Source organism: Solanum lycopersicum, chromosome 11, assembly GCF_036512215.1.
Source record: "Solanum lycopersicum chromosome 11, SLM_r2.1".
Taxonomy (NCBI): Eukaryota; Viridiplantae; Streptophyta; class Magnoliopsida; order Solanales; family Solanaceae; genus Solanum; species Solanum lycopersicum.
In genome coordinates, this window is record NC_090810.1 from 56,751,358 (window position 1) to 56,857,064 (window position 105,707).

At 31.1% G+C, this 105,707-nt stretch overlaps 8 protein-coding genes, 2 non-coding genes and 2 pseudogenes across 12 annotated transcripts; 7 read left to right on the forward strand and 5 right to left on the reverse strand.

The window, feature by feature from the left end:
- Positions 1–2,133: 2,133 nt before the first annotated feature.
- On the forward strand, positions 2,134–5,912 carry LOC101249788 (chaperonin-like RbcX protein 2, chloroplastic). Its single transcript, XM_004250893.5, has 5 exons — positions 2,134–2,834; positions 4,489–4,580; positions 5,228–5,285; positions 5,458–5,523; positions 5,624–5,912. The coding sequence occupies exons 1-5, from the start codon at positions 2,529–2,531 to the stop codon at positions 5,741–5,743; spliced, it is 642 nt and encodes a 213-aa protein (XP_004250941.1). The 5' UTR covers positions 2,134–2,528; the 3' UTR covers positions 5,744–5,912.
- A 7,120-nt stretch (positions 5,913–13,032) lies between these two features.
- On the reverse strand, positions 13,033–27,239 carry LOC101250078 (uncharacterized). Its single transcript, XM_004250894.5, has 9 exons — positions 26,733–27,239; positions 20,561–21,277; positions 16,425–16,520; positions 16,258–16,341; positions 15,032–15,266; positions 14,784–14,944; positions 13,658–13,936; positions 13,379–13,574; positions 13,033–13,270 (listed from the first exon to the last, which is right to left on the reverse strand). The coding sequence occupies exons 1-8, from the start codon at positions 27,126–27,128 to the stop codon at positions 13,518–13,520; spliced, it is 2,025 nt and encodes a 674-aa protein (XP_004250942.2). The 5' UTR covers positions 27,129–27,239; the 3' UTR covers positions 13,033–13,270; positions 13,379–13,517.
- A 1,056-nt stretch (positions 27,240–28,295) lies between these two features.
- LOC543715 (TK1-like deoxyribonucleoside kinase) lies at positions 28,296–31,263 on the reverse strand. The gene is made up of 4 exons (NM_001247784.1): positions 31,103–31,263; positions 30,403–30,547; positions 29,397–29,518; positions 28,296–28,572 (listed from the first exon to the last, which is right to left on the reverse strand). Exons 1-4 carry the CDS (start codon positions 31,261–31,263, stop codon positions 28,296–28,298), a joined length of 705 nt encoding a protein of 234 aa, NP_001234713.1.
- A 14,295-nt stretch (positions 31,264–45,558) lies between these two features.
- Positions 45,559–47,509, forward strand: CYP94A25 (cytochrome P450 94A25). Its single transcript, XM_004250895.5, has one exon. It carries the CDS (start codon positions 45,726–45,728, stop codon positions 47,298–47,300), a length of 1,575 nt encoding a protein of 524 aa, XP_004250943.1. The 5' UTR covers positions 45,559–45,725; the 3' UTR covers positions 47,301–47,509.
- A 4,247-nt stretch (positions 47,510–51,756) lies between these two features.
- LOC101262283 (putative disease resistance RPP13-like protein 1) lies at positions 51,757–56,081 on the forward strand. The gene is made up of 2 exons (XM_069291773.1): positions 51,757–51,916; positions 52,205–56,081. Exon 2 carries the CDS (start codon positions 52,214–52,216, stop codon positions 52,853–52,855), a length of 642 nt encoding a protein of 213 aa, XP_069147874.1. The 5' UTR covers positions 51,757–51,916; positions 52,205–52,213; the 3' UTR covers positions 52,856–56,081.
- On the forward strand, positions 54,212–56,081 carry LOC138337092 (putative disease resistance protein At3g14460; annotated as a pseudogene).
- Positions 56,082–56,362: 281 nt separating this feature from the next.
- LOC101250658 (protein DETOXIFICATION 42) lies at positions 56,363–61,438 on the reverse strand. 3 transcript variants are annotated; one of them, XM_004250896.5, is made up of 14 exons: positions 61,299–61,438; positions 60,889–61,003; positions 59,995–60,116; positions 59,601–59,840; positions 59,306–59,487; positions 59,068–59,203; positions 58,880–58,976; positions 58,682–58,782; positions 58,174–58,337; positions 57,567–57,638; positions 57,362–57,478; positions 57,168–57,263; positions 56,860–56,981; positions 56,363–56,643 (listed from the first exon to the last, which is right to left on the reverse strand). In XM_004250896.5, exons 2-14 carry the CDS (start codon positions 60,933–60,935, stop codon positions 56,601–56,603), a joined length of 1,539 nt encoding a protein of 512 aa, XP_004250944.2. In that variant the 5' UTR covers positions 60,936–61,003; positions 61,299–61,438; the 3' UTR covers positions 56,363–56,600. The 3 variants fall into 3 exon arrangements, with proteins under 3 accessions (XP_004250944.2, XP_010313276.2, XP_010313275.2); XM_010314974.4 differs by having other exon boundaries at positions 60,889–60,979; positions 61,299–61,413; XM_010314973.4 differs by lacking the exon at positions 61,299–61,438 and adding an exon at positions 61,199–61,277.
- Positions 61,439–64,139: 2,701 nt separating this feature from the next.
- On the reverse strand, positions 64,140–69,940 carry LOC101250955 (dicarboxylate transporter 1, chloroplastic). Its single transcript, XM_004250897.5, has 3 exons — positions 66,895–69,940; positions 65,398–65,619; positions 64,140–64,830 (listed from the first exon to the last, which is right to left on the reverse strand). Exons 1-3 carry the CDS (start codon positions 68,203–68,205, stop codon positions 64,468–64,470), a joined length of 1,896 nt encoding a protein of 631 aa, XP_004250945.2. The 5' UTR covers positions 68,206–69,940; the 3' UTR covers positions 64,140–64,467.
- A 2,565-nt stretch (positions 69,941–72,505) lies between these two features.
- TRNAS-GCU (transfer RNA serine (anticodon GCU)) lies at positions 72,506–72,587 on the forward strand. Its single transcript has one exon. It is a non-coding gene; the product is annotated as a tRNA-Ser (tRNA).
- Positions 72,588–73,956: 1,369 nt separating this feature from the next.
- Positions 73,957–74,038, forward strand: TRNAS-GCU (transfer RNA serine (anticodon GCU)). Its single transcript has one exon. It is a non-coding gene; the product is annotated as a tRNA-Ser (tRNA).
- An 8,307-nt stretch (positions 74,039–82,345) lies between these two features.
- Positions 82,346–85,934, reverse strand: LOC101262590 (transcription factor MYB46). The gene is made up of 2 exons (XM_004251318.4): positions 85,496–85,934; positions 82,346–83,499 (listed from the first exon to the last, which is right to left on the reverse strand). Exons 1-2 carry the CDS (start codon positions 85,810–85,812, stop codon positions 82,755–82,757), a joined length of 1,062 nt encoding a protein of 353 aa, XP_004251366.1. The 5' UTR covers positions 85,813–85,934; the 3' UTR covers positions 82,346–82,754.
- A 14,517-nt stretch (positions 85,935–100,451) lies between these two features.
- LOC101262890 (beta-amyrin 28-monooxygenase-like) lies at positions 100,452–102,565 on the forward strand (annotated as a pseudogene).
- Positions 102,566–105,707: the final 3,142 nt, after the last annotated feature.

A 105,707-nucleotide genomic window follows, 5' to 3' on the forward strand; every position in this document is an offset into this window, starting at 1 on the left:
TGGATTGATATAATTGAGTTAAATATTTAAGTTCAATAAATATGGATTTAATTAAAGTCTAAATTAATTGATTTGGGCTATATTGGATGAACCCAATTTGTTAAACCCAATCTCATCTCATTCTAGAGCCCATCTTGGCGCCACGTGTGCAGATGATGTGGCATGCCAAGTCAAATAAGAAAACCAATAGAATCATGACATGTGTCAAAGATGACAAGCCCGCTCCATAAAGCCCAAATGCCATGTCACTTTAATCTGATTGGCTGAATGGAATCCTATTCTAATCGCAACTCCTCTATTCTAAAACTATAAATAGGGGTCCTCATAATTCAGAAAAGAGACAGAAAATTCTAAACAAGAAGCTAGAGAAACTCTGGTACAAACGCCGTTTAATTCTCTACAAAGCTACAAGTTTAAGAATTCAAGCATTCAAGTCAAGAACGATCAAGATCAAGACCACCGAATTCAAGAACAAGCTCGAAGCCCTTGAGTTCAAATAAAAGTCAAGATCAAGATAAAGTTGAAGTTCAAGTTCATCATAGATTCAAGAACAAGCTTTAAAGCCCTTGAATTTATATTTGAAAAGGCGAATTCAGAGGAATTATAGAGATTGTAACACTCGCATTTGAAATAATAAAATTGATTGTTGCTACAATTTTCCGTTCTTAATTATTGTTTTCTCAACGCGAATTTTATTTTCTACAGTGAGTTCTAATTCTAATTGTTCATCCTTGAGTCGATAGCTCAAAATATGAGAATTCATTGACGACACTTGTAAAAAAGTAATATATTTTTTATTGATATCAGTGATAATATTGAAGATTTATGTGTGGCATCCGGAACTTCAAAATTTTGGATCATTTTACTTATGAATAGAAATTTGAAGCTAAGTTTGTGGAAATGTTTAGCAAAAGTATTAAAGTAAAATTTGATAGTGGGTTGTGGGAAGATTTTGATGGTGGAGAAGTGAATTTGATAATAACGATTACATTAATGGTGGTGTTTTAATGGTGTGTTTGATGGTGTATAGAGAAGAAGAAGCAATCGGGAGATAGAAATTTTATATTTTGGAAATTTAACAAATTATTGATGTGGCAGTGACATGATGATGACATGGCCCGAGTGTGAAACACTCTCTCATCATGCGATTGGTTATATGTGTGTTAGGGTTAAAATAAATTCACTTTTTAATAATTCAGGTGTATGATACGTCTCCAGAATATTTTTAGCATTTAACTACTTCTCTGTGAGTTGAGGAAAATTTATGCATTTTCTCTATTTACAATAATATTGTAGTTATTATGTATTTTTGTACTCATTAATTCTATCATTTTAGAATATCCCGTAAAAAAATATCATCGATCTCTTATTCCATTAATTAAAGTTGTAAGGATGAATGTTTAGGCCTAATTCAACTTCAAAAGTTAACTCGTAAGTGAAGAATTGTCCAAATCTATATAATGAGACTACATTCACATCTCTTCCCAATGTGAAAATTTTATCTCATACATAGCTAATTGATGATAAAAATACTAAGTTTGCTTATCTACAATTTGTTCATAGCTATAATTCTAATTGCTATGTCAATTTTTATTTGTATATCTCACTGTAATTTAATAATTTATGCAATTTAAGCTTTTAAAAGAGATTATATATATGAATACAAATTTACTTTAAAAATTTGTATACGAATCCCTATATACAAATACAAACCTTTAGAGATTTGTATATGAGCCCAAAATTTGCTAAACGCATATGAAACCCCCAAAATTAGAGATTCGTATATGAGACTCGAAATATACAAATACAAAAGAAATATATTTAGCTATTTAATCTCAATCTTAATTGCAAGTCATAATTATTTTATTAGTTACGCCAACTTGAAACACTATACTATGAAAGTCCAACATTAGTAAATAAAGAATTGAGATAAACTTGACTCAAATATTAAGTAAAGATAGATGTTAGACCTAACTCAAGCTAGCTCGTAAATTTTTTTTTACTTAAGTTCATATAAAAAGATCAAATTTACGATCATTTCTCAATGTGGAAATTCTTAAAAAAAGTTTGATTTCTACTTTTCCCACGAGTAACATGTATTTTAAAAGATACAAAAAAAAAAAAAAAAAAAACATAACCAAATTGAACACGTTGGTTTACCAACGGCCTAGTGGTTGGAACCAAACCGTCCAGGTGTGTGTAGGAAATCAAGAAAGCTACAGATACCTTTTCTTTGAATCTCTTCATCTTTAGTGTTGAAAAACCTTATGTGGTTGGAACATTTTCCACCTCAAAAATATCCCAATTCTTGATAAACGTTTTCAAGAATTGTTTTTTTTCCACTTTTTTCTTACCTTCTATTACTTTGCCCCTCATAAAAATACCCAACTTGTTGAAATTTCAACTATAAGGGGCAATTTACTTGTCAATCTTCAGTTTTCTTGGACACCCATTTCAGTTTTCCTCTTGTTTTCATTTGGGTATTTCTTGAATTTTTTTGTTCTAAATCTTGGTTGTTGTGGGGGAAAATGGTGGGGGCTTTCTCTGTTGTGGGTTCACCTATGGTGGATTCCCATTCTAGCCCTTGTTTGTGTTTGGATGCTCTGCCTACTTGTAATTTGGGTATTGGGGATTCACTTGTTAGGAAGCAGAAGCAATTGCCAAGATTGGGAACAATGGAATTGAGTACTTCTTTTGTAGATTTGAGGTTTTCAGCAAAATGTGTTAAGGGTAATTACAAGAATTTGAAGAAACAGACAAAGGGTAGGAAGAACCTTAGGATTGTTAATGATTTAGGTGGACAGTATGAAGAAAGTTTTAGTGACATTAAAACAGTAAGCAAGCTCCAACATTTTTTACTCATTTTTTTTAGATTGAGGCTTTGTTGTTTAGCACATTTTGTTTACATTCTTGTGATTTGTTGCATGTATGATTGGTCACGAATTGTTGTTAGTATGACTTCACTTTTTATATGCGTTACTTGAGCTTAGGGTCTATCGGAAACAACCTCTCTACCTTGTGAAGGGGGTGAGACTGCATATACACCATCCTCCGCAAACACCATTAATGGGATTACACCATGTGCGTTGTTGTTGTGAATGTCATTGATTGTTCGCTAATTGTTGAGAACCTACTGCAATTTATGTTGAGACATAATATAGTTAAGTAACTAAACATGTGCTTTCTCTAACAGCTTAAGTAGATAAGATAGTCCGACAATTCAACAATTAAGCTTGGTAGAGTATTCAAACAGAAGTTATATGTGTTTCCCCTCTCTCCTCAAGGCTACATATTGCGTTTACCTATGTTGGTCGGACTCTCTGAAAATGTCAACACGTGTATAGGACTCTTCAAAAGTAGTTGATTTTTGGAGAGTCCGAGCAACATAGGTCTTTACACCACCCTCTTGGTGAAACAAACACCAAATAGATGTTGGGACTACACATGGGTTGTACTTGTAGCTAGGAAATTTAGAAGCTTAATACTACCATTATTGGTTTCAAGACGGGAAAGGAGCAGTATAGTGGTGAGAAAATTATCATTTACTTCCTTTAGGTGGAGTATTTGTAATGAACTTGTTGCTTAATATAGTCCCAATGGGAGGGAGTAATATATAGTTCCTCTCCTTCCAACTTTTCAAGGGCTAAAAAAGCTAGGTGGAAGAATATCAAAACAATACAGTTTTACTTGTGCTCCTCTACTACATTCTTTCTTGAAAGGGAAAAAAGCAATGTAGCATTCAGAAAGGAGGGCAGATGTTTATTGGCTATCTGAATTCCTTGCTTGTGAGATTTCAAGTCTGTTTTTAGTGGTGAATATAAACTGTCTGACTTATTTGTTGTGCTATCAATATTTTCATTGTATCAATGATCTAGATCAAATGTTACCATAACACATTATGTCATTATGGTAGTATTTCCCTGCACTTCCAGACGCGGATGCAGCATTTTGACAATTGTTTCATCTGATAGAGAAGGTGGCACTCCCATGTCATGATAAACTCTGTTGACACCTTTCCTCTATAATGGCATGCTACACATGCATCAACCTTGTGAGGACAAAACCCCAACTTGTTTATTCGTTTTAGACATGCCATTGTTAGCTTAAGAGCTATTTCTTTCTGAATTTCTTGCTATTTGAATTCCTCGCTCTAGAGCAATTAGTGCATCGGGATAGGTCATGATGAAAACAACTTTGGTGATTATGCTAGTAGCTACCTTTATAGTGTTGCCATCTTTGAAAACATGAAATGTGAAGGACATTCAATCTGCTCGAATAGTAGCCTTCACTCGTCTATCATTCATTATAGCACTCCAATGGTTGTTCACTTTTTTAAAAGATATATTCATTCAACTACCAAAAATTTTGTTGCATTTCAAGTATTCTCTGGCATAAGGAACTTGAAATATACCTTCCAAGTTCCAATTTATTTCTACTCTCATACTTTGTTGCTTAACAATATCTGAAACATTTGCATTTTTTCTGCAGCAAATTCTCAACTACTTCACATATAAAGCAGTGAGGACTGTTCTGAACCAGCTTAATGAAATGAACCCTCCACAATATCATTGGTTCAATGAGTATGTATACTTCTCTTTCAATTTCTTTTTTAATCTTTTCTGGATAAGAGTGTGTCTTATGGTTTATCGTGACATTATTTGATTGACTTTAGATAAATGTTATCAACAAAAAGCGCAAAAAGGTTCTAAGGTATGCTAGGGCTTTAAGCAACTTAATTGAAAAAAAGGCGCAAAGGGAGAAAAAATATGTTGATATAAATGTTAAGTCCAAGACTAATAATTATAAGCATAATTGACAAATATATGAACAAAGATATTGAAAAAAAGATTACGATAAAGTGAAATATCAATTGTTTAGTGTCACAGCTTCAGAAGAGGCTCATTGGCAAGGTGAAGTATGTTTTAGAACCCTGATGATATCACTAAAGCACACATTAAGCGAGACGAAATGCTCAACACGTTTCGAGCCTCACTTCAGGGCTTAAGCGCGTTTTAAGCACGCCTTTGACAACACTGTTTTAGATTATCAGGCTGACACTAGTGCTGGTTCTCATATTATCAAACATGAATGCCCAAATCTAGAGTTATATCCCTTAGTGTTGATATTGTACAGCTAAACCGCTAAAGAAAGCAGTAGTTGCTGCAAGTACTGATGTCACTCGTTTGAGCTTGCTCACTTTGTTTACTGACTATCTATTATTCAACAGTTATGTTACAGCAAATAAGCCTAGCGATGGAAAGCGTTTCATTCGTAACCTTGCAAAGGTAAGCCTTATATAAAACCTTGACCGCCATTTATGTATATAACGAGTCATAATTTAATGCAATCTCAGACATTGCATCTTTGGATGGACCATCTCCGAGCTCTGCAATAAGCAATTGGACAATGAGAAGGGGGGAAAAAATTGTTGACACATTTTTACCATATTCTTGACAGGAGAAGCAAGAACTCGCTGAAAAGGTGATGGCAACACGGCTCAGTCTGTATGCGAAATGGATAAAAGTAAGAACCGATATGCTCTCTTTTTGCTTCAAAATGTTGTGAAAGTATATAGTCATGTTGCATGTGGAACAGTTGATCTTATTTCGATTTTTGTCACTAGAAATGTGATCACGAAGAGATATACAACCGAATATCTGATCAAAATGTGGAAGTGATGCGTGAGCGACTCATGGAGACTGTTATTTGGCCATCGGATGACACGAACACTGGGATGAAATAACTTCATAGGCCATTGCATGTTGTTGATTTCACTTCACTTATCTCTTTCAGATTCTGTTTCTATTAGCTTTTCCACTGAATATTTCCAGTAAAAGTTGATGTTGTATTCTTCTCAGATCATTGGGGGTTCTTGAACTTAAATTGTATATAAAAAGAGACTTTGTATATCATATTCAGTATATTATTTTAGAGTTAGTTGACATTTTATAGGAAAAATTCATTGCTGCAAAAACATTTAGGTATAATTGAGTTTATGGTGTTGCATCTAGAGTTGCTATTTTCCTTAGCAATATTTATATAGATTGTTGATTATAAATAGGAGAAACTAAGCAAATATTTTATAAAAGCAAAATAATAACAAACATACGTTTCCGTTTTGTTGTGTACTTTTTGGAAATAAAATTTGGGTTCGAGGATAATTAAGTCATTTTAAGTTTACTATGGCTGCTCAAATTAGGTCCATCAGGATATTATTGTCATTACCATGAATAAAAGTAGTAAAATTTTATGAATTCCATGGAATAATTACATTCTTACCCTTACTATTTTTCAATATACAGAAATTCCCTAAAAATGTTGTCATTCAGATATATCACATTCTTTTGGATACATCACAGTTGATACATTATACAACTAGTTTGTTGATATTAAAAAGAAAATTAAGTATAAAATTAAATGTGAGTTCCCCAAATCATGCAAATCAAATTGATGTCAATCTCTCCAAATAATAGCTTCTAACAATTTAAATTTTAAATTTTCTTCTCTCAAATCTCTCCTAAATCGTAACATATTAAAAAAATTCGACAATTTTATATAGTTATGTATAATATACCCTCCCCTCCCCTCCCCCCCCCCCAAAAAAAAATAAAAAAATAAAATAAAATATGAGTATGATATACACTAATTTATTTATAAAACAATGTTGCATATACTTAACAATATGTGATACATCAGGACATTTGATACATAATTAATACATAACAAAGTTATGTGTCATATACATAACTATGAATATAATACAAATTGATTTTGTATAAAATATTAGTGTTTATGTATCAACATATTATAATGTAACGAATTTTGTAATAGTTGTGTATCCAATACATGACTATGAACATTGTACATGCTAATATGTATTTAAATAAGTTAAGGTTATATATCAATACTAATATTTGAAAACGATATATTGTACATGATAAAATTGTAATATATCATAAAGGTAAAACAAACGAATTATATATTAATATAAGAATCAAAATAACTAGATACATTTAAAGATCTGGTGAATACAACGAAAAAAGTCAATCATTTAATCGGCTATAAGCAAGAAAAAAAATGATGAAGAAATCCTTCCACACTTTCTCCTTTGCTTTGTATCGATCAACTCTTGTATTTTTTTTTTCACTTTCAACAAAGGTGTTACCCATGAACCTCGACCCAAAGCCATGAGCTGAGCCACTAACAACTCCTGATAAAATTGTAATGTATCATTATGTTGAAACGACTGCATTATATATTAATTTAAGAAACAAAGACAACTAGATACATTAAAAAATTGAACCAATATCTATCAGAAAAAGATGAACAACAAAAGAATCGAAAAGAAAAGGTCAACAATCTAATTCGCTAAAAGCAAAAAAAAAAAAGAAAAGATGAAGAAATCCTTTACACTTTCTCTTTTGCTCTGTTACAACTTTCGTAGTTTTTTTAACACTTTTGACAATAACGTCACCCATGGATCTTGACCTAAAGCCCTTATCGGAGCCACTATAAACTCGCCCCCCCCCCCCCCCCCCCCTCCTTTTTTTTTTCTTTTTTGGAAATATTTTTTTTTCACAATCTATTTTGAAGTTGAAAATACATTCTTGTTCGACTAAATTTATAGATGCATGAAAAAGATGAAGAACTATCTCTTCAATAACTTGCAATTGATAATTGGTGATATCATGAAATGATTTTAGACATGAAAAAAAGGGGAAAAAACCTCATAGTAATGTATCCGAAAAAGTGATAGAAATCATAGAAAAGGGGAGTTTCTTTTTTTTTTTTAAATGATAAAGAAATAATTGAAAATAGGGTTAAAAAATATATAATTAGGTAATTTTTCGTGAAAATTTGGAATTAGTTTTGACAATATATGGATCCCACCTTTTTCCTTCACTTTCAAGCGTTTTCTCTCAAAAAAAGATTTTAGTTTTAGTAAAAAATGTTTTATGGTAAAATTTATATTTTCCATCACTTTTAACATTGTACTTCTTTACATATTTTAAAAATAATTTTAATCCATTTTATTTCTTTAACAATTTTATAAATTCTTTTTATTTCATTTCACTTCTTTAACAATATTTTCAATTCTTTTATTTCATTTTACTTGATTCCTATGATAAAAATAGATGTCTCATTTTATCGGTTTAGTTTAATATATCAAGAAAAGTTATTTTTTTTTCTTTTTATTATTTTTAAAATTTAAAGTAACTATGTTAAATATTTTTCTTTTTCAAATTTAGAGTTCTTATTAATATATTATTCAATTAGGATTCTTATGAGAAGATGGTAAAGTTAAAAATCTTATAAAAAAGATGGACTACAAAGGTACCACTACAAAGATGGTAAACTGATTGTCTAACTCTTTAAAATTCTTTTTACTTTTTAGACTGTTGCTTATTGTCTGGATATATTAAACTATATTAAAGTAACTATGTAAAATATTTTTCTTTTTAAAATTAAAATTAGAGTAACTATGTAAAATATTTTTCTTTTTTTGAAACTGTAGGGTTTATAATGGCTAATGACAGGAATTTGTTAGACCTTAATGTAAAATTGAATAATGTTATCCTCCTCAAAAATAGAGTTATTTGCACACATATATTCATTGTTTAATTGTATGCTAAGGTCTAACAAATTCTTATCCTTTGTTAATTTTATCAAAAAATCACCTTTAGGTGCAATATAACTTGTTCCTGACTTAGTAATCCCAAATTCCATTATTATATCTACTAATTTTGAGATAGACAAACGATTAAAATCAATGTTAAATGAGTACATATATGAGGGTTCATATTCCACTCACCAACAACGAGTCCGGAGCCTAAAGGGTGAAAAATTGTAACAAAAGTTTTAAAATGGTATATGAAATTTCTTTTTAATCAAAACCGAAAAATCGCTCACGAAGTAGCGATTTTGTTTGCCGAAAAAAGCGATATCGCTGTTATAGCAGCGATTTGTTAAATTTAATTTTTTTAATTAAGTTTAATTTTTTTATTATTATTTTTTGCTTTTTTAAAAAAAAATTAGATCAAATTTTTTTAATCAAAAGTTGCCGAGGCAGAGATTTTAATCAAAAATTTTTTTAGCGATTTTAGTTTTAATAAATAAATTGAATTAAAAATCGCTGTCTTGAATAATTTTTTTTTTTGATTTGAACTTTTTTTTAAAAAAAAAAAAGAAGCCAAAAATAATTTAAAACTTAAATCGCTGCCTCAGCAACGACATATGAAAAAAAATTATTTTGAAAATTGCTCATTTGGGAGCGATTTTATTTTAAAAATTTTTTATTTTGAAAATCGCTCCTTTGGGAGCGAATTTGTTTATTTTTTTTTGTTTAAAAAAATCAAATTTTATAAATCACTACTATAGCAGCGATTTTGCTTTTTCCGGCGGACAAAATTGCTACTTCGTGAGCGATTTTACCGTTTTGATTAAAAAAAATTTCATATACCGTTTAAAATTTTTATCATTATTTTTCACCCTTCAGACTCCGGCCAATTTTCAATTGAAAGTTGAAGTAGTGTAGTAGTCACTATAACTATTTAAAAAGGGGAAAATGGTCAAATATGCCCCTAAACTATTCAAAAAGGTCTAGATATACCATCTGTTTAAAGTTTGGTTCACTGATGCCCTCGCCATCCAACTTTTGGTCCAAATATGCCCTTATGGACGTTAGTTGTAATGTTGGACATATCCAACTCATTTTTCATTTCTTTAAATATCACATGGAATTGCCATGTCATTTTAGTCTTACCACATAACATTTATATGAAAATGAAAGGATATTCGGACTCATAAACACCTAATCCGTAAATCAACCCTCTTTTAAATAAATTATCCGTCCAATTTTCAACAATTTTATTTAATTTTTATTTTTTCAATAAATTACGAAAATGAGTAATTGATTAATTAAAAAAATAGGAAAATATGAAAAAAAAAAAGTATAAATTAATGCCAAAAATTCATAATAGTAACCTTAAATTCAATTTAGACACTTTTTTAATTTTTTTTATTTTTTCCGATAAATCCCAAAAAGAGTAACTGATTAATAAAAAGTATGAAAAATATAAAATTAACGCCAAAAATTAAAAAATAAATACCGTAACCTTAAATTCAACAATTTCAACATTTTTTTAATTTTTAATTTTTTTGACAAATCCCAAAAATGAGTTTATTAACAAAAAATATGGAAAAAAAATTACACAAAAAATTCAGAAATAAAAAATAGGAAAATATGAAAAAAAATATAAAATAAAAAAAATGTTGAAATTATTGAATTTAAGTTTACTATGTTTATTTGTGAATTTTGACGTATATTTTTTATTTTGTTTTCATATTTTTCCCTTTTTATTACAAAATTACTATTTTCGGGATTTGGCGAAAAATTAAAAAAAATTAAAAAAATTGTAGATTGAAATGTTACTATATTTATTTGTGAACTTTTAGCTTTAATTTATATTTTTTCCATACTTTTCATAATTTTTATTAATTAATTACTCATTTTCGAGATTTATCGGAAAATAAAAATTTTAAAAAAATTGAAATGTTAAATTTAAGGTTACTATATTTATTTGTGAATTTTTGACGTTAATTTTATATTTTTTTTCATATTTTTCTATTTTTATTAATCAATTACTCATTTTTGAAATTTACCGCAATAATAAAAATTAAACAAAATTGTTAAAAATGGGTCGGATAGTAAGTTTAAAAGGAGCTGATTTATGGGTCGTATTAGGTCTTTATGAGTCCGAATATCTTTCCATTTTCATATAAATGTTATGTGGTAAGGTTTAAATGACATGGCAAATCCATGTGGCATTTAAAGAAATGTAAAATGAATTGGATATGTCCAACATGATAACTAACGCCCATAAGGGCATATTTGAACCAAAAATTGGAAGGCGAGGGTATGAGTGAACCAAACTTTAAACGGATGGTATATCTAAACCTTTTCAAATAGTGTAGGGGCATATTCAACCCTTTTCCCTTTAAAAAGTTGAGACAATAAGGAAAAGTTTTAAAAAGTAAAGAAATTGGCAATTTTTATCAGTTAAAGAGTAAGACAATTAGACAACTAGAATCAAGATTTAGTAACTAGTTTAATCAGTTTAAGACTAATGTAAGATAGTTGGTGATTCTTTTTTAGTTCATCTTTTGTTAAGAATCCTAACTAATCATATAACTAGATAATATTTTAATAAGAATCCTAGCTTGATCATTTTTTACTAATAAGAATCCCAATTGAAAAGTATTTTATAATCATCATTATAATAAGAAAAGAATTCTAATTAGATAATATTTTAATAAGAACTCTAACTTGATCATCTGTATATAAGAAACAAAATACCATCTTTTTTGTATGGCTTCACTAACAAAACTCTTTGATTTTCATGAGAATGAAATGGTTATGTTGTGAGATCGGAGAGAAACTTTTGTGTGGAAAAGACGCTTAGGTGTGAACTTTAGTCCCATTTTTTAAATATATATAGATCTATGTGGGGGGGGGGGGGGTGGAGGTGGGGGGGGGGTGGAGGTGGGGTGGGGGGTGGGTGGGTGGGTGGGTAGGTGGGTCGGTGGGGATTAAACCCTCCTTGATGTACGGGGTGGAGTATTGATCAGTCAAGAATATATGTACAGAAGATACATATTGTAGAGATGCAGATGCTAAGATAAATGTGTAGAGCAATAAAATTGATAATGAGGTTATCCGAAAGAAGGTGGAAGTAACTACAAGATGAAGGAAGCGAGATGGTTTAGGCATGAGAGGCTAGCTGTAGACGGCACACAAAAGGATATAGGCTAGCTGAAATACTTGAGAGAGGTGATTAGAGAAAACACGACATAACTTCATATTAAAAAACATAACTCTAGATAGGAAATAGTGGAGTGTGCATATTAGGGTAGAGGGGAAGTGGTCATAGTACTAGTAGTTCGTATCCTTTATTGTGTTTTTTTGATGCACTATTTTGATGTTTTTTAATATTCCTTTCTTGTAGACTTTGCACTGATTTTCTTATTAATAGCAATATCTTCTTCTCCCTCTACTTAAGTTTGATATACTTAAACCAAGAGTCTTCCAAAAATAATGTCTCCATCTCCACAAGATAGTGAAAAAATCTACGTACACTACACTATCCTTAAATTCCACTTAGATTTAACTAAATATATTGTTGTGGTATGTCTCTGTATGCTACATCAACAGAAAACCCCACAAGTACATGCAAGAATAACATGCTTTTTGTGTACTATAAGCTCAATTAGCCAAAGTAAATAAACGTTTTTAAAGTTGTCAATAAACACAAACGGAACCAATGTTCTCTTCTCTCGAAGAAAGAAATGGAGATGAAGGAAAATAATATCAATGGAAGTTCTTTCCATCAAAACATTATTCCCAAGCATGATTTTGCTTAGCATATATTAACACAATAAAACAACGGTTATCTTCCTTCAGCTTTATTATCGGATTGACTTCTTGTATGATCATCATAGTACTTGGAACAAAACCCATTATTTGGATAACTTCAAAAAAATAGTTCCATCTATCACATTAGTTGAATCCATTCACGATAGGTTTAACATAAACAAAAAAAATTAGTACTGGTATTGAGCATTTACGCGAAGAAAAAGACAACCCAGTAACAGACATGGACAAGTTTTTGAAGCAGCAAAAGATTGAAAGGACATTACCTGCTATCTTATCCTTTTAACACCACTTCTTTTTCCGCAGTCGTTCTTCAACAATAAACAAAATTCTTACCTTCCAAGCCATCAAGAGTAGATTCAAGAATTTGTGTTACAATGGCTTTTTCAGCAGTCCACATCAACTAGTCACTATCACTTCACACTAATCTTTCGCGGAATATGAAATACCTCAGGGCTAAAATGCCACTGCATCAAGTTTCTAAATCAGCCATCGTCTTCAGTACCACACACATATTTGGCCTTTAACTTGTGTTGATGACAAGTCAAAGACTATATATTCTCAAACATTCTGTAACCCCCTCAAGATAAAGAGAGACAAAGGATGATAATGCCTTCTCATTAATTATCCTTGCTAACACCCCCCAATAGGGGGGGAATACAGAATAACAGGTGCAACAATCACAGATAATAATATATTTATAACTAGGACAAAAAATATACAAAATTGCGGCTGGGGTACAGAATGATGCAGTTGAATATGACCGGCTAGGCCACACAAGCATAAACCAAGCAAAGCAAAAGCCTTGAATTTGAAAAATGCTGGAAGTAAAGCTTAAACCTGCAAGAAGAAGTGGGGTCGATGCATAAGCAAAACTTGAATTTGAAAATTTTGGTCACTTATTGCCCATCTACGACTTGAGAAATCATAAATTGAGTCATCATAGACCTTGATGAGTGCATAACATGTTCTCCTTGGTCCCAAAGATTGCAGACATGGCATTATATAAAACATGGTGATGTCCACAAGCAACATTCTGCACCAGAATCTCTCACCAACCACTGAATTAAGGATAAAAATATAAGAGTCATGTAGAACCATCACCAGAAGTAACTGATTGCCCCAGAACCGTCCTCGCTCTAAGCTGCACAAAGGGATTGAACAAAGTTTAAATTGACAGGCAAAGAAATAATCTGAACAAAATTTAATCCAAATAATTGCATTGACCTTTACATCAAGGCAAGGATCATTGACCATATTTTTCAACAGAGAAACTATGCCAGCATTCCGTAATTTCATCACTCGGCCAAATGCACCAGAACTGCTTGGAAAAGTAAGATTTACTAGAGCCCAAACTGCTGCTGTACGTAACCGGCTATCATCACTATGTAAAAACTTGGACATAATTGATTCACATTCATTAGCTAACGGTGGAAAGAGCTCTTGCATAACCGCTTCCTTGTGCACCTCATTTCCAGATGCAACATTGTTGAAGACGTACATACCCTAGAGAGAGATTTTCAAAACCCATATTACTTGGACATTATTCTCGAAGTATCAATATGCAATTTGTTGGTAGAAAAAAGTAGAAATGGAGCTTCTCGAATAAGAAAACTAGCAATGTAACCTGCTGAATGCAATAAAACATTTATTGCTTGAAATGTCTAATCATCTTCTTTCAAGAAGAAAGTACGTCGGTGACTACTTTCCACATTATCCCTTCTCTAGATGTATCTTATACATCACGGAGATTCAACCATAGAGGAATTTTGTCAGCAAATAATGGCAGAGATTATAAAATAGAAGCAAGAGATACATGCCAAGGTGCATGAAAGCCAAATCAACGTTAATCTATAACTTAATGCAATTATTGCTAATTTCAAAGTTAGGTCAACCTCAACCATGATTTACAAAATTTCTCCAACACACACATCTGCACTTGAACAACTGATTTTTAGCAGCACGACTATATTTGAATGGTCCCCATATATGATACATGCACATAAGCATAATTTTTGCTCACCCCAAATAAAAATCAGCACGTAGTTTTTAACCACCTAAAAGATATAACCTCCACCACTACTGATACTATATTAATTTTATACTATACAAGGAGCAGACACTTTTGCCCGTACCAGTCACTACTAGATGCACAATTAATATCTGCCTCACAAAGTATTACCATATTAATCAAATCCTTTACAGTTCATCATCAGCTTAAACAATCATGAAAATCCGGCAGAATGACCAGACGAATCTCAGAAGTTGATTAGGACCTGTTGTACTTCTAATCGTTAAGAATTCATTTTAGCACTGAGACATCCACAATTTACAAATGAACAATAGTCTTTACCTGAATAAGGACTTCAGCTTTTGAAGCACTTTGCAATTGCTGTCCAACAGCATGCAGCAGAAGAGCGTCCTCAGCAAAGACATGCTGGATAGAATCTAGAGGCCCATCAACCAGATTACAAACCAAAGCTAAAGCTTGCTCTTGAACACAAGCCTCAGGATCTGCAGCACAAAAGTGTTAAACCTCAAAAGGACACATCTCTGTATAACCATTACATTCCAGGCAACATATAATATCAAAAAAATTACCACAAATCAGGCTTCTTAAGGTCAACTGTGTGAGTTCTGATAGAATTTCCTCTTTACACTTGTCACTCACAAGGAATGTTAGATTCCTTAAAGCACACACAGCTTTTACCCTAATAGTTGCATCCATTGACTTCGAAAGCTGAACAAGCTGCTTCAAACCTCCACATTTCATAAACATGGTCTTATGTGCCAAGAAATCAACCACTATGTTGCTGATGGCATCAAGGGCAGAAACCTGGTAATAGAGGATTAAGGAACAAATTATGAATCCTCCATAACTCAACCTAAGAAAATTAGGACCACAAACGCAACAGATATTTTCAAGTCATGAGATACAGTATCTACTTGAACCAGTTGAAACAACAAGAATGAAAAAGGTGCATGTATGTAACATCTTATTATAATCTCAGTTAACATTCCTTTCATAGATTCTCTAAAGCATACATGATTACAATTGACAACTCTAAAGAAAGTTTTAATGGGCACACTTCAGCTTAGCCAATGCCAAAGTTGCAACTTAATTACTTCAAAACACTGCTATATGTGTTATTGTGCCTGAGAGAATATCCTGAACTAATTCTGAGTTGCCTATCTTGCTCACAAGTAGCATCCCTATGTTAACTGGATTAAAAAAGAGGAGGCAAAACTGTTTTGCCCCTTATTCCAACACTGCAAGCAAAGGTCAGAGGGTGGAGTGTCAATGTTCTAATACTACAAAACACACACACACACTTCTGTCCCCAATTAGCTGGTCCAAAACTATATAAACTTTTTATATCCATTCCGCTCCAGTTGGGTAGTTTCATTCCAATACTCTGGACAAATCAGGGGTTCTCTAAAACTATATATTCCCTAAATCTCACACTTAACCCCATAATGATATACAAATCTCTAATCAAACTAAAAAGAACTCTTAGAGAACACAAGACTCAACTACCAAACCTTATCCCCACTAATTTGTATGACCTATTAGTCACTAAAATCAACAGTTAAGAATCATTAGTATTGCTGTCAAAAGATCAGGATCTCCTAAGCTTCATTTTACCAACACCCAGCACAGCCTAACATACAAGTTCAAACCACTCGACACAACTTCTATGAGGATAATGCTCAACAACATATAGGGCATGAAAGCCATCAGTCTAGCATCAGCTATGGTGCCAAAGTTGCAAATACAGGTTCCTAGAAGAGCACTAGCAAAAAACAAAAAAACAAAAAAAAATTACCTGGACAAAGGTCAAATCATCAAATAAAAGCTGAACCAAGGGAACAACAAAACTCTCGTTCATAAATAGACCTGCACTAAGATTCTGTGAAGTAGTTTGTCAGCCAAAATCATTGCACGAATAGCCAATATTAAGAATTAACTGAGGCTATTATGAACATTACAAACCTTCACTGAGCGAGAAACGTTTTTCAAACAAACACATGCTGCAGCACGCACTTCACCACTATCCTGACTTAGGGCATCAGTTACAAACTTCATAGCCTGCGTACAGAAGATGTAAATATAAAAGTATTGGTGCATGACCTCCACAACATTAAAAGCTTCACAAACAGAAAGGCCTTCATAGTTAATACTCATCTATGACACAATTCTAGAACGACATACTTCAATTTAACACAACTAAGCAAAGTATCAAATACTTTCCAAGTGTTCTGCTTTTAAAAGAACTACAAGGTTATCCAAAATGTGTGTCTGCTACTCATTCTTATAATAAAAAAAACAAAATATCTAGTAACCCTCAACTGAATTCGTTTGGACACACGATCCTGTGCATGTGCCATCTGCAGCAGCACAGTCTAGTTCTCCACCATGCATGGATTTTAGCGAATTCCTGTCCAATACTTGATGACGAAGATATGCTTTGGCTTGATGTGAAGTCACTGAGGCAAGTGTAGTTGATAAGGACTTGTATGATTTGTGCGATAATCTAAGCTCAAATAAAAGGACTGGTAGATATTTTTTTTTTTGATAAGGTAAAGATTTATTGACTAAAGTACCAAGAAGGTACCAAAACCAAAAGTTACAAAAGACTGCTGGGAATATCCATACAGTCAGTTACAACATTTCCCTAGCAGCTCCAAGAACTCTATATATTGATTTATATTATCAAGGAAACTACTTTTACACCGCCAAAACAAATTATGTAATAAAAGGACTGGCAGATAAAGAAGATAAAATGGGGAAAACTATGAAGATAATAATAAGAGGTTGATTGATATGATTTTATCGATCTTGAAGAGGACGAGGATTTATTGGAGACTTTCTTGGAGAAAATTTGGAACAGATAAATTGCTATGGAGCCATCAGTCGGATGGTCAATTCTCTGTGAATAGACTATATAGAAGGGACCTAGCCACAACTGCAGGGAAAAATCAGAGCCACGGAGTGCTATCTGAAAAGTGTAGCCCCTACTAAGGTGAAGTTCTTCACTTTGTTGGTAAACAGGAGAGCTTGTCTGACACATGATGCCACTTCAAAAGAGGGGAAGAAATATTGCATCAAGATGTTATGTTTGCAAAGAAGCTCTAGAAACTAACACATCTTTTCCTCCACTGCAAAGTAACAAGACAAGCATGGGCTCTCTTTACCAATTTAGCTAGCCTCAATTAGATTATGCCAGAACATACCACAGACCTTAAGTTGTTGGGCCAGAAGAGGAGGTAGCAAGAGCCTGTATAGGGTGATGTGGAGAACAGTACCAGCTTGTATCTGGTGGCTCATATGGGAGGAGAGATATCAGAGAAATTTTTAAGGGAAAGAATGCACTATAGTGAAGATTAAGTGGAAAGTTATTACCACTTAGGTTTTGGTGTAAAGAAATGAATATAGAAGAAATTCAACTAGTGGATTTTTTTTTTGAGACGGTAACAATTTGTATTTCTATTTACAAAAAATCAAAACCTTCCACAACCTGTTACAGATTCCTAATTACAAATTAAAGAGAGTATATAAGATCTTCAATCCTATGACAACATTACAGGGATCCTAAGACATTCACAACTGATTCTAGATCTTCCATATACTCCTGTTTACACCAAAAATGAAACAACACAAAACAGTTCATCTTCATCTTCTAGATAGTGTTGCTCTTGTTCTGAAGAATCTAAGGTTCCTATCTTTCCATGTTGACCACCAAATACAGGCTAGAATGATTTTCCATCTCTCCCTATGTCCAGAGATGTTGGCATAACTACTCCAGATCTTCAGGGTTTGAGTTAACTCTCTCATTGGCATCACCCAATTCAGTCCTTTTGTATTGATGAAGAGGTCCCAAAGCAGGTTGGTGATCCTACAGTGAAGAAACAGGTGAGTCACGTTCAAGACTCTACCCCACATAGAAAACATAATAGGGCTCAATTGGATACACCTTCATGAGATAATTTTTTTTTGATAACCGAGAAATCTGTGACCCTCTCTTTGGACTAATCACAGCCTTCTAAACTCGGTGGAGAATGGAACCGCCCCTCTACCATTATCCACTTAAATATCAGGCTTTGCTTTGCATAGTGTGGGGCTTGAACCTGCGATCTAAGCCACAAATGCTCCACCTTTTGCCACTTGAGCTAGGCCTTGGGGGCACCCCTTCATGAGATTTTCCTGAGTCAAAACAGCTTGTTTAGCAAGTAGCCAAGTTAACACACTCTATAGGGAATTTTGGTTTTCCGGATCAGTTTCTAGGGCAACCCATTAATCTGGTTATTGAAAGGGTTGAAGATCTTGTAAGCCCCCTTGACATTGAATCTTCCTTACTTGTGATCTTGCCATTCCAAACCATCTTGGACAGTATTTCCTCCTCTGGATTGTTCCAGAGTTCTCTGTCTCTGGATTTCTCAATCATTAAAAGGTCTTCTCAAGCTCAGATTTCATCCTTGGTTTGACCAAACCTCTGCCACAGTAGCCCTCTGTTGTTGATTGAGGATAAATACATCAGGGTAAAATGTTTTTGAAGGACCTCATTCCGGCAAACTATCATCCCAAAATGAGATGTTCATACCATTTCCAATTTTGATTCTGCAATTCCATCTAAGTTTTGACCAGAGATTCCTTATGGATCTCCGAAGGCTGGTTCCATAAGTTTTGGTCACCATGTTAGTTGACCAGTGATCTTCCATTTCATATTTTGCCTGAATCACCTCCTTCCACAAAGCTTGTTCGTTGGAGGCTAGCCTTCAAAGCCATTTCATTAGTAGACATTGATACTGAGTCTTCAAGTTTCTCACCCCTACAGCTTGTTTATTCCCAACTAGTGGATTTCATAGGAGCTCTGTAAGTATTCCGGTTTCATTTTTTTTTTATGTCATCAATACTTTTGGAGGTGGCCAGCATTAACCTTTAATGCCCCGGAATACAAAGCTACCAGATTAAAAAAAAAAAAAAGAGGAAGAGGATTGCATTCCTATTTTGTTTGTTGTTATATGACTTGAGTTTGAGCAGTGTCATTAAAATCCTTTGGAAGCCACTAATAGAAGGGTTATCGCTTCTAAGTGAAACCATGTGTTATAGAGAAGTTTGTGCTTCAAACAATGCTACACGAAGTGCTTCCAACGAGAATAAGTCGTTTTTTTCTAAAAATCTCAACTTCGGAGAGTTATTTTCATATCGGCGTTATTGTATATAGGATGGCAAAATTAGATATTCACACTGCAACTAAACTTTTTTTGTATTAAATTTGTAGGCATTTGATGCTTCATAACTGTGCTCTATTTGCTTCAAGCCCAATAACCTTATCACTTCTTTGCGTTGTTCACTATTAAAAACATTGGTTTAGTGCATTTATTCCCTTTTGACCTCCTTTTACTACAAAAATACATTACTGACCTTTGTTTGTCATGACTCTATCCTTAGATCATGTTTACTCAACTTGTAAGTCAAGAAAGTGGTTATTTAATGGTACAAATATTTTTAGATAAGGGTAACTGAATAATCTTTAATGGCATGAACACTTATTTTGTGTGTTGATTCGTTAGTTATTTGTTAGAATATGTGCTTCACTTTGATGACGCGTACAGTTGCTACTTTGTGCTTTTTGCATCTCAAAACACTTGTTCATTGTCCTCCCTTGTATCAAATCTGGGATCATCATTTTTCTATCCCCCACTTCAAATCAAGTTCAATGATCCGAAAGGAGCAGAAACAGCCAGGAACCAACTAATATTTGATACAATTGCAGTTCTAAGTAAAACAAAGATAAATGTAAGTCATGCGCTTGCTTTTATGAGAGGTAGAATTAACTATTCGTTACAGCTGAACCTAACACCATTAGCACTCAAAGCTTTGATTAGTTTGGTACTTTAAGAACTGTAATTGTTAATCTAAGCAGATCCTAAGAAATTCTAGTTTGAATGGAGTTCGGATGCAGCTCAGCGGATTAACCTCCATTACTTTCTTTATCTGTGAAGTTGGAAACCAGGCAAACAAGGTCCAAGTGCAGATACCTGAATTAAATTGTTTGCTTGCAGCCTTACAGCCACACAATGACAATATAACACAACAAAGTGTTTACACAAGGTAAAGCAACTGACCTCTAATGACAAAAGCCGATCCCTGCAGCGTTCCAGTCTTGAACACATGTTAGCCAATGCAATAAGTATTCCCTCCAAACGTCTCGACAATAATGGGCCTTTCCGCAGGTGGTTGACAAGTTTATCGATAACATTTGCCTCGAATGCTAATACTTGCAGATCCTCCTTTTCTGCAATTAAACTAGACAAGGCAAAAGGAGCTTCGTCTCCAACTTGATCATCATCAAGAAGCTCAAGTAGAATTAGTATCAATTTTGTTTTGATTCGTAAATCTTGAAGGCAAGAAGGAGCAGAGTTCCTTATGACAATCAAGCATATGCAAACAAGCAATCTTGTCCGGGCATTTTTATCCTTGGTCAATTCAGTAACAGTACCCAATGCTCCTCCATTTTCAGGTTCGATGAACTTTGATATGACTTCAGGATTTCCCTTTAGGATAGTGGCTAGAGACTCCAAACTAGCATCTTTTTGAGTTAAAGACCCTCCAAGCATACAAGTGAGCTTTTTAATAATTCCAGCATCACTTAATGCCTTCTGCTCCATATTTGTCCAGCAAGAATGTGTAATGATACTTGCACCAAGTCCAGTCACATTCTCATTTTCACTATTCAGTAACGACTGGATAAATTCCATATTGTTCCCCTGAAGAAAATCATACCTTGGGGCTAACTTCGATTGATAAATGAACTTAAGGGATCGAGCAGCTGCTCCGACTACCTGGCATTAGATCAAGTTAAATAATCAGAGATGATAAAAATTATGAGATATACTCCTAAACAGTGATTTTGGGACATATCAGTCAAAAGGTTCGGCCTCGTGATCATCTGAAAGAGCAGTAAAACACCTAGTTGATCTGCTCTCCCCAAAATTACTTTTAACTTATTGCAAACTGATTTCCTACATACAACAATAACATACCCGTTGAAATCTCACTAAGTGGGGTCTGGGGAGAATAGAGTGTACGCAAACCTTACCACTACCTCATGGAGGTAGAGAGGCTGATCCGAAAGACCTTTGCTCATGTGCATCAAACCCAAGTAAGAAGAATATAACAATGAAGACATAGCAGTAGTAAGAAAAGCATGGCAAAGTCAACAAGAAAGAAACAATAACAGCAGCAAAATAGTGTGTTAACTTGAAACACAAATAAAAACATATGACAAGAACTACAATGGTACGACTAGTACTACGACAAGCACTAACAAGCATAAACCTTCGCAAAGCAAGACAACACTTTATCCCTACTGGCATTCTACTCTAACATACGACCTCCAACCCTTCCTATCTAGAGTCATGTCCTAGGTAATATGAAGATGCCCCATGTAATGTTTAATCATCTCTCTCAAATATTTTTTCGACCTACCTCCACCCTTCTGTGTACCCACTACAAACAGCCTCTCGCACCTCTTACTGAGGTATCAGCGCGCTTCCTAAAAATAATATTTTGTTCCAATTCTTTTTGATTGGGTAAGCTATCAAATTCTTAACTTGTTCAGTCATAAATTTTCAGTTCAGCTCCTAAAAATAATAAGGAAATCTATTTCACTTGTCAAAGACATTTGTCTTAAGGAACAAAATTACCCAGTTATGATATTTGAACGTCAGAGACAACAAATACTTCAACTTCTACAAGCAGTTGAGTTCCTTGAGGAATTTTATCAACTGCCTTGATGGTCTCACTCTCCCATTTTTTCACCCACTAACTCCTTTTTTTTTACCTTGCTTTGCTTGAAAATAAATTGGAAGAAATGTTTCCAGATAGAAATGTTACCAATTTTCTGATGAAGCAAAGTCCTTCAATTCCAAAATGATTAATTCAAAAATTATTCAAAAGACGTACAAGGACATCATTTATATCATAAATTGAGTACATTACAAGAGTCTAACTAACTAGCCACCTTGTCTACGTACGGACAGCAATTCCATTTCATATTGGCTCTGAGTCTATGTTTATAAATATCATACTAGCATTACTAAAAGGAAGAAAAAATAAGGAAATTCTAAAAATTTCTGATTCTCTAGGACTCTGGTGCAGTGTGTGAATGTGGGAGACTTGTTTACAAAATAATGTGGTTTCAGCATTGGATCTTCACACTGATCTCATTCTCAAACATACTCGGGAAATCCTTTCCAAGTCTTCTCCAGGAAGATTGAATCGACAAGAATGGGTGGAACATTTTTCACGCCCGGCTCAACAAATTTGGATAAAAGAAAAAGAAAGGTCAAACAAATTTTCTTTTCCTTGTTTCTGGCAACAACAAAAAGAAAAACAAAAGGAAACACTTCTCTTCCGTCTATTTTCCTTTCCTTCCCATGTTAATTTACAAGCATAGAATAAATAACAGCCTATGGAACAGGCATAAAAGTTTGACACTAGAACAGTTTTTTTCTAAAATGATCAGGTATTAGAACAAATAAACATAAAAATCTATAAAGTAAATGAGGGGACAAGAAACTTAAACATATTTGGAAGGTACTAAAAGGAAGTTTAGAAACAGCAAGTCAATCAAAATCCAATTAATGGTGAAATACATAACCATTTTTCTGATTGGCAGAAAATTAATATAAACTTGTGACTGAGACAGAGATTGCATTCAGAAATAACAATCCAAAATATCATCGCAAGTTCACAACAACTGAGTAAATCCAAGTTCAAACAAGGCTGAATACATAGGCAGACCCCCTTAACTTGTCAAGATTTTTCATTTAGACACCTCAACAGCGGCTTTGAGGCTATGACCTATTGAACACTTGATCTATGCATTTACTGTGCCAATTAGACAGACACATATCATTCAATCTTCAGCAAAGTTTAAATCTGTATAGTTGACACGCAAGTTAAGTGGCAATACACATGCAAAGAAACGTGTCAATAAAAAATAAAGGAAAAGAGACCCCAAGTGTGTGGTTTAGTGGTAGCCTAGTGGTAATGGTTGAGAACCATAAGATCTCATGTTCAATTCCATGTGGAGACAAAAAACACTACGTGATTGTCCTAGCCTTGGTGCACCGAGTTACCTGGTACTTGTTGCTAGTGGGAGTGGCAGAGATCCCGTGGAACTAGTAGTTTGGTCAGACACCACGGTCATTAAAAAAATTAAAAAAGACAAATAGATAAAAGAAAAGAGGGGGTACACATTTTTCCTTCTTCTTCCTTGTTTTTTTTCTTCTTTTTCTTCTTCAACGACACTGTTTATTGTTATTCCCACAATCTCTCTCTTTGCTGACAAGCGTTAAAATAAAGAATCGATGTTGAATCTGGTTTACTCACCATAAATTTTCTGGCAACAAAATCTTTTCCAGCAACTCAACTCTGATTTAGGACTCTTCTTCTAATTCAGTTCTTCTCTCTGGCACTGCTCTAGTCACTGAACTTTTAGAAGTCGTGATCTCTCTAATGTAAGACATGAACTAGACACTATTCCACAGATATGCCATATAACCAGGGGCAACTCAATAAGATTAGGGGCCTAAAGCCAAACTTCATGGAGGCGCCCTGATATTTTATTTATTTATTTACATTCTCTTTTAAAAAATAATTGTCACATTTATTTTAGAGATGCAACAATTCAAATTATCACACTTCACACTTCTTTTAGATTTTCGGGAATATGCTACATTTTTCACACTTCTTTTAGATTTTCTCCTTAAATGTAATTATCATCTAACTCAACTATATTAGTGAATTATTCATTTGAAGAACATCCCCTATATTGTTTTATTAAAGATTTATTATTTATTAAAAATCTATCAAGTGCCCTTTTTGGGATATATTTAATTCTTCAAATTTTCGTTCCTTTTTGTAAGATTGAAATCATATTTTTTAGTTGACATTTAAATTACCCTTCGGGTGGCCCAGTGGTTTGGACTTGGAACTTCCATGTTGGAGGTCTCAAGTTCGAAACCTCTTGTTAACGAAAGCAAGGGGCTCGTCGCATTGGGCTTGCCTAGTACAAATTACCTCTTCTATGTAGTTTGCTAGCTATTGCATAGGAGCAGGAGTTTTACCCTATGCGCACCCAAAGTATAGAGGCTGCGGGTTTTCCATGTCATAAAAAAAAAAGAAAGTTGACATACTTAAATTGGATAAATTACAATAACTAAAACAAAAATATGTATACTTATGAACTAAGAATATCACAAATAAATTTTTTTCAAGAAAAACTATAAAATAAAGTTAAACTAACAAAACCTGGCTCTAGAATTTGATAAATTGTCATAAAGATATTAAAATAGTGTAGAAGACAAAAAAAAAGATATTAAAATAGTGTAGCATTCTTTCAGCATAATGGTTGTTGCACTTCTTGAAAATATGAAGACACCAAAAAACAATTTTGCTCTTTTGTAACTTGTAAGAAACATCCACTCAATAAGTTTTGCAGGAGAAATCTCAATATTATACTCTTTCCGTTTCAAAAACAATGACCTCTTTTCTTTTTTCCTTTTTAGTATGTTTCAAAAAGAATGACATCTTCCTTTTTTTGATAACAACTTTCCACGTGACATGTTTAAGGCCACTAGATTAAAGGGCAATTTTGTACATTTGACATAACGTTAATTTAGTACCACATGATCAAAATTCTTCTTTATTTTCTTAAACTCCATGCCAAGTCAAGCTAGACCGTTCTTTGTGAAACGGAGGAGTAATAAAATAGAGAACAAGATGATAAATATATGGTAAATAATCAAATTATTAGTAAATAAATAAGGAAGTACAATCTCCTTTCCCCACGTAAGGAAATAATTCCCAAAATTTATTTCATTCCCTTAAGGAAGTGGAAATAACCATTTGAATAATTACTTCTTACTCGCTTTGTTTTAAAGAAATTTAGAAGTACATCATATTTTATTTTTAAAATATATGGATAAATACTCTTCTTTTTAAAAGGGCTCCCCAAAATATGGGCCCCAAGCGATTGTTGTAGTGGCCTAGGGGTTAACACGGCCTGCATTTAACACAACTATGATCAATGTTCCAGGATAAAGGGTCAAAATATCATTAAATTTCATAACTTTTACCTTTTCTGGGAAAAAAATCTATCTTGGACCCTAACCAAGCTTAGCACCCAACTTTTTGTCTTTTAAAACGGAAAAGGTTTTATAGTTTCAAAATGGGAATCAGATTTGGGTTGCCATTTTTTCCTAGAGGTTATTTACCAACAACAATGGTGTTTGAATCTGAAGATGAAGAAGGAATGGTTTGTCCAGACAGTAAGTTTGTTTTTGGCGAGAGATACTAATAGACTAGGAAGAGGGAAGGGTAGTGGGAGGAGGAGGTGGATGGTGGTTAAAAATAGCGGAGATAGGTGCAAGAAAGAGTGGGGATGAAGGAGAAATTTGAAAGAAACAATAAAAAGGAAAGTCAAATGGAATTAGCCATTCTCAATGCTTAACCGCACTAAGGGTGGTAAGTATACACACTTCATCAGCACATCATATCTAATTTACACAGATTGACTTAAATTCAGCTGTTCAATTGTACAAGGCAAAGTATAAGTGCCTAAATAAAAAACTCAGACAAATTTGAGGGGCCGCACATGTATTCAGCAAATAAACTTAGGTTTGTACCAACACCTTTCGGGGACTAAAGGGAGCCCAAGATCATCAAAATAAGACATAAGTCTTTTACTAGGGAGTCTTAGTAGCTCAATCTGAGCTTTCCCCTTGTTAGTGAGGTTTCGATTCCCCACCAAAAACTATGTTACTTTGAGCCATTAATTTCACCCAACCGGTATTTTTCTTGTTTTAATGATTTAGCAAGTTGAAAAATGGATGAAATAAACAAACCAGAAACAAAGATTGTTACACAGTACTTCTTGCCTTCCAATTTGTAAATTTGGATGTAATGTTTTTCCGTATAAAACTAACCTTTACACTACTTCAGTGTTTTTTCTTCCACCATCACGTCTAACACAATATATAAGTTAATCAAGTAACATGAAACTTCTTGCCCACTATAATTTGCTTTAAATTATCAGTAAACACCAAAAAACACAAACTCTCAAAAATTGAAATTAGGATTTAACCTGTACACTAAAAACAAGTTTTTTAACCTATTCTGAGTACAGAGATAGCAGACAAACAGAAGATATTAAGCAATTATAAATTTTTAATTAATTTAGACATTCTTTATAATGGAGCCAAAACAGAAGATCTCAAAATTTGAAATTACCTTATCATTAGGATAAGAAATAAGGCGAAGAAGAAGAGGAAATGCACCGGCATCAAGGACGGCTTTAACACCATCATCAAAGCCACAAGCAAAGCTACCAATAGCAGCAGCGGATTGAATAATTAGCGAATCGTTGAGTTCCACGTCATTACCAGAACAAACAGCAGCAGAAGCGGCCGCGGTGGCGGAGGAGGAAGAGAGTATTGAGGTAACAGACGGAACGGCGCCGAGTTTGAGGAAACAAAGTTTTTTCGTACGGTTACCGATGATCTGATTCTTAAGGTCACGGAGAGCTTTGAGTTTTGCTTCGGTGGAGGAAGAGCTCAACCGTCCGATCAGATCCTCACGACGGCTGTGAGTCGGAGGGGGCGGCGCCGATGATGCTGAGGCCGGCATGGTTGAGGGCTAATTTGGAATTTCATATGCAGATGCGACCAACCGATTGTCCAAAAGAGACACAAAAATGAGGAATGGAAAAGAGAAATAAGAGTTTTTTTTTCTTAATTTTTTTTTTAATTATTTTTATAACAAATAAATACACATAGTACAATAAAATAAAATATTTATCAAAGTGGAAGAACCAATTATCCTTTTTGATTAATATTTTAAATCTTAACCATTCATTGTTCCAATGCTTGTTCATCAAATTAATCGTAATAGTAGACCATTGTCATTTGTGAATTATTAGGTATGAAAAAAAATATAAAACATAAACATGATCATTAATTTAGTGTCAACTGATAATTATGATATTTAATTTTAGATGTACACATATAAATACTTATTTTACTTGTATAAAATTGAAGAAATTGACACATTCGTCCTACATGACGATTTGTGTCATATGTCATGTAGGACATGTTTGTCTACTTATTCAATTTTATACAATTTTAAATATTTACTTGTACATACTCAAAGTTGAAAAATATAATTATCCGTTGAAGTCAAATCAAAGGATCATACATTTGAAATATCACATTTGTTATGTTTAATATCCATTTAAAACTTATTTGTTTGTACTTGAGGTAATTCTAATGTTCAAATCTTATAAAATCTCTAAATGAATTTGGATTGCTGAAACGTATGATTTGAGTATGGTTGGATTAACTTTTGCCTTAATTTTGTTACTTTTAACTTTAGAATAAGTGCTTATTAGTATTTTTATCTTTTTACCTAACACTATAAAATTACTTTTAAAAGCGTTTAAAATAAGTCAATTCAAACAAACTCTAAGTGTTAAGGTTGTCAAATTCTATGGGCTCTCTCATTTATGTTGTTTCATTTAACATACTTTTGTCTTGCCTATTGTTCTTTTAGTATATGTGTTCTCACTTTTTTCAATTACAAGAGAACTCTTCAATAGCAATTGTTTTTCTGATTGAATCTCAAATGCTAATGACAACAATAATTAGTAGTATGTTTTAATCCTAAACAAATTTGAATCGACTAGGATGACAGGTTATATGTATATATATCATATTTCAGCAAAACAGTTCATTTACTTACTTACATACTTAGGTAATTAAGATACATGATAATATAAAATAGTGGAACACAAGTGTATTATGGATCAACTAGTGGTGATTCTAAGATAAGTTCATTTGACACTTTATGAGATTCAAGAACCATTTTTGCAGATTCATTGACAGATTGTCCATTAACATAGTGCTGACGACAAACAGGCATGTAAATATCAGCACCTCCTATAAGCTCAGTCTCTGTCTCATTAGTCTTTCTGAAGGTGAAAAATGCCCTTCTGTTACACAACTCACATCTAGCAGTCAACTTGGTCACAGTATCAGCAAGTGGAATTATGTCAAGCACTGAACCAAAACTCTTCCTGCAACCAACCAAGCACCAGATACCATGTAAGAGCACTGCTATCGGGTTTGAACTAAAACTATTGGGTGAGTGCGGAACCTATTTAAGCCAAAAAGAGATCAAATTGACACAAATGAGTCGCATTTTTAGATGTAACTAAAATAGGCTTTGTGTAGTTTCTTTTTCTGTACCCAATAACTCTTTCATAATCTAACTATAAGGTGAAAGTTTTCCTATACCCCAACAATTGTTATATTTATGTTGTTGAATGAATGTATCTTTAGCTAACTATAGCTACTTTGTGTTATGAGGTTTTCTTGAACTGTTCTTAAAGGTGTTAGACTTGATTGTACAGTTGTTATACGACTTATTGCTAGATTATGAAAGAGTTATTGGGATACACATAGTATAATAATGGTAAATAAATAAAAAGTAAGAAGAAAACATTTAGCATATACAAATGCAAAAGGAAATTTGAGGAAGAAAGTGAAAAGTAGTTGGTAAGTAAATCTTTTTTCATAAAAGGATAAGAAAAACTTCCACTTTACAGAATTGACAAGAAAAAGTTGTCTTGTATTAAAATTTAGATATAACGGATTTAATAACTAATTGAATTTTTTGATAAAATATGGGGGGGAAACTACACTAAGCATATTTTGATTATATCCTAAAATGTGGCTTACTTGTGAATTTTATCTCTTTATAGCTCAAATAGGTTCCAAATCCCATTTTTAAGCTGATAAAGGAGCAGTAGGATCTGAAAACTGAGTTCAGAGATCCAAATGGAATAGCAATGGCCAATGGAGTATGCGATGAAGATTCAGAAATAGTTTTCAGGAGTACCTCAAGTAATCACCATCTAGGCCTGCAACAACTATAATTTTCCCATCAAAATCAGCAGCATTGCAGCAGAACTCATAAAGGTCCCCAAAGAACTGAGCTTCATCGATGCCAATCACATCCACCTATCAAGAAATGGAGTTACTAGGATAAGAAGCTAACTAAAGTTAAGGTGAATTGCGTGATTCATTTTACCTACTAAGTTCTTTTCTGACTACTGCTCTGTCTTTAGTTTGACCCTCAATTGTGTTTCAAGTTTCCCTTATACCTTGTCTACTCATCATATTCTATGTTTGCAGCATCTGGCCCTCGTTTCTGCCTTCTATACAATTCACATATATCCCATATTTGCAGTATAAAGAACATTGACTTTAATAGCAACAGTATCTAGTATTCATTCTTCATACTGTGCAAGATGATACTTTCCAAAACACCCCTCAAATTCTCATGGTTTGGACAGGAAAGATACCGTCTTGATACTACAGCTGTTTTTGGCATCATGTACTTTAATTTTAAAAATCTTGCACAGTTGCACTCATAAGAAGATTTCAATAAGCACATCCAAGTCTTAATCTAGAAGTTAACTAGGTGCAAGTGAAGAGACACAAGATATCTTCTGATTCCCATCAAAATATGAAGTTGGTGTTCATTTCTACTGTTAATACTACCCAACAATGTGTGGTAAAGGTTGCTCATTTTCACCAATTAGTGGCATAAATATCAGTACAATACTAGGAATATCACATCACCCAATCATCAATCATCCAAGTTCAACACTGTAGTACTCAAAAGTTCTGAACTGTACAAAGATCCTTGCTTTTAGGCTATATTGCTTGGACTCTCCAAAAATGATATTACACCTATGTCAACTCCTTCAAAAACGCATTACTTTTGAAGAATCCGACACACACCCATCAGCAATCTAAAAGTTCTCAACAATAGATACAAAGTCTTAACAAGTCAAACATAAGAGTTTGTTGAGTTGTGAAGTAATAAACAAGATTTGTACCTTTTCATATGCATCTTTTCCAAATCTCTGCTTGAAAGATGAAAGATCCGGCAATGACCAACATGGAAATCTTGTCCCATCATGTGTCACCACTGCATCTACAGCATATCTTGCATCTTTACTTGACTTAATCAGTACCACATTTCTGCTTACACAATTAAAAACCCAAACTTACAGATTAGAAGGAACAATTCACCACAAAAAATTCTAATAACAAAACCAACACTAGATATTGATCATTTACAAAATCTTAATAGCTCAATTGATTGACTATCGATATTTTCATCTTACTAGTGTGAGTTCGATTCTCCACCTTGTAATACCTCGGCCCATTTCCCCTTCCCCTAACCCATTTTTTTTTTAAATATTGATCAACCTCAAATCCATTAAACCCCAGATTACTTCTCAGTCATATAGCAAAGAATCTTGTCTCAAAAGTCCAATCTGTAATATAAACTCAACCAATTCATATTTTTTTCAGTTTCTTTTCTGCTTAATTCACCATAAACGGAACTGCACACATACATATTTTCATGTACCATACACAGAGATTAAAAAAAAAAAAATCACAACTTTCAATATTTTTCAACCTAATTTTGAAATTTCTAAATCTTTATCACCGGTTCAAGCCAAATAAACTTCAATCAACGAAAAAAAACCACACAAAACAATTCAACAAGAACAATACTAGTAGTAATACCTCCCATCGTTGGATTCCAAATTGACCCGGCGAAGAAGAGCAGTGGTTTTTCCAGCAAACATAGGACCAACAATTACATGTATTTCACCCACCGGACAAAAACTGTTCTTCGATCCATTTCTCAGGTCAACTGGGTTTCTAGCAGATGATGAAAAAGCCATTTGTAGAAAGGGAAAAAAATGGATAGTGGAAAAGGACTATGAATTGACGTAAAGATTTGAAAATATGGATGAGATTATATAGGAATATAATATAAGCTATCAAAGTTTTAAAAATTTGAGTTTTTTTGAATTTTGGGAGGGAAATGAAAATGATGAAATCTTGGAGGGAAAACCATTGAGAAGCTTGTTTGAGAAGATAAAAGAAGTGGAGGAATTTATTTGAAAAATACAGAAAAGTCATACTTTATTAAATGCACACCTATAGAAATTAGAAATGATTTGGGGCCGTTTGAATGGATTTAATAAAAATAGTTTTAAAAAAATATATTTGAAAGTGTTAAAACTTATTTTTAAAATAAGTAGTTATTTTAAAAAATGAGTGTTTGATTTATTTCCTTTCCTAATCTCTAATTCACATAACTGTATAAATTTGAGATGGGCATCATTATCCCACTTAGCATTAGTTTGTGTTTCACACATGGTGTAATTGACCTGAAGATGAAATTGATAAGAAAATTTAAAATAACTACTTCCCATAATTTTATATGACTGAAAAATAGGCTTAAGTCATCTGTAGCCCTTAAAGTTATCCGCATAATTCATTTAGACACCTCAACTAGAGCTAGTATCTATTGAACACTTAAATATGCAAAATGTGTATCTATTAAGCACAAAATAGTGATGTAGCAAATAATGTGTACTTCACTTTCCATGGGCGCGTAAAGATGCTCAAATAACATTTTTCATTTTATTTTTTTGGAAAGTACTTTTTTTTTACATCATTGACTTGACATTTTAATTAATAAAGAAACCAAAAACAATCACCTAACAATAAAATAAAAAGATGTCGTCTTCGTAGGAACAGTCCCAACGATTTCCATCCACCATGGTTACCTCTCATGCCACTAACTTTCTCTCACCCTCTCCAACTATTCTTCCATTTTTCTTTTTTTTTTTACAAGTTTTAAATATTTTAACTTGAACTCTATTTATTTTGATGAAAGAAACGGAATCAATTTTTTTGAAAAAAGTTTATTATTGTTTCTTGTAACTGTGATAAATATTTGTCAATAGAAAAAAGATGAAGGCATTATGTAGGAGGAGTTGTCGAAGTTGATAAAACGGAATGAAACAATGAGATGATATTCTATTAGCGTGTTAACGCCGGCAGAATGGGGTAACGAAGAAGACGAGAGGGTGGGGGTGGGGGAGTTAATTAGAAGAGTTAATTTTATATTCATAAAATTATTTTTGGATTTTTAAAAAGAACTTTTAAAAAAATTGAATTTGACCGCCACGTGTCGTTGTTTCATTGGTATATTTGTTATATATTTGTGTTTGTACTTCACGCATTTTTGTTTTTCTGGTGATAGACATTTTGTGTCTAATTGATATAATTTTTTTAAGGTTAAAGTGTTCAATGGGTACTAGCCCCAGTTAAGGTGTCTAAATGAATTATGCGAACAACTTTAAGGGGCTACAGATGACTTAAGCCCTGAAAAATATATAGTACACACAATCAACATATATATGTATACATATTTCCAACACAAAAAAAATGGATAGCAAAACCTGCATGAGTTCTGTACAAACATGCATTTATGATCCTACACAAGTTCTATATTAACAAATGTACAAACATGCATTTATGGTTTCCAAGAATAGGAGGAAAATGCAAATCCAAATGTGGCCAAGATAATATATTGAAGCATGAGTTTATTATACTACTCTCAAGCAATGCCTTGTTATTATACAACTCTCAATTCGAATTTCAGTTTTGTTTCCATAAAACTAGCTTATGTGGTAGATAAGGAATACAATATCATCTTCCCTATGGGTTGTGAACTAAAATCTACTCATTAGTATAACATTAAACTAGATTTACTGCATTTTCCTTTCTCAAGCTAATAACTTAAGAAAAAAAAGCATTCAAACTTATGGTTTTAGCTAACAATCAGTTAAAAATCAATTAAACAGGAAAAAAATACATGATAACAAAAACACAAAACAGAATATCTCAGAAATAAATCAGTTACGAAATAGAAAATATCTCAGAAATCGTATGTATGACAAACCACACACCAAAAATGAGTAAATGAAACAAATCAAAAAAATATTATCGGCATAGATCGAGAATTTTTTCAGCTGATTTTGATTTTTCAACATATTATCGGCATCAATCGAGAGAAAAGGAAGAAAGCTAATAAAAAAATAATCAAAAAAACTTACTTCAAGGTTTATCTTCACTTCAAATTGGAAGAACAAGAAGAAGTTCAGCAGCTATGCCAAACGTGAAAAGGGAAAAGTGGAAGAAAGAGATGTTAGGGTTATGTGGGTAATTTGGAGATTGTATAAAAATATTAAGGGCAAAAAGGTAAAAATATGGTCAACTTAAAACAGATTATAAGCTAAAAAAAAACACTCCTATCCCAGCTTTTAACTTTTGGCTTAAAATAAGTTTTTTTTTAACTTAAAATAAGTTATTTTGAGTATTGCCAAACAACTAAATAAGTCAAAAACCAACTTTTAAGTGAGTTTGACCAACTTTTAAGTTGAGCCTAACAGACTCTTGATCATCTTTTTTTTTTTCAAATATGAACTTTTTGAAACTATTTACTTTTAATGTCATATATCACAAAAACATTACTCTATTTAATTTATATGACTTATTTTCTTTTTATTCAATTTCAAAGAATGACAAATTTGTATATTTAGTAAAAAATTAATTTTGAATCATATTTATATGATACTGAAATGGGTCAAAAATACCCTTGAACTATCTGAAATAGTTCATATTTATCTTTAAATTATATTTCGACTCAAAACTATTCTTTCCGTCAAATTTTTAGGTCAAAAGTGTCCTTCTTATTAAAGGAAGTCGTTAAATGTCATGTGGACAGTGGATACATCCTTCTTCGACTAAATTTATAAATAAAAAGCCTAAAAAAAATAAATAATTGATATATGATGAAGTAAAAAGAAAAAAATAAACGTAAAAATTCTACCTATTTAATAACTTACAATCGATAAAGTGAGAGAAATTTAACTTATATACTTTTATATGCATGCAAATTATAAATTATATTTGAGGAAAATCATCAAATTACTCTCAAATCTCAACTACGGATCTCCCAAGTCCCAACACATAAACACGATTGTGTTTTACATAAACTTCACTTCATAAAATATATATATAAAAAAAAAAAAAGGACCTAGTTAACATATATATAATCAACTACCGCCTATGGCCGAATAGATAAGAGAAAAGATTTGAAATTCAGAGTGATGAGAATAATTTATGATACCATGAAATGATTTTAGGTAAAAAATAAAAAATAAAAAAATTGGGATGATAGTTTACAGTGCTGTATCCAAAAAAGTGAGAAAAATTGTGGGGATTTTTTTTTTTTTTGTATATCATTTATATGGTGGGGAATAATAGAAAATAGGGTAAAAAGAACGTGTAGTTAGGTAATTTTTCCTTTAAGATTTTTTTTTCAAGTTTAAGAGGGCTTTAAAATATTACTCCCTCCAGTTCACAAAGAATAACTTGATTTGACTTGACACGGAGTTTAAGAATAAAAAGAAGACTTTAGAATCTTGTGGTATTAAATTAAAGTTAGGTTAAATACACAAAAATGTCATTTGATATTGTGCCCTTAAACATGCCACGTGGAAAGTTGTTAAAAAAAATCGCTCTTTTTGAAAAAGACTAAAAAGAAAAGGAGTTCGTTATTTTTGAAACGGAGGGAGTAACTCTGTTACTTTTTCGACAAAATACTCCTATAGCCCTACTTAAAAACTATATTTATCCCGATAAAAAAAAGGTTAAATTATGTGAAATCAAGATTAACTCGATCATAAGGTCACTAAAGCAATGTTTGAGGCCCCACTTTTTTTTGAAAGATATACTATATAATTGCAAGAATCTCATCTATTTAAATTTATATTTATATTTATCTATATGTCTATCTATATAACTTTAAAAGCAATAACTCCTAACTTGACTGTTAAATTACTATAATATCCCTAACTTGGGTTGTGACTTTTTCGATGAGTTGTGACTTTTTTCAAAGGATTGTGATTTTTCGATGAGTTGTGACTTTTCTAAAAAGTTGTGACTTTTTAAATAAGCTGTGACTTTTTCAAAGAGTTGTGACTTCTTGAACAGGTCATGACTTTTCAAATAAGACACATAAAACACTTGTTCAAACTATCATTTGTTAACTATAAATAAAGGAGTTTGTTCTCATTTTTCAACCACAATTTTTTAAAATCTGTTTTTCAACCACAATTTTTTTAATCTTTTACTCTTCTTCTCGCATTTTAAAATAATCTGTGTAATTTATTGTCGTTGAGCGAGTTAAAAATTTAATAAAATATGAGATATTGCTATTTTATTGAAATTTTTATATTCTAAGAGATTATATTCTTTAACCTCGAGTATTTGAGGATAATAATTATGATGTGTAACGACTTGTTAGTCGTTTTGAGCAGTAGAGTTTATTTCTTGTAATAATTGTCTGGGTCGACGGATCCCACGACGAACCGTCATGGGCACGACGGACCGTCGAGGGTGTCTCGTTCCAAAACACTTAGAATTCTGAAAAATTGGGTACTGAGAACAACTCTCTGAACTTCGCGACGACATGGCAGGACGGACCGTCGTGGGCACGACGGACCGTCACAGGCCCTTTAGTGAAATTCAGTCTCTGAACTCTGTGACAACTCAGCAAGACGGACCGTCGCAGGCACGACGACCCGTCACAGACTGCGTAACCCTGACTGGGTCAGATTTCTGTTAAAAGTTTTTAAGGGACGTTTTGGACTATTCCTGCTTATAATTATAAAGTTAGGGGTTTAATGTTAATAATTCAATTATTTGGGGATTAAAGGAGACAACCTTGGATTAATTAGTGGGTTACTTTTACCATCTTTTATACTTAATTATATGGTAATTAGGGTAAAAGAAAAAGAGTTTGAATAAGGAAAAATCAGAAAAAGAGAAAGAGAGGGAGAACGATCGAGAGAAGAGAGAAACGAAGAAGAAAGCAAAGGTTTTGGGGGATAGCTTGCTTGATCACGAATTCTTCGGTGGAGGTAGGTTATGGTTTATGCTATTTTATAGTAAACTCTTAATAGCGAATGATATGTATTGGGTAGTATTGTAAAGTCTTCTATATGCTTAATTGTGTGCTTGCATGATGTGATTATATAGGATTGTGATAAAATAAGCATGATGAGGCTGTTGAATCTTAAATCTTAAAACCTCTTTGTTAATGATGATGCCTTGGTATAAAAGAAGGCTTGATGAACTAAAAGAATGAGGTTAGTGGATCGGGTGTCACGTTCCGACACCAGGATAGTAATAGTGGATCGGGTGTCACGTTCCGACACCAGGATAGTATTAATGGATCGGGTGTCACGTTTCGACACCAGAATAGTAATAGTGGATCGGGTGTCACGTTCCGGCACCAGGATAGTATTAATGGATCGGGTGTCACGTTCCGGCACCAGGATAGTATTAATGGATCGGGTGTCACGTTCCGGCACCAGGATAGTATTAATGGATCGGGTGTCACGTTCCGGCACCAGGATAGTATTAATGATCGGGTGTCACGTTCCGACACCACGATAGTATGAGGAGGATCGGAGTGTCACGTTCCGACACCAGGATAGTAAAGAGAATGAATCTTGAATTATGTTAATATACTCAAATTAATGAACCTATTTCCCAAATGAGTATGGTATGGAGACTTGAGTCCTCATGGGTGTACTTGGCGTTATTATCAATGATTTTTGTACTGTTTGCTGCTACCTGTTGAGTATTGTAGTTGATTTTATGATATTATTTGATATATATTATTTTCTATTTTGAGTTGGCCGGTGATATCTACTCAGTACTCGTCGTGTTTTATACTGACCCCTACTTGTATGTTTTCTCTTTGTTATTTGTGGAGTGCAGCAAACGTACCGTCGTCTTCAACTCAACCGCAACTCTAGCCAGTCTTCATCACGTCAGATTTCAGGATGAGTTATTGTTTCTAGCTTGGACTGGATCTTCTTCTTCACGTCTTGATGCCTTGAAGTTCTGGCATGGACTAGCTGTTTAGTTATTTTAGCTTCTTAGATACTCTTAGATTTAGTAAGTTGAGGATAGATATTCTTGTGGTGATGACTTCCAGATTTTGGAGATAATGATAAGTTTTGAGTTTTAGAAGTTATTTATTGGTTGTATTATTGAGTTTTAAGTCTTCCGCATTTTATTCTGCTTATTATGTTTGAAAACGTTGGGGTTAGATTGATTGGTTTGCTCACATAGGAGGGTAAGTGCGGGTGCCACTCGCGGCTCGTTTTGGGTCGTGACATGATGATATAATAATTGTTGGTTATTAATGATGTCCATGAAACTTTATACAAGTTCAAAGTCAAAATTGTATGACACACTCGACAAAGGTGTAACATGGTACTCGTCCGGCCAAAAGTGCCACAAGAAAATGCATATTATATAAGATATATTAATGGAGTATGAAAATACATCTTGAAGTTATTGCTCGACAACAATGTGCTCATGTTATACTTTTCGAAGCATGCCAAAATTTACTAGACTTAAATGTCCAACAGTAAATTGAAAAAACTTTGGGCAAAAATATGTTTTATGTATTTATATAATCTTACTTTATAGTTCAACAAATATGTTATGTATTTCCATGAAAGCATTCACAGAGTTTATCAGGTTTTATTAATCCTGTAAGACACCCGCGAAAGGATCCTAATTAATTGAAATCTATAAATAGTGGCTTGACAGTTTTAGCCAAGGGCATTTGGTTCTTTTTCTACTATTTTATTTTGATACTAAGTCGTTTGGGCCTATTGTGAAGACTCTGTTTGGTAGGAATGTGAGCCGATGTATAACTAATTCATGGATTAGTTAATACATCCTACATGGTATTATGTGATGTATTACTAATACCTTCCATTTGGATGTATTAGCTCTAATACCATGGGACTATTCTAGGTAAAGACAAAAATACCCCTCAAATTCTTTTAATATTTTATTTATTTTTTTGATTTTATATTTTATATTTTATATTTATACTAATAAAATTATTTAAATAAATTAGCTTACAAATTTTATTATTTAGATATAATTTTTTGTTTCTAAAATATGAATTACTTAATCTATTTATTATTAATATAAAATATTATAATCCGACTAATATATTAATGTTGATGTATGAATTTAAGAACAATTTATTAGTAAAATGTTGTCTCTTAATGAAAGTTCATTAAACATTACACAAGTAGTCTAAAACAAGAGTGTGTGTGTATATATATATACACACACGTCTCGAGTATAAAAATAGTTTAATTTATTTTTCTATATTTATTTTATATTTTTATTTTATTTTATGATAAAGAGTTTTTTAAAATTTATTGATACAAAATAAACTTCAATAAATTTTCTCTATAATCATTATAGTTGTGTGACCTTTTGAGTTATTAACTCTAATTTATTAAGATGACAATTATTTACTCTCAAATAATTTAAGTGATAAAATAGTGAACATGACAATAAAAATTTTATTCTCCTAACTAGTTAAAAATGTTATAAAAAAATATATTCTCCGTGAATTATCTACTTTGACTCAATTACATGAAATACAAAATCTCATAATAACTCTAGGATATAATTGGAAAGTTTTTTTAAAAAAACTTTTAAACCACACACAAAATTAGATAAGAAACAATGAATCAAACACTTGATAAAAATAATCTCTGCATTACTAATCCCTGTATTATTCATTTTTTTTTACCAAACGACCCCTAAGAGATTTCTAATCACTCTAACTTCCCAATTCCTTTTCATTCACTCAAATCAAAGTTTCTTCTTTTCTAAGTTTCTCTGCGAAGGCAAGATCAAGGACTGTAAAAGCTCTGAGTCTCCTCTACCAATTTTATCTCTCAAGGTACGTAAGAACTTCATTAATGGGTTTTTCTCCACCCATTGAGTCTCAATGGAATCTCAATTTCATTTTTATGATTCTACCAAAATTTTAAGCTTTCACGATTTTCATATGGGGGTTTATTCTAATTTGTTTCAACTTTATGAAACTTATTTGTAGTCTAGTATTATTCCTTTATTTCAATTTGTTTATCTTATTATTTTTAGTTCAGTTTAAAATAATTTTTTGATAATTTTTTAATCTCAACTTTTCAAGTGGCGTGTTTAAAAGCACAAGATTAAAAGATATTCAGATACATAAGATCATAATGTTAACGTTTTGTTTACTTTCATAAATCTTGTGTCAAGTTCAAATTAAACAAACAAATTAAAATAGAGAGAATAATCCCAGTTCCAATTTTCATTAATGTTTCCTATTATAGAATGTCTTAAAATATTAATCTATCATTTCATCAATAATTTTGTAAATTGTACTACTTTCAAAAAAAGAATTCCATTTATAACTTTTATAAATAAATGAGATATAAATTCATTTCATTAATAATTTGTAAATGGTACAACTTTCAATATTTTTATTCCATTGAACTTATAAAATTCTAATTTTATGTCACCATTAAAAAATGGACGTAATGGTATTTGTCTATTCTCATCAAAACAAATCAGACTTTAATCCAAAAAAATAAAAGAAATGCGGAAAGATAAAGCAAGAACAAGACAAAGACGATTTTTTTTTATTCTACAACAATCTCAAAAAATGGTTATCACGTCTACAAGCCACTAATACATAAAGTGTGGAATAAAAATACGTACAAGTTTCAATATCTTTATTTTCCAAATGTAGCAGAGCATAATGAAAAGGGAAAAGAGGGTTTGCCAGGAACAAGTACCAAACAACACGATACTCAACAATCAACCTAATAAACAAAGCAACCTAGCTAGAAATTGAATACTCCATTTTTACCTGTCGAACCTCCTCAAACTACGACATGCATAGAAGTCAGTTCAATCTAACAGTTCTAACACAACTTACAAGACTGACAATAACAGTTTAACAGTCATAATTCAATAACCAACATGTATCCAAGTATGCCAAACTCAAATAACAATTATACCAATCACAAGTAACAAGTAAATCGATCACAAGTAACATGTAGATCAATCACAAGTAACACGTAAGTTATGATTAGATTATCATATGAAATAAGGATTATGGTTCATGTATGTAGATATGAAGGCATGGTAAGATTGACTTTAATTTACTTATGTCAAGGCATGAATTATGATTATGCATGTGAATTATTACACATATGAGATTCCACGTGTACATTGCACAAGTAAGCTTGTGAAAGAGTTGTGAGGATGGTTTACCTATGATATGAACTAAATGGGTTATGACTAAGATGTAATGAATGAAAGAGTTCTTATGTGAGCATTAATGAAGTATATAACAACATCTTATTCATGCTCTTTGAAAAATGGGTCATTCAATTTAAAATCTAATTTCAAAATGAGATTTGAATTCAAAAATCTTTACTTGAAAATATTATATATCCAAGACATCTGAAATTCATTTGGGAAAATCATTTCAAAAAAGGACCAAAAATCAGTTCACAAACAACATTTTAGTTTGAAATTCAAATTTTTGAAAAATCTTATCATTTGCCCCACAAGTTCTAATATAACTTCATAAATAATCAAAGTGAAATAAAGATTTAGATTGCCTCCAAGGATTTTGCCAAGCTCAAAAAAAGGTTAATGGGGTCAAACACCAAAATTTTCAAGCATAAATCCTTCTCTGATGTCGCTTAAGCGGCCATATCGCTAAAGCGAGCCTCTGCTTACGCGAACCACTCGAGATAACAACATTTGTTTTAGCAATCTAACTCTTTGCTTAAGCGGAAAGGTTCATCGCATCAGTGGAGGTCACAAAACTCAGGCAACATAAAATTCACCCAACTTTCAAGTTATTGAAAGGACCGTCGGGATTCGTTCAAAACCCCATATACACAAATCATAAATTCAAATTGAGTATACTTGACGTTTCGGACTCGATGGAACCGTCTAAATACAAATCTGAGGTCTCATTGGTCTGATATCCATGAAAGTCACAAGAAACTAAAAAAACGCTTAAAAGGTCAAAACAAGTTTAAGACCTCTGGAAAATTCAACCAAAACCTCACCTAGGCCTAGAATCATCCCCCAAAATCCAACATAACTCTTAAAATTATAATTTGAGCACTTGAACCCCGAATGTTGACCAAAGTCATTCCAAAGGCTAAAATCTCACAGATTTTCAACTTAGGACCTCAAATCTTCAAAAAGACTGTGAATTTGAAGTCGACAACTCTCATAGACCACTTTCCGCATTTCGAAATTGATGGAATCGATAAAATTTCATTCCGACACTAAAAACTCCAAAAGACTTTGAATTTGAAGTCGACAACTCTCATATGTCACTTTCAAAGTCAAATTACAAAATTCACAACTTTTTACTCAAAGTTCAAAATTTAACTTTCACAACTCAATCAGAAATAGCTCGGGATCAATATCGAGAGAGACAAAATGAAAAAATTTATGAAAATCACCAAAAATGATCAACCAAATCATTACACTTCATATCAAATATACATTTCATTTCAAATAATTTTTACATCGTAGAACTTTCAAGAATTTTATTCCATTTAACTTTTAAAGTTTCTATTTTATTTATATCTAATATACATGTATTCATGAACAATTTGTAAATTGTACAAGATTCAAGAACTTTATTCCATTTAACTTTTGAAATTTTAACTTCATATCAAATAGGGATAAGCACAAGTACCCCTCAACCTATGCCCGAAATTTTAGAGTTACACCTATACTATATAAATGTCCTACTACCCTCTGAACTTATTTTATTAATAATTTTCTACCCATTTTTGGCCTAGGTGGCACTATCTTGTGGGTCCAACGCTGGTTGACTTTTTTTTAAGTTAGTGCCACGTAGGTCGAAAAGGGGTAGAAAATTACATAAAAATAAGTTAAGGGGGTAATAGGATCTTAATATAGTATGCATAAATTGAGGGAGTACTTATACATTTTTCCTATCAAATATATTATTATTCGTTATTATTAAATTAAAAATCAAATAACACGTTGAACTTCACATCAAATTTAATTAAATATCTCATCATCATATATAAAAATCATCTAACAAACAAAGTTGGGAACGAAATTATCTTTGTCCACACTTATACACTCTTCACATGGTGTTAATCATATAATGGTCCATACTTGAATATATAGATCATTTTTACTACTCTCTCCGTCAAGTTTCTACTCGTTAAGTATTGATTTTTAGTACACCTTTTAATGAATAACAAATAAAATAATAGTTTTACGCATCGTATAGTGAATATAATAAATTTATCGAAAAAGAGTAAACTAAAAAAAATACTATTAAACTATGTTAAATTAAACAAAATGCCCCAATTGATTATTTGACCTAAAAGCATTCTTTTGGTTCAAAAATATCTCTGTTGTTAATATTTTGATTAAAAAATGTCCTATGGTATATTTAATCCAAAAGTATTTATAGGATTATTTTTGGATCGAAATATTGTTGATAAGAATATTTTGAAACGAAACTATTAATAAAGGATATTTTTATTCATTTTGACATAATTTAAAGACATTTTAACCCTTTTTTTCATAAAGTTAATGTAATGAAAAATGATTATATTTAATAATAAAAGTAAATTGAGAATGAAAAATATGTTCATCTAAGAAATACTTATCAATTTACCATAGCAAACTTAAATTAATTAATTTTTTAATTATTATTCTTAAAAGATTATTAACTTTTTTCTAAATAAACTATATTAATTACACCGGAAAGAGTTAAAAATAAATTGCTAAAAAATATCTTTAGTTTGTACAAAATCTTTTTTAAAACGTGTAAAACCTAATATGAGACAAACATATTATATACAAACACGTTATGGATAATAATATTGTCAAAATACGGCAACATATTGATATTGACAACTTGCTAACTTGTGGTCTCAAAAACATTACACACTAGGAAAAACGTGAGCAATTAAGCGTTGTCGACATATTTTTAACTAAAAATCTCGATATAAATTCAATCAAATTTATTAATTTTTATAAAAATAATGGAAAAATGTACAAGTACCCCCTCTATGTCCAAAATTTCAGAGACACACTTATATTATACTAAGGTTCTATTACCCCTGAACTTATTATATAAGTAATTTTCAACCCTTTTCGGCCTACGTAGCACTATCTTGAAAAAAAAGTCAACCAGCATTGGGCCCACAAGATAATGCTACGTAGGCCGAAAAGAGGTAGAAAATTATTAATAAAATAAGTTCATTGGGATAATAGGACCTTAGTACAGTATAAATGTGTCTTTGAGATTTCAGGCATAGGTTGAAGGAATACTTTTGCATTATCCCAAAAATAATATATATAGTAAAAGTTTTATTAAAGACATCTAATTATTGAATTTAAAATTTAATTATTAATATTTGAAACAATTATCTCAAATATTTAAAATTTATAAAATTAAAATATCGACTGCAACATATATTCTAGTCTTATCAACATAAAGTTAGCGGAGATTCAAGAATGTATATCCGCTAAAGCAAAATGCAAAATGCAAAATGCTATTCTTATCCTAAAGTTATATGTATAGGATCTTCAATTTTTTCTTTAAAATAAAGTATATATTTATAAAAAAAATATTTTTTTTAAGAAACTATAAAATAAAAAGTCATCATTAAAGTAAAATTCATTTGGCTTTTAAAACTTGAATGGTATTGCTTAAAATGCAACATAATAAATAATATTTTTTCTATCTCAATTTACGTGATATCTTTCGAATTTCAAGATTTAAAAAAGTATAACTTATATCATAAATTTTTTTATATATCTTTTGAATATTTTGAAGTATTAGTTATTGTGACTTATAGTACTTTTTACGTAGTTTATAAATATATAAATTTCATTTTCTTAAAAAATTAAAGATCAAATGAGCACATTTTCGATTAAACTTGAATTTTTTTATTCTCAAAAAATAAAATAAAATTCAATGATGACACTTTGCACATTATTTATCGATACTCCTTCAATTTTTTTAATTTATTTTTGGTTTAAGAGAACAAAAAGAAATTGCCGATATAGAGAGCTGACTCAACAAGATTAGGCCTAAAACGAAACCTTAAACAGGGGCCTTAATATTTTTTTTTAATTCTTTATTTTAAATAAATAAATAATCATGTATATATTTATTTAAAATTTATTTTTTTTAACACTTTTAGACATGAAGTAATTAATTATTGTTTTCAAATGGATTTGTTTTAATAATTCCTTTTCAATTACTCGCTTCGTCTGAAATTGTTTGTCATGTTGCGCTTATCGAAAGTCAATTTGATTAATTTTTGAAAGCAAATTAGATCACATTAATTCGATATTTTAAACAAAAAAATTAGATATTCTAAAACTATATGAAAAGAACTATAAGTTACAATTTTTTGCATATTAATATGATGAAAAAATACATCTTAAATGTTAGTCAAAATTTTTATAGTTTGACTATAAAAATAGAAATTATGACAAATAATACCGGACGGAAGGAGTAATAATATAGCTAATGCATTCAATCTCACATTGTTGATCTTAGATAAAATTTTACCAATTTTAGTTTCGAAAAAAGATTTTCGGCCGAGGCAATAGTTATGAAAATTGTCAACATTATTCTATAAGCAATATATGCATTAGTTAAAAAATCAAGTGTTTTTATTTAATTTAGTATCATTTCTCTTAATAATAACTAAAAACGAGAATATATATACTTACTTGCTAAAAACATCACAATAACAAAAGTTCAAGAAAATCATAAAATAAAGTTAGAATAATAAAATTTGGCTAAACAAATTTGATAAGTTGAAATAGTGTTGTGTTCCTTCAATAAAATGATTCTTTGTAACAACAATAATTATTTTCTTTTTAAGGAGAGAGTTCAATATTTAGAATAAAAAAAATTAGTATAAGGTAAATAATAATATAAATAAGGAAACACAATTTTCACTTTAGGAAATTATTTTCAAAATATGTTTCATTCCCTCAGAAAAGTGGGGAAAACTAATGGTTAATTTGTTTTTTTTAATCGTTCTTATATATTTTTAAAAATTTAAAATACATATACTTTTAAGTAATAGGCATAACTAATTTTTAAAAATTGAGAGTGCTCAAAAATATGGGGCCCAAGCGATGACTTTAGTGACCTAGTGATTAAGACGGCCTGCTGACATACTCATATTTTTTTTTTTTTTTAAAGACATAGTCGTATGAAATGACATTAATACTAACATACGTATGGAACAAAAACTCTACAATGGTCGTACATACACAACACTCAACATATTATATAACATAGACACTTCTCAAGCTTGTTTTCATCAACCAAAAAAAGAAAGAAGAAGAGGAAAAGATGGTGTTCAACTTTGATCTTTCAATTAATATATTCTCACATCTTTATTTTTTCTTCCTTCCCTTAGTAATAATCTTGTTGTTTTTCATCATTAATATTTCAAAAACCATTTTAACCAATGTTTTCATATATCCCAAGTCTACCAAAATCCCAAGATCCTATCCAATTATTGGCTCTTATTTCTCAATCAAATCCAATATAAATCGTCGAATTCAATGGACATCTGAAATTGTTTTAAGTATACTACCATCTCTTACTTTTACACTTTATCGACCACTAGGCCATCGTCATATATTCACAGCCAACCCCTCTAATGTTGAACACATTCTCAAAACATGCTTTCATAATTATCAAAAAGGGTGTCTTGGTAAAGAAACTTTAAAGGATCTTTTAGGCAATGGTATATTTAATGCTGATGGTGAGATTTGGAAGTATCAAAGGAAACTAGCTAGTCATGAATTCAACTCCAAATCTTTACGTAAATTCGTTGAGAATGTTGTAGATTTTGAACTGTCTGATCGTCTCATCCCTATTCTGACTATGTCCGCGTCTCAAAAAAGTGTTGTTGACTTTCAAGATTTGCTTCAAAGGTTCACTTTTGACAACATTTGCATGGTTGCTTATGGGTACGATCCAGCCTATTTGTTACCATCCTTTCCTGAGGCAAAATTTGCAAATGCTTTTGAAGAAGTTGTTCGTATTAGTAGTGATAGATTCAATTCCCTTGCCCCATTTATATGGAAGCTCAAACGGATTCTTAACGTTGGATCTGAGAAGAAATTGAGGGTTTGTTCAACACAAATTCGCGATATGGCTAAGGAAATGATTAAGCAAAAGAAGGAAAGGTCAGGTTATGATAAGAGGTCTAGTGACGATCTTCTCTCAAGATTCTTAATAAGTTCTAACGAACAACAAAACATGCATGATGATGAGTTCATTATAGATATTGTCATTAGTTTTATCTTGGCTGGAAGGGACACAACTTCTGCTGCACTAACATGGTTTATTTGGTTGATTTCGAAGAATCCAAAAGTGGAAAAAGAAATCTTGGAGGAAATAGCTAAGACAACAACGTCTTTAAACTATGATGAAGTGAAAGACATGTCATACACTCATGCATCATTATGCGAAAGCATGAGACTTTACCCTCCGGTCCCAGTTGATACTAAAGAAGTCATGCAAGATGATTTATTGCCTGATGGGACATTTGCAAAGAAAGGAACGCGAATAAGCTATCATCCATATGCAATGGGGAGGGTGGAGCACATATGGGGGAAGGACTGGCAGACTTTTAGGCCAGAAAGATGGTTGGAAAGGGATGTCAAGACGGGGAATTGGAAGTTTGTTCCTAAGGATCCATTTGTGTATCCAGTGTTTCAAGCTGGACCTAGGGTTTGTTTAGGGAAGGACATGGCGTTCTTGCAAATGAAGAAGGTGGTGGCAGGAGTTTTACCACGATTTAGGTTTGTTCCGGTGGTGGATAAAGGCGAGGAGCCGGTATTGATAGCTTACCTTACTATTAAGGTGAAAGGGGGTCTCATGGTGAGGATCGAGGAAAGGACAAGATCGTCCTAAGGTAAGAAAAAAAAGGATATATGTGCATGTGCATCGCGCACATGCACATGTATGTATAAGAGAAAAGAAAAAGAAAAGAACAAAATATGTTTGGTCTACGTCCAATTAGAATAGCCATTGTGCAATAAATGTTGTAGAAGGGTTTGAAAAGGAGTTATGCTAAAAATGATCTATATATATGTGTGTGAGATAGTTCTTTTCCTTTTTCATTTGTCAAGTCTTTTTCATAATTGTACAATCTTATCAATGTTTATTATTGTGATGGTAAAATAATAAATTAAAAAAAATGTTCTAGTAAAGTTGTTTATATCACTAGTTGTTTCATTCTTTTTGCTACTTGAAATATACATTGTTTTCTTGAGATTTTTGTCAAAGACTAGGTAGGTGGTTTGGAGTATTAAAATTTTCTTTTTTAATAAAAAGACTCTTTTAGTAAAGTTCAAATGAAAATTTTAAAATTAATTGTTTAATTATAGTTATTTAAGTAACAAGTAATTTTAAAATAATAATGATTGTTAATGGGTCAACTCTATTATTTATTTAAGGAGAAGTTGCCTAATTACACAAATATTCCTATCATGTTTATCACGGAAAAGTATAAAAAATATCCTTAAACTATTAGAAATAGCTTAAATATACATTTGAAGTATATTTCGGCTCAAATATATCCTTATCGTCAAACTATAGGGTCACAAATATCCTTTTCATTAACAAAATTGGTTAAATGCCACTTAGATGCCATGTGCATGTCACATGACATTCCACATAAGTCAATAGAGTTCCACTCATGTCACGTAAACTAATAAACTTACCCCTAATTTTCTCCATTTCCATAGAATTTTAGAAACGATTTCAGTGAAGAACATAGAACCCTTTTTCCTCATTTCTCCATTTCCTTAGAACTATTTCACAAAATACATAAGTTCTAAGGGAAAGGGGTTCTATGTTCTTCAGTGAAATCATTTCTAAATTCTAAGGGAAATAGAGAAAACTGGGGGAAATTAGGGATAAGTTTATTTTCTACGTGGCATGAGTGGAACTCTATTGGCTTATGTGGCATGCCATGTGGTATCCACATGAATCTAAGTGGCGTCTAACAGATCTTGTTAATGAGAAGGGTATTTTTTACCCTATAGTTTGAGGGGAAGTGTATATTTGAGTCGAAATATAGTTCAAGGATATATTTAAGCCATTTCGAATAGTTCAAAGTTATTTTTGACCCTTTCCCGTATTTATTAATTCTCTATAAATTGAAATAATAAGAGTACATTTTATCTCACCATTTAATAATTTCATACCAGATTTCAAAACACATTCATGTGAATTCCACTAAATACGCACTATGTACACATGTTTAATGTGATTCACATGTATTTGGAATGCCAGATACATGAGTAACATATGAGAGTGGTGAGCGAGACGGAAGAAAAGGAGACAATCAATATCTATCTATGTATCACATTCATTTAGATACAATATATTTAGAATAAATTACACCTAAATTTAAAATTTCGATAATTTACCTTTTATTTAATATTCTTTATATGCCACTTTGTGTCATGTGTTTGAAATAAAATAGTGGGTGTTACACTTTAGGAATAGGGTAATTCCATGTTGATGTTTAATTGTTTTATAAATGTCCACCCATGCTAAGTCAACTGGTGGAACCATTTTATCTTTATTGCTATAGGATCTTCCAAAATAAATTTTATTTTAGAGTAATTAACGTAATTAATATTTTTGAATAATCTAAGTAATTAATTAACTATATATACATATATTTAGAAGCACATTAGCAATTAAAATACATTTTTGGAATTTAATATTTGTTGAAATTTAGTGTTACGAGGAAAGCGACCATTGACCATGGATGTTGCAGCCTTAACTAAAGTGTTGTCGTTGGGATATTAAATTTTGTAAATATAATTTGTATTAAACTATTTTTTATAAAAAATATAATTAAGATATTTATTTAATTATTTTATTAGATTTATATCGAAATACTGTTTTGCCGATACTATTCGTGGATTGACGAAGCAAAGAAAATTTGAATTTAGAATGAGATATGAAATTTAATTGAAATAATTATCTTATTGTTTTTTTAAAAAAATAGTGTAAAAACAAAAATTGTATTTCCACAAAATTAAATAAAATAATTAAATTTAGTGTAATATTATTTAAAAAAAGTTTAAAACAAAAATTATATTTCAACAAAATTAATTGAAAAAATTATTTAAATTAGTTAGGTGACTTTTTAAATGAAATTAGTATAATTACCAGGGTTGTAAATTACCAGCTTATAAATTAGACAATCTAGTTATTACAATGCCCTATTTATTTGTTATAGTGTAATTATAAGTGTAAAGTTTGATTGCACGTGTGTAATTATAAAGTTTAGTTGGATTTTAAAAATAAAAATTAATCATGTAAAATTAAAATTTATATTAGGCAAATGAGAGCCTTTATAAATGAATTAAATTTTAAGATATATATATTGCCTTTTAAAAATATACTAGTTAATAAACCTATGTTCTTAACTAATAGGGATAATGCACAAGTAGCCCCTCAACCTATGCTCGAAATTCCAGAGACACACTTATGCTATACTAAGGTCCTATTACCCTCTAAACTTATTTTATAAGTAATTTTCTACCCCTTTTTAGCCTACGTGGCACTAGTTTGAAAAAAAAAGTCAACCATCGTTGGGCCCACAAGATAGTGCAACGTAGGTCGAAAAGGGGTAAAAAATTATTAATAAAATAAGTTCAGGGGGTAATAGGACTTTAGTATAGTATAAATGTGTCTCTGAGATTTCGGGCATAGGCTGAGGGGGTACTTGGGCATTATCCCTAACTAATATTATAAAAGTTAATTCATTTGTTTTTCAATATATTTTAATCAAATAATCATAAAAAGAAAAAAATCAAAAGTTCAAAATTTCTATGAACATCATGAAATGCATGTTTGACCCAAAAAACTAATACTATATAAATATAATGTATAAAATTCTAAAAACATTTGATAAAAAGATAATCTATCAAATCTAAACAAAAAAATAGCTTACAATGTAAAATGTTGAGTCAATATAACCTTATGATTATACTTCTGTAGTCAAACAGTACACTTGTAATTACACTGTGACAAAAACAAGTTAGCGTAATTACTAGGCTGATACTTAATACCCTTGTAATACATCAATATCAATTATCCGGTTGCTTTCAAACAGACCCCTAATGAATTCTACTTTAATTTAAAATTAAAAGACTAACACGACTATACCAATGAAAGAATAAAATTAAAAATAGATAGTATGAAAAATGTATCGAATAATGAAATAAAAGTTGAGAAGGAAAAGGAAATGAAATATAAACAACAATTTATTTTTTCTATAAAACAATAGAATAATAATAAAATTAAATTGATAAACATAAAATTAAAACGAAAAAATGAAATAAAAATAAAAGGAAGAAATAAAAAAATAATCAGATTGTAATTACATCATCTAATTATTAAGATTTTATAGTATCTTATGAATTGAAAAGTGTAATTAGTTTGCCAATCACACTGAATTATCTACTGACCAAATAATTATCTTTACAAATCAAATATGTATATGTTGTTATTATATTTAGTTACACCAAATCAAATTAAGTGCAAATGTGATTCCAAACTAAAATTTAATCAAAATACAATTTAATTATCAAAAATACTTTTAAAATAAATTCATCCAAAAATTACTTTTTAAATTAACATTTTTAGCAATGTCAAACAAGTTCTAAGGGTATGTTTGGTATGAAAAAAATATTTTTCGAAAATGTTTTTCAATTTTTTCATATTTAGTTGCGTCAAATGTTTTGGAAATGTATACAAATTCAACTCATTTTCCTCAAATTTAAGGAAAATGAATTCCATTCGGAACTAAGGAACCATTTTTCAAAACTCTCTTTCAATCTCCCTCCTAAACGCCCCTACCCCTAAAGGAATTTAAGTTTATTTTTTGAAATTTTTTTTTCCTCATAACATCGCCCCCACCCCCACCCACTCCCATCCCCTAAAAAATAATTTAAATTTATTTTTTGAAAATATTTTCAATTTTAAAAATTTTATTTTTTTCACCCCTACTCTCGACCCACTCAGCCCACCCCACTCCCTACCAGCCCACTCTCCCCCACAAAAAAAATTAATTTTATTTTTAAAAATATTTTCAACTTCAAAATTTCAGTTTTTCACCCCCTCCCCTCTCCCCACCCCATCATGAAAAATATTTTAAGTTTGTCTTTTTTTAAAAAAATAAAATAGTAAAATATTTTTTTACTAAATATTTTCTATTCACCAACTAAACAGAGAAAATAAATCAAATATTTACTTATTTTCTACGAAAATATTTTCTAGGAAAACATTCGGAACAGATAACATTTTCCCTTTGTACCAAACACACCGTAAGTGATTAAAATTTCCGAATTTGACCTCGATGACAATTGACCTGGCAACTTCCATTATATCTACATGAGCTGAAGCTCGTAAACTTCAAGAAAACCTAATTTTTTCTTGAAGCTTTGAGTATTCTTACATATGTGCAGCGTCGCCGGGAAGGAAGAGCGCCGGAGTTCTATTAGGTCAGCTCATTTTTTTTAACTTTAATGTCTTTTCCTTACTGGTTGTAGTTAAGAGATTAGGTGGTTGTTGGTTGGTGAGAATTGAATTTGTTTAATTACTTTTGCTCACAACTGCTGTAGTCCTTAGAGCATATGGTTGCAGATTATGAGATCTGAAAAAAAAAAGAGCTTATCCTTTTATTTTGGATGAATCCATTGACACACATCTAAAATTGACGTATTTTTTAAACAATTGATTTAGGGTTTTACTTTACCATTTATCTTGTTAAAAGAATCATTTTTGTGCAGATCTGATAAATGGATATTGGCTTAGCAGTTAGTAGTGCATTTCTCTCTTCAGCTTTGAATGTTCTCTTTGATGGGCTTACTCCTCAAGGTGATCTGCTCAAGGTGTTTCAGAAGCATACGAATGATGTTCGTCTCTTAAAGAAGCTGAGAATGACTTTGCTTGGTCTTCAAACTGTGTTAAGTGATGCAGAGAGTAAGCAAGCATCAAATCAATTTGTGAGCCAGTGGCTTAATGAGCTTCGAGATACTGTGGACTCTGCTGAAAATTTGATGGAACAAGTCAATTATGAGGTTTTGAGACTTAAGGTGGAAGGTCAGCAGCAAGTAAGTGACCTCAACCTGTGCTTGAGTGATGATTTCTTTCTTAACATAAAGGAGAAGTTGGAACACACTATTGATAAATTGAAGGATTTGCAAGAGCAAATTGGTCTACTTGGCTTAAAGGAACATTTTGGTTCGACTAAACGAGAAACTAGAACACCTTCAACTTCTTTGGTTGATGATTCTGCTATCTTTGGTAGGCACAGAGAAACAGAGGTTTTGATTGACCGTTTATTGTATGAAGATGCAAATGGAAAACATTTGACTGTAGTTCCTATTTTTGGTATGGGGGGTGTAGGTAAGACAACACTTGCTAAAGGTTTCGTTTGAAAGCTTGGTTTTGTGTTTCCAAGGCATATGATGCTTTTGGAATAACGAAAGGGTTACTTCAAGAAATTGACTCATTTGACTTATATATCTTAAAAAGCTATAGGTCAATTGAAAGAAAGCCCGAAGGGAAGAAGTTTCTTGTTGCCCTGGATGATGTGTGGAATGATAACTATAATGAGTGGGATGACTTGAGAAATCTTTCTGTACAAGGAGATATAGGAAGTAAGATCATTGTAACTACACGTAAGGAGAATGTTGCCTCGATGATGGTAGCAGAGCAATAAACGTGGGAACTCTGTTCAGTAAAGTTTCTTGGAATTTACTCAAACGACATTCACTAAAAAATAGGGATCCTCAGGAACGTCCAAAGTTTGAAGAGGTTGGAAGAAAAATTGCAGAAAAGTGCAAAGGGTTGCCTTTAGCTCTAAAGACACTTGCTGGTATTTTACGCTGCAAATCAGAGGTGGAGGAGTGGAGAGACATTTTATGTAGGAAAATATGGGACCAGCCAAGTTGTTTGAATGGTATAATACCAATGTTGATGTTGAGCTACGATGATCTTCCTCCAGATTTGAAGTGATGTTTTGCTTATTGTGCAATATATCCAAAAGATTATCTATTTTGCAAAGACCAAGTTATATACTTGTGGATTGCTAATGGTCTTGTACAGCAGTTTCATTCAGGTACTTTCTTGAGTTGAGATCAAGATCATTGTTCGAAAGGGTCCTATAGTCTGAGTGGAAATCGGAGGGATTCTTAATGCATGACCTAGTCAATGATTTGGCCCGAATTGCATCTTCAAAACTTTGTATCATGTTGGAAGAGAACAAAGGATCTCATATGTTGAAACAAAGTCGGCACATGTCCTATTCCATGGGAGAAGGTGGTGACTGTGAACAGTTGAAACCCCTCTACAAATTGCAGCAGTTGAGGACATTGCTTCTAATCGATACTGATTACTCACCTCCACTAACCAAGAGGGTGTTCCATAACATATTGCCTAGACTAACATCCTTAAGGGCATTATTGTTGTCAAATAATTGGATTGTGGAGTTGCCGGATGTGTTGTTTATCAAATTAAAGCTTCTCAGATTTTTGGACCTTTCCAGGGTGCTGATTGAATAGTTACCTTGGAGACACTTCTCCTGTCACATTGTAGTAATCTTAAGGAGTTACCACTGCAGATGGAAAAGCTAATTAACTTACGCCATCTTGACGTAAGCAACACTTTTAGCTTGAAGATGCTGCTACATCTAAGCACGTTGAAACGCCTCCAAGTGCTAGTGGGAGCTAAGCTTCTTCTAGGTGGTCATGGTGGATTGAGAATGGAAGATTTGGGTGAACTGCATAACTTGTATGGATCTCTATCACTACTAGAGTTGCTAAATGTGGTTGATAGAAGGGAGCTGTAAAGGCAAACTTTTGGGAGAAGTTATCATTGGAGTGGAGTGGGAGTACTGCCTGCAATTCACAAACTGAAAGAGACATACTTGATGAGCTATGTCCACACAAATATAAAAGAACTCCAAATCACTGGATATAGAGGGACAGAATTTCCAAATTGGCCAGCTAGTCTTTCGTTTCTTGAGCTGGTGAAATTGTCTATAGATTCCTTGCCAGCACTAGGACAACTCCCTTCTTTGAAATTCCTTTTCATTAGAAGGATGCATCGAATAGCAGAGGTTACGGAAGAATTCTATGGAAGTTTATCATCTGAAAAACATTTTAACTCTCTTGAGAAGCTTGAATTTGAAGATATGCCAGAGTGGAAGCAGTGCACGTACTAGGAATTGGCGAGTTCCCTATACTTGAGAAGCTTTCAATTGAAAACTGTCCGAAGTTGATAGGGAAGTTGCCTGAGCATTTTAAGATGTCCTGAACTCAATTTGGAGACACCTCTTTTTAAGGGAATGAAGCAGCTTGTTGATTTATCTATTGTTGGTTGTAACTCTCTTACCTCCTTACCGTTTAGCATACTGCCGAGTAGCTTGAAGACAATAACCATATCTCGTTGCTAGAAATTGAAATTGGATCTACCAGTCGGTGAGATGAGTTATTCTAACATGTTTCTTGAGAAAATGGCACTGCATGAATGTGTTTCTATTGATGATATATCACCTGAGTTGGTCCCAAGAGCATGCAAATTGAATACATATAGTTGCCATAACTTAACTAGCTTTTCGATTCTTACTGTGACTGAGAAGCTCTTCATTTTTAGATGTCACAACCTTTCGGTTGCATGTGGGGGCAGCCAGATGACGTATCTGGGTATCGTCTACTGTGTGAAGCTGAAGTGTTTGCCAGAACATATGCAGGATCTCCTTCCATCTCTTAACGAACTTGAACTCTTGGATTGTCCAGAAATAGAGTCCTCTCCTGAAGGAGAAATGCCTTTCAGTTTACAACAACTTCGAATTGGGAATTGCAAGAAACTGGTAAACAGCCGAAAAGAGTGGAGTTTACATAGACTCCCTGTCTCAGAAAGTTAGTGATTGAACATGATGGCAGTGACGAAGAGATCGAAGATTGGGAGTTGCCTTGCTCTATTAAAGTACTTGAGGTATCCAATTTGAAAACATTAAGCACTCAACTTCTCCTAAAGATCTAAGTATTGGTAATTTACCTCAAATTCAGTCAATGCTGGAAGATGGGCTTCCCTCCTCTCTTTCTCACCTCACTTCACTTCAAAGACTAGGCATCTTCTCCTGCCATCAACTCCAGTCTCTTTCCTTGCCCTCCTCCCTCTTCGAGCTGAACATCGAGGATTGTCCTAATCTCCAATCACTCTCCGAATCAGCACTGCTTTCCTCCCTCTATGAGCTGACCATCACGCGTTGTGCTAATCTCCAATCCCTTCCAGCAAAAGTGATGCCCTCTTCCCTCTCTAAATTACATATTTCCTACTGTCCATTCCTCAAACCACTCCTAGAATTTGACAAGGGGGAATACTGGCCAGAAATCGCTCATATCTCCAGCATACTGATCGATGAGGAATACCTTTAAAGATTAAAACGAGTGGTGCTCTCACATTTGTGGATTGAATGGACAGTTGCTTGAATGTGGTCTGACCGCAAAGTGTTAAGTGCATAAAAACAGTTTCGCAGTTTTGTTATCACTTACTGTAGACGTTATGTTTATGCTTTGAACTGTTTATACATAGTTATCAGAAAGATGTATCTCTTCGACCGTAAGATAATCTGTTAAACAAGAAAAGAGTTTATTGTCACTGCTCTTTCTTCATTATTGTCATCATTATTTTTTACTCTTGCTCTTCTTTCAAACCTGTTTACAAGTTAGAAAACAACCTTGCTGCCGCCTCAACCTACCCTCCTCGTACCCCATTGTAGGACTATACTGGATATGTTGTTGTTGTGGTTAGTAGTAGTAAATTGTATTGTTACTACTTAGAATTGGCAGCAGAACAAAGAAAGAGCCATCTCGTATTGATTCTTCTAGTTTTAGCTGATGCATATGAGCTATTCAAAATATGATGCTGTCTTACTATACTTTGTTGCAATACAGTGTGTATATACACTATTTAAGATATGTACACATATATGCTGCATACATTTTTTCCATAACAAAAGTATAAGTAAAGTTATATATATTTCTTATTTTTATTTGCCATCACTGCAAGACACTAAACTATGATTTAATGGTGCTACTTTTTAGACGCTAAAACAAGTAAAAATAGTTTTATACTATATGAGTATCCACGTATTATAATATTCTAACAGAGACTAATCTAGCTCTTGAGAAACTTCCATGGCCCTGTTCTAGTTCCTATCCTGCAAATGGACATGGTGAAACAGATTAGGTTATGCTTTGAACAAATTAGATTTGGAGCTATGTTGCTCAAACTCTGCTATAATGTCGAGAGGTACATGTCGGATCTTCCAAAACTAGTGCCATTTCGAAGGATCTGACACGTGTGTAGCAACAATTTTGGAGAGTCTGAACAACATAGATTCGGAGTGCATTAGAAATTGATCATATACATATACCTCCAGAAGCCTGCTAAAGCTCTGAGACTCATATAGATGGTTAGAGCCACCCAAATTCCGACGAATTTATAACTTGATGAAAGAATGAATAAGAACAGAATGCTGAATAAAGCCACTGTTACCTGTACATAAAATGCATTCTCGGAATTTAATATTTGTTGAAATTTACGGTTTTGAGGGGAGGGGAGGGAGGGTGTTTTGAGGAATTTGCTGGCTTTAGTGTTTTGAGGAGATGGCGAAAAAGACAAATATGTTTGACTTGTGTTGTCGATAGACAAATAAAGAAAAGGAATGCCAAGTGAGCTTACCATTGAGTAGGCAGAATATGCAAAGTCAGAAGCACCAAAGTTTACGCCATCAAAGACGAAGGCCAGGGCATTGATAGGTTGTGTTGCCGCGACAAACTGTAATGGGAAGACACTGTGAGTTCCAAAATCCATTACTTTACATCGAAAAGTTCTCTAAGGTGTATTGACAGAGCATATGAGGATATGGTGGATACCGGCATGCCAATGCCAATCAGGTGGATGACGTTGACGTCTTCTGTAAATAATCTAGCTCCAAAATGTAAACCAACTCCAAGGATAACTGCTAACACCAATCCTAGAACTAATCCCAGCTGCAAAATTTTCAAGAATTGGAGGTCAAAAATAGTTCATCATTAAGGATACGCGAACCTCTACTAATAGAACAACCTAATTACGTACCTGCAACACTCTTGATGCTGTAGCAGTAGCCCTATTGTAGTCGTTTTGAGCAAATGCACTTGCTAATATGGCCTGATAGAGAAAAGAAAGGTCAAAGTTCTGAATTTCGTTTACAATTTAATAGTTTTGATGCTTTTGCTGGTTAGATTTAGGACAAGATGGTTATAGTTCATGTAAAAAGGGAATAGTTGATAGTTGGAGTGTGAAACTCGCGATATGGAAACATCTTCCGGTGTACTCATGGTGACTCGTGATAGGTTAATTTGAGAGGGATAATGGTTGGTACATTTTTGGGATAGATTGTCTTTGACTTTAGTTCTTAAATCACTTGAAATAGATTTGATTAAATATTAGATACTAGATAGGCAGGGTAGTGACCGGTGACATAAGATCCTTCCCTACTTGTCTAACTCGATCCAGATAGCAGTAATCACTCAGAATAACTGTACTTAGAACACATGTAGGTCTGGATCGTAAGATAAGCAAGGTCAGTCTAAGCGAAAAGAAACCCTTGGTCGGACAGTAGACAGACAGGCAAGAACAACAAGACTTAGTACAGTTGAAAGAACTTGTGATTTAGCAAAATGACAGGAAGATCATATATCACCTGACCTGCAACAGCCAAACCATCAGCCAGAAGAGATACAGTCAACCAAACCTGCAAGCAGACCTGAAATGCAGCCATTTCTGTGGGTCCTAACCTTGCAGCTAATGATGCAGCTAACGTTACACAGAACGTCACTGCTATGACCCTCATTAACAATAGAAATCCTGACATTCGGGGGGAAAAAGAGAACGAAAAGAAAAGGAGACAACAGTTAATGAACCAATTCCACCTTATACTTGGAACATTAGAAACTTTCTTAAGCCTAACATAAGCATTTCTTAAGCCTTGTTATACCAAATTTATACGTTTAAAGAGTTGGTTTCTGAGATGGTCATTCAGCTAATAGTTATTATCTTATTATCTCAGAAAGTCACTTTATTTATTGAAAGAAAATGAGAATCAAGAAGAAGAGTGACTTACTGAGAGAAATAACTATTAGTTGAATGACCATCTAAGAACTCGATCCTACGTTTGAAGTAAAGATTAACAACGTTGGAGAAAACCTCACCATTTGTGAGAAACCGAGAAAATTGCATATACTTTAGACTAGGAGGTAAGAGATCAACTTTTTCCATCAATCTCCAAAAAAGTATTGCTGAAATTAGGTACCTGCACTACCAAGTCATATAAGAATCTACGTCAATGATATATTGGAAAACTATTCTCTCACAAGTTTTGTTTTTCTGGAGACATGATAGAGACTCACTGTGAAATTACATGAGCAATTGCAGCACCTCTGACACCCATATGGAACGCAAAAATGAATATGGGGTCCAAAATTATGTTTGTCAAGTCTCCAGCCACTGGCGAGATCAAAGTACGAAAAGGAAAGAAAGAAGTTAGATTTTTCTTAACTGAATTTGAACTTCATCTGTCAATTTCTTAGTAGCTCACCAGTTGCAAAGAGTGGAGTTTTCGTATCTTTAAATCCTCGAAAAACTCCTTGCATGGCTAATGAGAGAAGAACTGCTGGTGCACCGAGTGACCTCAATTTTAGGTACTCTTGAGCTGGTTTTAGCATTGGTGATCCCTGTAGTATGAGAGGACTCAACGAAGGCAGATGGATTCAACCGGTCAACTAAATGAGTTGAAATTCATGTCTTTTGCTACTTTATTAAGAACTTTTACTTACATGTTTGACTCCCATGAAGCTTAATATAGGCTTTGCTCCGGAAATTAGAAAGGCAGCTTGGATGAAGCCAAGGATGGCACCGATGATCAATGCAGACGATGCAGATGGAATGTGCCTCTTTTCGGGCTTTGGCTTCACAACTTCAAAGGATGTAGCTGTCGTTTCGGACTTGTACACACTCCCTGCAGAATCATTTGATATAACGGGAGACAATACCAGTACGACAAAGCGGAAGGAACTTAGATTAAATCTTCTCCATATAATTGTGTGACAAAAACATAGATTTCAAACATACTGTTTTGAGGTATTAACTCTTTGTTTTCACTGTTAGATTGCGACTCTGTATCCAATCCTTCAACATCTTGTGATTGTATGTCCTGGATTTCGTTGTCTCGTGGCATGGAACTTACTTTTGTGATGGTATCCTCCTCAGCAACAAAAGAGGTAGTGACACTGACAAGCGGAAATATTGCAATCCTCGATGCTTGGTTGAAAACAGCAATCGAAATTCCCACAGCAGCAAGCTCAACAGGACCTATAATCAAACAAATTTTGATGGTTTTAACTTACAAAATCTGTTTCTGTAAAGTAGTACTCCCTCCTTTCAACTCCGTGCCAAGACAAAATCAGATAAACAAACTGAAACTGAGGAAGTAATTATAACTATCTACCGAACATCTAATGGTTACCTATTTGGCCAATGAATGCTGTATCAACCAGAGATGCAATAGGATCTGCTGTTAAAGCTAGTGCAGCAGGGAGCGCGATTCTTGCAATCTCGCGGCCTAACTCATCCAGTTTAAATACTGATCTGCTCATGACATACACAACTAATTATATTACTAGTAACATGTTAAAAATCTCAACATTTCAAAAAACATCACAAGATTCTTAAAATAACTATCAGATCACCTAAAAGATAACTATTGATAACCAACTAATCATTCTTAAAACCTAAAGTTAGTACAGAGGAAACTACTTATAAGGTGTTGGATACTCTTAATGGTGTAAGTAACGATCCGGGGTTGGGCAAAGTGGATTCAGGTGAGGATGACGTCAAGTCATCATGCTCCTCATGCCCTGGGCGACACACGTATAACAATGTCCAGGAAAAAGGGTCGAGATCCTGCGAGGGTGAGCTAACCCCAAAAACCCGTCCTCAGTTCGGAATCGCTAGTAACCGCCGGTCAAATCACATAGCTCAATGATAATAACATGTTTAAAAAAGGCTAATAGTTACGCCCTCCGTCTCATTTCATATGGCATTTTTTGCATTTCGAGATTCAAACAAGTTTATCTTTGACAATAAGTTTTTCATAGATCCTTTTAACATTTTGAATTATCAATTATTGTGACTTATAGTACTTTTTACATAGTTTACAAATATATAAATTTCATTTTAAAAAATTTGAAGATTCCATACGCAAATGTCCGATCAAAATTAAACTGTTTAACTCTCGAAAAACAAAAAGTGTCACATGAAATGGAACTCAAAAAATAAAAAGTGTCACATGAAATGGGACGGAGAAAGTACATCTTTTACAAAATATGATCATAAATATGAAAAAGGAAAAGAGAAATACCTTGCTTCCCTAAAGAAAATGCAGAATGGAACTTCCTTCTCTGCCATACTAAATTGCTAATTCACCAAGAAAATTGTTTCCACTCCCCTCACTGAAACTATCAAATTCTCAATATCTAACACATAACAGTGGCAGAAACAAAATTTTCATTACGTAGCTCAAAATACGAAGAAGTAAATACATAAACAAGCCATATCAACATAAAAGATCAAAAATCATTTTAATCTTATATATACAACGTAATTTTTCATCGAAACCTCTGCTAATGCAAAGCAAGATTAAAGAAAGATAGAACGAAGTCACAACTTACTTCCAACAAAGTTGAATTTGAAATCAACAAGTTAAAAGACTAAAGAAAGAAAGAAATTAATTTCAAGAATTAAAAGATTATAATGATTGTATAAACTTACCAAACTTATAAGAATTTTATGAGAAGAGAAATAATTGTTGTTAGCTTTCATAGTCCACTAAAAAAGTACCTCTCTATTGATGGACCTAAATTATAGATACAAATAAGATGAATAAGAATTTTCTTTGCTGCAAAACTTCCTCTGCTTTTTTACCTTTTTTTTTTTTTTTTGTATGTACGTAATTTAAATCAGGATAGATTATCTTCGTCACACTTTTTAAAATGTGATTTTTTTTGAATTATTTATATCATATATTTAGAAGTACAAATTAAAAAGTATTTTATTATGATTAGTAAAACATAAAAATTATAAATTTATATTTGTTTTTCTTAAACGCTGTGTCAAATTTGAGAGAAGTTTCTCAAATTTTTGGAAGACCATAGTCATGAAGTTTGATTGGACACGTGTATTTTTCTTGGAAATCCTAGTTGGTCACTTTCTTTGAATAATTGGCATGTTATTTTTTAAAAAATAAATTTTATGTGTTACTGTTGATTAATAAAAAAATAAAGTAAAATGTGTAATTTAAAATAAAATTTAGATATTTATGGAACGTTTGATTATTTTTAATAAAATTAAAAGGTAAATCTAAAAATAAGTGTTTCTAATTATAAAAAATATACTATTTATTTAGAATAAATTTAAAAAAAAAGGAAAAAAGTTTTTTAGGACGAAGAAAATATTATTTTTATTAGATTTTTTTGCAAAATGCAATCATTCGTTACTATATTTTGAAATATGAATACACAATAGCTCACGTCCGATTTCTATTTTTAGAGGATGAAATCAAAGACTTTTTATATATATATTTTTAACGATATTTGTTGTATATAAACTAAAATATTTATAGTACTTTTAGAATAATTGAAAAAACATATATAACTCACTTTTATAGCTTTGTTAGTTAAGCAAGATCTTTAAATTATAGGCAAAAGGGGTAACAAGCATTTCTTTTTTAGATTTAAAATAAAACAATCAAATAACCTTTTTTAAGGAATATGCAGAAATCGTAGGAATAGTATGAAAAGACAAGCATTTTTAGAATTAAAAATAAAGGAATCAAATTATTTTTTTTAAAGGAATATGCAGAAATCTTAAAAGAATGATTAAAAATAGTACGAAAAACAAACATGGGAGAGATAAATAATTTTTTTTTTGCTTAAATTAGGTGAACAATGAGAGTGTAGTGCACCTACATGTGTGTTTCCCTTGGAAATTCATGTTCAATTTTTTTAGGGTATGAATAAGGTTTGTCACATAATTTTCCGATTTAAGTGTGAATGAGAAATGAAAAGATTCTCGGGTTATGAAAAAAAGTTATTGAATATAAAATAAAAGTATTCTGATTCAATCTTAAAGAGTTAGGAAAGATAATATATTTTTTTGCGGTCTTATTTTAAATAAATGTAACGATCTGCTATATATATACTCTTAATTACATTAACGAGTGTCACGTTTGCCTTTTTTTCTATTGATTATAAATAAAGCTGAGCTTTAAATCTTGAAGAAAAATAAAAATGAGTCATCATTTTTCAAGTTAGAATCGAATAAGTCAATCTTCTAAGATAAAAATATCCTCAATGGAAAGAATATTAATGCAACAAAGACGAAGACAACAACAATTTGGAGTACTGATGCTTGGGAGCTAGTAGTCTGTCAATAAAACAAAAATAATTTTTAACAACATTAAATATTGATATTAATAAAGAGTGATAAAGTCTTTACCGGCATTAGTTAAGTGTCATTAGAACCTATATCACTAAAGGCTTTAGTGACATATACAAAGAGTATCAATTGCAGCTAGGAACACATATTTAGCGGCAATTAAAAATTAATTACCACTAATAATCATTTTTGATACACTAATATGTATACGAATTTAATCAAATTTAGCAGATTTTGTTTAATATATATATATATATATAAAATTGAGAACCAATAAAATTGAAATGATAGTTTCATATCTGCTGATGCTTCACGCACTAAAACAAGATTCTATTTTGATAAGGTAAATTGATATATAATTTAAGCCTTTTTGCTTCATAATTGAACAATTATTGATTTGGTTCTGATGCTCCATGCACTAAAGGAATGAATCAATATACTGATTACAAAGTTTATTCGAAAATAATATATTTCTTTTTTTATCATCGTGAACAAATAAAAGTGAATAAAAACGAATTATCAATTAAATATTTGTAAAGATTATATAAAGAGATGAGATGTTATAGATATAGGGACTTGATTATAAATACGAATTATTAAATATTATTATAAATAATTTTTCAATTTATTTGAAGTTGAGTTTGGTTATAGTTTTAGCAAATAATATTTGATTGTTCTAAAATAATTTTTTCTATTCAAAATTGGTTATTATACTAAATTGAAAAAGAATAATAAAGTGAAAGAACAGAACTTTAGGTATTTTCAAATTTTAAATCTTTAAATTAAGGATTATTGTCAAATAAAATAAAAAATAAAAAATAATTCCAATTTTCTTTTTAAAAAAAAAACGTTTTCATGATCAAACTAGTGTTAAGTCTCCAAATTTGGTGTATAGTTAACAATACGTTTATATTAGATGTTTTATATATTCAATTTCTTAAATCTGTTAATAGTCTATTTTAAAACTACAATATGAGTGATGCTATGCCTTCGCTTTTAATAGAAGAGAGATAATGATATTTTTTATGAGTTTTTTAACCTAAACGATAAGTGATTGAATATTTTACTTCAACTATTAGTAACTATTTGTCAAACACGTCTCATCTAGTATATATATATATATAATATATATTTATTGTTGATGAATAAAGAAGGGAAACTATATAGTAGTTCCAATTCAAATCACCAACAAAGTTGTAATATGTAACCAAAGAATTGAAGTGAGATAATCACTCAGCTCTTACAATTTGAAGTTTCAATGTCAAAATTTTCAGAAAAAAAAAAAAACAAAAACCTTGAACTTCAGCTACAAATGGACCTAATTTTACACACTACCAATCTTTGAACTACACAAGTCTCCACCAAAAAAATTACCAAAACTTATTTCAAGATAAAAGAATAGTGAAATCTTATATCAACGTCAACGTCAAGATCATCGGAGGAGAGCTCGTAGCAGGTATCGTTAACTACTGTAAATCGGATGCTGTCATCTTAACCAGCAACTCTACCATAAGCCAATGGCCTTCCACCAGATCCCTCCAACGCCAAGCCAGATAAGAAGGTTGACGACAGAACATACAAACCCATATCCCCACCATTTCGCGAGGGGGACATAGTTTGCTCCGTAGAATACAGGGGCTGATCCAATTCCGTAGTGTGTAATGCCACCCATAAGGTTCGAGAGGAATGAGAGCACCAACGCTCCCAAGTATGGTGGAGTACCTAGTGCACTAGCAACGGATAAGAATGCTGTGAACATGGCTCCGATATGAGCAGCTCCACTTGCAAAGAAATAGTGGGAGTAGAAGTATAGAAGTACAAGAATTCCGAAAGATAATTGCCATGAAAGACCTAATCCACCAACAACCTGCAAAATACAGCGAGGAAATCAAGAACGAGCAATAAATTAATGGAGCAACAACTCCCATAAATTTTATCACATATGTCTGATGGTGGTACATATTGTTAATCGTAATCATCAAGTAGATAAGAATGAATCAGAAGACTAGTTATGACACGAATCATCCTTTACGAGCATTATAAATAAGCATCAGAACATGATAATTTAGTCGTTTATGTAAACAATTCCAAATACAATACTCTGTCATCTTAACTACTGTAAATGATGCTTATAAGGTTTCAATAGATATCGTTGAGAAGTTCCTATTGATAATGTTCAGCATTTTGGTCTTCGATTCACACCTTCAAAGACATACCTAAGTAATAACTTGCAGGCATCTAGGCTCAAAATCTTATATTCCATTCTAGACTTGCAAATGACCTAAGAAAGGATCAGTACGCGCAGGAAGCAGTTTGATATCCATAAGTGTCAACTTCCTTTCAAGCACAAATTAACTGAATGCTATTCAGGTATAAACTGTAACAATAAAGCAAAGCAAATATCATCCAGCGAAAATAAGAAATGAAAACGAACCTTGACAACGGTCTCACTAAACCAAGAGATGAGACCATATTTGTTCAGATAACCAGCCATTGCAATCAGTGCAGCAAACCAAGTAAGGGTGTCCCAAGCAACAGCCTCACCCAAGCATTCCTTCCATGTGACTACCCCAGTCACAAGGAGTACAGATAGTCCAAGAATCGCTGCAGTAACAGCATCAACCTTTAATGCACCGCCAAAAACCCAAAGTCCAACCTGTAAGAAAGCATTCAGAGTGAAACATCAATAGATGGTATCATATAAATTCAAGCTACATTTAATATGCTCCAACAAAATACCAGGCTAGAGTTCGAGCTATCTTATTTGCAATATAAATTATGTCTAGACAAGTTAGCAACCACCTCTTAACTTTTAGTTTCTGAGTCTTATGTGCCTCATTATTTGAAGCACCTTTTTACCTCACTTCAAAATAGACTTCGACAAAAAAGGAAAAAAAGAGCAATAGTGATAATAATACAAGTGAAAGTCTATGAGGGCTGAGAGTACCCAGAGTTTAACCTCCAGGTTTGAAGGAAGCCTGTGATTATCTCTCAAACAATCATGAGATGTACTTGAGAATTTAGAAAAACAGAACAGTTAAAGATAAAAGAACTCATATAAAAAGAACAGTATGGAAGTTTCACCAGATATTAGGCAAATAAGTTGCATCTGCTTAATATGATGAATGAACAAATAAGTACAGTATGAAAGGTATTGCCAGTTGTTAGTCAAATGAATGTCTCAACTAAATATGATCAAAACTAATTGAGAGATTGTTTTCTAAGCTGGAAGAGATGCTACTGGAAAGTCACGAGGAGGTTGAGGAAGAAAATGCAAATATATATTGATCACTCAAAACTTGGTGGTACATCATTCTGTATCTCTCTGTTTATAAGTCTGTGATGAATGAACTGACATCTAGTGAACAAGAGAGAAGTCGTTGGCCATCAACAATTTCAGAAAGGGACAAACAAATAATGCAGCATCCAGAAAGGGACAAGCTAATAATTCATATTGACAAGGCCAGCTTTGATGCAGCTTCACTGGCTCTAGACTACATTTGCGCGTCTTCACAAAGTATAATAGGATCATTAGCTAGTCCAACAGATAAACAACACTATAATTAAGAAAGGTAAACTTATACTCATTAACAAACTCACTCTATAGACCTGTACACGTCTGCATCATAGCAATAATCATCTTCTACCAAGCATTAATATGTACTAATCCGATATATCTAAAATCTTAATTCACATCCTAATCTTATGCTGTCTACATCGTGTGACCCTTCCCCGTCCCCCCGTACTGTGCATGAATGCAGGATGCTTTGTGCAACGAGCTGCCCTTTTAACATCCTAATCTTATCTACTTATGGATGTTCCTTAGTTCAGAGATTTTTAAAAATATACATGAATAAATATATTTCTACTATCAATCAACAAGTTTAAGCAAATGTGAGAAGCAAGTAAAATTAATCATTTTTTTTCGTACCGTAAGAAGCAGAGTTACAGCCATAATAATCTCATTCTTAGACATTGGCCCCATCTTTTCCAACCTCTCCTTGGCCAACCTAGGAGCATCAGGACTACTCTTCACTGTAGGTGGATAAATGATGTACAACAACAATGGAACCACAATCAAAGACACCAAACCAGGAACTATAGCTGCCTTAGCCCAATCCATCCACCCAATTGTCTGATTAATAGTACTTAGAGTCAAATTTGCACTCAAAGGATTAGCAGCCATAGCTGTCAAGAACATAGAGGATGAAATAACAGATGTCTGAAAACAAGTAAGCATCAACCAAGATCCCAACTTATGTTCAGTTCCATCACCTGCATTACTTCCACAAGCCACACAAAGTGACTTAACTAATGGCAGAAAGATCCCACCAGCCCTTGCAGACACAGAAGGAATAGCAGGAGCCAAAAGAGCTTCACTGAAAACCAAACTATAACCCAACCCCAATGAAGAACTACCAAACAATTTCACAAACTGATAAGCAATCCTATTCCCTAATCCAGTTTTGATAAACCCTCTTGCAAAGAAAAAAGCAAGAGCAATTAACCATGGAATAGGATCACCAAAAGCTGAAAATGCAGCAGCAAAAGTAAGAGTTTTAGTCAACACACAAGCACCAAGACCCATAAGAGCTACAGCACCAAGAGGTAAAGGTTGAGTAATAATCCCAACAATTGTAGCTAGAAAGATAGCCAATAACTGCCATGCATTTTTTGTAACACCAGCAGGTGCAGGGATAAACCAGAGAATAACCCCTGTTGCTATTGAAGCAATCAAAGGCTTCATTGCTGCACCTTGCCATGGAGGCTGCTGCTGTGGAACTATTGCAGGGGAAGAAGAAGCTGAAGCTGAAGCTGAAGCCTTTACAATAACCCTTCTTGATTTCTCAAGATTCAATCTTTTCCCTCCAAGATTCAAGCTTTTTCCAAGATTTGTGGATTTTAGTGATGTTTGAGTGAAATGAAGAGATTGGGTGATGGAAATACGTGGTTTTTGAGATGGGGTTGGCCGGAGACGAAGGTTGACGGCTGAGGTTAAGGCCAAAGACGCCATCTTTTTGATCTGTGAACACACACAGAGAGAAGAGGAGCAAATCTGACAGAAATAAGGGAGTTGAAGTAAATCTGTGTGGTGAATCTCAACCGTTGAATATAGAAATTGGATGGCTACGATGGGTTTTTTGAATATACGGTAAAAGACAGGGCCAGCTTGATCTGGTCTCTTGTGTCGCATAGTGAACTCCGTCTCTGCTTCTTTGCATACTCCGTCACTGTTCTTCATGCTAAGATACGCTCAGCTAACGTGCACGTCTCCACGTGGCTACATATGAACGGCCAATCGCTGTAAGGATGGATCTACGTGGCATGTTTTCATTTGATGGAAAGGTAAAGTCAAAGTTATCCGCATAATTCATTTAAATATCCCAATTAAAATTTGTACTTATTGAACATTTACGCCAATTAAAATTAATATCTATTTGACTTTTCTTTTTATAATCGATCAAAAATATGAAATGTGTGTGTACTACACTCGTTGTAACATGCCAAATTAATGTTATTCATAGCCTTAAAGCTATCCGTATAATTCATTTAAACATCTCAACTAATGTTTGTACTTATTAAACATTGATGCCCCTTAAAATTGATATTTTAATACACTTATAAATTATAATACAATGTTACAATTTCATAATATATTTCAAAAACAATTACAATTCAAATACATTGCATATATTATTTACTTTTAATACATATTACAGATTTATCACAATATTACTATAAATGACATTAACAAAAAATATCGCTAAAATCAGTAATTACTTTTTAAAATATATTAATTTATGTAATTTTTTCATAAAATAATGACACGTGGCATTAAATTCCATATTTTTAAAAATCTCTATTTAAATAAAACAAACATAATTTTATGAATATAAAAACTTGTATTTGTTTTTATTTTTTTTACTTAACCCCCGGCCCCTTCGAGACCCATTTCCTCTTTCTTTCTCCTTCATTCAATTTTATTGTTGATGGTTTCTGTGTAAAGAAGCAATTTGGATTCTCTATTGAATAGTTCAAGTGCTAGTGAAATAATGAAAGTTAGAAATTAGTTAACTAAAGATGTAAGATGGAAATAACTAAACTATTTAGAAATAAATAAAGAGTACTCAATATCTTAATCGGGTTCGAGTTTCTTTAAATATGAAATCGTCAACATTGAAAATATTTAAGCTTTAATTTCGGGACTTCTAATTCGGATTTCAAAATGGAGGAGGATTATAAAGAAGAAGAAAAAATGTTTAAATCAATAAGTCAAACAAATTTTAAAAAGAAAAGGAAAGGAAATGTTTAAATTTACCTATCTTATTTAATAATTATATACTTACATGTTTTTCCAAATTATTTTTATCTTTTAAGTCAGAAATTTATCGAAAACAATCTATGTACCTTACATCTTAGAAAAAAAGGTAAAGCCTACATATATTTTACACTTCTCTATCCATTACTATCATTATTATTAATTTAGGGGTCATTTCGTTACTAATTAGAGTTATGCAGGTATTAATTATGCATCGTTAAGTTATGTAGGTATTAGTTATGCAGAATTTGGTTATGCAGGGTTTAGTTATGTTGAGTTTAATTATGCGGGTATTAGCTATGCGGATATTAGTTATGTAGGTATTATTTTATTAAGTTTAGATTATAATGCATGAATTATCAAACTATTGAATATTAAACTTGTTGTAAGTTATTAATATATATTATTTACCAAATAATAATGCATGCTAATAAAATGTGAAATATATTGAATAATATATAATGATAATATTTGATTAGCATATGTACCGTGAAAAAATAAACAAATCAAATTTTTAACATTAAAAAAATATTTATATTTGCATAAATAAATAAAAATGATAAGTATATAAAAAGAAATGAAAATAGCATATATGATAGAAAAACGGTAAAGTTTCCAATTAAAAAAATTAAAAGAAATGAAAATGACCTAATATAAAAAAAAACAATATAATGGTCAATTAAAAAAAAATTATAGAGTATATCTGTAATTTATCATTTTAATATATGTATAACTAATACCCACATAACTTACTGCACCTTCTACCCTGCATAACTTTATACATAGATTCCCTCATAAGTTATGTTGATATTAATTATATAGAACTACAAAAAATGCAACCAAACATCGTATAAATTAATACATAAATAATTTTTATACAACATTTAAATTCTTGCCAACTAAATATAGTATAAATTATGTTAACTTTTATATCTAACACAAAATTTCTATCAAAAATAACAAAAATAATATATTTTTAATATATATATAAAGTGTTTCTTATACAATAACCAAACGGCTCCGTATGATTCATAAAACCTCAAAGCATATTGACTAATGTACACATCAACTTAGAACTATTCAATAGTAAAAATTAATAAATATATATTGAGAACCACATAAATGGGAAGTGATGGGCATGTTGGGAAAAAGACAAAATGGAAAAGGAATGTGAGGTTGTGAGTGAATGAATCAAAAGAAGAAAGAAAGTGTCTCTTTTTCTGATCCAAAGGTCAGACAATTTATTGAGCCAAATTCACCTGAGCCTCACAATCTTTTGTAAGTTATATCCTTATTCACTAGTGGTCTAGGATTATTGACTTCCATATTATTATCGAAAGTTTCAATTTATATGACATTCTTTTTTTATAACTATAAAGACATTTTATATTTATCGTCTTTACTATTTATGAAAGATACTTTCCCCCTTTTGAGTTCTCGAGTAAAAGGGTCCAAGCCATAGGAAAATATCCAGTTTCTCTCGCAACATATCTAGTTTATTCTGAAGCAGCATTCTCGAAGTAGCATTCCCATAAGTAGAGGATGAAACCCTGCTTGTTCTTTTATATAGCTATAGAGGCTTCTTGTATTTATTATCTTTGCTATTTATGATTTTCTTTCAAAAAAATTATTGCATTGTGTGACATTTTTGTATAGCGATAGAGATTTTTTATGTTTATTATCTTTGTTATTTACGCTATGTTTGAATCATTGTTATCCATTGTATTGTATCGTTACTATACCTACAATGTTTGTTTTGATTGTTACTTAAAGTGTATTGTATTGTGTTATTAAATTTCGTTGTTCTATAACAATGGAAACCCTTATTTTATGGAACAACCAATTTGGTGTGTTTCCATTGTTACTTAATTTTTTTTTCCAATTATATATTTACATAATATTTGAAAATGCTATTTTATCTTTTACCTTAATTATTTAAACCTAGTCAAACCTTCTACACTAGAATAATTAAGAATATTTAAGTAAATTTATAAATTACAATACAGTACGATACAATCAAACCAAACAATTAGAATGTTACTAAACAACAACAAACAATACAATTTAGCCAAACATTGTATCTACCATACAATACAGTACAATACATTATGAAACAATTGGTTACAATGATCCAAACAAAGTGTTATGAATTTTTTTTCAAAAAGTACTATCAAACGTAACAGAAACTCAAAAAAGAAATGGAGCGAGAATCTATTTAATATAATGTACTTTTCTATAAATAAAAATTATGATGGAGTGTAAATATATTCATTCTTCCTTAACCATAACCATAGATTAAGCAAAAATGTTGTTCAATAGAGGGAATAACATTTTTTAAAAATGAAGTAACATAATCAAATTGTTGTTGTATTGTTGAATATAATGGGCTGGATCAGTTGTGGGCTGAGATTTGATGAAAAGAATTGGGCCTGATGGATTAGTCTTTGGTGAGAAAGGCCCAAAACAAAGGTCTTAAGGATGAGGTAGCAAGTGACTAATATTGCAATTGCACAAGAATAGTCAAATAAGTTTCAATTATAGCCTCTTGGGATTAAGAAAATAGCCAATTTGAATTTAATTAACAAAATTGGCTAAAACTTATATAAAAATGGATTAATATAATTAACTTACGAGCTTCTTAATAACTAATCCAAGTATAGAATAATAATTCAAAAATATAAACCGTTGAATAATTAAATTTATAGTTAATTAAAACGAATTTTTTTTGAGACAATTGTCAAATATTTATAAAATATACTAAACCATATATAAAATTATATAAAAATATATTCATCATTAAAAAAAATTCCAAAAGTGACAAAATTACATAAAAATATTAAGATTTTTATAAAAACTAACTTTTTAAAAATTGTTTGAAATTGAAGAAACTCGATGATTAATTTCTACTGTGGATGGTGAAAATTAGGTTTCAACAATCATGCACTGGAGGGCTCATTCGGAAGTGACACTCTCAACATAATTTTCTCCATACCCAGGATTCAAACCCGAAATCTCATATTAAGGGCAAAACACTCCCACCACTGTATCACAATCCATGTTTATGCACAATATATATTTTACTACAAAGGAAACGTATACAATAGTTGATATGCTTGTGTGTAATCCAAAAATATGATGATTTGTCTATTATAATAGCATGGATGAATAAATTGTCAACATTATAATTCAGTTTATAATGTTAATTGTGAAAAGTTTGCACAGCGTCGCTTTGGCCGAGTGGTTAAGGCGCTTGCCTGCTAAGTAAGTGGGGTTTCCCCGCGTGAGTTCGAATCTCACAGGCGACGTTGCATATGTTTTTGTCGATACTGTTATCGACAATTTTTTACACCTATTTACTCGGCATTTGTACTTCTTTAACTTTATAGCTATCATTATCAACCTTTTGCGTTGTGGTTCTTTAGCTTCATCTCTATCATCGTCAGGCTTTTACACCTGTTTACTCGACATATGTAGTTTTTCTCTTCACATATTTGAGCCATCGGCATTTGTACTTCTTTAACTTTATACCTATCATTATCAACCTTTTGCGTTGTGGTTCTTTAACTTCATCTCTATCATCGTCAGGCTTTTACACATGTTTACTCGACATATGTAGTTTTTCTTTTCACATATTTGAACCATCTTATTCACTTTCCGTATCTAGGTCACTCCAATCTTTGCACATGTTTATTGGGTATTTATGCTTTTCTTCTTCACATGTCTGAAACATCTTAGCGTCATTTCTCCTATCTTGTCCATCACTGAGATCACCTAATTTTGCTTCGTATATTTTAGTTTTTAATCTTGTCACTACCTGAGCATTATCATTTTTTTTTGTAATTTTCAAACGTATAAGTTCTTGATTGATCAAACTCTACCGCATATACTATAGTTAGTCTAACAATTATTATAAACAACTAGTTAGTTTCTAGATGTAAAATTTATCACGATAAGAATAATTCAATTTAAATTTCTATAATATATGAAAAGATTTATGTCTAGGTTTAGAATAAGAAAAAATGTGCCTATATTTAAATTTCATTCTAACCTCGAAAAGTATTAAGTTTTTCCAAGGTACTAGCCCAGCCAATTATTGGAAAATCCGCAGTTAATTTGGGATTAATGCAGAAGATTACAGAACTGAAATCAAAATAGCGGTGTATTTGTTTGAAGATGTTTATTCACGCTTTAAAAAATTATTTCTCGAATGAAATGATTTTATACGCATATTTTCTAACTATGTGTTTTTTCTATTATTCATGTAAGTAATATTATTTTAAAATATTTCTAATGTGCATATGTTTTTCTAAAATATTTTGCAAAGCATCAATGTTGTGCTTTATATAATAAGTTTGGGTCAAATATATTTAGTCTAGTTATTTTAATTTATGTTGTAAGAGTAAAATTAGAAGAGTCAATTATTTTTTTAATTTTTTTGTTGTTAAATTATTTTTATTATATTTTAATATACTTTTCAAATGATATTAATAAAATTTGTGATACATGTGATATTTTTAGAGGTAATTATTTTTAAAAAATATTTCAAACTTATTCATTATTGTGATAATTTTTTTTGTAATAACCATTATTAAACTTTATTATAATAGTATTGATGAATAATTTGTCAACATTATAATTAATTGTATAATGTCAATTGTGAAAAAATTATACAACGTCGCTTTGGCCGAGTGGTTAAGGCGCTTGCCTGCTAAGTAAGTGGGGTTTCCCCGCGTGAGTTCGAATCTCACAGGCGACGTTATAGTTTTTTGGTTTTGCTCCGTATATTTCTAGTTTTTAATCTTATCGCTCCTAATATGCTCAAGTTTCTCATTTTTTTCGTTGTTTCTGGACGTATACGTTCTTCATTGATCAAACTCTATCTCATATAACATAGTTAATCTAACAATCATTATACACAACTGATATTTACTTCTAGTGGTATATTCTTATCACATACACTACTAGAAAACACTGCATTTTAGCAACGTCATCGCTAGTCTGTTGCTATTTTGCTCGTTGCTAAAGTAGTCGCTATTTTGTCGCCAAGTGGGTTTAGCAACAAAATTTGTTGTTTAACATCAAAAATTTTCTGTCGCTAAATCTAGTACTTTTTAGTAGTGATTAAAGACTGAGTGCGAGACTTCATTTCATTTATCTCACTCTAATACGTTGTATGACATAATTCTCGATCTCTCATTTTCTTAAATTATTGATTCAAGATACTTGAAACTTCCTCTCATACGAATGAGTACTTGTGTATCCATTCTCACTCACACATCCATCTTAGGTGATGTGTCACTAAACTTACACTCTATTAAGGAGTCCTAATATAATTTTGTTTTTTCTAGCTAAGGCTCTTGTGCATGTTCCCAAACTTTTAGCTATCATTAATTTAACTGAGCATCTCTTTAATTAATATTATATCATAAAAAAAATAACATATATTATAGTATATCCCCTTAAATATGTTGTGTCGATTCATACATTTCGAAGACAAATAAAAACGTGACAAGAGATCCTTGCAATTCCATCTTAAATGCTGAGTATTTTGAGTTTCCTTCCCCTATTCTTACTCAGAGTTTAACTCCATTATACATGTTCTTAATCATTCTAATATATAATTAAGGGACTCTAATTTTCTTTATGAGATTAGAATTTCTTTTGGTATCACTTTAATGTATATATACGGGAGACGCTATTAAAAAAATAATTTAATCTGTTTATATTTGTGGTTTATTTTCTAATGTTTATTAAGTTTTCAGTATTTTATTTTTATTTTTATATTATAGCCCTTTGTTTAAGGGATAATTGTATATAATAGTAAATTAATAACCTAAAATAAATGGAGTAGCTAGAGTTTGATTTAATTGTGCTCCAGCAAACGTTTGCCAAAATTTGCCAGTCGCCTCTCTCTCAAAAATCTCGCTCGCTACTCCTATTCTCGCTCCAATCTCTCGCTCGCTTCCTCACTTTTTATACAAACACAAGTGTATAAAAACTGTTTCTATTTGTATAAAGCAGAGAAAATTGTATAAATACATATATTTTTGTTCCCATTTCTCTCCTCTTCCAAATCTTGCTCGCAATCCTCGCCTTTCTCACTTATACAAACAGAAGCGAAATGTATAAAATACGTTTCTGTTTGTATAAAGCGTACCTATTATCCAAAAAGGAATTCTTCCAGTAGTATCGGCCATTTACCCCACTTCCCTCCAGATTTCATCAAGTGGTCATGCTAGAGACATAAACAGAAGTACATATATTTTCGTTTTTATACACTTATAATTATATAATAAAAATACTCCACTGCCCAGTTTCTCTTTGCCTTTCTTTCTTTCCCGTTTTATACAAATTCAAATTGTATCTAATTTCTCTCTTTCTCGTTTTATACAATTCGATTCAATTGTATATTCCCTGTCCAAGTCTCTTTATCTTTCTCTTTCTCATTTTATACAAATTCAAATTGTATATAATCGTTTTATACACTTATAATCATACAATTCGTTTTATACACTTCGTTTATACAATTCTCTGTCCAAGTGTCTTCTCTTTCTCGTTTTATACACTTCATTTTATACAATTCGCTTCAACTATATATGTATAGCGAATTATACAGTTACTATGTTTGCTATGGAGCGCAATTATGCAAACTTTGCTATAGCATACAAATATAAATTTTTTATTTGCTATATGTGAAAGTTGCCCTTTGTTTAATGAACTATTAGAAACTAGGGTATCATTTATATAACTCTAATTAAGCATGTTCCTTCATAGTCATGTTAATGTAATGTTGTATATTGTTTTAGTTTGAAGAAAACCATGAAAATATCTTTGAAGCATTAGTTGATTTTTTTCGATACGCGTAATTGTTATTTATTTTGATCGGACCATATGAATTTTCTTGAAAATATGTGCTTTAGTATCAATTTTGGATGTGTTTGAAAATGATTTGAGATGATTTTTAGATTGAAAATTTGATGTCGAAGACTCCATCCATGTATTTCCAATGTATATATGTATATATCACCATGCATATCAGTGTATATTGTCTTATATACATTTATACATTCTCAAACAACTCCATGTGATATGCATGATATACAACCACAAGGGAATCTAAGATCTATAAACCATGGGTACACCACTAAAAAAAGTATTAAGTGTGAACTGATTCCTATTTTTTAAATAAATAACTCAATATTTAATCAAGTGCACCATTAAATTTTTTTTAAGTATGAATATAAGATAAGATCAATTCTAAGAAATATTTTCATAAGATACTACATATTCACGTGAGATTTTTCCATTGATAAACTGAGAATTTTTGTTGTTGTATTAGTTATGAAATTCATACATGATTTGGCTATCCAATGAAAATATTTTGGGCTACCATTGCTAAAACATACTTTTTAGCTAATTAATCCTCTCTATACTTTCAAATCATTATATATATTGAGAAATATACATTCAGATACATATATTTTTAAAACATAGTCTATGTTAGTTATTTATACAATTAAATCATTCTCAATTCACGCTTTAATGTTAATCGAAAATCTCTCTCATCAACCTCCCATCGATCCCATGTCCTCCGCCACCATTCTCTCTATTTCTTCATTTTCCCCTTCACAATTTCTATCATTAAACCTTTAAAATTGAAATCCGAAACAATAAAACATCATAGAGATTTGTATCTATTTAACCATTATTAAAAGTCATGTTTTGTGATAGATTTCTATTTGTTTTATCTTCTAAATTTAAAAAGTGGAGTTAAAACTCTATCAATTTAGAGTTTTCTTAATTTACTTTCGAAGCAAATATCATCATGGTTAAATGTCGATCCATAATTATTAGAAAATTCTAATAAAAGAATATTTACGTACACATTAGTTCATGTTGTTATTAATTCTTAACAATAAGCTAAAAGTCAAATAAAATCTTTTATATGCATGCAGTACGTTTGATGGGATAGTTATTGTACATCTTTAAATCTTAAAAATTAAAATAATGCAATGTCAAACTATTAAACTAAAAAATTGCATTTAGAAAAAAAAGAAGAAGAACTATCATCTAATATAAATTAACAAACATATTTCCAATGAAAATGACATTGTAACATATAAACAATTAAAAACAAGGTAATTTTGTAGCTTAAATTGCCAAAATAAAAGAAAAAATGAATACATTACTTAAGACTTTAACAAAGAATCTGTTTGATTGGTAGGTATTAACTACATGAGAAACGTGTACTATTGTGCATGCATTTTCAATTAATTTTTTGATTGGTAGGTAATAAAATTAATTTGGATTTTTTTTTTTTGATCATGTGAAATATTTAATAAACTTTTTGAGTAAATTGCAAGTTGGAAATTGTTAATAACTAATGAAAGTGAAAGCTACATGAGAAATGTGTGCATTTTCAATTAATTATTTGATTGGTGGTAATAAAATTAATTTGGATTTCTAATCATGTGAAATATATATAACTTTGATGTAAAATGAATAATATATATTACCTAAAAAAAGAAAATTAATACGTGACCTTTATAGATAAAAATGAAAAGTTACTAATCTAAATAAAGTTAAAAACACTTATATATCATAAAAAAATCAATCAGAGATGAGAGATGTACTATGCGTGTATATGACTTTTCGATTTAATTCTTTATTTGATAGATAAAACAATTGAAACCAAAACCTACTCAAGAAATGAGAGATGTACCATGCGTGTACATGATTTTTCGATTTAATTCTTTATTTAATAGATAAAATAATTTTTTTTAAATTTTTTTTTAACTTTTGAAGTGATCCGTCAAATCCTCTAATCTAAAATAATCAAAATAAATATACGATTCTCTAGTCTTTTATTCTCTTTTTCTTTGAGACAGATGTCTTGGACTTGTCATTTGAAATACACTAGGTGAATTAAGACTTCTTTTAAGAAAAAAACTATATTACAAACTTAATTATGTTGTGAATAAATTTTGTTGACAAAACATAAAACTTATTAGATACAACAATGTAACAAATACTAATTTTGTAACTTGGACTATTTTACAATTAAATAAATTTCAATATCTTTTTTCTCTTTTGGAGAGTAAGAAAGAAATGGGGGAGAGAATAGTGATTGATCGGCTTACTATTTTTTATCACCATATATCGATTTAAAAATTGAAATTTATGAATTCTATATTATAATCATATATGAGAAGCTTCCAAATTCAAAGTGTTAAACTCTTTATAAAAACCATCTTAACCAAAAGTTTGCTAAGAATTAAAGGTGACCTCATAGCAATACACAATTTACGTAATCAAATAATAATCTTCCAGACAAATACCTATATTAAAGTCACATTAGTTAGTTATGGAATGTCATAAATCTTGAGGTGAAATGATTTAGGGAAGCACTTATTTTAATCCTGTAGCTAATTAATTAGCTTTTAAGTTTTTAACTATACACAAATCACTTTGTCTCCTAACCTAAACCGACAAAAAAATATCCATCTTAGACCTTTAGTGGAAACAACAAATTGGCATAAATATAAATATATTTTTTTTTAACTTGGTCTCATTTTATTTTTATGTCCTTCAATTTTAAGTTTGTACAAGTAGACACTTATACTTGTAAAAAATTGAAAAAATAAACGCATGTGTCCTCTTTGGCCAATGGTGAAATCAAAAATTTTACAAAGGGTGTTCAAGAATAACGGTATTTGCTGTCAAAATAAAACAAAAAAATATTGTGCTATTTGGGGTATGAACTTGGAACTTCTTCATTCAAATGATCACACACCAAAGGTATAGATATTGTCAGGGATATCCAACTTTAAATATATATCCGTTAAATGTAGAATTTAACATATATGCCTACAAAAATAATTTTCTGACGAAGGGTTTCCAATTAGACATCTTAGGGTGGCTCTAGCTACGCCAGTGTATGTGGCATCCTATGTGATAATTTATGTCTTACGTGTATTATGTCATATAAGACTCATATTTTTACTTGTTCAACTTTATACAAGTTTAAGTGTCTACTTGTACACACCCAAAGTTGAAGGACATTAATGTGAAATGAGACCAAGTTAAATGACACATTTATGTATCATACCTAATAAATATGTAAATTTAATTTCTTACCTGACTTAAGTTATATGCGGCCCCTTGAAGTTGTTCGCATATTTCATTTGAACACCTCAACCTATCTTTGTTCCTATTGAACACTTTTTTTGTTTAAAAGTCATTCCTATTAGACACAAAATGCTGACATGTCAAAAAACGTGTACCACACTCACTTTGGGCGCGTAAAACTATTGAAAATAATATATTTTTCTTTTTTTTACTAACTTAAATACAAAATTTAATAAAAAAGAAAAAAATAATTTCTTTTGAAAATGAAGTCTTCTTCCCCGCTTCCTCTGCCATTCTCATCTACCATTTTCATAATTTTTTTTACACATACACAACACACCCACCCTCTTCACCTATCTGTTTCTTTTACCATCTCCAATTCTTCTTCTGCTTTTTCCTTTTTTATTATTTTTTAATGTAGATCTGCATATTTAATATTTCGGTAAAATTTCATTTAATCCGGCAAAATAAATATGATTTAATTTTTTCGAATAAACATTTGTTAACTATTATAATTGCGATAAATAATTACGAATGGATAAAAGATAAATTTAATGAATTAAAGGTTTTGATGATATTAAAATGAAAAAGAATAGGTATTTAGCTTGGGTGGATAGTGTATTATCGACGTTGATGAAAGGAGTAAGAAAAATTTATTTTCTTAATTATTTTTTTTTTGGATTATTTTAATAATATTTTTTAAAAGTTAGATTTTAAAGCCACGTGTCATCATTTTATTGGTATGTTTATTATGTGCCAAGCGTTTAAAATACACGCATCTTAATCTTTTAACTGATTGTCATTTTGTGTTAAATAGGTATATATTTCTTAAGGTTCAAGTGTTCAATAGGTACAAGTCTAACTTAAGGTGTCTAAGTGAAATATAGAGGTTTTAACCAAACTAAGCCATTATATAAAGTCATTCACCAAAATAATATGTTTTTCTAAAATTTTACAAAACTAGTATAAACGTATTTCACAGTAACGTTTTAGGATATATTTTATTTTTTAAAAGTTGATGACGTCAGATTGATATACGTTACTCACAGTGATGTTTTACTCCTAAAACGTTACTCACAGTAACGTTTTAGGAGTAAAACGTTACTGAAAATAACGTTTTAAAAGTAAAACGTTACTTAGAGACGTATATCAACCTAATGCTGTTAGTTTTAAAAAAATAAAATATACCCTAAAACGTTACCATGAAATACGTTTATACTAGTTTTGTAAAATTTTAGAAAAATGTATTACTTTGATAAATTGTTTTATATAATGACTTAGTTTGGTTAAAAATTCTGAAATATGCAAATAACTTTAAGGGGAAGCATATGACTTATGCCTTTTTACCCCTTTCCTAGGACTTTCACATTTGCTCTCTTGGTGATACGAACTTATAACCATAAAATTTAAAGTGAGGGGCGTTTATCATCCGAACAACTCTCAACTCTCTCTTATATAAATATGTGTTTATGATCAACATTCTATATAAATATTGTCTAAGACTTTAGGGACTCTGGATGCAATGATATTAACTCAATTACTGCTAAATATTTTTGTTCAGATAATTATTACAGCTAAAAGAAAAATCTATTTCCACTAAATATCTCTTTTATTATTGTATCACTTGCAACCCAACATGCATGGAAATGCAGTTGCGATAAAACAATAAACCTAATGAAATCCTATAAATTAGATCAGCGGAGGATAGAGTGCATCTGCTATGGGAGATAGAGCTAGAGGTTGTTACCTATATAGACCCCTGACTCAAGCAACACTCCTATATATATTGATTTTTGTCCATTTCGAAGAGCTCAAATATAAAAACCTCGAAATTTTAACTATTTCACTACGACCCATATTTTACTTATTGTGATAAGTTTTTTTAATTACCCTGGCCATAATTTCATTTTGCACTGATTAACTTCCCTATCGAGATTGACTGTGTTGCAACCTTTAGAAGTGAGAGTGGAAAAGTTAATAAAGCTATTATCATTGTTCTTTGAATTCAACCATTAAGGTTAAGCAGTAATTAATGTTATGATTACAAAGTCCTAATCACAATTAGAGCCAAGCTGACTTTTCACTCTCTTATGTGGAAACTTCATATTTCAAGTGGACTTATAATCACTTTAGAGATTAAACTCCATTTAAGGTGAAGACTACTTGCGTGTCATATCCATAATCCTTGAATAATATTTTATCCGTTCGTTTTTACTTGTTCATTTAAAATTTTATATGATTTTTAAAGAAATGAGCATGTTATCTAATATCGATATTAATTGATGTATAATACTTTTAGCACTACAAGAAAACTGTGAACTATATGGAGATTTTTCTGGGTATCAGTATGAAAATTTGCAGGAAACTTATTTTCCTACAAATTTTAATACTAATCCCCAGAAAAATCTCTATATAATTCACACTTTTCTGATAGTGTAGGTCTTCGAAAATAATTTGAAAAATACGTAACTAATGTTAAGGATAAAATATGAAATCTTTTCTTGATAAATGACAAATAAAAATGAAAATATAGATGTAAAGGGTACTCATAATAACCTTTGATTAGTCGTAATAATACTCCAAGCATGCAAGCGCACAGATAGACAAATTACTTTTAACATATCAAGAGAAATATATTATTTTTTCCATTTCGTCCCGACATAGATTAATTACTTATTCTCTAATTTATTTATTTTAAGATCGAAGACTAAAAAGTAATTAATATGACTATCTATAATAGATATTTATGTTATATAATAATTATTTTTTAAAGATTCGTGTAAAGTTTAAAGTGAATAAATTAAAATCAACGATGAAAAGAGAATTATGATACACGAGGATGACTTATAGGAGACTGATAAAAGATCATTTTTCAAGCATGAATAGAAAGACATAGAGATAATTATTTGTCTATAAGACTTGTTCAATGCACTAATTAAAAAAAAAAACATATTTGATTACATTTTCAATGATTTTGTACACAATAAGACTAATAGACAATCACTAATTAATTTCTACATTATCACATGTGACTGACTATACATATCTCTGCAAGAGCATGTAATATTGTGATTATTACAAACACCTAAATGAAGTACAAATGACCAAATTACCCTTTTTCCGATTACATCATTTAAAGTACATGAAAAATATCCTAAAATATATATATCTACTTGGAAATGATCCTTATTTTTGTGAGATTCTTTACCCTCTCATCTTCTATTTCATGTCCAAATTTATATATGAACTATGTATAGGATTGAAAATATGTGGCCTAATGTTGAAAAAGGATTAAAAAAAAAAGGTGTTGATCTCCATAGGGATATTAAAATGTTGTTGTAGGGTTATTCAACTTGGAAATCAAGAAAAGGGAAAGGTGAAACATCCTTCATCAATTCCTCCAAGTCCCACTCTCCCACTTTTAGGTCATCTCCTTCCCAATAATTCCCTATCCCTCCAAAATTTTCTACTTTGATATTACTACAAGTATTGAAATTATGGCTAGTATTGATCAAGTTGGTCATGTTGTTAGGGTTATTGTTGTTTTGATGATGACTAAAATTCCCATTTTCAACATTTTGATACTCAATACTTACATTCTCCAATGGTGGAACATAGAGTTCATGACCTTCCATACTAAGATTCCCTCCAAATATCCCATGGTTATTCCCATAAAAAAGATTTCCACCATTAGCACTCACAATATTCCCACCTTGTACCAAGCATGGTTGTGTAGTACTCAAGTATGAGGGCGCGTTGAATCCATTAGGCATGTTTATTAAGGTGTGTTCGAGGGTGGGCAAAGGATCAATATTTATGGTATTTAGGGCTATAGACGAGGAAGAAGGAGAGGTGGTTGAATCCATGTACATGGACATTAGGTTATGTTTGAGCATTGGCATGAATCCTTGTTGAGTGACTCCCATATTGAGTTCTTTGGAGGGATGATCTGAGGATGAATCACTTGCATTTGGTGATGGTGTAGATGATGATGATGAGTTCTTTAGCCTCTTTTTCAATGTCGAATTCCAAAAATTCTTGATTTCATTATCAGTACGTCCAGGCAAACGTGCAGCTATTTGAGACCACCTTTAGAGTAAAAAAGAAAATAAGAGTCAATATTCATAGGTCAAAGGACTTATAACACATTCACTAGCCAATATAAAAAAGTATATACATTATTTATGTATAAAGTATAATGTAAAAATTCCTAGGTCAAATTGAAAGGATGTGACAAACATGCATGTACAATATGATGATATGTTTGAAAAAAAAAATATCTTAAAAAAATAAAGAAGAATATTTTCAACTCTAAGACCATGATGTAAATATACTTGATCAATATTCTATTCAACTTGGCCTCTATTAACAAAGAAGAACTAAGTGCACTTAATATTATAATTTAGATTTTATTATATAATAGAAGAGTTTAATTTATATATATATATATACAAAGATAATTAATTAAAAAAAAAAGAATAAGATAGCACATGATTAAAATAAGTAATAATATATTTTGATAGAGTGACTTGATAGTATAAAAATTTATCTACCACATCCCTTTTCTTTAAGCTATTTCCCAACCTTAAAATCGATCATTATCACCAAGTTTTTAATCATAAAATTAAAATATAAGACGTCAATGAATAAATCCATGCTACTAAATTACCTATATTAATTATATTACTTAAAATCCACAAATATATATTATTTATCAACAATTGACAAGAATAAAAGGAACCAAGAAGAAGAAATGTATTACAAAACCTTAAAATGATGGAAATTCTTAAGATTTACAGGTTCGATTTCGTCAGTCAGCTAATAATTATTATATCAAAAATCAAATTCTTTATTAAATAAAATTGAATTTTTTGAGATAATAACTTTTAATTCAATTACTTATCAGCTCATAATTTTAATTTGGTGAATATTGTTAATTAATTCATTGAATTTTTGAAAACGTACAAGTGAAGATATGCATGTTAATAAATCATGTAAGTTGTTGAAGTCAATGACATCATAATTAGCTTTATCATGTTAGCCATTGAAGATTACCTGTAATTTCACTGTTTTGTCCCCTAAATATAACTAACTACTAAATAATTACTAATATTCACAAATAAAAATTATATCCTTAATTTATTCTTTTATACACGTATTTATCTAATAGGTTATCTGCAACTACAAATTAAAATATATAATACTATATATAAGTTTAACATTTTTTATACATAAAAAAAATTGTCATGTAGATAGACTAGTAGTTTATAAAGGTAGATATTTGACTTCAAAACAATTGGAGATATACTTTTTCTTTAATTTTCAAGGTATTCACTCAAAATACTTTTTCATCTAAAAATTTTCAAATTTATGATGATTTTCAATATTATTTTTTTTGGTTTTGCAAATAGCAGATCAAAGAAATTATTCATAAAAAAGATGACTGATTTAACTTATATACGCTATTAATATAAATAATTTAACACTTACATATTTTAATTTATTATACTAGCAAGTGACATGTTTTAACTTTCAAGTTGCTAATTTCATTTTTTTTCTAAGTGGACAACTACATGTACTTAATTCAAATATACTAATAATGCTAATAACATCATCACAATATTTTTACCTGTTTTAGCCGGTAATATATTATCTTTTAAATTTCAAATTTTAAAAAAGCTTATTTGTAAATATTTTTTTGAATAATCGCTCTTAATAAGAGTACACAAGTTGAACTCAATTTTTTTTTTCAAAGTTGTTTTTACTAACAATAAAAAAATAAGTTATATACATCTTATTTCACTATAATTATAATGAATTTATCGAGTAATGAAATGTTAGTCTAACTATTTTCATCAAACGGTCAATTAATATTATAAAAGAATTTACTTATAATTATCAAATAAGTAATTTGATTAAACAAAAATATTTTTTATATCATAAATATATCTATAAAATTAAAGCCTTCCAAAAGAATACTACTAACCTACATGCACATATCTCACAACTTTTTATGTTGTGTTAATATTTAGATTTTCTTTAACGAAAATTCTGACTCGAAAGAAAGAGAGAGGGAGAAACAAACCTGTTACCAAGAATGGAATGTAAATGGATAATATGTTCTTCTTCTTGAGGTGAAAATGCACCTCTCTTAAGATCTGGCCTCAAATAATTGATCCATCTGAGTCTACAACTCTTTCCACATCTTTGTAATCCAGCATTTCTTGCTACATCACTCCAACACCCTTGTCCATTTGTTAGCATATAATGCATAAGCTTTTCATCTTCCTCTGGAGACCACAACCCTTTTCTTAGCTTCACGTTCGTGTTATTATTATTGTTATTGTTATTGTTCTTTGCGGAGGAGGAAGAGGAGGAGGAGGAGAACTCAGGCTTCCTCATTGTAATAATCTCTTTTTCTTTTGGTTTTTAGACACTATTGTTTTTCTTGTCTCCCCAACTGTTTTAATGTAAAAAGAAGTCACTAACTTTATATTGATGAGCACCATCAACCTCAAAAATATTTAAAATTGAAAAACCAAATGAGAAAAACAAGAGGAAGAGAGAGAGAGAGAGAGAGTGAAACTTCTATGGAATGAAAATCATGATCATGATGATGGTGATAGTTGTGGGGCTTTGCTTAGAAATGGGGAATCAAGAGGATAGAGAGGGTATAAGGAATGAAACATAGGTGGGGTGGGGGTGGGGGTTAGTAAAACCTGATCCAGATCGGTTCAGTATTTATGTTTTTATCGTTAATTTTCTTACACTTTTCAAATATCATGTTCCAAAATTTGAAATATATTTGAAAATTTTATCAAAACGTAAAAAATATATATATTTTATGTAAAAATACTGAATTCAGTTGAATTCGTTTACCTTGGAGGGGTGGGGGTAGGGAGGTGTTGGTTGATAAGTCTAGGTAAAAACGGTTTGGAAAAGGATAGACGGTCTTCTTGTCTTTGACTCCATATATATTGTCTTTTTCCTCTATGCATATTTCTTCACAAGTAAGTTAATGATTAAAAGTTGAATGAGATACTAAAATATGTATATTAGTATATCTTTGATACAACTCTATAAGTGCATGAAATTAAAATGGAAAGTTTGTTTTGTAACCAAGTCTAATATTATGATATACATTTTGCTTCCACTTCACATAATCTTCCCTATACCCCCTGCCGGCATAGCCCCACTCAATCAATTTAACCAAAAACAACAATATATAAATCCACACGTGTACATAAAGATAAGAGAAAATATGATTATTATTTTCATTTTTTATATTTTTATCATAATATGGTTTCGAATGTGGTGATAAATTTTCAAGAATTCAAATGATCATGTATAGTAAAATGATCTTTGAATGGGAATTGTCTACCTACATTTTTCCACTATAGAGGAGAAGGTTTGGTATGCGCGGTTAACCAACGCTCTCTAGTTTGAGTTTTGAATAAAGAAATTTTTATTATGAAATCGTCATCTCCAAATAAGCCTTATAGCGTGTGTTTCAAATTTAATCAAATGTGAACTTAAAATACTGAATAAAAACTAAAAAAAAAATAGTTCAAATATATATATATATTTATAAAAGGTGATAAAAATTGACAACCACATTGGCTTAGTAAAATATCAATATAAAGTAAGAAGTATGTTTTCAAGAAAATATGGAATATCATATTTCAAGGGACTTCATATGTAACATAAAATTATTTGGGTAAAGCAAATTTAATTCATATATGATGCTAGACATGTCCATTATTATTATTATTATTTTTTTTTTGTCTACATACCTTACTGTTTAAAATATAATTAGATCATGTTGGACTAGCTATTTTTAGTACTATGTAATTTTAATATATTTGAAATGCAAAGTATACAACTTTTAGACTGATTTAGAAAGAGTTCCATCATATATGATACGAAAAACACTGAATTTAGCTACGAATGTCATCATTTAATAAGAGGTCATCAATATATGATACGAAACTCATAGGGTTTTTAGTAGTGGATTTAATAAATACAGAATTTATCTATGAATTTTGTCGTTGATCTATCGCTAGTTTCTCATGGCTAATGAAAAATTGTCACTAATTCATCGCTAAATTGAATTAGCAACAAATTTTACTGTTTAGCCATAAAATTTATTTGACGTTAGATCCAATTTTTTTAGTCACTGGTCCTTGGTGTATCACTGGTAATTTTTATGTAAATTCTTCAACTTGATGAAAAAATTGGGGGCAGATCTCGACGGATGACCATTAGGCTTTTGTTTTTATGTTATATATTAGTTGATTTTTTTATTACACATATTAAGAGATTATTAATAAAAAGATATTTTTATTAATTCATTTTTTCATTTTTTTTTTGATATTTTTTACAATAAATATGAAAACTCTCAAAAAAATTAATTACAAGGATAATATGGAAAAATTTAATTACTATTTTCGTGATTTAGTAAGACGGATTACTAACATAAGATAACTATTTTTAACAAAATAATCAACTAAAATATGAACGGGGGAGTACTCTTCAATCATTCATATACCCAAAACATTATTAAAATAAAAACTTTCATTTATGGAAGTCCAGAAACTTTCATTACTTTGGATCCGACTCCTCTCCATTTCTCATCTCTCTATTTTTTTCAAGTTCTAGCTTGGATTGGAGACACATGTCATAGTTTAGAATTAATGGTGAAGATCCAATTGATTAAAATAAAGTCCTAAACATAGTTATTTACTTCCATATATTTATATACTTGCTTCTTAAATATTTTTATAATTCAATAATTCTAGATTTATATTATATTTTTTCTAAATATGTTTAAAAGAATTTCTTTTCTTAATTACTTAAGTAATTTTTTGTTGATTTTTTATATAATATAATAACATAAATCCTAAAATGAAACGGTTCATATTATATGGATTGATTAAAAAACCCATCATATAAATAATATTAAACATTTAAGTGATCACCACTAAAAAAAATCTTAGTTAAATATATTTTTTTTCTTCAGCTTTTAAATAGTTTCACTCAACCGAACTTTTCTTAGTTATATTTATAAGTTGTGGCAATTAATAACCCTTTATTTATATGATTATTAATGTGACATATAAGAAATTGGTGATACAAAATTATAATCTATAAAGTCAGTTCAAAAGTAAAAAAATAGCAAAAAAATTACTTTAAGTAATTAAGAAAAGAAATCTTTTATATATATTTATTAAAAAATATAATATAAATCTAGAATTGTTGAATTGTAAAAATATTTAAGAAACAAATATATTAATATATGGAAGTAAATTATTATGGTTGCGACTTTATTTTCATCAATTTAATCTGAATTATTAATTCTAAACTATGACAAAGTGTCTCTAATCCAAGCTAAAACTTGGGGAAAATGGAGAGAAGAGAAATGAAAAAGAGTCGGATCCCATTGCTTTCATAAATGGATGTTTTGTGGAAAAAAACATTAAAAAAAACAGTTTATTAGGTGGTAAGAGGGGGATGATCAGATCATCAGACTTTTTTTTAGTGTTCTAAAAATACGAAAATTTCAAAAACAGTAAAGATAATTGACATAATAAGGCTCTATAGTTATAGTTTCGTAATTATACTTTATAGCTATAGTTTTGTTTGCTATATATGGAGGCTGAGGTATGTATGTTTCACTTGCCCGTTTGTTTTTCAAGCGAATATACAAACAAGGTAAGTATATACGAATTTTATATTGATATATTTAAGAATTCTTCAGAACTCCATTTTGTATATTTCGCTTGCTAATATACAAACATGATACTTTAGTAATTTTTCATTAATCGTACATAAATAGCTAAGTAAGCATATATAAATGAATTCTGAATTTATACAATTAAGTACTAAATTATTCAAATTCCAAATTTATACAATCAGGGACCAAATTATACAAATTCTGGAGTTTTACACTTAGTAAAAAGAATAGCAAAATTTCGTAAGATTGTAGCCACAGAGTAAAAATAATCAAAATTATAGCTATATTACATAATATATTCTAGATATTTTCCATTTCGCGTAACTTTCCCCTTAAAATTACATGCAAAAATTATACAAAATATTAAACTAACAAAATATTTTGGATTGGGTGATATCTTATCTGATCATTTATGTTATAAAGGTCCATTCCCAAGTATAATAAATCTATCACATGTGGTCATTATATGCATATCATCTTGGATCGGGTGATGTATTACTTGATCATATGTGTTAGTTAAGGTTCATTCATAAGTATAGTAAGTGTGTCGAGTGTGGTTTAGGGTCATAAAGGACCAGAAACACTAATTCTAGCTTATAGAAATTTTTATAGGCTAAATTTTCACGTAAATTTATATAAGGATCAAATTCAAATAATGATATATCTCAGTGTTTAAAGTGTTAGGTAGTCGGTGAAATATCAAATTAAAAGGTTTATAAATTTTCTTTCCAATGTCACTAAATGTGCATCAATCGAAGTTTGACGTAAAAAGTTATGATTATTTTACAAGAATATGTCCAAACTAAAAAATTTGGAAATGACCCCTATCCAAGTGGAGCTTTGAATATCATCTCCAATAAATAGATCGTTATATGATTAGACAAATAAATTTAAATAAAATATCTTTTTAATTCACATAATTGTATCTGATCAATTTATGAAAATTCTTATTTCATCGAATATGTGATATTTTTTTATCGATCTAGATATCAAATAAATATTCTAGTTAAATGAAATAAAACTTTATGTTATAATTTTAAACCTACCTCCTTGATTTCACATCATTCCCCTCATCCTCATATAGAGGAAAAAGAGGAATCAAGCTTTTTGTAGATTTGTTCACATTTTGTCAAATCTTTGATTGTGCACAAAAAGTTTTGTATTGTGACAACGTCATTTAATTTGTCTCTCTTTGAAAATCCAAATATATATTACAACATTATTGTATATTGGTCAAAAAAAAGAACTTAAAAGCAATCACTATTCACTTTAGCTTCTTTTTCCTCCTTTATTATTTAATCTATTAATAAATCATTCATGTGTTTTCACTTTTTATTTTATGGACCCTTTTTTAACTATTGTTTTCTGACACGTTGCAATGATTATTATGTTAGTAAAAAGAACAATATTAGTTGGAATAATCACAATATTAATAATTAATACTAACTCCTTTGCTTATGCATAAAAAAAGAATCAATTAGAGAAGGAAATGTGAATTGTGGTTTACGTAAGTGTGATAATATTATCAAAAAAAAAAAAAAAGAGAGAGACTCATGAGGAAAACAAGAAAGAAAATGTTTAATTAATTAATTATTTAAATTGTTTAGACCCCACTTTATTCACTTTTTGATTGCTTACTCTTGTAATTTAATAAATAATATTGAAGGGACTGAGATTAAAAGAAAAAGAGTGAAAACATAAAGCATAAAATTAAAGAGTTCAATCCTGCATGCAAAAGTTATGTGTAAATCGACATGAATTTAGGTGGGATAGTTAAATTTTAATTTGAGCTTTTGAATTTAAGTTATAAAAATAATAAAAATTCAATAAATGAAAGCGAGCGTTACCCCTAAAATAGATTTTAATATGCGTGAATCTAAATTAGTCTGGTTCTAATATAAATACTGAATCACATATGAGAAACAAAAATAATGTTTATGTTTAAGGATGTTCTTGATACGGTGGAACATGTTTTTCAAATTTTCTGTGTTCATTGGTCAAAATTTTAGTAAATTATTTTCTCGGATAAAATAGGAAAAATAAGTTTCACAAGTGACATTCAATATTGATTGTATCCTTCCCACCATCTAACACATGTCATCTTCATCCACCCTCAAACACAGTATGTCCCGTCCTTTCTCATAATATTTATCTAGACTATATATAATACCTTTTAAAATATATATTTTTTCTTTCCAACTACACACCTTAAATAAAAAATATAGAATCATTAAATTTTGCTCTTTCATTATATTATGTTTTATTAAATCAATTACCTTTTTGTCTAACTCATAATATATCTATCGTCCATGCTAGACACAGTAAATTTCGTTGGTATTGAATTCGATAAAAAAACGTTATTATCTTCGTCTCAATTTTTGTATCATTTTTATCTTTTAGTATGTTTTCAGAAGAATTTCATATTTTTATTTATATTAGAAATAACTTAATTTTGCAATTTCCTTTTATTTTTAACCAAATAATGTATTTTAGACGCATTACTAGAAGTACACATTGTTAGTCCCTAGCAAGTACATCTACATATTTAAATATATCTTAACTTGCATGTACATGATTAATCAAGATATTTATGACAAAAAATATCACCTCTTTTGAGTCTTAACTAATTAAAGATAACTCTATGCTCGAAACTCTAACAGATAAATATATATGTACCACCTTAATATAACATTCGATGAATGTCGATTTAACGTACACTTAGGCATGCACCAATATTGAAAAACATAAATTGATAGCAGACAAATTTTATAACTAAATAGCATAATTCTTTTCAGCGATAAATTATTATAAAATTTTATGAATTTCGAAATAAATACGAGACAAAGTTTTTTTTATATATATATATATTTATATATATATATATATATATATATATATATATATATATATATATATATGAGTTATAATGGCGAATTGTTATCCCGATTATTAAGCCTCTAACAATTTGTTTCCAAAATAAATAACATATTTCACCTTCCAATAATTTATATTAAGTACTAACAAGAATGACTTTTTTGCTTTTCTTATTTATAAATTAAATTAATATATATATATATATATATATATATATGAGTTATAATGACGAATTGTTATCCCGATTATTAAGCCTCTAACAATTTTGTTTCCAAAATAAATAACACATTTCACCTTCCAATAATTTATAATTTATATTAAGTACTAACAAGAATGACTTTTTTGCTTTTCTTATTTATAAATATAAAAATAAAAATCAGATCGATCCCTTATCATAAAAGAAGATGTTTAAATTGAAATTGTTTCAAATGCCATTAAATTACTTTTCTTGCAAAAACAATGTTTTAAATTTATTTTGAAATTTCTAAAAAAAAAAAAGGTAAACGGAATATTTATCCTTTTAATAAAACTTCAAATGAGTATTATAGGGTTTAGTAGGTGAAATTTAACTTTCAAGTTAAGGAAAAGAAAATTAGTCATATTTATTAATTTATTGCAAAAATTTATGTAAAACTATTACTCTCATATACCATTTTCTGCAGATGATTTAAAATCACTTATTTAAACATTTTCCATTTATAAGTAGTCAAATTTACTACTTCCATAATCCTCCATAAACTTTAAAACATATCAATCCAAATGGGTCCTAGATATTTTCTGAAATTAATCAATTTCAATCATAAAAACCACTTTATAGTGAATACACTAAAACAAATAAAAAATTATACACTAATAATAGAATTATCGTTATATTATATTTAGCAATAACAACAAATATGAATATGTATAACTAACACTCTATACAAATGTCGCTGAACAACTTTAGCAACTCTGGATATAATGACATTAGCTCAACTGCTGCTAAATTTTAAAAAAAATCTATTGTCACTAAATATCTTTTTTGTCGCGGTGATCGAGAAAAATATTTGTTATTTACAAAAGGGTAACAAAAAGGTATAAATTGGCTAAAAAAAAAAAAGGCAGGAGAAAACATTGAAGTTACTCCAATGATCTTCACTTTCTGTATGCTTCCTCTTTACTTATTTGTTTTCTCCAAGCTTTGTCTTTTGGTCATGTTGATTATACCACCAAAATAAGCAATCCCTTCCCTTTAAAGTTGCCTAGAATGGGCAAAAGAATATTCAATTTGTACTTAATTGGAACCTTGTAATAAAATGAATTTGCTATAATGAGAAAGCTGTCTATCTATATAGACCCCCTAGTAACAAAAGAGATTGACATAAAATTATTCATGATAGTACTATATAATATCTATATATTAACTAAAGAAAGAAGGTGGAGGCTATTTAATAACAATTTGGACAAGTTGTATTTGCTTTTATTTTCTTCACTTTGTTTTTTCCTATGCACCAATGTTGTAAACAGCAAGTCTAGTATTGATTTCTTTTAATTTGGAGAATTCATGTTTCCCAAAATTTTATTAAAAACAACACTCTATTTTTAATTTATCATAGTGAGGAAAAACTTCTAAAGGTTCTAATTTATCATAGTCAAAGATAAAAATTTAGGTGAAAATGATTATTGATTTGCAATGACTAAGTGATACTCGCTCCAATTTCATTTTAACCATGTTTTAACTCTTTATAAATCTATTTAAAAAATAATAAATATAAGATATAGTTTACTTAAAGATGACATAGTCTTGGTAGACGGAATGCACGATGAAATTGACAATAGGCTCGAAGCTTTAAAACAGGTTCTTAGAGTCTAAAGGTTTTCAAGTTAAGAAAAATAAACACAGTTGCTGGAGTGCAAGTTCAGTGATGTAACAGATGAGGCGGAGGTTAGATGTAAAGATTGATGGCCAAGTCATATCGCAAGAGAGAAATCCAAAATATCTTGAGTCCGTAATCCAAGAAAATGAAAAGATTGATGATGAAGACGACACACATCGTATTGGAATGGGGTGGGAGAATGGAGGCTCTGTGCGATAAGAATGTGTCGTCAAGACTAAATGAATTACTTCCACAACAAATTGAGTGGCCCAGTGTTCTAAAAAAACATTTTTGAGGCGAGTCTCGGGGCAGGGCGTATCAAAAACGCTTGGGGCGTAGCGTAAATGCAAGACGTAGATCCATAAGGCGTAAGTCCTAAAATTTGAGATGTAAGCCCGGAGCATAAAAACATAAGTCGTGGGAGTAAAAACATACGCCGAGACATTTTTAATTTATATTTTGAAACTTTTTTTTGCTTTAAATCATATTTTTACTATTTGTGTAATGATATTTCTCAAATAGTAATTATAATATTTTTTTTCTTTATTATTGATAATCAATACTTATTCAAATAAAAATTACAATTCATTGAAAGATTTACTTTTGCTTATTTTATTAGTAATAAAACTATAAAAATGAATATACATGAGACTACACCCCATAGATCCATGGGACTTACGCCCCGTGTCTCGGGGCTTACGCCTCTTTCTATACTATATAATTTGCATCGGCTCACGTCCCCCCCTTTTAAAACACTGGGTTGGCCTATAGAGTGGTGGTTAGACCAAAATGTTGTATTGGTCAATCAAGAACGTCCACGTCCAAAATATGAATTTAACATAAATGAGAATGTTCAAATGGATGTGTGAAGATACTTAAAGAGAATATAATTAAGAACGAAGTTAAATGGGGCAAGGTAGAGTAGCCTCTGTAACACACAAGATGAGGGAAGTGATGGCGCCAATTTGGATATGTGAGAGGTTGAATTATAGGACTTAGGAGAGGTAGAGGTAGACTAAAAAAGATTTAGAAGGGGTGATAAGGTAGTTACTGAAACAACTTCAACTCACTAAGCATATGAACATATATAGGACATTAGTAGATGACCGTGATTGTTCGTTAGGTGGGAGAGGCAGGAGGTTTGCACGTACCCTCTTTTTCTTATTAGTAATAGTATTCGTGTTTGCGTAGCTTCATTTTGCTTTGCGTCTTAAAATTTTGTTGTCATTTTTTCTTCTTGCAACCATTTATTGAATAAAATCTATTTTGAAATATTACATAAGAATAGGAGTAAAGTTTATTGTTTACTCTGGATTTAGGCGTGTAGAACTTTAAAACGTATCACTAGGATTTAAGATATGCTTAATTACTTACATACCTTGTATTTATTCTGTATTTTGCCAATATGAAACTCTTATCCTAACTAGCTAGGGTGTAACATACACACACTTATGGACTTAGCACCCTCGCTGAGTTAAATATCATCATATGAAATATGTCTTGACTCAGTATTGAGGTGCACCTCAATTTTCTAGGAATTTATGTAAATTTAGTTGAACTTTGATCCACCATTGACAATGTTAATAAAAGTGTGACCTTGATACCATTTGTAACATTCAGTTCACCAGGGGTATTGTCCCATTCGGACCTAGACCTAGGTAGATTTAAAATATGTCACCATGTGTAAGGTAAGCTTACTTATATACCTAGCATCTCTTCTATGTTTTGTCAATAAGGGACTCTTATTCTAAGCTAGGATGTCACATTATTCTCTTATACTCCATTTATGAAATTATACTAGGTATAATATTATTTTGTACAATGTATAATTTATTAAATTATCCCTACTTGATGGATATTTTTTTAGAATCGAGCAAAAGTGAAAATAACTATTTCTTTAACGTTTAAGGGTAAAGTTGAAAACACTTATCCATTTTAGTCTTGAATTTCTTAAGTAACTATTACTTTTAAATAATTTTTAGACTAATTAAAACGACAATTAAAATGGAACGAGAAGAATAACAATTTTTCAAAAATGCATGCCATGCATTGGGTGAATTTGATTTTCAACTATTAGAAGATAGAAAGATTCTTCCTCTTAACTTAGGAAATATTATGTAGTTAACAAACTTATACTACTTAATTACTCATTATAGTTATAGTTTGCTATAATTATCACTCACGACTAACATTATATATTAATTATGTGGTCTGACTTCGAGTTTGTATAATTAACCACATTTATATCTGTATAATTCGCCAAAATATACAAATATATATAATACTTCATCTGTCCCATTTTATGTGGCACTTTCCGTTCTTTGAGAGTTAAATAGTTTAACTTTTAACAGACATTTGTGTATGGGATATTCAATTTTTTTGAGATGAACTTATATATTTGTAAACTATGTAAAGAGTTCTACAAGTCACAATAAGTGATAATTCAAAATGTTAAAAGTGTCTATGAAAAAATTATTGGCAAAGATAGACTTATTTGAATCTCGAAATGTGAAAAAGTGTCACATAAAATAGGACGGAGGGAGTATACAATTATCTAATCAATATACATATATAATTCACCTCGCTCGCCTCTCTCCTACCTCTCTCGCTCGCCTCTCTCCTACCTCTCTCAATCCAACTCGCCTCCCCTCTCTCCCAATCTCTTTTTTTTTTTTAATACAAATACATATGGAGAGTAATTGATCTATTAGTGTCTATACGTGAAAAATCCCCTTTTAAAATTAGAAGTTACAACATGTAAGAATGAAAATGCAATGATGAAGATGTACATATACTCCTAAATTAGTATGAATTCATGGGCCACAAAAAAGGGATTCAGCCATATAATAGCTGCTAGGCCCCAATTGGAGGTTTAGCCTATTTTTGTCTATGGGCTGAACCAGTGGGTTGGCAACAAGAGGCCCATATATTTCTTACACAAAAAATAGCCACTTAAAGATATAAGTTATTCATGTAAGTTATACGTTATTTATTGTGGAAAATGCACAAGTACCCCTTCAACCGATGTCCGAAATTACGGAAACACACTTATATTATACTAAGGTCCTATTACCCTCCTGTACTTATTTTATAAGTAATTTTCTACCCCTTTTTGGCCTACGTGACACTAGCTTGAAAAAAAAGTCAACAAACGTTGGGCCCACAAGATAGTGTCACTGTAACGACCTGTTAGTCGTTTTGAGCAGTAGAGTTTATTTTCTGGTAATAACTGTCTGAGTCGACGGATCCCACGACGGACCGTCATGGGCACGACGGACCGCCGAGGGTGTCTCGTTCCAAAACACTTAGAATTCTAAAAAATTGGGTACTGAGAACAACTCTTTGAACTTCGCGACAGAAGAGCAGGACGGACCGTCGTAGGCACGACAGACCGTCACAGGGTCTTAAATAAAAATTGAGTCTCTGAACTCTGTGACGACTCAGCAGGACGGACCGTCGCAGGCACGACGGCCCGTCACAGACTGCGTAACCCTGACTGGGTCGGATTTCTGTTAAAAGTTTAAGGGGCGTTTTGGACTATTCCTGCTTATAATTATAAAGTTAGGGGTTTAATGTTAATAATTCAATTATTTGGGGATTAAAGGAGACAACCTTGGATTAATTAGTGGGTTACTTTTACCATCTTTTATACTTAATTATATGGTAATTAGAGTAAAAGAAAAAAGAGTTTGAATAAGGAAAGAGACAGAAAGAGAGGGAGAATGATCGAGAGAAGAGAGAAACGAAGAAGAAAGCAAAGGTTTTGGGGGATAGCTTGCTTGATCACGAATTCTTCGGTGGAGGTAGGTTATGGTTTATGCTATTTCATCGTAAACTCTTAATAGCGAATGATATGTATTGGGTAGTATTGTAAACCCTTCTATATGCTTAATTGTGTGCTTGCATGATGTGATTATATAATTATGATAAAATAAGCATGATGAGGCTGGTGAATCTTAAACCTTTAAAAAATTTCTTTGTTAATGATGATGCCTCGGTATAAAAGAAGGCTGGATGAACTAAAAGAATGAGGTTAATGGATCGGGTGTCACGAACTGGCACGTAGTATTAGGGGATCGGGTGTCACTTCCGGCACCAGGATAGTATTAATGGATCGGGTGTCACGTTCCGGCACCAGGATAGTATTAATGGATCGGGTGTCTTCCGGCACCAGGATAGTATTAATGGATCGGGTGTCACGTTCCGGCACCGGGATAATATTATTGGATCGGGTGTCACGTTCCGACACCAGGATAGTATTAATGGATCGGGTGTCACGTTCCGACACCAGGATAGTATGAGGAGGATCGGAGTGTCACGTTCCGACACCAGGATAGTAAAGAGAATGAATCTTGAATTATGTTAATATATTCAAATTAATGAACCTATTTCCCAAATGAGTATGGTATGGAGGCTTGAGTCCTCATGGGTGTACTTGGCGTTATTATCAATGATTCTTGTACTTGTTGCCGCTACCTGTTGAGTACTGTAGTTGATTTTATGATATTATTTGATATATATTGCTTTCTATTTTGAGTTGGCCGATGATATCTACTCAGTACTCGTGTTTTGTACTGACCCCTACTTGTATGTTTTCTCCTTGTTATTTGTGGACAGCAAACGTACCGTCGTCTTCAACTCAACCGCAACTCTAGCCAGTCTTCATCACGTCAGATTTCAGGGTGAGCTATTGTTTCTAGCTTGGACTGGATCTTCTTCTTCACGTCTTGATGCCTTGAAGTTCTGGCATGGACTAGCTGTTTAGTTATTTTAGCTTCTTAGATACTCTTAGATTTAGTAAGTTGAGGATAAATGTTCTTGTGGTGATGACTTCCAGATTTTGGGGAATGATAAGTATTGAATTTTAGAAGTTATTAATTGATTTCGTTAATGAGTTTTAAGTCTTCCGCATTATATTCTGTTTATTATGCTTGAAACGTTGGGGTTTAGATTGGTTGGTTCGCTCACATAGGAGGGTAAGTGTGGGTGCCACTCACGGCTCGTTTTGGGTCGCGACAGTCACATAGCCAAAAAGTGGTAGAAAATTATTAATAAAATAAGTTCAGGGGGGGTAATTAGTATAGTATAAGTGTGTCTTTGAGATTTCGGACATAGGTTGAGGGGGTATTTGTGCATTATCCCTTTATTGTACAATAAGTATTCAGTGGCACATCTTGTTGTCCTATAAGGATCTTAGATTCAATGACAATTAATTAATATCTATAAAAGTTTTACTCTCTCTGTCCACTTTTATTTGTTTCGTTGTGTTTTTTCTAAAGTCAATTTGACTAATTCGATTTAAAGTTAAATTAGATTACGTTAATTCGATATTTTATTTTTTTTGAAAAAGATTAAATATCCAAAAAATATACGAAAAATACTATAGATTGTAATTTCTTGCATATCAATATGATGAAAATATACATCGTAAAATATTGATAAAAAATCTTATAGTTTGACACTAAAAAAGGAAACTATAACAATTACTTATGGACGGAGGGAATACTACTCTTTATTAATGTACATATATAGTGCCGCTAAAAATTATTTTAGCTAGAGAAATCATTCAATATTGTATGTATATATATATATATATATATATATATATATATACTAGTTCTCGAACACGTACGTTGCACGTGTATCTCATGTTATTTAATACCAAACATTTCAAATGATATAATTATTTTAGAATAATTGATGCATTATACAATATTTAAAGGATAAAAATGATGTTTCTGGTAAACATTCAACTAAGGTTGCAACTGCAAAGATCAATAGAATTTGAAGAATTTCTGATTGTATTGATAAAAAAATTTTATTTTAATCATGTGAAATACACTATATTTATTGGTAAAAAAAAAGATTACTACTTCAATTATATGATTTGTCAAGATTGTCAAATATCTAACACTATATTTCCATACAAATGAAATAAGTTAATTAAACAAAGTAATATATCAATAAGAAAAAAAATGACCAATGAATAAAAGATTACATAAGAACTATAAGATGTGAAAAATATAAAGTGTAATGGACTAATATTTTCTATTTAACTTATAAAGAGAGAATTATGTGTATGAAAGGTATTTAATTGTAGAAGCTAAAAAGTTAAGCAATTAAAGTCATTAAAAAGTGAAAATAATAAATTGTGACATCTAACCATGTATTCTCTTCAATTAAATATTGATATTGTATGAATCTCTCCATATGCTCTAACCTCTCTCTTCTTATGCTCTAATGTTAAGTTTTTTTAATCTAAAACGGTAATTGTTTAAGTGCTCAAAATTCAGCAATTAAGAAGAAAAATTGTGAATGCAACTCAATGATAATGGCAAAAGGAATACTCATAAATGCACTTTGTGGTATGTAAAAAGTTTTCTGTTATGGAACTTAAATTACTATTTAATAATAATAATAATAATAATAATAATATGGTATTATTGTAGTAACTCAACTATATAGGGTTATTTTGATATTTCAACTTTCCAACTTTTTTGTTCCACTTATAATAATATATAATATGCTCTCTATATATATGTGGTATACTTGAATACCACTATATGAAAACAAAAAAAATGAACCTATTCCTCCTCTCTTTGGCAACCACTTTTGCTATAATCATCAACTTTTTATTCATATATTTCTTTTCCAAGCCTAAACAAAAAATAATTTTACCTCCACCAGGTTCATTTGGTTGGCCTATTATTGGAGAAACCATTCAATTTCTTGTATCACTTCACTATGGATTAGTCCATGAATTTGTTCAAGAAAGAACCAAAAAATACAACTCTAATATATTCAAAACCTCATTACTTGGCCAAAAAGTTGTTATTTTTTCAGGTCCATCAACTAACAAATTCATATTCACTAAAGGTAATAAACTTTTTAGTGGTTGGAGACCTAATTCTGTTCAAAAACTTTTCCCTTCAACATCATTTGTACCTATAGAACATCACACTAAAAGAGCCAAAAGTGTCATTACTTATTTTTTGAACTCACAAAATGTTGAAACACTTATTAGTACTATAGACTATATGTCACATACACAGTTGGAAAATCATTGGAAAGGGAATAATGAAGTAATAGTGTGTGATTTAGTGAAATTTTTTATATTCTCCCTTTCAATTAGAACATTTATAGGTATCGAAGAATCGAATAATAATATTTATGAGAAATTCACTACAACAAAAGTGACCGTTAACGGCATTTAATTCTTAATTGCCGCTAAATATGTATTTTTAGCGGCAATTGTACTCTTTGTACATTGGTTCTAATGACGCTTAACTAATGTCGGTAAAGAGTTTAGCACTCTTTATTAGTGTCAATATTTAATACAGCTAAAAGTTATTTTTGTTGTAGTGATTCAAGAATTTTTTAAGAGGTCTTTTGGTAATGGACATAAATTTACCGGGCACAACATTTTATAAGGCAATGAAAGCTGGGAATGAATTAAGAAAAGAAGAGAAAAATTACTAGAGATTAATTCAAATTTGGGAAATGTTTGTTATAATTATGTGTTAACACAATTGATTATTGAACAAGATGAAGATGGAAATTATTTGGATTTATTGTTGGTAGTTATGAAACTACTGCTACAACTATTACATTGACAATGAAGTACCTTAAACAAAACCCTCAATTCTTCAATGAAATAATGGAAGGTATTTTTTTCTCTTTTTTTTAAAATATTTTTTTTGGTCTTTTCATATTAAATTTGTTATAAAAAAAAAAGTGGATTATTTGTGTTTGAATATATATTGACAAAATCTTTTGAATTATTGTAAATTTCAACTTAATAAAATGACAGAGCAAAATGAGATATCAACGCAAATGATTCCAAGAAAAGAACTATGTTGGAATGACATTAAAAAAATGAAAAAACTTGGAACTTTGTGAATGAAGTATTAAGAAATACACCAATTGTTCAAGGTGTTTTTAGAGAGGCTATAGAGGATTTCACTTATGAAGATTTCCACATACCAAAAGGATGGAAGGTATGTATATTTTCTCTCACTTTTTAAAAAAATATGTCATGTATCGAATTTCAGAAAAGGCTCATTTATATCACCCGTTAAAAGTTTGACTTATCTATGTTATTTTCGTTTGAGAAAAGGCTCATCCATGTTATTACTTGTGAACTAAAAATATTGCAAAACCATTTTCACACGTGCTCAATTATGATTCGGCCATGTGATTAATTAAATTATTTTTTTAAAAAAAAAATAAGGCTCAAAATAATTGAACTTCGAGAAAATACTCATTATGTCACATGTTAAAATTTTAGCTCATCTACGTCATTTCAGTTAGCAAATAATGGCATATTAAGTCTTTTCTCAAACGAAAATGACACAGATGAATTAAACTTTTAACTGATAGCATAGATAAACTTTTTTCATCAAAATTTTATGGCATTACAATATAAATAAAATACTCCATCAAAAAATAATTTTGCAGATATATTTGATTTTTGGAGCTACACAAAAAATGGTGAATATTTTCCAAATCCTACAAAGTTTGATCCATCAAGATTTGAAGGAAATGAAGTAGTTCCTTATACATCAATTTCTTCATCATGTACTTTAAAAAATTTAAGTTGGAGGCTAAGGTTCCTTTAGAAAAAAATATGTACCCCTTTTTTCTACTAGCCATCCCAACATATGGATATTTTGTTACCCTTTCTACTCTTTAAGCTTTGTTACATGAAAAAAAAATATATGACAAAAGATGTAACCTAGTTAATATATACTCTTTCATTTTAATTTGTTTAATAGTAGTTGATATGGAAATTTTCATAAAATAAAAGACATTTTTGAATTTTTGGTCTTATATCAGCAAAATTATGTTAATTGTATCAAAATGCTCTTTAATTTTGTGGTCTTAAACATATCAGGTGAAAAGTTGGTATTATAAAGAGACACTACACAAAAAATGATCTTTTTAATTACTGCTTTGTACTCCGTCCGTCCACTTTTATTTGTTATGTTGCGTTTTTCGAAAGTCAATTTGATTAATTTTTAAAGTTAAATTAGATTATATTAATTTGATTTTTACACAAAAATTTTAGATATTTAATACGAAAAGTACTATAAATTGCAATATTTTGCATATCAATATGATGAAAAAATATATCTTAACATATTAGTCAAAATTCTGATAATTTGACTCTAAAAATAGAAATCACGAAAATTAAAAGTAGATTGAAAGAGTATGTCTTTTTGCTACTAAAATATGTTTTTATTGCAGTGAGATGCTAAAAAGGAAAGAACTATTATTTTCTAAATAGATTAAAAAAATAATAGATCAAATAAATTGAAATGGTGAGAGTACCTTTAGTCTATTTTTCATCTTTATCATTAGAACTAGAAGTCCAAAGGCATGTGGCAATTTCTTTGTTGTTAATGTTGATTCTTCAAATCTAAAGGAATAATTAATTACTTTTACAAAAACATTAATAAAGATATAAATGTTAACAATAAAACTTTCGGGGGTGATATAGCTACTAAGGAACATAATCAAGACATATAGTATGATATAGGGGTGCATATCGGTCGGTTCGGTTCAGTTTTGAACATTATCGGTTTTTCTTATCGGTTATCGATTTGTAGACTAGCTAAACCGTTAAAGAACCATTAAGTTATCGGTTAATCGGTTATTGGTTAATCAGTTATCGACCCTTATCAGTTCGGTTATCGGGTTAACCGTTAACATATCACACATTTTTTAAAAATAAAAATCACATGAGAACAGACAAAAGGTCCTGCAACGGTGCAACTAAAGTGACAGCATACTAATTACTAAAGCATACTAAAGTGACAGAATACTAGCAAACACTTACACTGCCTTTCTTTTACTTGCTAAAGCACAAAGTCACACAGACACACACTAAAACACAAACAAAACAGTACATGATTCAATATTCATCACAACCTTTTTATACATGAGACAAGTCCTTGAAACTGAAAGATCACAAAATGAGTTCACACTTCACAGTAAGGCTATCACTATTAGTAATTCAGTATGCATTTATGCTCAGTGCTCACCCAACTCTCAACAGTCAGCACAACACAACATTTTCTACTAGAAAACACTCGACACAACAGTCAACATCCCCAACAGCTCACACAGGCGCAACAAAAATTCAAAATAGCAGTCACACAAACTGAAAATTTAGTCCAAACATAGTACTAATATTTCACATTCAAGTAAACAAAATAATAGCTAGTAATCAATTCTTGCAAGTTAACGATTCTGGTTTCTTGTTTCCAAACAACGTTTAACATGATTTCTTAAGGAGGCAGTTCCATTATAGTGCGAATGGTAATAAGCAACACGACCACAATGAATACATTTCACTGTCCACGATCCATCTTCTTTTTCTTCAAGCTTTTCATAGTGATTCCAAATAGGTGATCGAGCATTAGAACCATGAAGTTGAGGCATGATGAAATCTGATGAACAAAGAAACAGAGAAAGCATTAGATATTTTAATGATTAAAATGAAAGATTAGTCAAGATAAAGTGATAAACTGATACTGAATACCAAATTCTACTGGGAGCTTTGCACAAATATTTGTATCAACCATAATATAACATACTCAGTACTCATTAGTCACTAGTCATCAGAAAAGAGAAGTCAATCATAAATCATGCATAAACACAAGATAATAAATAACACATGTATGATGTAATATAAGAGACCACCTCAATAGTAAGACATCTACCTTCCTTTTCCTTTAGTAGAGTTAGTGAAGGAAACCTCCAATTTTACATGTCATCAATGCAAAGTTCGTTTCCAAGTTTTGCCAAATCTAAAGACAAATATAACAAGTCAAGGCTCAAGACTTAAAAAATAAAAATATAGAATAAACTATTCACAATTTTACATCAATGAGGTTCTTTTTTTACCTTCTTCAAGTTGCTCAAGAAAATCTAAATCTTCCTCAATACTTATGGGTTGTGGCTCACTTCGAAGCCAATCTTGAAGGCACACTAGAGCTTCTACCAATTTAAGAGTTAATGAACTCCTAAACGAATCAAATATGCATCCTCCTGTACTAAAAGCACATTCAGACGCCACACTTGAAACGGGAATAGACAACACATCTCGAGCCATCTCAGAAAGAATTGGAAATCTAGGGGAGTTAACTTTCCATCAAAGCAATACATCAAAATCTGATTTTCCAACTTCAATTTCTTCATCAAGATACTTAACTAATTCTGACTTTGAACTTGCTCCTCCTTTTTCAGATGTATGTTTTTGTAATTCCTCAAAAAAATTTCCAAATTCTCCTCCAGACCTTGAATCAACAGACCTTGAATCAGAAGTATCCACCTCAGTTGAAGAAAATGGGCCATTTTTATCAGAATCAATAGGCTTTCTATACTCATTAAACAAAGATTCCATGTATGTTCGCACACCGATTTCTAAAGCAGCCCCTTTTTCTCCAAACATCTTCCTAAGTGCAAAGCCAAGAGTGATAAATTTGTGACGAGGATCCAAAACACATGGTATAAAAACCATTTTATTCATTTTTTCAGTATCACCCCAATATTTATCAAATTTCTCCTTCATATTTTCCGCCATTTTAGCCAAAACATGATCTTCATTTGATATCAATTGATTCAAGTAAACACCAACTTGACAAATTTCAAGAAAATGAAGATTTGATGTAACATATCGTGATCCAGATTTCTTCAAAGTAAGATTAAAAAACATTTCAAGAAATTTTGTGATTCGCTTTACGCCCTCCCAATCACTACTAAAAAGTGTACCTATAGAATTTTTATCCACCATATCAACAAACTTAAGATGTAGTGTCAAGCCAATATCA

What these genes read in the sequence shown, in the direction of transcription:
- LOC101262283 (XM_069291773.1), top strand. Translation starts at nt 52,214, where the DNA reads ATGGATATTGGCTTAGCAGTTAGTAGTGCATTTCTCTCTTCAGCTTTG.
- LOC101250658 (XM_004250896.5), bottom strand. Translation starts at nt 60,935, where the DNA reads ATGGCAGAGAAGGAAGTTCCATTCTGCATTTTCTTTAGGGAAGCAAG. An exon ending in GTTTGGCTGTTGCAGGTCAG is followed by an intron (nt 57,639 to 58,173) that starts GTGATATATGAT and finishes TTTCTCTATCAG; the next exon opens with GCCATATTAGCAAGTGCATT. An exon ending in CAGCATCAAGAGTGTTGCAG is followed by an intron (nt 57,479 to 57,566) that starts GTACGTAATTAG and finishes AAAATTTTGCAG; the next exon opens with CTGGGATTAGTTCTAGGATT.
- LOC101249788 (XM_004250893.5), top strand. Translation starts at nt 2,529, where the DNA reads ATGGTGGGGGCTTTCTCTGTTGTGGGTTCACCTATGGTGGATTCCCAT. An exon ending in CAATATCATTGGTTCAATGA is followed by an intron (nt 4,581 to 5,227) that starts GTATGTATACTT and finishes ATTATTCAACAG; the next exon opens with TTATGTTACAGCAAATAAGC. An exon ending in TCATTCGTAACCTTGCAAAG is followed by an intron (nt 5,286 to 5,457) that starts GTAAGCCTTATA and finishes TATTCTTGACAG; the next exon opens with GAGAAGCAAGAACTCGCTGA.
- LOC101250955 (XM_004250897.5), bottom strand. Translation starts at nt 68,205, where the DNA reads ATGAAGAACAGTGACGGAGTATGCAAAGAAGCAGAGACGGAGTTCACT. An exon ending in CTGTAACTCTGCTTCTTACG is followed by an intron (nt 65,620 to 66,894) that starts GTACGAAAAAAA and finishes GCTTTCTTACAG; the next exon opens with GTTGGACTTTGGGTTTTTGG. An exon ending in TTAGTGAGACCGTTGTCAAG is followed by an intron (nt 64,831 to 65,397) that starts GTTCGTTTTCAT and finishes TGTATTTTGCAG; the next exon opens with GTTGTTGGTGGATTAGGTCT.
- LOC101262590 (XM_004251318.4), bottom strand. Translation starts at nt 85,812, where the DNA reads ATGAGGAAGCCTGAGTTCTCCTCCTCCTCCTCTTCCTCCTCCGCAAAG. An exon ending in CATTCCATTCTTGGTAACAG is followed by an intron (nt 83,500 to 85,495) that starts GTTTGTTTCTCC and finishes TTTACTCTAAAG; the next exon opens with GTGGTCTCAAATAGCTGCAC.
- LOC101250078 (XM_004250894.5), bottom strand. Translation starts at nt 27,128, where the DNA reads ATGCCGGCCTCAGCATCATCGGCGCCGCCCCCTCCGACTCACAGCCGT. An exon ending in ATGATTTGACCTTTGTCCAG is followed by an intron (nt 15,267 to 16,257) that starts GTAATTTTTTTT and finishes CTCTATTACCAG; the next exon opens with GTTTCTGCCCTTGATGCCAT. An exon ending in ATCCTTGCCTTGATGTAAAG is followed by an intron (nt 13,575 to 13,657) that starts GTCAATGCAATT and finishes CCCTTTGTGCAG; the next exon opens with CTTAGAGCGAGGACGGTTCT.
- LOC543715 (NM_001247784.1), bottom strand. Translation starts at nt 31,263, where the DNA reads ATGGCTTTTTCATCATCTGCTAGAAACCCAGTTGACCTGAGAAATGGA. An exon ending in TTGGAATCCAACGATGGGAG is followed by an intron (nt 30,548 to 31,102) that starts GTATTACTACTA and finishes TTGTGTAAGCAG; the next exon opens with AAATGTGGTACTGATTAAGT. An exon ending in GAAAAGATGCATATGAAAAG is followed by an intron (nt 29,519 to 30,402) that starts GTACAAATCTTG and finishes ATTTCTTGATAG; the next exon opens with GTGGATGTGATTGGCATCGA.
- CYP94A25 (XM_004250895.5), top strand. Translation starts at nt 45,726, where the DNA reads ATGGTGTTCAACTTTGATCTTTCAATTAATATATTCTCACATCTTTAT.